Source organism: Carassius gibelio, chromosome B16, assembly GCF_023724105.1.
Source record: "Carassius gibelio isolate Cgi1373 ecotype wild population from Czech Republic chromosome B16, carGib1.2-hapl.c, whole genome shotgun sequence".
In the NCBI taxonomy this organism is placed as follows: Eukaryota; Metazoa; Chordata; class Actinopteri; order Cypriniformes; family Cyprinidae; genus Carassius; species Carassius gibelio.
The window spans coordinates 2,274,718-2,418,896 of record NC_068411.1 but is presented as its reverse complement, the minus strand read 5'-3'; the positions used below and the strand labels follow the sequence as shown (position 1 = coordinate 2,418,896).

The 144,179-nt window shown below is 37.8% G+C and overlaps 1 protein-coding gene across 1 annotated transcript; it reads left to right on the top strand.

Moving 5' to 3' along the window:
• The first annotated feature begins 75,008 nt into the window (after window positions 1-75,008).
• mal2 (mal, T cell differentiation protein 2) lies at window positions 75,009-133,349 on the top strand. The gene is made up of 4 exons (XM_052577917.1): window positions 75,009-75,209; window positions 75,656-75,826; window positions 129,722-129,892; window positions 133,122-133,349. The coding sequence occupies exons 1-4, from the start codon at window positions 75,096-75,098 to the stop codon at window positions 133,191-133,193; spliced, it is 528 nt and encodes a 175-aa protein (XP_052433877.1). The 5' UTR covers window positions 75,009-75,095; the 3' UTR covers window positions 133,194-133,349.
• Window positions 133,350-144,179: the final 10,830 nt, after the last annotated feature.

The following is a 144,179-nucleotide window of genomic DNA, read 5'->3' as shown; positions in this document are numbered from 1 at the left end:
GATTGTCAGTTTACAGCTTTCTGAGTCCAGTAATGTTGAAATAGTGTTTCTGTTCAAATGAAGTGAAATCAAGCCCAAATCTGCTCAAAAGCTTTTCTCTCTATTAGAGAAAGCTGTTTCATTCAATATTCAGTGCAAATCTTGCCAAACTGAAACAAGCTTATGTCTTATGAAGTACAATGTTTTCTGCAATGCTGTAAGACAGTTTTTAATGTGTTAGAAGTTATATGCACAAAATCTTATGTTAGGACTTCAATGATCAAGATTGTCAGTTTACAGTTTTCTGAGTCCAGTAATGCTGAAATAGTGTTTCTGTTGAAATGAAGTGAAATCAAGCCCAAATCTGCTCAAAAGCTTTTCTCTCTATTAGATAAAGCTGTTTCATTCAGTATTCAGTGCAAATCTTGCCAAACTGAAACAAGCTTATGTCTTATGAAGTACAATGTTTTCTGCAATGCTGTAAGACAGTTTTTAATGTGTTAGAAGTTATATGCACAAAAACTAATGTTAGGACTTCAATGATCAAGATTGTCAGTTTACAGCTTTCTGAGTCCAGTAATGCTGAAATAGTGTTTCTGTTGAAATGAAGTGAAATCAAGCCCAAGTCTGCTCAAAAGCTTTTCTCTCTATTAGATAAAGCTGTTTCATTCAGTATTCAGTGCAAATCTTGCCAAACTGAAACAAGCTTATGCCTTATGAAGTACAATGTTTTCTGCAATGCTGTAAGACAGTTTTTAATGTGTTAGAAGTTATATGCACAAAAACTTATGTTAGGACTTCAATGATCAAGATTGTCAGTTTACAGCTTTCTGAGTCCAGTAATGCTGAAATAGTGTTTCTGTTCAAATGAAGTGAAATCAAGCCCAAATCTGCTCAAAAGCTTTTCTCTCTATTAGAGAAAGCTGTTTCATTCAATATTCAGTGCAAATCTTGCCAAACTGAAACAAGCTTATGCCTTATGAAGTACAATGTTTTCTGCAATGCTGTAAGACAGTTTTTAATGTGTTAGATGTTATATGCACAAAAACTAATGTTAGGACTTCAATGATCAAGATTGTCAGTTTACAGCTTTCTGAGTCCAGTAATGCTGAAATAGTGTTTCTTTTCAAATGAAGTGAAATCAAGCCCAAATCTGCTCAAAAGCTTTTCTCTCTATTAGAGAAAGCTGTTTCATTCAATATTCAGTGCAAATCTTGCCAAACTGAAACAAGCTTATGTCTTATGAAGTACAATGTTTTCTGCAATGCTGTAAGACAGTTTTTAATGTGTTAGAAGTTATATGCACAAAATCTTATGTTAGGACTTCAATGATCAAGATTGTCAGTTTACAGTTTTCTGAGTCCAGTAATGCTGAAATAGTGTTTCTGTTGAAATGAAGTGAAATCAAGCCCAAATCTGCTCAAAAGCTTTTCTCTCTATTAGATAAAGCTGTTTCATTCAGTATTCAGTGCAAATCTTGCCAAACTGAAACAAGCTTATGTCTTATGAAGTACAATGTTTTCTGCAATGCTGTAAGACAGTTTTTAATGTGTTAGAAGTTATATGCACAAAAACTAATGTTAGGACTTCAATGATCAAGATTGTCAGTTTACAGCTTTCTGAGTCCAGTAATGCTGAAATAGTGTTTCTGTTGAAATGAAGTGAAATCAAGCCCAAGTCTGCTCAAAAGCTTTTCTCTCTATTAGATAAAGCTGTTTCATTCAGTATTCAGTGCAAATCTTGCCAAACTGAAACAAGCTTATGCCTTATGAAGTACAATGTTTTCTGCAATGCTGTAAGACAGTTTTTAATGTGTTAGAAGATATATGCACAAAAACTTATGTTAGGACTTCAATGATCAAGATTGTCAGTTTACAGCTTTCTGAGTCCAGTAATGCTGAAATAGTGTTTCTGTTCAAATGAAGTGAAATCAAGCCCAAATCTGCTCAAAAGCTTTTCTCTCTATTAGAGAAAGCTGTTTCATTCAGTATTCAGTGCAAATCTTGCCAAACTGAAACATGCTTATGTCTTATGAAATAAAATGTTTTCTGCAATGCTGTAAGACAGTTTTTAATGTGTTAGAAGTTATATACACAAAAACTAATGTTAGTACTGCAATGATCAAGATTGTCAGTTTACAGCTTTCTGAGTCCAGTAATGTTGAAATAGTGTTTCTGTTCAAATGAAGTGAAATCAAGCCCAAATCTGCTCAAAAGCTTTTCTCTCTATTAGAGAATGCTGTTTCATTCAATATTCAGTGCAAATCTTGCCAAACTGAAACAAGCGTATGCCTTATGAAGTACAATGTTTTCTGCAATGCTGTAAGACAGTTTTTAATGTGTTAGAAGTTATATGCACAAAAACTAATGTTAGGACTGCAATGATCAAGATTGTCAGTTTACAGCTTTCTGAGTCCAGTAATGCTGAAATAGTGTTTCTGTTCAAATGAAGTGAAATCAAGCCCAAATCTGCTCAAAAGCTTTTCTCTCTATTAGATAAAGCTGTTTCATTCAGTATTCAGTGCAAATCTTGCCAAACTGAAACAAGCTTATGTCTTATGAAGTACAATGTTTTCTGCAATGCTGTAAGACAGTTTTTAATGTGTTAGAAGTTATATGCACAAAAACTTATGTTAGGACTTCAATGATCAAGATTGTCAGTTTACAGCTTTCTGAGTCCAGTAATGCTGAAATAGTGTTTCTGTTCAAATGAAGTGAAATCAAGACCAAATCTGCTCAAAAGCTTTTCTCTCTATTAGATAAAGCTGTTTCATTCAGTATTCAGTGCAAATCTTGCCAAACTGAAACAAGCTTATGTCTTATGAAGTACAATGTTTTCTGCAATGCTGTAAGACAGTTTTTAATGTGTTAGAAGTTATATGCACAAAAACTAATGTTAGGACTTCAATGATCAAGATTGTCAGTTTACAGCTTTCTGAGTCCAGTAATGCTGAAATAGTGTTTCTGTTGAAATGAAGTGAAATCAAGACCAAATCTGCTCAAAAGCTTTTCTCTCTATTAGATAAAGCTGTTTCATTCAGTATTCAGTGCAAATCTTGCCAAACTGAAACAAGCTTATGTCTTATGAAGTACAATGTTTTCTGCAATGCTGTAAGACAGTTTTTAATGTGTTAGAAGTTATATGCACAAAAACTAATGTTAGGACTTCAATGATCAAGATTGTCAGTTTACAGCTTTCTGAGTCCAGTAATGCTGAAATAGTGTTTCTGTTGAAATGAAGTGAAATCAAGCCCAAATCTGCTCAAAAGCTTTTCTCTCTATTAGATAAAGCTGTTTCATTCAGTATTCAGTGCAAATCTTGCCAAACTGAAACAAGCTTATGTCTTATGAAGTACAATGTTTTCTGCAATGCTGTAAGACAGTTTTTAATGTGTTAGAAGTTATATGCACAAAAACTTATGTTAGGACTTCAATGATCAAGATTGTCAGTTTACAGCTTTCTGAGTCCAGTAATGCTGAAATAGTGTTTCTGTTGAAATGAAGTGAAATCAAGCCCAAATCTGCTCAAAAGCTTTTCTCTCTATTAGATAAAGCTGTTTCATTCAGTATTCAGTGCAAATCTTGCCAAACTGAAACAAGCTTATGTCTTATGAAGTACAATGTTTTCTGCAATGCTGTAAGACAGTTTTTAATGTGTTAGAAGTTATATGCACAAAAACTAATGTTAGGACTTCAATGATCAAGATTGTCAGTTTACAGCTTTCTGAGTCCAGTAATGCTGAAATAGTGTTTCTGTTGAAATGAAGTGAAATCAAGCCCAAATCTGCTCAAAAGCTTTTCTCTCTATTAGATAAAGCTGTTTCATTCAGTATTCAGTGCAAATCTTGCCAAACTGAAACAAGCTTATGTCTTATGAAGTACAATGTTTTCTGCAATGCTGTAAGACAGTTTTTAATGTGTTAGAAGTTATATGCACAAAAACTTATGTTAGGACTTCAATGATCAAGATTGTCAGTTTACAGCTTTCTGAGTCCAGTAATGCTGAAATAGTGTTTCTGTTGAAATGAAGTGAAATCAAGACCAAATCTGCTCAAAAGCTTTTCTCTCTATTAGAGAAAGCTGTTTCATTCAATATTCAGTGCAAATCTTGCCAAACTGAAACAAGCGTATGCCTTATGAAGTACAATGTTTTCTGCAATGCTGTAAGACAGTTTTTAATGTGTTAGAAGTTATATGCACAAAAACTAATGTTAAGACTGCAATGATCAAGATTGTCAGTTTACAGCTTTCTGAGTCCAGTAATGTTGAAATAGTGTTTCTGTTCAAATGAAGTGAAATCAAGCCCAAATCTGCTCAAAAGCTTTTCTCTCTATTAGAGAAAGCTGTTTCATTCAATATTCAGTGCAAATCTTGCCAAACTGAAACAAGCTTATGTCTTATGAAGTACAATGTTTTCTGCAATGCTGTAAGACAGTTTTTAATGTGTTAGAAGTTATATGCACAAAATCTTATGTTAGGACTTCAATGATCAAGATTGTCAGTTTACAGTTTTCTGAGTCCAGTAATGCTGAAATAGTGTTTCTGTTGAAATGAAGTGAAATCAAGCCCAAATCTGCTCAAAAGCTTTTCTCTCTATTAGATAAAGCTGTTTCATTCAGTATTCAGTGCAAATCTTGCCAAACTGAAACAAGCTTATGTCTTATGAAGTACAATGTTTTCTGCAATGCTGTAAGACAGTTTTTAATGTGTTAGAAGTTATATGCACAAAAACTAATGTTAGGACTTCAATGATCAAGATTGTCAGTTTACAGCTTTCTGAGTCCAGTAATGCTGAAATAGTGTTTCTGTTGAAATGAAGTGAAATCAAGCCCAAGTCTGCTCAAAAGCTTTTCTCTCTATTAGATAAAGCTGTTTCATTCAGTATTCAGTGCAAATCTTGCCAAACTGAAACAAGCTTATGCCTTATGAAGTACAATGTTTTCTGCAATGCTGTAAGACAGTTTTTAATGTGTTAGAAGTTATATGCACAAAAACTTATGTTAGGACTTCAATGATCAAGATTGTCAGTTTACAGCTTTCTGAGTCCAGTAATGCTGAAATAGTGTTTCTGTTCAAATGAAGTGAAATCAAGCCCAAATCTGCTCAAAAGCTTTTCTCTCTATTAGAGAAAGCTGTTTCATTCAATATTCAGTGCAAATCTTGCCAAACTGAAACAAGCTTATGCCTTATGAAGTACAATGTTTTCTGCAATGCTGTAAGACAGTTTTTAATGTGTTAGATGTTATATGCACAAAAACTAATGTTAGGACTTCAATGATCAAGATTGTCAGTTTACAGCTTTCTGAGTCCAGTAATGCTGAAATAGTGTTTCTTTTCAAATGAAGTGAAATCAAGCCCAAATCTGCTCAAAAGCTTTTCTCTCTATTAGAGAAAGCTGTTTCATTCAATATTCAGTGCAAATCTTGCCAAACTGAAACAAGCTTATGTCTTATGAAGTACAATGTTTTCTGCAATGCTGTAAGACAGTTTTTAATGTGTTAGAAGTTATATGCACAAAATCTTATGTTAGGACTTCAATGATCAAGATTGTCAGTTTACAGTTTTCTGAGTCCAGTAATGCTGAAATAGTGTTTCTGTTGAAATGAAGTGAAATCAAGCCCAAATCTGCTCAAAAGCTTTTCTCTCTATTAGATAAAGCTGTTTCATTCAGTATTCAGTGCAAATCTTGCCAAACTGAAACAAGCTTATGTCTTATGAAGTACAATGTTTTCTGCAATGCTGTAAGACAGTTTTTAATGTGTTAGAAGTTATATGCACAAAAACTAATGTTAGGACTTCAATGATCAAGATTGTCAGTTTACAGCTTTCTGAGTCCAGTAATGCTGAAATAGTGTTTCTGTTGAAATGAAGTGAAATCAAGCCCAAGTCTGCTCAAAAGCTTTTCTCTCTATTAGATAAAGCTGTTTCATTCAGTATTCAGTGCAAATCTTGCCAAACTGAAACAAGCTTATGCCTTATGAAGTACAATGTTTTCTGCAATGCTGTAAGACAGTTTTTAATGTGTTAGAAGATATATGCACAAAAACTTATGTTAGGACTTCAATGATCAAGATTGTCAGTTTACAGCTTTCTGAGTCCAGTAATGCTGAAATAGTGTTTCTGTTCAAATGAAGTGAAATCAAGCCCAAATCTGCTCAAAAGCTTTTCTCTCTATTAGAGAAAGCTGTTTCATTCAGTATTCAGTGCAAATCTTGCCAAACTGAAACATGCTTATGTCTTATGAAATAAAATGTTTTCTGCAATGCTGTAAGACAGTTTTTAATGTGTTAGAAGTTATATACACAAAAACTAATGTTAGTACTGCAATGATCAAGATTGTCAGTTTACAGCTTTCTGAGTCCAGTAATGTTGAAATAGTGTTTCTGTTCAAATGAAGTGAAATCAAGCCCAAATCTGCTCAAAAGCTTTTCTCTCTATTAGAGAATGCTGTTTCATTCAATATTCAGTGCAAATCTTGCCAAACTGAAACAAGCGTATGCCTTATGAAGTACAATGTTTTCTGCAATGCTGTAAGACAGTTTTTAATGTGTTAGAAGTTATATGCACAAAAACTAATGTTAGGACTGCAATGATCAAGATTGTCAGTTTACAGCTTTCTGAGTCCAGTAATGTTGAAATAGTGTTACTGTTCAAATGAAGTGAAATCAAGCCCAAATCTGCTCAAAAGCTTTTCTCTCTATTAGATAAAGCTGTTTCATTCAGTATTCAGTGCAAATCTTGCCAAACTGAAACAAGCTTATGTCTTATGAAGTACAATGTTTTCTGCAATGCTGTAAGACAGTTTTTAATGTGTTAGAAGTTATATGCACAAAAACTTATGTTAGGACTTCAATGATCAAGATTGTCAGTTTACAGCTTTCTGAGTCCAGTAATGCTGAAATAGTGTTTCTGTTGAAATGAAGTGAAATCAAGACCAAATCTGCTCAAAAGCTTTTCTCTCTATTAGATAAAGCTGTTTCATTCAGTATTCAGTGCAAATCTTGCCAAACTGAAACAAGCTTATGTCTTATGAAGTACAATGTTTTCTGCAATGCTGTAAGACAGTTTTTAATGTGTTAGAAGTTATATGCACAAAAACTAATGTTAGGACTTCAATGATCAAGATTGTCAGTTTACAGCTTTCTGAGTCCAGTAATGCTGAAATAGTGTTTCTGTTGAAATGAAGTGAAATCAAGCCCAAATCTGCTCAAAAGCTTTTCTCTCTATTAGATAAAGCTGTTTCATTCAGTATTCAGTGCAAATCTTGCCAAACTGAAACAAGCTTATGTCTTATGAAGTACAATGTTTTCTGCAATGCTGTAAGACAGTTTTTAATGTGTTAGAAGTTATATGCACAAAAACTTATGTTAGGACTTCAATGATCAAGATTGTCAGTTTACAGCTTTCTGAGTCCAGTAATGCTGAAATAGTGTTTCTGTTGAAATGAAGTGAAATCAAGCCCAAATCTGCTCAAAAGCTTTTCTCTCTATTAGATAAAGCTGTTTCATTCAGTATTCAGTGCAAATCTTGCCAAACTGAAACAAGCTTATGTCTTATGAAGTACAATGTTTTCTGCAATGCTGTAAGACAGTTTTTAATGTGTTAGAAGTTATATGCACAAAAACTAATGTTAGGACTTCAATGATCAAGATTGTCAGTTTACAGCTTTCTGAGTCCAGTAATGCTGAAATAGTGTTTCTGTTGAAATGAAGTGAAATCAAGCCCAAATCTGCTCAAAAGCTTTTCTCTCTATTAGATAAAGCTGTTTCATTCAGTATTCAGTGCAAATCTTGCCAAACTGAAACAAGCTTATGTCTTATGAAGTACAATGTTTTCTGCAATGCTGTAAGACAGTTTTTAATGTGTTAGAAGTTATATGCACAAAAACTTATGTTAGGACTTCAATGATCAAGATTGTCAGTTTACAGCTTTCTGAGTCCAGTAATGCTGAAATAGTGTTTCTGTTCAAATGAAGTGAAATCAAGACCAAATCTGCTCAAAAGCTTTTCTCTCTATTAGATAAAGCTGTTTCATTCAGTATTCAGTGCAAATCTTGCCAAACTGAAACAAGCTTATGTCTTATGAAGTACAATGTTTTCTGCAATGCTGTAAGACAGTTTTTAATGTGTTAGAAGTTATATGCACAAAAACTAATGTTAGGACTTCAATGATCAAGATTGTCAGTTTACAGCTTTCTGAGTCCAGTAATGCTGAAATAGTGTTTCTGTTGAAATGAAGTGAAATCAAGCCCAAATCTGCTCAAAAGCTTTTCTCTCTATTAGATAAAGCTGTTTCATTCAGTATTCAGTGCAAATCTTGCCAAACTGAAACAAGCTTATGTCTTATGAAGTACAATGTTTTCTGCAATGCTGTAAGACAGTTTTTAATGTGTTAGAAGTTATATGCACAAAAACTTATGTTAGGACTTCAATGATCAAGATTGTCAGTTTACAGCTTTCTGAGTCCAGTAATGCTGAAATAGTGTTTCTGTTGAAATGAAGTGAAATCAAGCCCAAATCTGCTCAAAAGCTTTTCTCTCTATTAGATAAAGCTGTTTCATTCAGTATTCAGTGCAAATCTTGCCAAACTGAAACAAGCTTATGTCTTATGAAGTACAATGTTTTCTGCAATGCTGTAAGACAGTTTTTAATGTGTTAGAAGTTATATGCACAAAAACTAATGTTAGGACTTCAATGATCAAGATTGTCAGTTTACAGCTTTCTGAGTCCAGTAATGCTGAAATAGTGTTTCTGTTGAAATGAAGTGAAATCAAGCCCAAATCTGCTCAAAAGCTTTTCTCTCTATTAGATAAAGCTGTTTCATTCAGTATTCAGTGCAAATCTTGCCAAACTGAAACAAGCTTATGTCTTATGAAGTACAATGTTTTCTGCAATGCTGTAAGACAGTTTTTAATGTGTTAGAAGTTATATGCACAAAAACTTATGTTAGGACTTCAATGATCAAGATTGTCAGTTTACAGCTTTCTGAGTCCAGTAATGCTGAAATAGTGTTTCTGTTGAAATGAAGTGAAATCAAGACCAAATCTGCTCAAAAGCTTTTCTCTCTATTAGAGAAAGCTGTTTCATTCAATATTCAGTGCAAATCTTGCCAAACTGAAACAAGCGTATGCCTTATGAAGTACAATGTTTTCTGCAATGCTGTAAGACAGTTTTTAATGTGTTAGAAGTTATATGCACAAAAACTAATGTTAAGACTGCAATGATCAAGATTGTCAGTTTACAGCTTTCTGAGTCCAGTAATGTTGAAATAGTGTTTCTGTTCAAATGAAGTGAAATCAAGCCCAAATCTGCTCAAAAGCTTTTCTCTCTATTAGAGAAAGCTGTTTCATTCAATATTCAGTGCAAATCTTGCCAAACTGAAACAAGCTTATGTCTTATGAAGTACAATGTTTTCTGCAATGCTGTAAGACAGTTTTTAATGTGTTAGAAGTTATATGCACAAAATCTTATGTTAGGACTTCAATGATCAAGATTGTCAGTTTACAGTTTTCTGAGTCCAGTAATGCTGAAATAGTGTTTCTGTTGAAATGAAGTGAAATCAAGCCCAAATCTGCTCAAAAGCTTTTCTCTCTATTAGATAAAGCTGTTTCATTCAGTATTGAGTGCAAATCTTGCCAAACTGAAACAAGCTTATGTCTTATGAAGTACAATGTTTTCTGCAATGCTGTAAGACAGTTTTTAATGTGTTAGAAGTTATATGCACAAAAACTAATGTTAGGACTTCAATGATCAAGATTGTCAGTTTACAGCTTTCTGAGTCCAGTAATGCTGAAATAGTGTTTCTGTTGAAATGAAGTGAAATCAAGCCCAAGTCTGCTCAAAAGCTTTTCTCTCTATTAGATAAAGCTGTTTCATTCAGTATTCAGTGCAAATCTTGCCAAACTGAAACAAGCTTATGCCTTATGAAGTACAATGTTTTCTGCAATGCTGTAAGACAGTTTTTAATGTGTTAGAAGTTATATGCACAAAAACTTATGTTAGGACTTCAATGATCAAGATTGTCAGTTTACAGCTTTCTGAGTCCAGTAATGCTGAAATAGTGTTTCTGTTCAAATGAAGTGAAATCAAGCCCAAATCTGCTCAAAAGCTTTTCTCTCTATTAGAGAAAGCTGTTTCATTCAATATTCAGTGCAAATCTTGCCAAACTGAAACAAGCTTATGCCTTATGAAGTACAATGTTTTCTGCAATGCTGTAAGACAGTTTTTAATGTGTTAGATGTTATATGCACAAAAACTAATGTTAGGACTTCAATGATCAAGATTGTCAGTTTACAGCTTTCTGAGTCCAGTAATGCTGAAATAGTGTTTCTTTTCAAATGAAGTGAAATCAAGCCCAAATCTGCTCAAAAGCTTTTCTCTCTATTAGAGAAAGCTGTTTCATTCAATATTCAGTGCAAATCTTGCCAAACTGAAACAAGCTTATGTCTTATGAAGTACAATGTTTTCTGCAATGCTGTAAGACAGTTTTTAATGTGTTAGAAGTTATATGCACAAAATCTTATGTTAGGACTTCAATGATCAAGATTGTCAGTTTACAGTTTTCTGAGTCCAGTAATGCTGAAATAGTGTTTCTGTTGAAATGAAGTGAAATCAAGCCCAAATCTGCTCAAAAGCTTTTCTCTCTATTAGATAAAGCTGTTTCATTCAGTATTCAGTGCAAATCTTGCCAAACTGAAACAAGCTTATGTCTTATGAAGTACAATGTTTTCTGCAATGCTGTAAGACAGTTTTTAATGTGTTAGAAGTTATATGCACAAAAACTAATGTTAGGACTTCAATGATCAAGATTGTCAGTTTACAGCTTTCTGAGTCCAGTAATGCTGAAATAGTGTTTCTGTTGAAATGAAGTGAAATCAAGCCCAAGTCTGCTCAAAAGCTTTTCTCTCTATTAGATAAAGCTGTTTCATTCAGTATTCAGTGCAAATCTTGCCAAACTGAAACAAGCTTATGCCTTATGAAGTACAATGTTTTCTGCAATGCTGTAAGACAGTTTTTAATGTGTTAGAAGATATATGCACAAAAACTTATGTTAGGACTTCAATGATCAAGATTGTCAGTTTACAGCTTTCTGAGTCCAGTAATGCTGAAATAGTGTTTCTGTTCAAATGAAGTGAAATCAAGCCCAAATCTGCTCAAAAGCTTTTCTCTCTATTAGAGAAAGCTGTTTCATTCAGTATTCAGTGCAAATCTTGCCAAACTGAAACATGCTTATGTCTTATGAAATAAAATGTTTTCTGCAATGCTGTAAGACAGTTTTTAATGTGTTAGAAGTTATATACACAAAAACTAATGTTAGGACTGCAATGATCAAGATTGTCAGTTTACAGCTTTCTGAGTCCAGTAATGTTGAAATAGTGTTTCTGTTCAAATGAAGTGAAATCAAGCCCAAATCTGCTCAAAAGCTTTTCTCTCTATTAGAGAATGCTGTTTCATTCAATATTCAGTGCAAATCTTGCCAAACTGAAACAAGCGTATGCCTTATGAAGTACAATGTTTTCTGCAATGCTGTAAGACAGTTTTTAATGTGTTAGAAGTTATATGCACAAAAACTAATGTTAGGACTGCAATGATCAAGATTGTCAGTTTACAGCTTTCTGAGTCCAGTAATGTTGAAATAGTGTTACTGTTCAAATGAAGTGAAATCAAGCCCAAATCTGCTCAAAAGCTTTTCTCTCTATTAGATAAAGCTGTTTCATTCAGTATTCAGTGCAAATCTTGCCAAACTGAAACAAGCTTATGTCTTATGAAGTACAATGTTTTCTGCAATGCTGTAAGACAGTTTTTAATGTGTTAGAAGTTATATGCACAAAAACTTATGTTAGGACTTCAATGATCAAGATTGTCAGTTTACAGCTTTCTGAGTCCAGTAATGCTGAAATAGTGTTTCTGTTGAAATGAAGTGAAATCAAGACCAAATCTGCTCAAAAGCTTTTCTCTCTATTAGATAAAGCTGTTTCATTCAGTATTCAGTGCAAATCTTGCCAAACTGAAACAAGCTTATGTCTTATGAAGTACAATGTTTTCTGCAATGCTGTAAGACAGTTTTTAATGTGTTAGAAGTTATATGCACAAAAACTAATGTTAGGACTTCAATGATCAAGATTGTCAGTTTACAGCTTTCTGAGTCCAGTAATGCTGAAATAGTGTTTCTGTTGAAATGAAGTGAAATCAAGCCCAAATCTGCTCAAAAGCTTTTCTCTCTATTAGATAAAGCTGTTTCATTCAGTATTCAGTGCAAATCTTGCCAAACTGAAACAAGCTTATGTCTTATGAAGTACAATGTTTTCTGCAATGCTGTAAGACAGTTTTTAATGTGTTAGAAGTTATATGCACAAAAACTTATGTTAGGACTTCAATGATCAAGATTGTCAGTTTACAGCTTTCTGAGTCCAGTAATGCTGAAATAGTGTTTCTGTTGAAATGAAGTGAAATCAAGCCCAAATCTGCTCAAAAGCTTTTCTCTCTATTAGATAAAGCTGTTTCATTCAGTATTCAGTGCAAATCTTGCCAAACTGAAACAAGCTTATGTCTTATGAAGTACAATGTTTTCTGCAATGCTGTAAGACAGTTTTTAATGTGTTAGAAGTTATATGCACAAAAACTAATGTTAGGACTTCAATGATCAAGATTGTCAGTTTACAGCTTTCTGAGTCCAGTAATGCTGAAATAGTGTTTCTGTTGAAATGAAGTGAAATCAAGCCCAAATCTGCTCAAAAGCTTTTCTCTCTATTAGATAAAGCTGTTTCATTCAGTATTCAGTGCAAATCTTGCCAAACTGAAACAAGCTTATGTCTTATGAAGTACAATGTTTTCTGCAATGCTGTAAGACAGTTTTTAATGTGTTAGAAGTTATATGCACAAAAACTTATGTTAGGACTTCAATGATCAAGATTGTCAGTTTACAGCTTTCTGAGTCCAGTAATGCTGAAATAGTGTTTCTGTTCAAATGAAGTGAAATCAAGACCAAATCTGCTCAAAAGCTTTTCTCTCTATTAGATAAAGCTGTTTCATTCAGTATTCAGTGCAAATCTTGCCAAACTGAAACAAGCTTATGTCTTATGAAGTACAATGTTTTCTGCAATGCTGTAAGACAGTTTTTAATGTGTTAGAAGTTATATGCACAAAAACTAATGTTAGGACTTCAATGATCAAGATTGTCAGTTTACAGCTTTCTGAGTCCAGTAATGCTGAAATAGTGTTTCTGTTGAAATGAAGTGAAATCAAGACCAAATCTGCTCAAAAGCTTTTCTCTCTATTAGATAAAGCTGTTTCATTCAGTATTCAGTGCAAATCTTGCCAAACTGAAACAAGCTTATGTCTTATGAAGTACAATGTTTTCTGCAATGCTGTAAGACAGTTTTTAATGTGTTAGAAGTTATATGCACAAAAACTAATGTTAGGACTTCAATGATCAAGATTGTCAGTTTACAGCTTTCTGAGTCCAGTAATGCTGAAATAGTGTTTCTGTTGAAATGAAGTGAAATCAAGCCCAAATCTGCTCAAAAGCTTTTCTCTCTATTAGATAAAGCTGTTTCATTCAGTATTCAGTGCAAATCTTGCCAAACTGAAACAAGCTTATGTCTTATGAAGTACAATGTTTTCTGCAATGCTGTAAGACAGTTTTTAATGTGTTAGAAGTTATATGCACAAAAACTTATGTTAGGACTTCAATGATCAAGATTGTCAGTTTACAGCTTTCTGAGTCCAGTAATGCTGAAATAGTGTTTCTGTTGAAATGAAGTGAAATCAAGCCCAAATCTGCTCAAAAGCTTTTCTCTCTATTAGATAAAGCTGTTTCATTCAGTATTCAGTGCAAATCTTGCCAAACTGAAACAAGCTTATGTCTTATGAAGTACAATGTTTTCTGCAATGCTGTAAGACAGTTTTTAATGTGTTAGAAGTTATATGCACAAAAACTAATGTTAGGACTTCAATGATCAAGATTGTCAGTTTACAGCTTTCTGAGTCCAGTAATGCTGAAATAGTGTTTCTGTTGAAATGAAGTGAAATCAAGCCCAAATCTGCTCAAAAGCTTTTCTCTCTATTAGATAAAGCTGTTTCATTCAGTATTCAGTGCAAATCTTGCCAAACTGAAACAAGCTTATGTCTTATGAAGTACAATGTTTTCTGCAATGCTGTAAGACAGTTTTTAATGTGTTAGAAGTTATATGCACAAAAACTTATGTTAGGACTTCAATGATCAAGATTGTCAGTTTACAGCTTTCTGAGTCCAGTAATGCTGAAATAGTGTTTCTGTTGAAATGAAGTGAAATCAAGACCAAATCTGCTCAAAAGCTTTTCTCTCTATTAGAGAAAGCTGTTTCATTCAATATTCAGTGCAAATCTTGCCAAACTGAAACAAGCGTATGCCTTATGAAGTACAATGTTTTCTGCAATGCTGTAAGACAGTTTTTAATGTGTTAGAAGTTATATGCACAAAAACTAATGTTAAGACTGCAATGATCAAGATTGTCAGTTTACAGCTTTCTGAGTCCAGTAATGTTGAAATAGTGTTTCTGTTCAAATGAAGTGAAATCAAGCCCAAATCTGCTCAAAAGCTTTTCTCTCTATTAGAGAAAGCTGTTTCATTCAATATTCAGTGCAAATCTTGCCAAACTGAAACAAGCTTTTGTCTTATGAAGTACAATGTTTTCTGCAATGCTGTAAGACAGTTTTTAATGTGTTAGAAGTTATATGCACAAAATCTTATGTTAGGACTTCAATGATCAAGATTGTCAGTTTACAGTTTTCTGAGTCCAGTAATGCTGAAATAGTGTTTCTGTTGAAATGAAGTGAAATCAAGCCCAAATCTGCTCAAAAGCTTTTCTCTCTATTAGATAAAGCTGTTTCATTCAGTATTCAGTGCAAATCTTGCCAAACTGAAACAAGCTTATGTCTTATGAAGTACAATGTTTTCTGCAATGCTGTAAGACAGTTTTTAATGTGTTAGAAGTTATATGCACAAAAACTAATGTTAGGACTTCAATGATCAAGATTGTCAGTTTACAGCTTTCTGAGTCCAGTAATGCTGAAATAGTGTTTCTGTTGAAATGAAGTGAAATCAAGCCCAAGTCTGCTCAAAAGCTTTTCTCTCTATTAGATAAAGCTGTTTCATTCAGTATTCAGTGCAAATCTTGCCAAACTGAAACAAGCTTATGCCTTATGAAGTACAATGTTTTCTGCAATGCTTTAAGACAGTTTTTAATGTGTTAGAAGTTATATGCACAAAAACTTATGTTAGGACTTCAATGATCAAGATTGTCAGTTTACAGCTTTCTGAGTCCAGTAATGCTGAAATAGTGTTTCTGTTGAAATGAAGTGAAATCAAGCCCAAATCTGCTCAAAAGCTTTTCTCTCTATTAGAGAAAGCTGTTTCATTCAATATTCAGTGCAAATCTTGCCAAACTGAAACAAGCTTATGCCTTATGAAGTACAATGTTTTCTGCAATGCTGTAAGACAGTTTTTAATGTGTTAGAAGTTATATGCACAAAAACTAATGTTAAGACTGCAATGATCAAGATTGTCAGTTTACAGCTTTCTGAGTCCAGTAATGTTGAAATAGTGTTTCTGTTCAAATGAAGTGAAATCAAGCCCAAATCTGCTCAAAAGCTTTTCTCTCTATTAGAGAAAGCTGTTTCATTCAATATTCAGTGCAAATCTTGCCAAACTGAAACAAGCTTATGTCTTATGAAGTACAATGTTTTCTGCAATGCTGTAAGACAGTTTTTAATGTGTTAGAAGTTATATGCACAAAATCTTATGTTAGGACTTCAATGATCAAGATTGTCAGTTTACAGTTTTCTGAGTCCAGTAATGCTGAAATAGTGTTTCTGTTGAAATGAAGTGAAATCAAGCCCAAATCTGCTCAAAAGCTTTTCTCTCTATTAGATAAAGCTGTTTCATTCAGTATTCAGTGCAAATCTTGCCAAACTGAAACAAGCTTATGTCTTATGAAGTACAATGTTTTCTGCAATGCTGTAAGACAGTTTTTAATGTGTTAGAAGTTATATGCACAAAAACTAATGTTAGGACTTCAATGATCAAGATTGTCAGTTTACAGCTTTCTGAGTCCAGTAATGCTGAAATAGTGTTTCTGTTGAAATTAAGTGAAATCAAGCCCAAGTCTGCTCAAAAGCTTTTCTCTCTATTAGATAAAGCTGTTTCATTCAGTATTCAGTGCAAATCTTGCCAAACTGAAACAAGCTTATGCCTTATGAAGTACAATGTTTTCTGCAATGCTGTAAGACAGTTTTTAATGTGTTAGAAGTTATATGCACAAAAACTTATGTTAGGACTTCAATGATCAAGATTGTCAGTTTACAGCTTTCTGAGTCCAGTAATGCTGAAATAGTGTTTCTGTTCAAATGAAGTGAAATCAAGCCCAAATCTGCTCAAAAGCTTTTCTCTCTATTAGAGAAAGCTGTTTCATTCAATATTCAGTGCAAATCTTGCCAAACTGAAACAAGCTTATGCCTTATGAAGTACAATGTTTTCTGCAATGCTGTAAGACAGTTTTTAATGTGTTAGATGTTATATGCACAAAAACTAATGTTAGGACTTCAATGATCAAGATTGTCAGTTTACAGCTTTCTGAGTCCAGTAATGCTGAAATAGTGTTTCTTTTCAAATGAAGTGAAATCAAGCCCAAATCTGCTCAAAAGCTTTTCTCTCTATTAGAGAAAGCTGTTTCATTCAATATTCAGTGCAAATCTTGCCAAACTGAAACAAGCTTATGTCTTATGAAGTACAATGTTTTCTGCAATGCTGTAAGACAGTTTTTAATGTGTTAGAAGTTATATGCACAAAATCTTATGTTAGGACTTCAATGATCAAGATTGTCAGTTTACAGTTTTCTGAGTCCAGTAATGCTGAAATAGTGTTTCTGTTGAAATGAAGTGAAATCAAGCCCAAATCTGCTCAAAAGCTTTTCTCTCTATTAGATAAAGCTGTTTCATTCAGTATTCAGTGCAAATCTTGCCAAACTGAAACAAGCTTATGTCTTATGAAGTACAATGTTTTCTGCAATGCTGTAAGACAGTTTTTAATGTGTTAGAAGTTATATGCACAAAATCTTATGTTAGGACTTCAATGATCAAGATTGTCAGTTTACAGTTTTCTGAGTCCAGTAATGCTGAAATAGTGTTTCTGTTGAAATGAAGTGAAATCAAGCCCAAATCTGCTCAAAAGCTTTTCTCTCTATTAGATAAAGCTGTTTCATTCAGTATTCAGTGCAAATCTTGCCAAACTGAAACAAGCTTATGTCTTATGAAGTACAATGTTTTCTGCAATGCTGTAAGACAGTTTTTAATGTGTTAGAAGTTATATGCACAAAAACTAATGTTAGGACTTCAATGATCAAGATTGTCAGTTTACAGCTTTCTGAGTCCAGTAATGCTGAAATAGTGTTTCTGTTGAAATGAAGTGAAATCAAGCCCAAGTCTGCTCAAAAGCTTTTCTCTCTATTAGATAAAGCTGTTTCATTCAGTATTCAGTGCAAATCTTGCCAAACTGAAACAAGCTTATGCCTTATGAAGTACAATGTTTTCTGCAATGCTGTAAGACAGTTTTTAATGTGTTAGAAGTTATATGCACAAAAACTTATGTTAGGACTTCAATGATCAAGATTGTCAGTTTACAGCTTTCTGAGTCCAGTAATGCTGAAATAGTGTTTCTGTTCAAATGAAGTGAAATCAAGACCAAATCTGCTCAAAAGCTTTTCTCTCTATTAGATAAAGCTGTTTCATTCAGTATTCAGTGCAAATCTTGCCAAACTGAAACAAGCTTATGTCTTATGAAGTACAATGTTTTCTGCAATGCTGTAAGACAGTTTTTAATGTGTTAGAAGTTATATGCACAAAAACTAATGTTAGGACTTCAATGATCAAGATTGTCAGTTTACAGCTTTCTGAGTCCAGTAATGCTGAAATAGTGTTTCTGTTGAAATGAAGTGAAATCAAGACCAAATCTGCTCAAAAGCTTTTCTCTCTATTAGATAAAGCTGTTTCATTCAGTATTCAGTGCAAATCTTGCCAAACTGAAACAAGCTTATGTCTTATGAAGTACAATGTTTTCTGCAATGCTGTAAGACAGTTTTTAATGTGTTAGAAGTTATATGCACAAAAACTAATGTTAGGACTTCAATGATCAAGATTGTCAGTTTACAGCTTTCTGAGTCCAGTAATGCTGAAATAGTGTTTCTGTTGAAATGAAGTGAAATCAAGCCCAAATCTGCTCAAAAGCTTTTCTCTCTATTAGATAAAGCTGTTTCATTCAGTATTCAGTGCAAATCTTGCCAAACTGAAACAAGCTTATGTCTTATGAAGTACAATGTTTTCTGCAATGCTGTAAGACAGTTTTTAATGTGTTAGAAGTTATATGCACAAAAACTTATGTTAGGACTTCAATGATCAAGATTGTCAGTTTACAGCTTTCTGAGTCCAGTAATGCTGAAATAGTGTTTCTGTTGAAATGAAGTGAAATCAAGCCCAAATCTGCTCAAAAGCTTTTCTCTCTATTAGATAAAGCTGTTTCATTCAGTATTCAGTGCAAATCTTGCCAAACTGAAACAAGCTTATGTCTTATGAAGTACAATGTTTTCTGCAATGCTGTAAGACAGTTTTTAATGTGTTAGAAGTTATATGCACAAAAACTAATGTTAGGACTTCAATGATCAAGATTGTCAGTTTACAGCTTTCTGAGTCCAGTAATGCTGAAATAGTGTTTCTGTTGAAATGAAGTGAAATCAAGCCCAAATCTGCTCAAAAGCTTTTCTCTCTATTAGATAAAGCTGTTTCATTCAGTATTCAGTGCAAATCTTGCCAAACTGAAACAAGCTTATGTCTTATGAAGTACAATGTTTTCTGCAATGCTGTAAGACAGTTTTTAATGTGTTAGAAGTTATATGCACAAAAACTTATGTTAGGACTTCAATGATCAAGATTGTCAGTTTACAGCTTTCTGAGTCCAGTAATGCTGAAATAGTGTTTCTGTTGAAATGAAGTGAAATCAAGACCAAATCTGCTCAAAAGCTTTTCTCTCTATTAGAGAAAGCTGTTTCATTCAATATTCAGTGCAAATCTTGCCAAACTGAAACAAGCGTATGCCTTATGAAGTACAATGTTTTCTGCAATGCTGTAAGACAGTTTTTAATGTGTTAGAAGTTATATGCACAAAAACTAATGTTAAGACTGCAATGATCAAGATTGTCAGTTTACAGCTTTCTGAGTCCAGTAATGTTGAAATAGTGTTTCTGTTCAAATGAAGTGAAATCAAGCCCAAATCTGCTCAAAAGCTTTTCTCTCTATTAGAGAAAGCTGTTTCATTCAATATTCAGTGCAAATCTTGCCAAACTGAAACAAGCTTATGTCTTATGAAGTACAATGTTTTCTGCAATGCTGTAAGACAGTTTTTAATGTGTTAGAAGTTATATGCACAAAATCTTATGTTAGGACTTCAATGATCAAGATTGTCAGTTTACAGTTTTCTGAGTCCAGTAATGCTGAAATAGTGTTTCTGTTGAAATGAAGTGAAATCAAGCCCAAATCTGCTCAAAAGCTTTTCTCTCTATTAGATAAAGCTGTTTCATTCAGTATTCAGTGCAAATCTTGCCAAACTGAAACAAGCTTATGTCTTATGAAGTACAATGTTTTCTGCAATGCTGTAAGACAGTTTTTAATGTGTTAGAAGTTATATGCACAAAAACTAATGTTAGGACTTCAATGATCAAGATTGTCAGTTTACAGCTTTCTGAGTCCAGTAATGCTGAAATAGTGTTTCTGTTGAAATGAAGTGAAATCAAGCCCAAGTCTGCTCAAAAGCTTTTCTCTCTATTAGATAAAGCTGTTTCATTCAGTATTCAGTGCAAATCTTGCCAAACTGAAACAAGCTTATGCCTTATGAAGTACAATGTTTTCTGCAATGCTGTAAGACAGTTTTTAATGTGTTAGAAGTTATATGCACAAAAACTTATGTTAGGACTTCAATGATCAAGATTGTCAGTTTACAGCTTTCTGAGTCCAGTAATGCTGAAATAGTGTTTCTGTTGAAATGAAGTGAAATCAAGCCCAAATCTGCTCAAAAGCTTTTCTCTCTATTAGAGAAAGCTGTTTCATTCAATATTCAGTGCAAATCTTGCCAAACTGAAACAAGCTTATGCCTTATGAAGTACAATGTTTTCTGCAATGCTGTAAGACAGTTTTTAATGTGTTAGAAGTTATATGCACAAAAACTAATGTTAAGACTGCAATGATCAAGATTGTCAGTTTACAGCTTTCTGAGTCCAGTAATGTTGAAATAGTGTTTCTGTTCAAATGAAGTGAAATCAAGCCCAAATCTGCTCAAAAGCTTTTCTCTCTATTAGAGAAAGCTGTTTCATTCAATATTCAGTGCAAATCTTGCCAAACTGAAACAAGCTTATGTCTTATGAAGTACAATGTTTTCTGCAATGCTGTAAGACAGTTTTTAATGTGTTAGAAGTTATATGCACAAAATCTTATGTTAGGACTTCAATGATCAAGATTGTCAGTTTACAGTTTTCTGAGTCCAGTAATGCTGAAATAGTGTTTCTGTTGAAATGAAGTGAAATCAAGCCCAAATCTGCTCAAAAGCTTTTCTCTCTATTAGATAAAGCTGTTTCATTCAGTATTCAGTGCAAATCTTGCCAAACTGAAACAAGCTTATGTCTTATGAAGTACAATGTTTTCTGCAATGCTGTAAGACAGTTTTTAATGTGTTAGAAGTTATATGCACAAAAACTAATGTTAGGACTTCAATGATCAAGATTGTCAGTTTACAGCTTTCTGAGTCCAGTAATGCTGAAATAGTGTTTCTGTTGAAATTAAGTGAAATCAAGCCCAAGTCTGCTCAAAAGCTTTTCTCTCTATTAGATAAAGCTGTTTCATTCAGTATTCAGTGCAAATCTTGCCAAACTGAAACAAGCTTATGCCTTATGAAGTACAATGTTTTCTGCAATGCTGTAAGACAGTTTTTAATGTGTTAGAAGTTATATGCACAAAAACTTATGTTAGGACTTCAATGATCAAGATTGTCAGTTTACAGCTTTCTGAGTCCAGTAATGCTGAAATAGTGTTTCTGTTGAAATGAAGTGAAATCAAGACCAAATCTGCTCAAAAGCTTTTCTCTCTATTAGAGAAAGCTGTTTCATTCAATATTCAGTGCAAATCTTGCCAAACTGAAACAAGCGTATGCCTTATGAAGTACAATGTTTTCTGCAATGCTGTAAGACAGTTTTTAATGTGTTAGAAGTTATATGCACAAAAACTAATGTTAAGACTGCAATGATCAAGATTGTCAGTTTACAGCTTTCTGAGTCCAGTAATGTTGAAATAGTGTTTCTGTTCAAATGAAGTGAAATCAAGCCCAAATCTGCTCAAAAGCTTTTCTCTCTATTAGAGAAAGCTGTTTCATTCAATATTCAGTGCAAATCTTGCCAAACTGAAACAAGCTTATGTCTTATGAAGTACAATGTTTTCTGCAATGCTGTAAGACAGTTTTTAATGTGTTAGAAGTTATATGCACAAAATCTTATGTTAGGACTTCAATGATCAAGATTGTCAGTTTACAGTTTTCTGAGTCCAGTAATGCTGAAATAGTGTTTCTGTTGAAATGAAGTGAAATCAAGCCCAAATCTGCTCAAAAGCTTTTCTCTCTATTAGATAAAGCTGTTTCATTCAGTATTCAGTGCAAATCTTGCCAAACTGAAACAAGCTTATGTCTTATGAAGTACAATGTTTTCTGCAATGCTGTAAGACAGTTTTTAATGTGTTAGAAGTTATATGCACAAAAACTAATGTTAGGACTTCAATGATCAAGATTGTCAGTTTACAGCTTTCTGAGTCCAGTAATGCTGAAATAGTGTTTCTGTTGAAATGAAGTGAAATCAAGCCCAAGTCTGCTCAAAAGCTTTTCTCTCTATTAGATAAAGCTGTTTCATTCAGTATTCAGTGCAAATCTTGCCAAACTGAAACAAGCTTATGCCTTATGAAGTACAATGTTTTCTGCAATGCTGTAAGACAGTTTTTAATGTGTTAGAAGTTATATGCACAAAAACTTATGTTAGGACTTCAATGATCAAGATTGTCAGTTTACAGCTTTCTGAGTCCAGTAATGCTGAAATAGTGTTTCTGTTGAAATGAAGTGAAATCAAGCCCAAATCTGCTCAAAAGCTTTTCTCTCTATTAGAGAAAGCTGTTTCATTCAATATTCAGTGCAAATCTTGCCAAACTGAAACAAGCTTATGCCTTATGAAGTACAATGTTTTCTGCAATGCTGTAAGACAGTTTTTAATGTGTTAGAAGTTATATGCACAAAAACTAATGTTAAGACTGCAATGATCAAGATTGTCAGTTTACAGCTTTCTGAGTCCAGTAATGTTGAAATAGTGTTTCTGTTCAAATGAAGTGAAATCAAGCCCAAATCTGCTCAAAAGCTTTTCTCTCTATTAGAGAAAGCTGTTTCATTCAATATTCAGTGCAAATCTTGCCAAACTGAAACAAGCTTATGTCTTATGAAGTACAATGTTTTCTGCAATGCTGTAAGACAGTTTTTAATGTGTTAGAAGTTATATGCACAAAATCTTATGTTAGGACTTCAATGATCAAGATTGTCAGTTTACAGTTTTCTGAGTCCAGTAATGCTGAAATAGTGTTTCTGTTGAAATGAAGTGAAATCAAGCCCAAATCTGCTCAAAAGCTTTTCTCTCTATTAGATAAAGCTGTTTCATTCAGTATTCAGTGCAAATCTTGCCAAACTGAAACAAGCTTATGTCTTATGAAGTACAATGTTTTCTGCAATGCTGTAAGACAGTTTTTAATGTGTTAGAAGTTATATGCACAAAAACTAATGTTAGGACTTCAATGATCAAGATTGTCAGTTTACAGCTTTCTGAGTCCAGTAATGCTGAAATAGTGTTTCTGTTGAAATTAAGTGAAATCAAGCCCAAGTCTGCTCAAAAGCTTTTCTCTCTATTAGATAAAGCTGTTTCATTCAGTATTCAGTGCAAATCTTGCCAAACTGAAACAAGCTTATGCCTTATGAAGTACAATGTTTTCTGCAATGCTGTAAGACAGTTTTTAATGTGTTAGAAGTTATATGCACAAAAACTTATGTTAGGACTTCAATGATCAAGATTGTCAGTTTACAGCTTTCTGAGTCCAGTAATGCTGAAATAGTGTTTCTGTTCAAATGAAGTGAAATCAAGCCCAAATCTGCTCAAAAGCTTTTCTCTCTATTAGAGAAAGCTGTTTCATTCAATATTCAGTGCAAATCTTGCCAAACTGAAACAAGCTTATGCCTTATGAAGTACAATGTTTTCTGCAATGCTGTAAGACAGTTTTTAATGTGTTAGATGTTATATGCACAAAAACTAATGTTAGGACTTCAATGATCAAGATTGTCAGTTTACAGCTTTCTGAGTCCAGTAATGCTGAAATAGTGTTTCTTTTCAAATGAAGTGAAATCAAGCCCAAATCTGCTCAAAAGCTTTTCTCTCTATTAGAGAAAGCTGTTTCATTCAATATTCAGTGCAAATCTTGCCAAACTGAAACAAGCTTATGTCTTATGAAGTACAATGTTTTCTGCAATGCTGTAAGACAGTTTTTAATGTGTTAGAAGTTATATGCACAAAATCTTATGTTAGGACTTCAATGATCAAGATTGTCAGTTTACAGTTTTCTGAGTCCAGTAATGCTGAAATAGTGTTTCTGTTGAAATGAAGTGAAATCAAGCCCAAATCTGCTCAAAAGCTTTTCTCTCTATTAGATAAAGCTGTTTCATTCAGTATTCAGTGCAAATCTTGCCAAACTGAAACAAGCTTATGTCTTATGAAGTACAATGTTTTCTGCAATGCTGTAAGACAGTTTTTAATGTGTTAGAAGTTATATGCACAAAAACTAATGTTAGGACTTCAATGATCAAGATTGTCAGTTTACAGCTTTCTGAGTCCAGTAATGCTGAAATAGTGTTTCTGTTGAAATGAAGTGAAATCAAGCCCAAGTCTGCTCAAAAGCTTTTCTCTCTATTAGATAAAGCTGTTTCATTCAGTATTCAGTGCAAATCTTGCCAAACTGAAACAAGCTTATGTCTTATGAAGTACAATGTTTTCTGCAATGCTGTAAGACAGTTTTTAATGTGTTAGAAGTTATATGCACAAATTCTTATGTTAGGACTTCAATGATCAAGATTGTCAGTTTACAGTTTTCTGAGTCCAGTAATGCTGAAATAGTGTTTCTGTTGAAATGAAGTGAAATCAAGCCCAAATCTGCTCAAAAGCTTTTCTCTCTATTAGATAAAGCTGTTTCATTCAGTATTCAGTGCAAATCTTGCCAAACTGAAACAAGCTTATGTCTTATGAAGTACAATGTTTTCTGCAATGCTGTAAGACAGTTTTTAATGTGTTAGAAGTTATATGCACAAAAACTAATGTTAGGACTTCAATGATCAAGATTGTCAGTTTACAGCTTTCTGAGTCCAGTAATGCTGAAATAGTGTTTCTGTTGAAATGAAGTGAAATCAAGCCCAAGTCTGCTCAAAAGCTTTTCTCTCTATTAGATAAAGCTGTTTCATTCAGTATTCAGTGCAAATCTTGCCAAACTGAAACAAGCTTATGCCTTATGAAGTACAATGTTTTCTGCAATGCTGTAAGACAGTTTTTAATGTGTTAGAAGATATATGCACAAAAACTTATGTTAGGACTTCAATGATCAAGATTGTCAGTTTACAGCTTTCTGAGTCCAGTAATGCTGAAATAGTGTTTCTGTTCAAATGAAGTGAAATCAAGCCCAAATCTGCTCAAAAGCTTTTCTCTCTATTAGAGAAAGCTGTTTCATTCAGTATTCAGTGCAAATCTTGCCAAACTGAAACATGCTTATGTCTTATGAAATAAAATGTTTTCTGCAATGCTGTAAGACAGTTTTTAATGTGTTAGAAGTTATATACACAAAAACTAATGTTAGGACTGCAATGATCAAGATTGTCAGTTTACAGCTTTCTGAGTCCAGTAATGTTGAAATAGTGTTTCTGTTCAAATGAAGTGAAATCAAGCCCAAATCTGCTCAAAAGCTTTTCTCTCTATTAGAGAATGCTGTTTCATTCAATATTCAGTGCAAATCTTGCCAAACTGAAACAAGCGTATGCCTTATGAAGTACAATGTTTTCTGCAATGCTGTAAGACAGTTTTTAATGTGTTAGAAGTTATATGCACAAAAACTAATGTTAGGACTGCAATGATCAAGATTGTCAGTTTACAGCTTTCTGAGTCCAGTAATGTTGAAATAGTGTTACTGTTCAAATGAAGTGAAATCAAGCCCAAATCTGCTCAAAAGCTTTTCTCTCTATTAGATAAAGCTGTTTCATTCAGTATTCAGTGCAAATCTTGCCAAACTGAAACAAGCTTATGTCTTATGAAGTACAATGTTTTCTGCAATGCTGTAAGACAGTTTTTAATGTAATAGAAGTTATATGCACAAAAACTTATGTTAGGACTTCAATGATCAAGATTGTCAGTTTACAGCTTTCTGAGTCCAGTAATGCTGAAATAGTGTTTCTGTTGAAATGAAGTGAAATCAAGACCAAATCTGCTCAAAAGTTTTTCTCTCTATTAGATAAAGCTGTTTCATTCAGTATTCAGTGCAAATCTTGCCAAACTGAAACAAGCTTATGTCTTATGAAGTACAATGTTTTCTGCAATGCTGTAAGACAGTTTTTAATGTGTTAGAAGTTATATGCACAAAAACTAATGTTAGGACTTCAATGATCAAGATTGTCAGTTTACAGCTTTCTGAGTCCAGTAATGCTGAAATAGTGTTTCTGTTGAAATGAAGTGAAATCAAGCCCAAATCTGCTCAAAAGCTTTTCTCTCTATTAGATAAAGCTGTTTCATTCAGTATTCAGTGCAAATCTTGCCAAACTGAAACAAGCTTATGTCTTATGAAGTACAATGTTTTCTGCAATGCTGTAAGACAGTTTTTAATGTGTTAGAAGTTATATGCACAAAAACTTATGTTAGGACTTCAATGATCAAGATTGTCAGTTTACAGCTTTCTGAGTCCAGTAATGCTGAAATAGTGTTTCTGTTGAAATGAAGTGAAATCAAGCCCAAATCTGCTCAAAAGCTTTTCTCTCTATTAGATAAAGCTGTTTCATTCAGTATTCAGTGCAAATCTTGCCAAACTGAAACAAGCTTATGTCTTATTAAGTACAATGTTTTCTGCAATGCTGTAAGACAGTTTTTAATGTGTTAGAAGTTATATGCACAAAAACTAATGTTAGGACTTCAATGATCAAGATTGTCAGTTTACAGCTTTCTGAGTCCAGTAATGCTGAAATAGTGTTTCTGTTGAAATGAAGTGAAATCAAGCCCAAATCTGCTCAAAAGCTTTTCTCTCTATTAGATAAAGCTGTTTCATTCAGTATTCAGTGCAAATCTTGCCAAACTGAAACAAGCTTATGTCTTATGAAGTACAATGTTTTCTGCAATGCTGTAAGACAGTTTTTAATGTGTTAGAAGTTATATGCACAAAAACTTATGTTAGGACTTCAATGATCAAGATTGTCAGTTTACAGCTTTCTGAGTCCAGTAATGCTGAAATAGTGTTTCTGTTCAAATGAAGTGAAATCAAGACCAAATCTGCTCAAAAGCTTTTCTCTCTATTAGATAAAGCTGTTTCATTCAGTATTCAGTGCAAATCTTGCCAAACTGAAACAAGCTTATGTCTTATGAAGTACAATGTTTTCTGCAATGCTGTAAGACAGTTTTTAATGTGTTAGAAGTTATATGCACAAAAACTAATGTTAGGACTTCAATGATCAAGATTGTCAGTTTACAGCTTTCTGAGTCCAGTAATGCTGAAATAGTGTTTCTGTTGAAATGAAGTGAAATCAAGACCAAATCTGCTCAAAAGCTTTTCTCTCTATTAGATAAAGCTGTTTCATTCAGTATTCAGTGCAAATCTTGCCAAACTGAAACAAGCTTATGTCTTATGAAGTACAATGTTTTCTGCAATGCTGTAAGACAGTTTTTAATGTGTTAGAAGTTATATGCACAAAAACTAATGTTAGGACTTCAATGATCAAGATTGTCAGTTTACAGCTTTCTGAGTCCAGTAATGCTGAAATAGTGTTTCTGTTGAAATGAAGTGAAATCAAGCCCAAATCTGCTCAAAAGCTTTTCTCTCTATTAGATAAAGCTGTTTCATTCAGTATTCAGTGCAAATCTTGCCAAACTGAAACAAGCTTATGTCTTATGAAGTACAATGTTTTCTGCAATGCTGTAAGACAGTTTTTAATGTGTTAGAAGTTATATGCACAAAAACTTATGTTAGGACTTCAATGATCAAGATTGTCAGTTTACAGCTTTCTGAGTCCAGTAATGCTGAAATAGTGTTTCTGTTGAAATGAAGTGAAATCAAGCCCAAATCTGCTCAAAAGCTTTTCTCTCTATTAGATAAAGCTGTTTCATTCAGTATTCAGTGCAAATCTTGCCAAACTGAAACAAGCTTATGTCTTATGAAGTACAATGTTTTCTGCAATGCTGTAAGACAGTTTTTAATGAGTTAGAAGTTATATGCACAAAAACTAATGTTAGGACTTCAATGATCAAGATTGTCAGTTTACAGCTTTCTGAGTCCAGTAATGCTGAAATAGTGTTTCTGTTGAAATGAAGTGAAATCAAGCCCAAATCTGCTCAAAAGCTTTTCTCTCTATTAGATAAAGCTGTTTCATTCAGTATTCAGTGCAAATCTTGCCAAACTGAAACAAGCTTATGTCTTATGAAGTACAATGTTTTCTGCAATGCTGTAAGACAGTTTTTAATGTGTTAGAAGTTATATGCACAAAAACTTATGTTAGGACTTCAATGATCAAGATTGTCAGTTTACAGCTTTCTGAGTCCAGTAATGCTGAAATAGTGTTTCTGTTGAAATGAAGTGAAATCAAGACCAAATCTGCTCAAAAGCTTTTCTCTCTATTAGAGAAAGCTGTTTCATTCAATATTCAGTGCAAATCTTGCCAAACTGAAACAAGCGTATGCCTTATGAAGTACAATGTTTTCTGCAATGCTGTAAGACAGTTCTTAATGTGTTAGAAGTTATATGCACAAAAACTAATGTTAAGACTGCAATGATCAAGATTGTCAGTTTACAGCTTTCTGAGTCTAGTAATGTTGAAATAGTGTTTCTGTTCAAATGAAGTGAAATCAAGCCCAAATCTGCTCAAAAGCTTTTCTCTCTATTAGAGAAAGCTGTTTCATTCAATATTCAGTGCAAATCTTGCCAAACTGAAACAAGCTTATGTCTTATGAAGTACAATGTTTTCTGCAATGCTGTAAGACAGTTTTTAATGTGTTAGAAGTTATATGCACAAAATCTTATGTTAGGACTTCAATGATCAAGATTGTCAGTTTACAGTTTTCTGAGTCCAGTAATGCTGAAATAGTGTTTCTGTTGAAATGAAGTGAAACCAAGCCCAAATCTGCTCAAAAGCTTTTCTCTCTATTAGATAAAGCTGTTTCATTCAGTATTCAGTGCAAATCTTGCCAAACTGAAACAAGCTTATGTCTTATGAAGTACAATGTTTTCTGCAATGCTGTAAGACAGTTTTTAATGTGTTAGAAGTTATATGCACAAAAACTAATGTTAGGACTTCAATGATCAAGATTGTCAGTTTACAGCTTTCTGAGTCCAGTAATGCTGAAATAGTGTTTCTGTTGAAATGAAGTGAAATCAAGCCCAAGTCTGCTCAAAAGCTTTTCTCTCTATTAGATAAAGCTGTTTCATTCAGTATTCAGTGCAAATCTTGCCAAACTGAAACAAGCTTATGCCTTATGAAGTACAATGTTTTCTGCAATGCTGTAAGACAGTTTTTAATGTGTTAGAAGTTATATGCACAAAAACTTATGTTAGGACTTCAATGATCAAGATTGTCAGTTTACAGCTTTCTGAGTCCAGTAATGCTGAAATAGTGTTTCTGTTCAAATGAAGTGAAATCAAGCCCAAATCTGCTCAAAAGCTTTTCTCTCTATTAGAGAAAGCTGTTTCATTCAATATTCAGTGCAAATCTTGCCAAACTGAAACAAGCTTATGTCTTATGAAGTACAATGTTTTCTGCAATGCTGTAAGACAGTTTTTAATGTGTTAGAAGTTATATGCACAAAATCTTATGTTAGGACTTCAATGATCAAGATTGTCAGTTTACAGTTTTCTGAGTCCAGTAATGCTGAAATAGTGTTTCTGTTGAAATGAAGTGAAATCAAGCCCAAATCTGCTCAAAAGCTTTTCTCTCTATTAGATAAAGCTGTTTCATTCAGTATTCAGTGCAAATCTTGCCAAACTGAAACAAGCTTATGTCTTATGAAGTACAATGTTTTCTGCAATGCTGTAAGACAGTTTTTAATGTGTTAGAAGTTATATGCACAAAAACTAATGTTAGGACTTCAATGATCAAGATTGTCAGTTTACAGCTTTCTGAGTCCAGTAATGCTGAAATAGTGTTTCTGTTGAAATGAAGTGAAATCAAGCCCAAGTCTGCTCAAAAGCTTTTCTCTCTATTAGATAAAGCTGTTTCATTCAGTATTCAGTGCAAATCTTGCCAAACTGAAACAAGCTTATGCCTTATGAAGTACAATGTTTTCTGCAATGCTGTAAGACAGTTTTTAATGTGTTAGAAGATATATGCACAAAAACTTATGTTAGGACTTCAATGATCAAGATTGTCAGTTTACAGCTTTCTGAGTCCAGTAATGCTGAAATAGTGTTTCTGTTCAAATGAAGTGAAATCAAGCCCAAATCTGCTCAAAAGCTTTTCTCTCTATTAGAGAAAGCTGTTTCATTCAGTATTCAGTGCAAATCTTGCCAAACTGAAACATGCTTATGTCTTATGAAATAAAATGTTTTCTGCAATGCTGTAAGACAGTTTTTAATGTGTTAGAAGTTATATACACAAAAACTAATGTTAGGACTGCAATGATCAAGATTGTCAGTTTACAGCTTTCTGAGTCCAGTAATGTTGAAATAGTGTTTCTGTTCAAATGAAGTGAAATCAAGCCCAAATCTGCTCAAAAGCTTTTCTCTCTATTAGAGAATGCTGTTTCATTCAATATTCAGTGCAAATCTTGCCAAACTGAAACAAGCGTATGCCTTATGAAGTACAATGTTTTCTGCAATGCTGTAAGACAGTTTTTAATGTGTTAGAAGTTATATGCACAAAAACTAATGTTAGGACTGCAATGATCAAGATTGTCAGTTTACAGCTTTCTGAGTCCAGTAATGTTGAAATAGTGTTACTGTTCAAATGAAGTGAAATCAAGCCCAAATCTGCTCAAAAGCTTTTCTCTCTATTAGATAAAGCTGTTTCATTCAGTATTCAGTGCAAATCTTGCCAAACTGAAACAAGCTTATGTCTTATGAAGTACAATGTTTTCTGCAATGCTGTAAGACAGTTTTTAATGTGTTAGAAGTTATATGCACAAAAACTTATGTTAGGACTTCAATGATCAAGATTGTCAGTTTACAGCTTTCTGAGTCCAGTAATGCTGAAATAGTGTTTCTGTTGAAATGAAGTGAAATCAAGACCAAATCTGCTCAAAAGCTTTTCTCTCTATTAGATAAAGCTGTTTCATTCAGTATTCAGTGCAAATCTTGCCAAACTGAAACAAGCTTATGTCTTACGAAGTACAATGTTTTCTGCAATGCTGTAAGACAGTTTTTAATGTGTTAGAAGTTATATGCACAAAAACTAATGTTAGGACTTCAATGATCAAGATTGTCAGTTTACAGCTTTCTGAGTCCAGTAATGCTGAAATAGTGTTTCTGTTGAAATGAAGTGAAATCAAGCCCAAATCTGCTCAAAAGCTTTTCTCTCTATTAGATAAAGCTGTTTCATTCAGTATTCAGTGCAAATCTTGCCAAACTGAAACAAGCTTATGTCTTATGAAGTACAATGTTTTCTGCAATGCTGTAAGACAGTTTTTAATGTGTTAGAAGTTATATGCACAAAAACTTATGTTAGGACTTCAATGATCAAGATTGTCAGTTTACAGCTTTCTGAGTCCAGTAATGCTGAAATAGTGTTTCTGTTGAAATGAAGTGAAATCAAGCCCAAATCTGCTCAAAAGCTTTTCTCTCTATTAGATAAAGCTGTTTCATTCAGTATTCAGTGCAAATCTTGCCAAACTGAAACAAGCTTATGTCTTATGAAGTACAATGTTTTCTGCAATGCTGTAAGACAGTTTTTAATGTGTTAGAAGTTATATGCACAAAAACTAATGTTAGGACTTCAATGATCAAGATTGTCAGTTTACAGCTTTCTGAGTCCAGTAATGCTGAAATAGTGTTTCTGTTGAAATGAAGTGAAATCAAGCCCAAATCTGCTCAAAAGCTTTTCTCTCTATTAGATAAAGCTGTTTCATTCAGTATTCAGTGCAAATCTTGCCAAACTGAAACAAGCTTATGTCTTATGAAGTACAATGTTTTCTGCAATGCTGTAAGACAGTTTTTAATGTGTTAGAAGTTATATGCACAAAAACTTATGTTAGGACTTCAATGATCAAGATTGTCAGTTTACAGCTTTCTGAGTCCAGTAATGTTGAAATTGTGCCTCTGTTCAAATGAAGTGAAATCTAGCCCAAATCTGCTCAAAAGCTTGTCTCTCTAATAGAGAAAGCTGTTTCATTCAGTATTCAGTGCAAATCTTGCCAAACTGAAAGATGCTTATGCCATATGAAATACTATGTTTTCTGCAATGCTGTAAGACAGTTTTTAATGTGTTAGAAGTTATATGCACAAAAACTTATGTTAGGACTTCAATGATCAAGATTTTCAGTTTACAGCTTTCTGAGTCCAGTAATGTTGAAATAGTGCTACTGTTCAAATGAAGTGAAATCTAGCCCAAATCTGCTCAAAAGCTTGTCTCTCTAATAGAGAAAGCTGTTTCATTCAGTATTCAGTGCAAATCTTGCCAAACTGAAAGATGCTGATGCCTTATGAAATACAATGTTTTCTGCAATGCTGTGAGAAAGTTTTTAATGTGTTAGAAGTTATATGCACAAAAACTTATGTTAGGACTTCAATGATCAAGATTGTCAGTTTACAGCTTTCTGAATCCAGTAATGTTGAAATAGTGCTACTGTTCAAATGAAGTGAAATCAAGCCGAAATCTGCTCAAAAGCTTTTCTCTCTAATAGAGAAAGCTGTTTCATTCAATATTCAGTGCAAATCTTGCCAAACTGAAAGATGCATATGCCTTATGAAATACAATGTTTTCTGCAATGCTGTAAGACAGTTTTTAATGTGTTAGAAGTTATATGCACAAAAACTTATGTTAGGACTTCAATGATCAAGATTTTCAGTTTACAGCTTTCTGAGTCCAGTAATGTTGAAATAGTGCATCTGTTCAAATGAAGTGAAATCTAGCCCAAATCTGCTCAAAAGCTTGTCTCTCTAATAGAGAAAGCTGTTTCATTCAGTATTCAGTGCAAATTTTGCCAAACTGAAAGATGCGTATGCCATATGAAATATAATGTTTTCTGCAATGCTGTGAGACAGTTTTTAATGTGTTAGAAGCTATATGCACAAAAACTTATGTTAGGACTTCAATGATCAAGATTGTGAGTTTACAGCTTTCTGAGTCCAGTAATGTTGAAATAGTGCTACTGTTCAAATGAAGTGAAATCTAGCCCAAATCTGCTCAAAAGCTTGTCTCTCTAATAGAGAAAGCTGTTTCATTCAGTATTCAGTGCAAATCTTGCCAAACTGAAAGATGCTAATGCCATATGAAATACTATGTTTTCTGCAATGCTGTAAGACAGTTTTTAATGTGTTAGAAGTTATATGCACAAAAACTTATGTTAGGACTTCAATGATCAAGATTGTCAGTTTACAGCTTTCTGAGTCCAGTAATGTTAAAATAGTGCTACTGTTCAAATGAAGTGAAATCTAGCCCAAATCTGCTCAAAAGCTTGTCTCTCTAATAGAGAAAGCTGTTTCATTCAATATTCAGTGCAAATCTTGCCAAACTGAAAGATGCTTATGCCTTATGAAATACAATGTTTGCTGCAATGCTGTAAGACAGTTTTTAATGTGTTAGAAGTTATATGCACAAAAACTTATGTTAGGACTTCAATGATCAAGATTGTCAGTTTACAGCTTTCTGAGTCCAGTAATGTTGAAATAGTGCCTCTGTTCAAATGAAGTGAAATAAAGCCCAAATCTGCTCAAAAGCTTTTCTCTCTATTAGAGAAAGCTGTTTCATTCAGTATTCAGTGCAAATCTTGCCAAACTGAAAGATGCTTATGCCTTATGAAATACAATGTTTTCTGCAATGCTGTAAGACAGTTTTTAATGTGTTAGAAGTTATATGCACAAAAACTTATGTTAGGACTTCAATGATCAAGATTGTGAGTTTACAGCTTTCTGAGTCCAGTAAAGTTGAAATAGTGCTACTGTTCAAATGAAGTGAAATCTAGCCCAAATCTGCTCAAAAGCTTGTCTCTCTAATAGAGAAAGCTGTTTCATTCAATATTCAGTGCAAATCTTGCCAAACTGAAATATGCTTATGCCTTATGAAATACAATGTTTTCTGCAATGCTGTAAGACAGTTTTTAATGTGTTAGAAGTTATATGCACAAAAACTTATGTTAGGACTTCAATGATCAAGATTGTCAGTTTACAGCTTTCTGAGTCCAGTAATGTTGAAATAGTGCTACTGTTCAAATGAAGTGAAATCAAGCCCAAATCTGCTCAAAAGCTTTTCTCTCTAATAGAGAAAGCTGTTTCATTCAGTATTCAGTGCAAATCTTGCCAAACTGAAAGATGCTTATGCCATATGAAATACAATGTTTTCTGCAATGCTGTGAGACAGTTTTTAATGTGTTAGAAGTTATATGCACAAAAACTTATGTTAGGACTTCAATGATCAAGATTTTCAGTTTACAGCTTTCTGAGTCCAGTAATGTTGAAATAGTGCTACTGTTCAAATGAAGTGAAATCTAGCCCAAATCTGCTCAAAAGCTTGTCTCTCTAATAGAGAAAGCTGTTTCATTCAATATTCAGTGCAAATCTTGCCAAACTGAAATATGCTTATGCCTTATGAAATACAATGTTTTCTGCAATGCTGTAAGACAGTTTTTAATGTGTTAGAAGTTATATGCACAAAAACTTATGTTAGGACTTCAATGATCAAGATTGTCAGTTTACAGCTTTCTGAGTCCAGTAATGTTGAAATAGTGCTACTGTTTAAATGAAGTGAAATCAAGCCCAAATCTGCTCAAAAGCTTTTCTCTCTAATAGAGAAAGCTGTTTCATTCAATATTCAGTGCAAATCTTGCCAAACTGAAAGATGCTTATGCCATATGAAATACAATGTTTTCTGCAATGCTGTGACACAGTTTTTAATGTGTTAGAAGTTATATGCACAAAAACTTATGTTAGGACTTCAATGATCAAGATTTTCAGTTTACAGTTTTCTGAGTCCAGTAATGTTGAAATAGTGCTACTGTTCAAATGAAGTGAAATCTAGCCCAAATTTGCTCAAAAGCTTGTCTCTATAATAGAGAAAGCTGTTTCATTCAATATTCAGTGCAAATCTTGCCAAACTGAAAGATGCTAATGCCTTATGAAATTCAATGTTTTCTGCAATGCTGTAAGACAGTTTTTAATGTGTTAGAAGTTATATGCACAAAAACTTATGTTAGGACTTCAATGATCAAGATTGTCAGTTTACAGCTTTCTGAGTCCAGTAATGTTGAAATAGTGCTACTGTTCAAATGAAGTGAAATCAAGCCCAAATCTGCTCAAAAGCTTTTCTCTCTAATAGAGAAAGCTGTTTCATTCAATATTCAGTGCAAATCTTGCCAAACTGAAAATTGCATATGCCTTATGAAATACAATGTTTTCTGCAATGCTGTAAGACAGTTTTTAATGTGTTAGAAGTTATATGCACAAAAACTTATGTTAGGACTTCAATGATCAAGATTGTCAGTTTACAGCTTTCTGAGTCCAGTAATGTTGAAATAGTGCTACTGTTCAAATGAAGTGAAATCAAGCCCAAATCTGCTCAAAAGCTTTTCTCTCTAATAGAGAAAGCTGTTTCATTCAATATTCAGTGCAAATCTTGCCAAACTGAAAGATGCATATGCCTTATGAAATACAATGTTTTCTGCAATTCTGTAAGACAGTTTTTAATGTGTTAGAAGTTATATGCACAAAAACTTATGTTAGGACTTCAATGATCAAGATTTTCAGTTTACAGCTTTCTGAGTCCAGTAATGTTGAAATAGTGCATCTGTTCAAATGAAGTGAAATCTAGCCCAAATCTGCTCAAAAGCTTGTCTCTCTAATAGAGAAAGCTGTTTCATTCAGTATTCAGCGCAAATCTTGCCAAACTGAAAGATGCATATGCCTTATGAAATACAATGTTTTCTGCAATGCTGTAAGACAGTTTTTAATGTGTTAGAAGTTATATGCACAAAAACTTATGTTAGGACTTCAATGATCAAGATTGTCAGTTTACAGCTTTCTGAGTCCAGTAATGTTGAAATAGTGCATCTGTTCAAATGAAGTGAAATCAAGCCCAAATCTGCTCAAAAGCTTTTCTCTCTAGTAGAGAAAGCTGTTTCATTCAGTATTCAATGCAAATCTTGCCAAACTGAAAGATGCTTATGCCTTTTGAAATACAATGTTTTCTGCAATGCTGTAAGACAGTTTTTAATGAGTTAGAAGTTATATGCACAAAAACTTATGTTAGGACTTCAATGATCAAGATTGTCAGTTTACAGGTTTCTGAGTCCAGTAATGTTGAAATAGTGCCACTGTTCAAATGAAGTGAAATCAAGCCCAAATCTGCTTAAAAGCTTTTCTCTCTAATAGAGAAAGCTGTTTCATTCAATATTCAGTGCAAATCTTGCCAAACTGAAAGATGCTTATGCCTTATGAAATACAATGTTTTCTGCAATGCTGTAAGACAGTTTTTAATGTGTTAGAAGTTATATGCACAAAAACTTATGTTAGGACTTCAATGATCAAGATTGTCAGTTTACAGCTTTCTGAGTCCAGTAATGTTGAAATAGTGCCTCTGTTCAAATGAAGTGAAATCTAGCCCAAATCTGCTCAAAAGCTTGTCTCTCTGATAGAGAAAGCTGTTTCATTCAGTATTCAGTGCAAATCTTGCCAAACTGAAAGATGCTTATGCCTCATGAAATACAATGTTTTCTGTAATGCTGTAAGACAGTTTTTAATGTGTTAGAAGTTATATGCTCAAAAACTTATGTTAGGACTTCAATGATCAAGATTGTCAGTTTACAGCTTTCTGAGTCCAGTTATGTTGAAAAAAGTGCATCTCTTCAAATGAAGTGAAATCAAGCCCAAATCTGCTCAAAAGCTTTTCTCTCTAGTAGAGAAAGCTGTTTCATTCAGTATTCAGTGCAAATCTTGCCAAACTGAAAGATGCTTATGCCTTATGAAATACAATGTTTTCTGCAATGCTGTAAGACAGTTTTTAATGTGTTAGAAGTTATATGCACAAAAACTTATGTTAGGACTTCAATGATCAAGATTGTCAGTTTACAGCTTTCTGAGTCCAGTAATGTTGAAATAGTGCTACTGTTCAAATGAAGTGAAATCTAGCCCAAATCTGCTCAAAAGCTTGTCTCTCTAATAGAGAAAGCTGTTTCATTCAGTATTCAGTGCAAATCTTGCCAAACTGAAAGATGCTTATGCCTTATGAAATACAATGTTTTCTGCAATGCTGTGAGAAAGTTTTTAATGTGTTAGAAGTTATATGCACAAAAACTTATGTTAGGACTTCAATGATCAAGATTGTCAGTTTACAGCTTTCTGAGTCCAGTAATGTTGAAATAGTGCATCTGTTCAAATGAAGTGAAATCTAGCCCAAATCTGCTCAAAAGCTTGTCTCTCTAATAGAGAAAGCTGTTTCATTCAGTATTCAGTGCAAATTTTGCCAAACTGAAAGATGCTTATGCCATATGAAATACAATGTTTTCTGCAATGCTGTAAGACAGTTTTTAATGTGTTAGAAGTTATATGCACAAAAACTTATGTTAGGACTTCAATGATCAAGATTGTCAGTTTACAGCTTTCTGAGTCCAGTAATGTTGAAATAGTGCATCTGTTCAAATGAAGTGAAATCAAGCCCAAATCTGCTCAAAAGCTTTTCTCTCTAGTAGAGAAAGCTGTTTCATTCAGTATTCAATGCAAATCTTGCCAAACTGAAAGATGCTTATGCCTTATGAAATACAATGTTTTCTGCAATGCTGTAAGACAGTTTTTAATGAGTTAGAAGTTATATGCACAAAAACTTATGTTAGGACTTCAATGATCAAGATTGTCAGTTTACAGGTTTCTGAGTCCAGTAATGTTGAAATAGTGCCACTGTTCAAATGAAGTGAAATCAAGCCCAAATCTGCTTAAAAGCTTTTCTCTCTAATAGAGAAAGCTGTTTCATTCAATATTCAGTGCAAATCTTGCCAAACTGAAAGATGCTTATGCCTTATGAAATACAATGTTTTCTGCAATGCTGTAAGACAGTTTTTAATGTGTTAGAAGTTATATGCACAAAAACTTATGTTAGGACTTCAATGATCAAGATTGTCAGTTTACAGCTTTCTGAGTCCAGTAATGTTGAAATAGTGCCTCTGTTCAAATGAAGTGAAATCTAGCCCAAATCTGCTCAAAAGCTTGTCTCTCTGATAGAGAAAGCTGTTTCATTCAGTATTCAGTGCAAATCTTGCCAAACTGAAAGATGCTTATGCCTTATGAAATACAATGTTTTCTGCAATGCTGTGAGAAAGTTTTTAATGTGTTAGAAGTTATATGCACAAAAACTTATGTTAGGACTTCAATGATCAAGATTGTCAGTTTACAGCTTTCTGAGTCCAGTAATGTTGAAATAGTGCATCTGTTCAAATGAAGTGAAATCTAGCCCAAATCTGCTCAAAAGCTTGTCTCTCTAATAGAGAAAGCTGTTTCATTCAGTATTCAGTGCAAATTTTGCCAAACTGAAAGATGCTTATGCCATATGAAATACAATGTTTTCTGCAATGCTGTGAGACAGTTTTTAATGTGTTAGAAGCTATATGCACAAAAACTTATGTTAGGACTTCAATGATCAAGATTGTCAGTTTACAGCTTTCTGAGTCCAGTAATGTTGAAATAGTGCCTCTGTTCAAATGAAGTGAAATCAAGCCCAAATCTGCTCAAAAGCTTTTCTCTCTAATAGAGAAAGCTGTTTCATTCAATATTCAGTGCAAATCTTGCCAAACTGAAAGATGCATATGCCTTATGAAATACAATGTTTTCTGCAATGCTGTAAGACAGTTTTTAATGTGTTAGAAGTTATATGCACAAAAACTTATGTTAGGACTTCAATGATCAAGATTTTCAGTTTACAGCTTTCTGAGTCCAGTTATGTTGAAATAGTGCTACTGTTCAAATGAAGTGAAATCTAGCCCAAATCTCCTCAAAAGCTTGTCTCTCTAATAGAGAAAGCTGTTTCATTCAGTATTCAGTGCAAATCTTGTCAAACTGAAAGATGCTTATGCCATATGAAATACAATGTTTTCTGCAATGCTGTGAGACAGTTTTTAATGTGTTAGAAGTTATATGCACAAAAACTTATGTTATGACTTCAATGATCAAGATTTTCAGTTTACAGTTTTCTGAGTCCAGTAATGTTGAAATAGTGCTACTGTTCAAATGAAGTGAAATCTAGCCCAAATTTGCTCAAAAGCTTGTCTCTCTAATAGAGAAAGCTGTTTCATTCAATATTCAGTGCAAATCTTGCCAAACTGAAAGATGCTTATGCCTTATGAAATACAATGTTTTCTGCAATGCTGTAAGACAGTTTTTAATGTGTTAGAAGTTATATGCACAAAAACTTATGTTAGGACTTCAATGATCAAGATTGTCAGTTTACAGCTTTCTGAGTCCAGTAATGTTGAAATAGTGCTACTGTTCAAATGAAGTGAAATCAAGCCCAAATCTGCTCAAAAGCTTTTCTCTCTAATAGAGAAAGCTGTTTCATTCAATATTCAGTGCAAATCTTGCCAAACTGAAAGATGCATATGCCTTATGAAATACAATGTTTTCTGCAATTCTGTAAGACAGTTTTTAATGTGTTAGAAGTTATATGCACAAAAACTTAGGTTAGGACTTCAATGATCAAGATTTTCAGTTTACAGCTTTCTGAGTCCAGTAATGTTGAAATAGTGCATCTGTTCAAATGAAGTGAAAACAAGCCCAAATCTGCTCAAAAGCTTTTCTCTCTATTAGAGAAAGCTGTTTCATTCAGTATTCAGTGCAAATCTTGCCAAACTGAACGATGTTTATGCTTTATGAAATACAATGTTTTCTACAATGCTGTAAGACAGTTTTAAATGTCTTAGAAGTTATATGCACAAAAACTTATGTTAGGACTTCAATGATCAAGATTGTCAGTTTACAGCTTTCTGAGTCCAGTAATGCTGAAATAGTGCTTCTGTTCAAATGAAGTGAAATCTAGCCCAAATCTGCTCAAAAGCTTGTCTCTCTATTAGAGAAAGCTGTTTCATTCAATATTCAGTGCAAATCTTGCCAAACTGAAACATGCTTATGTCTTATGAAATACAATGTTTTCTGCAATGCTGTCAGACAGTTTTTAATGTGTTAGAAGTTATATGCACAAAAACTAATGTTAGGACTTCAATGATCAAGATTGTCAGTTTACAGCTTTCTGAGTCCAGTAATGTTGAAATAGTGCTTCTGTTCAAATGAAGTGAAATCAAGCCCAAATCTGCTCAAAAGCTTTTCTCTCTATTAGAGAAAGCTGTTTCATTCAGTATTCAGTGCAAATCTTGCCAAACTGAAAGATGTTTATGCCTTATGAAATACAATGTTTTCTGCAATGCTGTAAGACAGTTTTTAATGTGTTAGAAGTTATATGCACAAAAACTTATGTTAGGACTTCAATGATCAAGATTGTCAGTTTACAGCTTTCTGAGTCCAGTAATGCTGAAATAGTGTTTCTGTTCAAATGAAGTGAAATCTAGCCCAAATCTGCTCAAAAGCTTGTCTCTCTATTAGAGAAATCTGTTTCATTCAGTATTCAGTGCAAATCTTGCCAAACTGATAGATGCTTATGCCTTATGAAATACAATGTTTTCTGCAATGCTGTGAGACCGTTTTTAATGTATTAGAAGTTAGATGCACAAAAACTTATGTTAGGACTTCAATGATCAAGAATGTCAGTTTACAGCTTTCTGAGTCCAGTAATGTTGAAATAGTGCTTCTGTTCAAATGAAGTGAAATCTAGCCCAAATCTGCTCAAAAGCTTGTCTCTCTATTAGAGAAAGCTGTTTCATTCAATATTCAGTGCAAATCTTGCCAAACTGAAACATGCTTATGTCTTATGAAATAAAATGTTTTCTGCAATGCTGTAAGACAGTTTTTAATGTGTTAGAAGTTATATACACAAAAACTAATGTTAGGACTTCAATGATCAAGATTGTCAGTTTACAGCTTTCTGAGTCCAGTAATGTTGAAATAGTGCTTCTGTTCAAATGAAGTGAAAACAAGCCCAAATCTGCTCAAAAGCTTGTCTCTCTATTAGAGAAAGCTGTTTCATTCAATATTCAGTGCAAATCTTGCCAAACTGAAACATGCTTATGTCTTATGAAATAAAATGTTTTCTGCAATGCTGTAAGACAGTTTTTAATGTGTTAGAAGTTATATACACAAAAACTAATGTTAGGACTTCAATGATCAAGATTGTCAGTTTACAGCTTTCTGAGTCCAGTAATGTTGAAATAGTGCTTCTGTCCAAATGAAGTGAAAACAAGCCCAAATCTGCCCAAAAGCTTGTCTCTCTATTAGAGAAAGCTGTTTCATTCAATATTCAGTGCAAATCTTGCCAAACTGAAACATGCTTATGTCTTATGAAATAAAATGTTTTCTGCAATGCTGTAAGACTGTTTTTAATGTGTTAGAAGTTATATGCACAAAAACTAATGTTAGGACTTCAATGATCAAGATTGTCAGTTTACAGCTTTCTGAGTCCAGTAATGCTGAAATAGTGCTTCTGTTCAAATGAAGTGAAGTCTAGCCCAAATCTGCTCAAAAGCTTGTCTCTCTATTAGAGAAAGCTGTTTCATTCAATATTCAGTGCAAATCTTGCCAAACTGAAACATGCTTATGTCTTATGAAATAAAATGTTTTCTGCAATGCTGTAAGACAGTTTTTAATGTGTTAGAAGTTATATGCACTAAAACTAATGTTAGAGCCTTAATGCTCAGGTTTGTCAGTTCACAGCATTCTGAGATCGCTAATTCTGAAATAGTGTTTCTGTTTAAATGAAGTGGAAACAAGCCCAAAAATGCTAAAAACCATCTTTCTCAGTTAGAGAATGTTGCTTCATTCCATGTTAAATACAAATCTTGCCAAAATGAAAGATTCCTCTGTCTTGTGATTAGAAATGCTTTTTGCAAGACAGAAAGACAGTTTTAAATGTGTTAGAATGCCTATGCACATAAACCTATGTTACAGCCTCAATGCTCAGGTTTGTCAGTTCACAGCATTCTGAGATCACTAATGCTGAAATAGTGTTTCTGTTGAAATGAAGTGGAAACAAGCCCAAATATGCTAAAAACCATCTCTCTCAGTTGGAGAATGTTGCTTCATTCAATGTTAAATACAAATCTTGCCAAAATGAAAGATGCCTCTGTCTTATGAATTGAAATGTTTCTTGCAAGACAGAAAGACAGTTTTTAATGTGTTAGAATTCCGAGGCACATAAACTTATGTTAGAGCTTCAATGCTCAGGTTTGTCAGTTCACAGCATTCTGAGAACACTAATGCTGAAATAGTGTTTCTGTTGAAATGAAGTGGAAACAAGCCCAAATATGCTGAAAACCATCTCTCTCAGTTTGAGAATGTTGCTTCATTCAATGTTAAATACAAATCTTGCCAAAATGAAAGATGCCTCTGTCTTATGAATTGAAATGTTTTTTGCAATGCAGAGAGACAGTTTTTAATGTGTTAGAATTCCTATGCACATAAACTTATGTTAGAGCTTCAATGCTCAGGTTTGTCAGTTCACAGCATTCTGAGATCACTAATGCTGAAATAGTGTTTCTGTTGAAATGAAGTAGAAACAAGCCCAAATATGCTAAAAACCATCTTTCTCAGTTAGAGAATGTTGCTTTATTCCATGTTAAATACAAATCTTGCCAAAATGAAAGATGCCTCTGTCTTGTGAATAGAAATGCTTTTTGCAAGACAGAAAGACAGTTTTTAATGTGTTAGAATTCCTTTGCACATACTGTAACCTTATGTTAGAGCCTCAATGCTCAGGTTTTTCAGTTCACAGCATTCTGAGATCACTTATGCTGAAATAGTATTTCTGTTGAAATGAAGTGGAAACAAGCCCAAATATGCTAAAAACCATCTCTCTCAGTTAGAGAATGTTGCTTCATTCAATGTTAAATACAAATCTTGCAAAAATGAAAGATGCCTCTGTCTTGTGAATAGAAATGCTTTTTGCAAGACAGAAAGACAGTTTTTAATGTGTTAGACGTTCTATGCACATACACTTATGTTACAGCTTCAGTGCTCAGGACTGTCAGTTTAGAGCTTCTGAGAGCACTAATGCTTAGTTAGTGGTTCTGTTGAAAAGAAGCTAAAACAAGCCCACATATGCAATATAGCTTGTCTCTCAGTGAGAGAATGTTGCTTTTTATAATGTTAATTGCAAAATTTGGCAACATGAAAGATGTTTCTGACTTATGAAGTAAAGTGTTTTTTGCAATTTCAGAAACACAGTTTTTAATGTGTTAAACGTTCTATGCACATAAACTTATGTTAGAGCTTCAATGCTCAGGATTGTCACTTGAGAGCTTCTGAGAGCACTAATTCTGCAGTGTCTGAAGCCTGGACCTAAACTTGGCGCATCATTGCTAGGTGTGCTCATCAGATTTAGGGAGCATCCAGTTGCAGTTAGTTGTGACATGAAGGCGATGTTCCATCAGGTTTTCACAAAAGTGTGTCTGCCTGAAAATCGTCCCCTACTGCGTTTCTTCTGGCATGACCTGAAAGTGGATGTGCGCCCTCAAGACTTTGTATTGCAGGTATTGCTCTGCAGCAACATGATCAACAGGGTTTCTACAGATATGAACAAGTTAAAGTTAAGATCTTTTTAATACCACCTTAAATGAAGAGGTGTTTTTTTCTATGCTTGATTCTGTTTATGGGGTGCAGTCTAACATGTGTTAATGCTTTGTTTAAAAAATTAATTAAAAAATTCACACACCGCTCTGTCCCTTCTCTGAGAAACGTGCTGATAATTTCCTGCCTTTATGAAGCCCCTCCCTCAGAAGTAGGCGATGTGCTCTGATTGTTTAACTATTCAAGTGTGTTGTGGTTGGCTAAACCACATTAGATTAGATTATTCTTTTTTTTTTTTTTTTTGATTAGATTCAACTTTATTGTCAATTCAATTCAAGTTTATTTGTATAGTGCTTTTTACAATACAAATCTTTACAAAGCAACTTTACAGAAAATTAAGTTTCTACAATATTTAGTAGTAGCTAAAATGGGAATAGTAAAATGGGAATTTTTACTGCTCTAGCTCTTTTCTTAAAGCCACTTCACCAATTTGTGAAGCTCAGTTTTCTTTTGCTGCACGTCAGAAATATATTGTTTGGTATTTCTCATTCTGTGAAAAAGGCAGCCAATTTTTACAATACAAATCATTACAAAGCAACTTTACAGAAAATTATTTTTTATACAATATTTAGTAGTAGCTTATAAGTGGTGACTGTCAGTTTGTGTGCATATGACAGGATTTTTCAGAAAACTTAATACAAGATGTAGTCAGCCAGACGATGAACATTATTAACAGTAATTATTATATGAAGCAGTCACACTCTAGCAATATTTTTTTTTTAGATCTGTTTGTTGATTCAGGTTAAATATCATCTGTGGTCCTCTGAGGGATCTCTTCTCAGGTGTTCTGGATCCAGACTGGAACTAGTTACCAAAATAGCAAAACAGAGAAACAAGTAGAGACATCTGTAACAACGAGTTTTACAGAATAATTAACTCAAATGATATATAGGGAATTTGAATAATAAGTCAGGAATATGATTAATATATATCTCAGATGACAGTTACATTAAATTTAATTGATTATGAAAAATAGCTCAATTGCCTATACCAATAGCTAATCACAGGGCACTGCAATTTACTCATTAATATGTCAATATTCCATTCTTCATATCAATTGTTGTGATATCTCTTACTGTAAATTACTGCAAATCAAACAGTGGTTTGTCCAGCAAACCAGATTGACCTATCAATTTTCAATAAAGTTATCACTTCTTATAATTCAAGGAAAAATATTCTCTGGCCATGAAAACATTATCCTATCATTATGATAAATTTAGTTTCTAAATTTAAAGCTTGTAGCTAAAGATCAGACCTCTCAGTGACTCGTAATGTGAGTGGGGTGGAGTCCAAGCCAATCATGGATAGATGGTTTTTTAATAATTCAACTAATTATACATCAAACTACAAATCACACAGAGTAAATATGCGTACGACAATACAGACAGTAAACTTTTTACAAGACATAACGGAATCCAAATAAAAGAGAGAGAGAGAGAGAGAGAGAGAGAAAGAGAGAGAGAGAGAGAAATGAATGAGGTCACAGAATGAGCTCAGATATGGAAATCAGTCAGTAACCCTTCTCAGCCAACAACGGATCAAATCATAGCAACACTTTAAAGCAGCATTTAAATCTCCATAGAAAAGTGATACTTGCATGGCCCATCGTGCGTGAGCGTGGTCTTTTTGTGACGCTTTGTGCGCTGGTCCTTTTGAAAACAGCGTGCGTGAGCCGGAGGCCGTGTGACGCGCGTGCAAGCTGCGCTGGATCTTGGCGTGAGTGTGGAGCAGTGGGAGCGGGCCTTTGTTCTGTCTTCGCACGGTATTTGAAAGGTTCAACAAACAATGTTCCATAATTCGTCTTCCTTGTGTGGAGAGGCGATTTGTTGAATAAATTTAGTAAAGAAAAGAAAACAAACAACAAAAACTCAGTCCCTGTGCTGAGGGGGACGGCGAAATGAGCGTGGCCCAAGGCCTCGTGGGAGCGACGTTGGTCGCAGCATGTGTGAGTTTGAAGCGAGTCAGCGTAAGAAGAGACCAGGCGATGTGAGCACAGCCCAAGGCCACGCCGAGGGACTCGCGGGAGCGACGAGGGTCGCACAGGATAGCAGCGTGTCCGAGAACCAAGAACGAGAAGAAGAGAAGAGAGGGCGGATCTTGTCCAGTCGGTTCTTACGGCTTGGGATGATTCACGCCTCTTTTTGCGTAAGCACCCAATGAACGGGGAAAAGTTTCTTTGTCTCTGTGGAGACAACCCCCTAGTGATTTAGGGGTTGTCCGATTTCATCAGGGATATTCTAGCAAGTTCGTAATTCCAGATTAAATACATTTTTCATTACTTTGCTCTAGATGGGTCTGTCAAAGCATGACGATTACACAGATACCAAAAACAATATATATAAATGATCAAAACATGAAGTTACATTGAAATGCAGAATTACACACATTTAAAGATTTGATTAACACATGATAACACTGCAGATAGTCCCAATTTATATGGGAAACCTCTAACGTACCGCAAAAACAATACTATATCCATTAAGACTACATTTGAGTACATTTTACCATTCTTTTGTAAGTATTAGATTTCCTGTCCTGTGGTCCTGTGTGGTCGTAAAATTTTACGAGCTGCCAAGGAGTGTGGGGGTTGCAGAACATGTCTCTCTTTGAGAAAGTTAAAGTGGGGAGAAACCATTCCAATTTATACGCTAGAAAAATTTTAATCCTCGCATAACAAGGATTAACCATGGTACACACAAAACATATTCAAAATACATATTATTAATAAAATTATGAAAGTAATGAACTTCTACGAAAGGTTTCCTTTGTCTCCAGTGTTGAGGAATTTGGGGGGGGGGGGGGGGGTTTCAGGTCTCCTTTGAGACTCGCATGGGTTTTGTAAAATAATTTAAGTTCAGCCAGGCTGGCGCCAGGCCAGGCATTTAGTGCAAACAGGTTTCCATTTTTATGCCTGAATTTAACCCATGAATCGATGACCTGCATATCTGTTACACCTCCCCCTTTCGTCAGATGAAGTCCCTGTTCGGACATCATCAGACGGCAATCATCAGGATGGGCAGATGACAGGTGAATCGTGATGGTCATGTAGCAGGTGGGTCATGATGGCAGGTGGTTCCTGAAGCTGAGGACTCAGCTTGATGAGGTTCAGTGTTGTCTTTGACTTGGCACCCCCTTTCCGGGGATTCCATCGGAGACCTCTAGCCACAGTTGTCGTGAGTTTGGCTGTAGAGGTTTGCATCTCGTTGAGTATCCTGTATAGGATGAAGGTCACGCCAAGAGTCAGGGCGGGACCAATGACGGTGGAGATGCACCGTGCAGTGTCGGGAGCAGTCCAGGCTCAGACTGCAGATGACGGGTTCAGAACGGGCTGTCGAGGCTGTGCTTGGAGGGCTGTGTCGACGGGAGTAATGTCAATGTGTTGGGTGGTACCTTTCAGTACTTGGTCAAAGCAGGTTGGCACGGGTGGCGGTGTCATGCTGGTCGTAGGTCAGCGTAGCTGAGCGCACAGGAGTATTGATGAGCCATCTGTTACCCACAATCTCTGCTTGCGTTTCTGTGACTTGTGTACGAGGCTTGGCTTCGGCAGGGCAGCGCGTATCGCTGACCCAGGGTTGCAGCTCGCAGATTCCTTCAGAGTTGTGTCTGAGGAAGGGTTTGCTAAGGCAGAGATAATGAATGTCTTTGGACAAAGTACACATGTGCATGTTTGGGGCCAGGTACAGCTGTGTGTTGCTGTCGTGGTAGGCCACCACATTTGGAATGTGTGTTTTGGGGTGGGTGTTTCTTTTCCACATCCTGACACTGACAATGTCTTTAGGTCTGTAGACTTGGCTTGACTCGCTGATGGGTTGGTTCAGGAGCACATTCACTTCTCTCTCTTTGGGGTTGATGTGCCGTAGGAAGGAAGCTATCCAGAGAGTTGGCCAGGTGTATTTGTAGCAGGACGGCTGGCATGGTGATGGCGTAAGACAGCACAGTTGACACAAGGCTTAAGGGTATCATGTATGGTGGGGTTTTACTCGTGGTTAGGCTGTCATTGGAGGAGCTAACCTTCCACAGCATGTCTGTTGTTAATGCTGTAAACAGCTGAGTCTGGGAAAAGTTTTTCTGGAAGACAGTAAACAGAGGTTTCAAGGAGTTTACGGTCTGGTTCGCTGCATTGACACTGGACATAACAATGTTAAACATTCTGGCGGCAGCAGTGGCTCTAAGCAAAGCTCCCGGGAACTGTGTGGAGCGGTGGTGGTGTCCACTTAACTCCATTTGTGTAACAGTCACTTTCTCATGTTGGCTGAACATGTGTTTGACATCGGCCTCGGTGTGAGTGAGGGAGTCCTCTCTCCATCGGAACCTTGTACAGCTGTATTCGGTTACAGTGCTGGGGTAGTGTGCCCTGTCATCGGTGGTCAGGAGTCTCAGCGGTATTCTCTGTGGCAGCTGTCCTCTCTTTGGCTGACAGCACAGCACGGCAAACCACAGCAGCATCCTGGTACAGATAATAGGGAGAGAGAGAGAGAAAGGGGAGAAAGAAACAAACGAGGGCTGTCTTTGGTTGGACAGGGCAGCCTCTTTGCTTAGTGGGCGGCGACTGGGTTTAGCTCGCCCTCGCCCATGTTTTGCCACATCTTGCTGCTGGCATGACGCTTGCTTCAGTGTTTTGTCAGTGGCTCTGGTGCTGCGTGGTGCAGCACATGCTGCGTCATGGAAACATATTGACATTATCCCCCTTTTGCTCCGTTGCATTACATGCCCTGCCATTGTGATGTCAGACGGTGCACAACCCACAATATTGTTCTGTGCACGCAGCATGATTTGTGTATCATGCAGTGGTCTGGGGCTTTGGTTGTCAGTGACTGTAGACTGGTTGCCAGGGTGGATGGAGGGGTCTGAGAGGTGTAAAGCAAAGTCATTATCGAGGTTTCAGAAGCACGCATGTCCGCTATGTTGGTCTGTGTAGACAACGGAGCCAGCGTGAGCGATTCTGTGGTAGGCAGTTTAGCTAGCAAAGTTCTTATGCAGTGTGTAATCACTTCAACCTTGAATGTGGGTGGGAGGGTTGGGAGTGACCACAGAATGTTGTTTAGTGTGCCAGTTTTGGCAAGGGTGTCAGTGTGATCTTTAAAGTCCTTGTCTAGACTTGGTAGCTTCGAGTGTCCTTTTACCTTCTTCCAGTACACGATCACATTGTGTGTTTTTGTGATGTTATCACATTGCTGGAACAGGTGTTGGTGTTTGACATGCTTGTTGTTTGCAAATGTGAGTCCGAGTTCCACACATTCAGGTGAGGATTGGAAGAAACCCAGCGTGTGGTGTAAGGTTTGACCACATTGCAGGTTGAGCCGAACAGCGACCCCTTTGGTGTAAGCTGGTACCACCGTACCCTGTTTGTTGACTAAGGTACAGAGGCATGAACTTGAGCCTGTCGTTAGGGCGTTGTACTTATGGCTGGCTGCTGGGGTTCCCGTGACCTCTGTGACCTGACCGTCTGGCTCTGTGGGAGTTCTCGTGACCTCTGCGACCTGACAGTCTGGCTCTAGCAACCTGTGTGGCTGGAGAGAAAGAGGTTCTCGCACTTGAGCAAAGTCTTTTAGCTGTTTGAAGTTCAGAAAAGGGTCAAAGTGTTCTAGCAGGTCTTTGTCGATGAGCAATGTATGAGTGTTCATTGGTGGGACATACATGGGATGTATTAGACTCATCGTAACGATTGTCAGGTGAATGAAAACAACCTGTTCAAACTGGATATAATTCTGTCTGTACGCCTGTACATTCAGTTCATAAGCTTGAGGTGTAAGAGTTCGATCTCGTCTCTTAGCTTCAAATTGGAGTCTTTTGAAAAGGTGACATGAGCTCACCGTCAGGTTTAATCCTGTGTCGATCAGGTCTTCCCTGCTGACTCCTTTTTGGCCCACCCCCTTTTTGACAAGGCTGCCCAGGAATGTTTGCATCAGGGCAGGTGTGATGATCGGTGGGTGGTGAGGACCGGTCTTGTGTAGCTCGCTGCGAAGGCAGGTAGTCAAAACAGCATTTTCTGGTACCTTGTGTTTGTGGTACCTGGTGTGAGGACCTGTGCCGTCTCGGTCAGGGTGTGCAGCTTTTGGCTGTGGAGCTTGGGTGTTGTTGTCACTTTGTGCTGTGACAGTTAGCTCTGTGGTCTGTAGATGACGGGCAGTGTTCTGGGTGCTCGGCTCATCTTCCTTGCGAGTTTTCATGTGAAGAAGATCTTTCAGCACCCTCAGGATCTCTGCTGTCTCAGACGTGGCTGCATTGTGTCTTTCTGACGTGGGCTCAGGATTGAGCTTACCAGTGTCGTGTCGAGAGTGGTTCCACTGCCGGCTGTTGGGGCTTTGTGTCCTGGATGGTGGGAATCGCTCGCTCTGGTGCGTTGGATGAGCACCACCACGATTGTGTTGCCCTCTGCTGGCTTGGAACGGTATTGACTCTCTGTAAAAATGTCTGTGACTGTGGCGTTGCAGGGCGCCATCTAGGGTTAACTCCAAGCAGTGCTCAGAGACAGAGACTTTGGGGTTTTTCACAGTCTTTTCACAAATAGTCTTTTGCTCGGTGCAAGCTTTGTGGGCTAAGTTCCGTAACTCTTGTGTAGTCCTGTTACGTGGACAGGCTGGGACTCTGAGATGAAAACTCCAACTGGCATGTAGGTTTAGGAGGAACAGAGTTTTTAAGTTGACATCCTGTTCCATACCTGGTTCGTTGAATGCTCCGAAGTAGGCTTTTCGTAGCTGACTACAGAAAGTCTGTGGGTTTTCAAATCGGCCCTGTTTGAGGTCCATAGCAATAAGGAGCCCATGGTCTGAGTTTGGATCAGAGAATTCAAGAATCAAAGTCTGTAGCAGTTGCTGGTAGTACGCTTTGACAGTCTCTGGTTGACGATCCAGAAAGCAATGCACATCACGGCTGGACGTGATTTTTAACAGGTACAATGTGTTCACATCTGTCACGTTAGCGACAGTTTGCAAATGAAAGTCACTGGCTTGTAAAGAAGCATGAACGTCATGTCCTCCTGCAGGATCTGGATTGAATGTAGAGATGCTTCTGGCTAGCTTGTGAAGTTCTCTGTGAGCAGTGCAGGGTTTAGTGACATGCGTTCTCTGGAAGGGTTCTCTCCCCTCCGTTGTTGACAGGTGTTCTTGTAAGCTGGCTGGTGATTTCTTGAGTAGTGAGCTTACACCCCCTTTTTCAGCTCTGGGTTCTTGGCTGAAAGGGTTGGAGTGGCGGGCCGGGAGAAACTTTGTGGTGTGCGTTGTTCCGATGCAGCCACTCTGTAATCTGTGAGATTGTCTCAGTTCTGTGTGAACAGTGTCAAGTTCATCTTGGAGCTTGTCTCTCTGCAGAATAAGCTTTTTGAATTTAGCTCGGCCCCCTTGCAAGTGTGTTTCGCAGGCCCAGGTTTTATAGTCTCTTTATTTCAGTTCAGTCTCTGCTCTTTTTAGGAGAGCGCCACCTTGCTGGAGTTTTTTGTTGAGTTCTTTTCTGGCTTCTCTCTCCAGCTGTTCTTTTTGGTCTGTGTCGAGGCGAAGATCTTGCAGGGCATTGTGAAGTTTTCAACTCCTTTCTGTAGCTCTGGATCTGAGTCGTCCTCTTTCTCGTGCTGGTTCTGGGTCTCGAGGAGGAGCTGATCAAGATGACTCTGGGTTGGGGCCTGGTCCTTCCAGGCCTCCTCCGCGATGTTGCTCCATTCACTGAGCCGTGCCTGGGCGACGAGAATGTGAACTAGGCTTCCGAAGATCCTGGCGAGTTCTCTATAGTAGTCGCTTTTGGTTGTATCGTGTGCCATCAGTTCATCTAGCTCGGTGTCTAGTTGCTCTGGGTGCTGCAGGTTACTGGCGTCCTTGGGCAGGAAGGGGGTCGTCACTGCTTTCAAACATGTCGAGAGGTGGCCCCCGTGGACTGCTGGACTGGATGCCTGGAACATCCTGACTCTCTGTCGGTGAGAGAAGCACAGCACACACACACACAAAAAGACCAATGCAAGTTTGTTCTACGTTTAACGAGCTATATTCATACGGGCTGTGCCGTTTATGAGAATTTTGGGGCTAACTGATGCAAACAGTCAGACAGTTAAGTAGCCAATTAACTTGGGTCAACGAAGGACCTGAAATGGAGATTTGACAGGCAGTAGCCTAGCGGGTCGTGTGATGACACCGGCTGCTGGTTGGCTCTACGATTTAACTTTGTGTTGGTGGCTCACAGGTTACTGTCTCTATGTGAAATGGAAGAGACAAATCACAACAGAACAGAGGGTAGAAAAAGATCAAAGTGAAACAACACTTGAAATGAGATAAAAACAATAGAAACACAATGTGTTAGTTAGAATAAGGAGGCCTAAGCCTACTGCTAGGTTTTAAGATAGGGCCAACAGGTGAGTGGGCTATCTGGGTAGGAAACCTAGAAATATGGTGTGGCTTAAAGAAGCAAAAGGGTCAAACACTTAAAATATATCCGGGGGAATATCTAATATTCTGTGGCTTATAATAAGTGGATGGGTTTTATCACATTTGGTTCACCTGGGTGAATTGAAGTCATTCAGGTGGAAACCAGTGGCTGGGTCAACCTCTACGGCGCTCCCCAAACACTCTACCGCAGTGTCCCCGGTCCTCCGTTACTCTGGCAACGAACAGCTTGTGACTTTTAGCACAACCTCTGGAGTGCCAAATTGCTGATGTCTCCACTGCGTGCCACTAACGGACAGAGACAAGAGGAACCGAGTTTCACTCGCAGTCAGTGGTCAGGCACCGGTCGGGAAGCCCTGCTCACTGGAAACCTGAGATGGCTGTCCAATCACCAAAGGAGTTCTAATAATGATAAAACAAAACAAGGGAATTATGATAATAATGGTAGTACTGCTTCTCTGTCTTTAACCTGCTGAGCAGAAAACTTAATTCAAATTAAAAATTCAAAACTGGTTTAAATCAAAATTTAAAATAAGCACGTAAGAATTAAAATGAAGTCTGAATAATATCCTATAATAACCCATGATAGCTTGTAAGTTATCATTAATAATTATGAAATTAATCAAACAGGGTGAGATTAATCAAAAAGGGTAAAAGTGGACATGCAATTCAAAACAGAATGGAAAAGACAGAGGTCTGTTAGTCGATTTAACAGGAGACTGCCACTAGATGGCTTACCTTCTAAGTGGGTCAATCAGTAGTTGACCTGAAACATCTAGATTTCCACTATTAAACAATTACATTTTAATTCAAATCATGTTTGAACCAAACTCAAAGTAAATGTAAACAGTCAAAGGCAGGGAAAATTCTTTTGTTTCCCTGTAATAATATTCGCATGAGCAAAGCTGTAAATGCAAATAATTATCGAGAATTTAAACAGCTAATTCGTTACCTCAAGGGGAACTAGATTAGCAATTAGAGCGGATTATCTGAAACGGCCATGGGATGGCGGACTTGCACTCATGCAAGCTGGAATCAGAAAGCAGGGCGTAACCTGAAATTTCTAAACCACGCGTTCCCTCTGGTGTTTAGATAGCGGAATTACAATTTCAATATGACTTAGAAATTATCTGATCGTTTGTCAGGCTGATTTTCTGCATCAAAAATCACAAGTAACAAACAGAAAGTTTTGATTCTGTGGTGCTATATTAAACATAGGGTGAAGGAAGGATCCGTTCACTTCCAAAACACCAATGTAACAAAACAGGAATTTTCCATCTGTTGACTCCAATAGACATTTATCAAAATAGCACTTATGATTTAAATGTTTTAGGTTTAAAAATCGGGTAGCTAAGCCAATTTTAGACCAGGAGTTTTTATCGTTTATTTTTTTTTTGAATATCATGTGGTTCACCACGAATTCAATAACGATATTTAATAAGCAAGGCCTTTTTAACTGAATCAGAGGAACATCGCTTATGTTCAGATTTACATGTTGCAACTAATAAAAGATTTCTTCCATCTTTAAATTATTCATATTAAAATGTTCTCACTGTAAAAATTTTGGTCTTTCTTAACAGGATACTTTTAACATTATACTGCAGTTTACTTTCATTAAAAATAACAATGACTATACTGTTAAGTTTCTATAAATACCTAACGTGCTGACTGACCAGATTTTTTTTTTTTCAGTCAGTTAGGAGTGAGTTCGCGTCTTGCGACTTATCTCACAAGTAACGTTACATAATTTCATAGTGCACGTGCAGAAATTATTAAAAACCATATACACAGATTGATTGCTCACAAAACGACATTTGAAATGTCCCCGGCATCTCCACCAAAATGTAACAACAATGAGTTTTACAGAATAATTAACTCAAATGATATATAGGGAATTTGAATAATAAATCAGGAATATGATTAATATATATCTCAGATGACAGTTACATTAAATTTTATTGATTATGAAAAATATCTCAATTGCCTATACCAATAGCTAATCACAGGGCACTGCAATTTACTCAATAATATGTCAATATTCCATTCTTCATATCAATTGTTGTGATATCTATTGCTGTAAATTACTGCAAATCAAACAGTGGTTTGTCCAGCAAACCAGATTGACCTATCAATTTTCAATAAAGTTATCACTTCTTATAATTCAAGGAAAAATATTCTCTGGCCATGAAAACATTATCCTATCATTATGATAAATTTTGTTTCTAAATTTAAAGCTTGAGGCTAAAGATCAGACCTCTCAGTGACTCGTAATGTGAGTGGGGTGGAGTCCAAGCCAATCATGGATATATGTTTTTTTAATAATTCAACTAATTATACATCAAACTACAAATCACACAGAGTAAATATGCATACGACAATACAGACAGTAAACTTTTTACAAGACATAACGGAATCCAAATAAGAGAGAGAGAGAGAGAGAGAAAGAGAGAGAGAGAGAGAGAGAGAGAGAAATGAATGAGGTCACAGAATGAGCTCAGATATGGAAATCAGTCAGTAACCCTTCTCAGCCAACAACGGATCAAATCAAAGCAACACTTTAAAGCAGCATTTAAATCTCCATAGAAAAGTGATACTTGCATGGCCCATCGTGCGTGAGCGTGGTCTTTTTGTGACGCATTGTGCGCTGGTTCTTTTGAAAACAGCGTGCGTGTGCCGGAGGCCGTGTGACCCACGTGCAAGCTGCGCTGGATCTTGACGTGAGCGTGGAGCAGCGGGAGCGGGCCTTTGTTCTGTCTTCGCGCGGTATTTGAAAGGTTCAACAAACAATGTTCCAGAATTCGTCTTCCTTGTGTGGAGAGGCGAATAGTTGAATAAACTTAGTAAAAAAAAGAAAACAAACAACAAAAACGAAAGCTTCCAAAGGAGCCATGAAAATGGCTTTCCTTTCCTCAGTCCCTGTGCTGAGGGGGACGGCGAAATGAGCGCGGCCCAAGGCCTCGTGGGAGCGACGTTGGTTGCAGCATGTGTGAGTTTGAAGCAAGTCAGCGTAAGAAGAGACCAGGCGATGTACAGCCGAGGGACTTGCGGGAGCGACGAGGGTCGCTAGTGATTTAGGGGTTGTCCGATTTCATCAGGGATATTCTAGCAAGTTCGTAATTCCAGATTAAATACATTTTTCATTACTTTGCTCTAGATAAATGGGTCTGTCAAAGCATGACGATTACACAGATACCAAAAACAATATATATAAATGATCAAAACATGAAGTTACATTCAAATGCAGAATTACACACATTTAAAGATTTGATTAACACATGCAGATAGTCCGGATTTATATGGGAAACCTCTAATGTACCGCAGAAACAATACTATATCCATTAAGACTACATTTGAGTACATTTTACCATTCTTTTGTAAGGATTAGATTTCCTGTCCTGTGGTCCTGTGTGGTCGTAAAATTTTACGAGCTGCCAAGGAGTGTGGGAGTTGCAGAACATGTAACTCTTTGAGAAAGTTAAAGTGGGGAGAAAACAATCCAATTTATACGCTAGAAAAATTATAATCCTCGCATAACAAGGATTAACCATGGTACACACAAAACATATTCAAAATACATATTATTAATAAAATGATGAAAGTAAGGAACTTCTACAAAAGGTTTCCTTTGTCTCCAGTGTTGAGGAATTTGGGGGGGGGGGGGGGTTTCAGGTCTCCTTCGAGGCTCGCATGGGTATTGTAAAATAATTTAAGTCCAGCCAGGCTGGCGCCAGGCCAGGCCAGGCATTTAGTGCAAACAGGTTTCCATTTTTATGCCTGAATTTAACCCATGAATCGATGACCTGCATATCTGTTACACATCATCAGCATAGCTGCTGTTCCATCAAAGTTAAATTAATTAGTTTAACACAAGCTAAAGAATAAGAATGCAAATTTGATCAGATGCAACTGCAGTCACAATTTAAGAGATGCATTTTTCGAATGCTTGGCGAAAGAGATGCGTTTTTAATATAGATTTAAACAGAGAGTGTGTTGTCATTGTCAGTATGCAGAGTACAAGTACAGAGATAATGAAATACAGGTAGCATCTAACCAGAAGTGCAAGAATATAGTGTTTTATATACATGTAAGTGCAGAGTAATTGAAGCTATGATTTACATAATGTACAGTTAAGTTGGTATATACAATATTAATCAGAGTATGTACAGGATATAAATAGGAATGCAATGTAGGATTATATGTACATTATGAACAGCAGCAATGCAAGAACAGTGGTAATAAATAAAATAAATATTTTTAATGTATCCTATGCAAAGTATCAGTAGTGCAATAATATTTTTATAGAAATAGTTTACTGTGCTTTATTTAGTGCAAATAAAGTACAGTGACCTGTGCAATAAGAGAGCAGGTGCAGATTTGATTGGTGGTGTGAAGTTCAGAAAGGGTCACGGCCTGGGGAAAGAAGCTCTTCCTGAGCCTACTTGTGAGAGCCTAGGCTCATGTAATGCCTTCCAGATAGAAGGAGGGTAAAATGTCCATGGTTAGGGTGAGAGGCATCCTCAGGCCCAGGCAGCATTTGTGATAAAAGTTCTCAATGGTAGTTAGCTTTGGGTGCATCTTGTGCACTAGAGGTCTTCACAGTGCACCCGAGACCCGTCGACCCCGGACCCGACCTGGGACCCGTACGGGTTCGGGTCTATATTTTAAATCATCAGCCGGGTCCGGGTCGGGTCCGAATCTATTACCTCGGGTCCCGGGTCTGTTTAACATTGTGTGTAATACCCGTGCTATCGCCGATCGGAGTCATCGGACTCGGAGAACATCCGGCCGTGATCAAAGGCTGCTTGTGTTTTTTGTAGCTTGCAACTTGTAAAATTAGGAAAAGAAAAGAGTGAGCCAAAAAAGTGATCTCTTTCTCTCTCTCTCTCGCTCGCTCGCAGACTCAAGAGTTAATACAAGTGCACGCACGGTATTAATGCTTGCAGACTTGACACACTCATGTTTAATATATTTCAAATCAGCAACACAATCTGAGGTGAACTGTCACATGAATGTTTTCTATTACGCTCAAATTGCGTTAAGGCATTTTAGGTTGATAAAGCTAGCACGCATGTGCAGTCATGTTTCTATGGCAAGCAGTGAGGGACACTTCGACCGCCAAACCACGTTTTACATTTTCTCCCATTTTTATAATATTATAAATGAACCGTTTAATCTTAAAGTTTTAGTGGTTCAGATTCAGACTCGATGCAGAGCAGAGAGCACAGACAGAGACCAGATGATAGTAAATAAATAATGTCAGTGGCCATGGCATTGCACGAGCGATCGTTATTATAGTTCAAAAGGCAAACAGTGTAAGTTATTATGCGAATTAACTCGAGTCAGAATGTACATGCGCACAGTAGCATTTGTCATCCGTCACCGTGACATCAAGTGGACTTTTGAAGCTGAAATAATAAGTGGATTCAGCTTGGACTTGGAATAACGAGAGGAATAACATGAATAACTTTCTTGACGGAGGATTGTAATGCATCACAGGCAGTCAGGTACAAGGAAGAGAGACCACGGCTCTTTAAATTAGGTAAGACAAAAAGCTGTATTCTTCGCAACAGGTTTATTGACTTGTAATAGCAATTTAAGGTGGAATATGTCAACGTCGGGTCCAGTCGGGTCGGTGTCTTCCCGACGGGTTCGGGTCCAGATTTCAAGTAATATACGGGTCCGGGTCGGGTCCGGGTGGACATTTCTCGGATCTACACGGGTCCGGGTCCGGGTCCAGCTTTTAAAATATTAGACGGGTCCGGGTCGGTTCGGTGTAGTACTTTACGGGTCTCTGTCGGGTTCGGGCAAGAATTTTTGGACCCGTGAAGACCTCTATTGTGCACGTCTAAAGTCCCGCCCATAAACAACGGCATTGTTGATATCGTTTATCAGTCTGAGGCCGATTGAGAAGCAGAGGGTATTATTGAAGAGGATCATGCAGATCCTGTGCAAGCACAACTTTAAATGGTAGGCCTATGTTTTTTGTTGTCTCATACTTTTAGGTAATCTGTTATTTGTAAATGCTACTGCTTATGTTATCTCTTAATATACGTTTTTTATCATGATTAAAGTTTTAATATGGTATGGCAACTGCATGCACATCAATGTCTAACGCTTCTCATGGATATGTGAAAATAAGTGCATAATTGTAACAGTTAATTTTTGGAGCTGTGCTGAATGAGAGAGAGAGAGAGAGAAAGATACTTTTTTGACTTTTGATGTCTTCTTTAATAATTCAATAAAACATAAAAGACCTATATTTTTAAATTCAAAATAATTCAAACATACATATATTTACAATTTTCACATACAAAAAAAATAAATAAATAATAATAAGCATATTCTATAATTAGTCTTTTCTTTATAAACCCGCTCATCACCAGAACAGAATCTTCATTTTCCCTGCCTTCTACTTTATTTTTCCTTGTACACCAGATTGCCAACTTTGCTGCACCATACAGTATATGAAATTTATTAAAACTTTAGATTTTTTTGTTTTAAATATTTAGGACCAGAAATAAACAATTCTTGATTACAATTTCCTGTAAACTATACACTCCAGCTTTCCATTATGCCCAAAATTTGATCCAAACGTGGACATTCAATAAAAATATGGAAAACAGTTTCAGACACCCCCCAAAAAAAGGACAACCCACATCATCTGAAACATTGAGGAGTGCTTTGTGTCTGTTTGTAGCTAACTCTCCACAATGTACAACTCTCCACTGAAGATCACCCACCCTCTTTTCAATGGGTCTTTTGTACAGGGACCACCAGCTACCTTTTGGGGAAGAGCCTGATTCAAACACTATTGTCCATTTAATATCTCTTACATTTTTGAGATGTTGATAGTTAATGGTTTTCACACATGCTCTGTAAAGTGTTAGTCTGTTCAAAATACTAAAAAGATTCAGTTCTGGTGTGTCCAAATACAGTAATTTTCTGTCATCTTCTTGCCAGTCTTCTTTTTTTATGGATACATGCAATTTAGGAAACCAAGCTTTACCTCCATCATTACAACTCTCCACATGAGAAACTTTCATAAAATCCCTTATTGGAGCAGGGAAGGTCTCCTCAAGATCATGTAACAACTTCTCAATGATGCGTTCAGACCTGAATCCCAGCATACGTGTCAAAACCTCTGCAGGTATCCAGTTCATTCCTCTTAGAAGATGGCATATTTTGGAGACTCCTGCTTTCAACATTGCCGACCTAACAGTGGCAGAACACAGCAACTCAACAGAGATAAGTGGATTAAAAAACAGAGGCTCTTCATATACACAGTGATTGGATTCATCCCATTCTCTTGAAAAGGATAATGTCTGCCAAGCTTGCAACACACCCTGATAGAATATAGTCAGTCCTTCTGAAACTACTCCTTCAAGGGGCATGACAAATAATTGCTTATCCAGACCCATTCGTCTGTTTTTCCGCAGCAGAGCACATGCAACATCCATCCACTGCTGAAGCTGATAATACAAAAGATGTTGGGCTACTTGCAAACGGAAAGCTGCAATCCTAGAAAAAATGTAAATTAGTCCTTGTCCTCCCTCATGAACTGGAAGATAGAGGATGGCAGCTTTTAACCAGTGTTGTCCTGACCAGAAAAACTTAACAAGATTAACAAGAAGAAAAACATCAACTTATGCCAAAGGGTGGAAGCAATAAGATTATTAGCTATCAGGACTCCCCCCCCCCTATAGGATAACTGGGGTAGCAGCCATTTCCATTTAGACAACTTAGCAAGCACTCCCTCTACTTATCCTTCCCAATTTTTCATCCTATATTCCTCTTTTCCAAGATATACTCCTAAGAATTTAATACCTGTCTTCCCCCACTTTACATTTTCTGGGAGTTCAGGTAAAGAGCTTCTTTCAGAGCCACACCATAATGCCTCCTTTAATAAAGCTTCCTTTAATACTAGAATATCATATTTATTTCTGACCATAACAGTTATATCATCTGCATAGCCTGAGAGCTTAAAAGCTTCAGCTTCTGCCTTCTCACTTACTAAAATACCTGTTAATTTAGTACTTAATAAACAAAGTAGAGTCTCTATTGCCAACGCATATAACTGACCAGACATAGGGCACCCTTGTCTTATCCCTCTTTTCATTAGAATTGGTACACTTAAACTTCCTCCAATTTTAACCTTACAGCATCAGTATATAATATTCTTATCCATGATAAAAAAAGTGTTCTCCAAACCCATAACACTCAAGAACCTTGAAAAGGTAATTATGGTCCACACGATCAAAAGCTTTCTCCTGATCCAGAGAAAGCACACCAAAATCAACATTGTACATTCTTATATAATCCATAATATCTCTCATTAAAAACAAATTGTCATAAATAGAGAGAGTCAAAAGAGAGAAAGAGAGAGAGAGAGAGAAAGAGAAAGATAGCTCACCTAAACTGAAATTTAATTGAAATAGAGAGAGATAGAGAGAGAGAGAAAATTTGAATTGAATTTGAAAAATCAATTTAATTACAATTTTTTTTTTACTTCCAATACATTGAATACATATTTTCACATTACATATTCACAAAAATGTTAACATGTACATAAATATACATCTGCATCTTCCTAATATATAAAACCCCTTACTGCAAAACAAATGCAAAAATTAACATGCCTTCACATACAGAACACAGCGCTTCTTTACAACACCACTTCATTTCAAAAGATAACAAATCATTCATTGTCTTAAAATAATTAAAATCTGTGACCACCCTTGACTTAATTAAATTGGTAAGAACCATCAGAAAGTCCTGTCCAGATTTATTTTCAACCTTATTTTGCCTGCTTACGTAAATTGCCATTTTTGACTGACCCAACACAAAATTCAACAATTGACATTCAAAAGAACTTCTTCTTACATATTTAAAACCACAAATAAACATTTGCATAGAAAAAACCTCATTCAACGATGTTAAAAGATTCTCCAAAACATGGAATAAAGGTCTCAATCTGCAACAATACATAAAAGCGTGAAACACAGTTTCTCTTTGACCACAAAAAAGAACAATCAGGACTTATTTCCGGATTTAACACCGAAATGAACGCATTTACAGCTATAACTCCATGTAAAATACTCCACTGAATATCACCCCCCCTCTTGGGTAACGGTGGCTTATATAGAGCTCTCCATTCTGGTTTACACTCTTTGCTTAGTCCAAGGGCATTACGCCATGGAGTAACTACGGAGCCCTTCTGGAACCACTTTGTCAAAAAAAAAAAAAAAAACTAACTCGTGGCCTCAAGATAAGTTAACTCGTGGCCTCAAGATACTAACTCGTGGAAGTGTCTGACACATGGACCCTTTGTTATTAAACAGGACCCTGTACTGTAGTGCAATGTAATACTTCACATTATGTGCAATATTATCTGTTTTAATATTCAGTGTAATAGAATTTGCTGCAGTTCAGTTTCTATTTATTTACTAGTACTGTTCATCACAATCAATTCAATTTTGTTAATACAGTAATATAAATCTTGTAGGCTGCATTTCAATAGTCCTTTATAATTCTTCTTTATATTTTATAGCATATGTTCATACTTTTTACATGTATATAGGCTACTAGTTTATTTACCAACTTCTATTATTATTTATATTCCTTTAAATGTCTTGATGTGCACATCAACTGTGACACAAGAACTGTCCCCCGGGTTATCAATATCAACAAAGATCAAAGTATTTCTTTTTTTGTTAACAACTGTTTATTGAATTTTCTTTTGTTTACAACAGCAGAAAACAAAAAGCAACTGAGCAAATGTAGAACCCATCACAACCCATCCCACCCCCTGGTAGACTTAAGAGTAGAGAAGAAAAATAATAAATTAATACATAAAGTAAAATCAACAATAATATTAATAAATTAAGTAATATTAATACATAAAATATAATAAAATAATTCTTACAAAGATTTTAGAAAAGATGATACGACATTAAAAGATGAATGCCATAAATTAACAGTTTTCACATTAGATCCATGTATACGAGAAGTTGAGAGTTCCATTGAGATAATATCTAACAAATAAACCGCCCAGGTTCTTCTGTCCATTGTGTGAGGAGGATTCCAACGATTGACTAGCAACTTTTTTTGCTGCAGTGAGAGCAGCTAACAGTAAACATCTTTGTTGGACAGACAAGGTGAGGTCCCAAAAATCATTCATGAAAAAATGACGTGGAGACAAACATATCTCAGTACCCAACAAATAAGAAAGGTCCTGTGAGAGCTGAATCCAAAAAGGAGAGAGAGAGGGGCACTCCCAAAAAAAATGCAAAAATGTGCCTAAAAGTCCTTGCGGACAGAGAACACACTTAGGAGAAGACGACAGATTCATATGATAACATTTCAGTGGGGTCAAGTAAACCCTATGCAGCAATTTCCAATGAATAATTTGGTGGTTTGGGTTTTTAGAAGACAGTTTAAACATTCCCCATATCTGATCTGAGAATAAAACCTGCACATCCTCATTAAGATCCTTAGCCCAAACAGTTGTAATAGATAGAGGTTTGTAAGAATGCTCAAGAACAAAAAGATAGATGACAGAAGCAGAGGAAGGAGATTCCTCAGAGGGAAGGATTAGTTTGCGCAAAGGGTGAATAGGCAATTGAGAGTTCCAGGGCACCCCATATGCCCGCAGGGCTGACCTAATGCGCAAATACATAAAAAAGGAAGTGCCTGGCAGATTATATTGAGTTTTGAGATTCTGGAAGGATTGTAAACCACTATCATCATAAATATCTCCCAGAGTATTTACTTTGTGATGAGTCCATTGCGGACATTGGAATGGAGTGTTGCCTGACAAAAGATTATTATTGTGAAAAATTGGAGTATGCTTATGCCAAATTTCAACTAATTGTAAACGTCTTTCAACATCCCTCCATGTACAAAGGAGATGGGTTACAATGGGACCAAACCTAGATTTACACTGCCTAAGCGGAACCCCAGAAAAAACAAGATCCTTCAATTTATATGGATAGACAATAGATTCCTCAATTGCTCTCCAAGATACAGAAGCATCAGGGTCAAACCAAACTGATAAAGGGCGGAGGGAAAAGGCTTGGGCATACAATCTAAAATTAGGGAAAGAAAGACCTCCATGTAATCTACTTCGTTGTAAAGTAGTCAGTTTAATACGAGGACGTTTCCCATCCCATATATACCGTGAAACACATGCATCAAGTTTGTCCCAGTAACCAACTGGTGGAGCAAGAGGAATCATAGAAGAGAAGAAATTAATACGTGGGAGAACATTCATTTTAATCACCGATATACGAGCCTGAAAAGAAGTAAGAAGACGAGACCAATTTTCTAAATCTGAGGATATTTTGCCTAGAATACTACTATAGTTTTTTTAAATAATTTCTTGCAGGGAAGGAAAAATATCTATCCCCAGGTACTTAAAGTTTTGAACCACTGGAATAGATAAAGAAAGGGAAATGGGATCAGATTTAGAATTGAGGGGAAGTAGACATGACTTACTCCAATTAATTTTAAACCCAAAGAGAGATCCAAAATGGTCAAATAAATTCAATACATGGGGAATAGAATGTGACGGCTTCTCCAGAAACAATAAGATATCATCTGCGAATAAAGAAATATGATGATGAGTATTCCTTATACTTATGGGAGAAATAGTTTCAGATAGTCGGACCGCTTGTGCTAAGGGTTCCAAAGATAAGGCGAATAAAAGAGGAGAAAGCGGGCAACCCTGACGAATACCTCGATGTATAAAGAATGGGTTAGAGCAGACAGAACCTGTGAGAACAGAGGCTGCTGGATTGGCGTACAGAACTTTAATCATGTTTATGAAACTTGATCCTAGACCCAGATGCTGTAGAACCGCCCATAAATAGTTCCATTCTAGCTGGTCAAAAGCTTTCATTGCATCTAGAGATAATACTGCACAAGGGGAGGACGAACTATTAGTTGAATTAATAATATGATATAACCTGCGTAAATTATCTGATGCTGAGCGAGATTTAATGAACCCTGTTTGATCATGGTGAACTAGTCTGTTCATATATTTCTCTAAACGACGAGATAGTACCTTAGCATATAATTTAACATCAGTCCCTATCAAAGAGAGAGGTCGGTAACTAGAACAGGAAGTCGGATCCTTATCTTTTTTTAACAAGAGAGAAATCACAGCTATATTAATAGACGGGTGAAATGAACCTTGAGTAACTGAAAAATTTATCATATCTAACATGAGGGGGCCTAAATCCGACCAAAAAGTCATATACAATTCGACAGGAATACCATCTAAACCTGGGGATTTCCCCTTGTTCATAGATCGAATTGCTGACTCCAGCTCTTGAAGGGTAATCAGTTCAGCCAGGTAATCAGAGTCTGAATCTGACAGCCTAGGTAAATCAAGGTTGGACAGAAAAGATGCAAAAGTGTCAGGGTCACCAACAGCAGAAGAAGTATAGAGGTTAGAGTAAAAAGAATGAAAAGAAATATTAATGTCTTTTGGATCTGTCACAATGAGCCCGGATTGGGATTTCACTGCTGAAATATTAGCAAATTTTTCACTGTTACGTATTCTTAAAGCTAAAAGGTGGCTAGGTCTACTTCCTTGAAAATAATAATTCTGCCTGCATCTTTGAATCAGGAATTCTGCCCTGGATCGCAGTAATGAATTAAGCTCGGATCTAACCGCCATGATTTTGCTGAGTGTATTGTCTGAGAAACAACGCTGATTGTCTCTAGTCAGATTCTGGAGCTGTGATTCCAATTCAACTATCTTTTTATGTCTGTTTTTCTGAAGGAAAGAGGCATATGAAAATTGAGTTATTCCTTATAAATCCTTTAACTGCATTCCAAAGTGTTCGTGGATCATTCACTGAGCCTTGATTAATTTCAATAAACTCAGCCAAATTATTTCTGAATTGACTACAGAAGTTTTCATCTTGTAACAATTTAGGGTTAAATCACCATCTAGTCGCACGAGACGGTCGAGGGATCAAAGATAATCTGCACAAATTTCCATCATGATCAGACAAAGATAAGGAACAGATATCGGCATCACAAACAGCTGAAGATAAAGAAGTAGAAATGAAAATATAGTCAATTCGTGAATAGGATTTATGAGTAGCAGAAAAGAAAGTGAAAGACTTAGCAGAAGGATTTAGTAAGCGCCAAGTATCCACCAATGAAGACGAGATTACACATTGCCTAAGTTTGTCAGAACACAAGGCTTGAGAGTGTGATTCCTTTGGTCCAGATCTATCTAGGATATGCAAAATTACAGAATTGGTGTCTGCACCTAATACAATTTCAAAATCTGAAAATTTTAAAAGATAGGAAGACAAAACAGAGAAAAAAGTAGGTTCAGGAGTACAAGGGGCATAAACTGAAATAAATACAATATTCCTATTCTCCACTATTGTTTTTTATGTGTGTTATTCTACCATCTGGATCACAACCTTTATCTAAAATAGTAATATTTAACGTCCTCCGCACCAATATTAGAACACCCTTGGTTTTAGCATCCGAAGATGAATGAGATACTACTTCATAAAACTTATTATTACACCTGTGTACATCCTCCTCTTTCAAATGGGATTCTTGAACTAACACTATATCAATCTTTCTCCTTCGCAAAAAATCCAGAAAACCTGTACGTTTGTGTGGGCCATTTAGGCCATTAATATTACAACTTAGAATATTAAGGTCAGTCATAGGTATCAAACAGCATTACTACAAAATAAGACAACATACAAATTTGAAAACAAAACCAGTTGAGTCTACCATCAAACCACCCCCCATCCCCACCCTTCCCATCAGTTTTCAAAAATATATTAACATATTTCCATGAACTATGGCAGACCAAACCAAGAACGAACCTTGATCTGCCACCACCCCTTAATATGATCCGTGGCGTCAACAAAAACCTGCACATTACAGAAGCACCAACATTGGCCCCAAAGTCACATTTTGACTAGATAGTATCTTTAGTGAAAAAAAAAAAAAATAATAATAATAAAAATATAAATAAATAAGTAAATAAAAATAAATAAATAATAATAATAAATAAAAATAAATAATAAAAAATAAATAAATTAATTAATTGAAACAAGCAAGAAGAAATACAACGAACATAAATATGATACCACCGTGATCAGTAAGCGATACTGTATGTTCAATGAAACTATATAGTAACTTTAAGTTCAGAAGTAAATATTAGAGTAAACAGTGAAAGACACGGTCGCCTAAGAGCATCTCTTCTCCGATTAGTTAGCAAGCGCCCAGCTGGAGTTCAGTGAGAATTGGAGGATGAATGAGATCTGAAAAACACTCTTGCTTCTTCTGGGGAATATAACAATTTAGGTTCACCCTGATTGAGAATGACCTTCAGCGTTGCAGGATAGAGAAGAAAATTCTGGATGCCTGCCTCTCTCATTTCCTTTCTTACTGGCGCGAATGCACTTCTTCTTTTTGCGGTGGCCGGCGAAAAATCTGGAAAGAAAGACAGCGTTGCTCCGTCGGATGTTTTCACCGGGGCATGAAGTCTGGCGGCCCGCAAAATGAGCTCCCTATCCGTATACCGCAACAATTTAAAGATAAAAACCCGTGGTTTAGCGCGATCTGAGGAGAGCCTTGTGTACACGCGATGCTCTCGTTCCACTTCAATCTCTTTGCCTGTCAGAGACGGGAGCCACGTCGGCAGCGATCTCTTCAAAAAGCCCAAAGGGTCGTCCTTTTCGGACCCTTCAGGTAATCCAACCAGACGCAGATTGCAGCGCCTGTTGCGATCCTGTAAATCAACAACCTGTTGCTCGAGCGCTGCTACTCGCCTATCGTGATCCGCGACAACTTTCTTTTGTTCTCTCATCTCCCCTGTAAGAAGATCCATTTTGGAGCATAGCGATTGAACAACTGACATGTGAGAAGCGAACTCGTTCCGCATCGCTGACAACTCAGATCTTAGAATCTCCTCAAAGTGCGCAACAGTATTCGCCATCTTATCCACCATATCATCTGTGGTCGGTGCCGGTGGTTTACATTTCTTCTTAATCGGAGAAGCCGACGGAGACATCTCTTGCTGCTTCCGATTGCCAGACATTTAAGAAAAGTGTTGTTAATGAAATAAGCTTAAAATAAAACGAAAAAATCAGCAAAAAGGGGCCAAACGTATGGGACTCTACTCAAGTGCGACTAGGTTCATGAGCACGTCACGTGACTCCCTAGATCAAAGTATTTCTGATTCTTATTTTAACATAGCCTGTAGTAGTGTGCAGACTGGTTCATTAATTATTGAAGTGTTTCACATTTTGGAAAAGCATGTCTGTGTAGCCTATGATAAAACGTCAGGAGAGGGCGTTCTAGGCTTAGGTCACGGTACCTCCGTCTGGCTATATGTATTTATGTGTATTTCCCAGTTGACGGCAAGGAGTTGCGGGATGAGAATGCGTTAGATGATCATATGAATAATTAGCATAACAAGTTAAGCAGGCTAATTCAACATTAATGGCTATCAAGTCCGATAAAATTTGTAACATTAGAACAGAGACTAAGATAGCAGTGACTTGATAGCCATTAACGTTGAATTAGCCTGCTTAACTTCTTATTCTAATCGTTAATGCTTCCAGCTGAACACCTATAACACATGTGACCAACTGGGCGGCAACGTCATCCGAATGCAAAAAATTATGGGTATGTTTCAGTGTTGCCAACTTAGCGACTTTGTCGCTAGATTTAGCGACTTTTCAGACCCCCATAGCGACTTTTTTCCAAAAAAGCGACTAGCGACAAATCTAGCTACTTTTTTTGACAGACCTTATTTAGTCTCTGAGACTCTCCGGTACTGCCGCACGAGCTTAACGCTTAACGCTTAATGCTTAACGCTAAAACAAAATGCCTAACTAGAAAACCACTGAAAATATATATTTTTGAAAAGCCAGTTTTTAAAAAACATCGAAAATAATACTCCTCCCCCTCTCCGCTACCGCTTGCTTCATCCTGCCGAAAAGAATTATGGGATAGGTAGGATGCGAAAGGATCCACCACACCCATCCTTCCAATTCGGGGAAAAGGAGGACGCATTTGTGGGCCGCATTTGAAGGATCCTACGAATTTGGACAGCCTTCGTCGCGGCGCTGTGACGTAACATCCTTCAAATGAGTACTCCGAAGGATGTAGACCCTGAATTTGGACACAGCTATAGACTGCAAGACGGGGGCGTAACTTCTTCTTCTTCTTTAGTTTTTTTATGGCGGTTGGCAAACCAACTTAACGGTGCATTACCGCCACCGACTGGGCTGGAGTGTGAATCAGGAGATATTGGATCTTAAAAAAAAAAAAAAAAATTTAATCCTACTGGCTAAGTCGGTGTCTCTAAGAAACTTAAAAACAAATTGATGAAAGTTACTGGATGCTTTCCCTAATAAACTTTGCATTGTAAAATTATTCTGATTGACACTTCTGAGAGACTGAAAAAGCTGGTTTCTTTCTTGGCTATACTTTGCGCACTGAAATAAAATATGTTCTACAGTTTCTAAATGACTGCAATATTGGCAGTTCCCTGTTGGATGTTTCCCTATTATCTTCAATGAAGAATTGAGCCCAGTGTGTCCTATTCTTAACCGTGTAATTATACTTTCTTCTCTTCTACTCTACTCTACACTCTGTCCTTCCTATATCCACTTCTGATTGTATATTATATAAATGCCTTCCTTTATCTTCATCCACCCAATACTCCTGCCATTTTGATCTTGCATATGCTTTAATGAATTTTTTTGCTTCAGATTTACTATATGGAACTTGTAATATTCTATTGTGTTTCAGTGTTTGTTTTGCAAGTTTATCAACCTCCTCATTCCCTTTCACTCCAACATGTGCAGGTACCCAGAGAAACCTGATTTTTAAATCCTTTGCATTTAACTTATGCAAAACCATAAAATTTTTATGAATTATATCATCTCTTATAGATTTCCCATTTTTTATGCTTTCTAAAGCTGAATAACTATCAGATATAATCACTGGGTTATTTAACTCATTTCCCTCTACCCATTCCAAGGCCAACAAAATTGCAACCAGCTCTGTTGTGTATACTGATAAATTATCTGTTATTCTTTCCTGACATATTACCCCATTCTTTGGAATATATACTGCTGACCCAGCGTGTCCTGTCTTTGGATCCTTAGAACCATCTGTAAATATGAATGTGTCTTCAGGGAAATGCATATCCAGATAATATTTAACAATATCCCTCACTGCTACTTCCTTTGACTTACTTTTTATTTTCTTATGAATGCCTAAATCTACATCTGGTAGGAGTTCCGGTGGAATGGCGAGGGAAGTGGTCGCGTTCTACTGAAGCTGCTCACCGTCCCGGATTTGTTATCATGTAAAATTGATATATCCATTTTCTAATACCGAAACTGTAGTATACTCACCCGCGAACAAGATGAAAAATGCCAAAAACACTCCTGCGGTCAAATCCCTCGTTTCTAAACGTTCGGAAAGAGTGGCGGAGCATGACTATGCTATGCAAACGGAGCTTGCTAACTCCTCTGCTAAGCGGGGAATAGAAGACTTGACTCCAACAAATACACCAGAAAAAAAACAACAGGAAAAAAAGCCTAAAGATACACCTGAAGAAAGTGCATGTGACGATTTGAAGAAAGACATTTTGGCGGCTATTAATCAACTTGGACAACGGCTAAATGACCGCATGGACGATATTAGTTCTCAAATACGACAACATAGCGCCATAATAGCCTCTGTTGCAAAAGCAACACAGCTTAACTCGGAAGACATAGAGGTGTGCAAAACAAAAATCTAATCTTTGGAGCAACAGGTTGGCTCTCTCCTCAAAGAGAAGGGGGGCCTGAAAGAACGGCTGGTGGAACAAGAAAGGTACAAAAGAAGATGGTGTCTTCGGATTAAAGGGAAAAAAGAAGATGTAAATGAAGACATCAGAGCCGATATCGTCAACCTGCTGTGCAAAGTGGCCCCAGACCTGGCTGATAAGATGGAGGACGCAGTGGACATCGTCCACAGGGTAGGAAGAAAGATGGAGAACAGGCACCGACAGGTAATCGTTCTCTTCTCAAAAAGAAATATACGAGATGACATCTGGAAAAGAACGAAAGTATCAGCGGTGTGCAGGGAGGCGGGGGTCCGGTTTGCAGAGGATCTCACTAAGGACAACCTTCTGGCAAGGCAAGAGATGTGGCCCAAGATTGAACAAGCGAGAAAAGAAGGGAAAACCGCAGGTTTCCGAGGTCCATATGGATACATCAATGGCAAGCGCATCGAGGTGACACCTAAAGGAGCGGGCTGAGTATGAAAAAAAAAGGGACATAATGGGGAAAGACTTTTCTAAAAATGGGACGTTCACAGTTATTGCTTTTACCTCCTTAACTGATTTTTTTCTGTTCTTTTTAAGTGTTCAATGTTGCCACACCAAAGTGTCATTTCTTGTTCATCGTTTAATGCAAGGGGTTTAAAAGACTCTGTTAAAAGAAAAGCGATCTTTCTTTTTTGTAAGGGACTAAGGTCAAATATTTTCCTTTTTCAAGAAACTCATTCTAATAAGTCGGATGTCAAATTTTGGTCCCAGCAATGGGGAGACAAGATGATATTTAGTCATGGTTCTAATCGTTCAGCAGGAGTTGCTATTTGTTTTTATAAGTTTTATGTTGAAGTTGTTGCACAAAGGACAGATAGTGAAGGTCACTGGGCAGCTTGTGTTTTGAAAATAGAAAAAGTCATTTTCATTTTGATTAATATTTATGGTTACAATAACAAATTTAGAAACAAAACCTTGCTTTACAAAATTACAAATGTTATAGAGGAGCTAAAAACAACCTATGTTACTGATTTTGTAGTAGCAGGTGGGGATTTTAATATGGTTGTAGATGAATGGATAGATCGGTGGCCCTCAAAATATACTCAGTGTCATCCAAACCCCATTATTGGTCATTTTATGAACGAAAATTATCTTGTGGATATGTGGAGAACAAATAATCATAACATAAGACAATTTACATGGTTAAAACCTAATGGTAACAACAAATCAAGAATTGATTACTGGTTAGTTTCTGCTCCCATAATGCATTTCAAAGTATCTACTAATATTTCTGTAAACCCACTTAGCGATTATTGTGTAATAAGCTTGACCATCTCTAATCAGACTATTTCAAGGAGTAGGAAGGATTATTGGAAGTTTAATTCATTCCTCCTAAAGAATGAGGTTTACTGTCAGGAAATTAAAGAATTAATTTTAGACATTAACAAAGATACCATTTTATCCCGGTCACAAAAATGGGAATTTTAAAAATTTTCCATAAGAAAACGCTCTATTGCTTTTAGTAAAAGATTAGAATTAGAAAAAAGAGAGAAGGAAAACCATTTGGTGAAAAAATTGCTCGATTACTACTCTAAATTGGATTGGTCAGAAGAGGATAAAATAGAAATTTCAAATATACAGACTCAATTAGACCAGTTTTACCTTAACAAAGCCCAAGTGGCGTTTGTTAGATCACGGGCGAAGTGGATAGAAGTTGGGGAAAAAAATCAGCCTATTTTAATAGGCTTGAAAAACGAAGACAAGAAAAAAACACAATTTCTTGTCTATTAATTAATGGGGAAGACTGCACAGAATCCAAATCAATAGCGAGAGAAATTTATAACTTTTATAGTAACATTTACTCTCCTTGTTACAATGAACAGGAGTCAAAAAATTTTTTTCTAACAATAGAGGATAAGATCCCAAAAATTGATAATGACTTTAAAACGTTATGTGAAGAAGGTTTAAAATTAGGGGAATTAGATGAAGTTATTAAAAAAATAGCATCTGATCGTTCGCCTGGTCCAGATGGATTAACCGCTAATTTCTATAAATATTTTTGGGAAGACATTAAAGGATTACTATTTGATGCAATTATAGAGAGTATTGATAAAAAATAATTGATGACAACGATGAAACAGGGATTAATTAAACTAATACCCAAACCAGAGAAAGACAAACGAATATGACAGCTTGCTGTGAGAGACAACGGTGAGAATATATTTTTTTCCGAAATAATTATTTCAATTGAAGTGTATAAGTCATTTTCATACAGTAGTATTGTTTTTGGAGTTAATAATTTATTAAAACTAAGGCGTAAAGTAAGCATCATATAAGCAAAAGGTTTAAAGACGCCATCCCCAGGTATCACAGGCTCAATCTGTCTGTGACCTACATAATATAGCATATTTGTGATTTAGCTGTAAACATGTTTTATAATGCATAACTAACAGTGAAGCTCCATTAAGTACACGACTCAATAGTAGATTTACATAAACTATATATACTTCTTGAAGACTATTACTAAAATGTCTATTTATCATCTGACTGGATAATGTTTGATAAGTATTGTAGATGAGCACATCTAACAGACATGAAACAGGTGTCTGAGTGATATCTGTGTGTGATATTGTGTAGAATACACTTTTGTCAACACTGCTATAGATGAATGTGAGTCATGTAAACAAACAAATCTACATAAAGTAACTAAACATAAGTTATCTATTTTATTTGTCCATTTGCAATATGGATAATTTAAGGAACATTTTTGTTGGATAAAAAGTGAGTTACATCAGTTATTAGTTCAACATGTAAATGCAGTATATCACAGATATATGACAGAGGAGACGGGCTCTTGTCTGGATGTTACAGGGACAGATGAGACACATATGTGTTTATCTGCTGTAGAGTAACTGATGAAGGAATGCTAACATCAAAGGATTTGTGTAAGTACACTACAAAAATAAATGAAACATCTTAAGTCTTAAGTTGTATTTTATTTTAATAAATGTAATTTTAAACAACTATTACACCTCCTTTCTTATTCTTGATTTCTGTGCATTTGCTGCAGATCTTTTGTGGTGGAGCAGGACCTGCAAGGAAAGATGAAAAAGAGGGAAAACCTGAAAAAAAAAGAATAATGTAATGACTTTTTGTATTGTGTATGTGTATTTTTGTAGGACATGAAAATGTCTGTAGACTTGTGTGTGCACTGAGAATGGAGAAGACCACAGCATCATCCTGGAAATGATCGAGAGTCACAGATGAGACGCTCCATCACTCCAGCTCTTACTGTCTCATCAGGACCAGATGCTGCTCTGGTGTCTTCATCCTTAGTGACCCCAGAGCCAGTGAGAGCTTCTAGAGAAAGACCACAAGACACTGAGGATGTGATTTTGGTAATGTTTGTTCAGCTGGTTAATGTTTAAACAGTGAAGGCCGACTTTCAGAAGCTTCAAAACGGGTCTCTTGCTATAAAATCACATCAAAATGTTTTTGTTTAACAAACTCAAAGATCTCCACTCTTTTTTTGCTGTCCCTTGCTCCATTGACATTCAGGGATGCGATATTAATATTACTCATATAAAAAAAACAAGAAAAAAAAAAACAAGCCCCATACAAGCACAGCAGCTGGGACCGTGGAAACCAGGAAATTAGACTTCTTCATTATTACTATTTTCGATACTAAGCTTTCTGACAATTTTCTTCAATCGGTACACTTCCCGATCAGTGAAACATCCCTCACTCATTAAACTCCTTGATCTCTCCACAAACAACATAGAATTTTGGAAAAACTTCTCAACATTTACATTCCGTTTATTTTTCGTGATTTTCAAAAACAGTTTAATGCTTTGAATGTCATAACCCTGAACTTGATACTCAGATTGAGAAAAAACACTGCTGGAATCAGATGAATATTCATCACTTTCATCTCCTTCATCTGCAATCTCACTCACATCTAGCCCCTTCATTTTTTGTCATCTTCCTTTTCAGGGGTACCTTAAAAGACTGTGATGTTTCTGTTTCTGTGAGATTCACATCAGAAACAAAAACAGAGGCTTTCTTTCCCTCTTGAACATTTCTGGTTTGTATTTCACTTTCCATTTGAACAACCAGACTGTCCACTGGTTCCACAGAAATAGAGGATTCAGACCTGTTTACAGCCTCTGGTACACTCTTATCACTGTCACAACTAAATCTTTGTCTGCATCTTTTGTAACATTTACAAGACGCTTATCAACACCTGTTTCTACCATTAATTCTGATGAGGTTTGTGGTCTAACTGTTTCATCATTCACAGCCTTTTCTACTTTGTCTGGTCATGAACGCACAAGATGACCTGCCCTGCCACAGCCAAAACATCTCATCTTATCAGTAGTTGCTTAGATTGAATAGTCAAAATCATCCATACGAAAACTAAAAGACACATCAAGCTCACCATTGTCATTCAGTATCATGAATGCATGTCTCCTAAAAGAAACTACATGTTTCAACAAGGGAGAAACATTTCCGAGTGGTATCTTTTTAATTGGTGAAACCAATTTACCATATCGAGATAGCATATTCACTAAGAAATCATCTTTTACAAAAGGTGGCACATTAGACAAAGTCACTTTCTTAGATGGCATTGAAAGGGGAAGCACGGGAGCGAACGCATCGTTTAGCACTAAACCACGCTCCACTAAATGCTTTTTCCACTGTACTCAAAAACATCACGATGGCATTGTTCATCCTGGATGTCGACAGAATAGAGTCATAACCCACCACTTTACCTGCCACTAAACAACATTCTTCTATACTTGTAGCTGACACTACTTTCACACCATGACGCCTAGTAAGTGACTCTAAAACCACCGAGCTGGCACCTGCCATGCTTTCGCAAACTCGAAAGCGCTATGGCGCCCCACTCACAAACAGTCCTTACACTCAAAAACAAATTAATTTGTGTATTTTTTTTTAAGTGAAAGACAGAAAAAAGAAGGAAAAATTTGCAAACGCACCTGCACACGCTCTCACAGCCACGCCCCACACTCGCACACGCGCACAGAGAGAGAGAGAGAGAGAGAGAGAGAGAGAGAGAGAGATGCAGAAGTGTGTGCAGAGCAGGGTGACGCTAAGAACAGTATTAAGAACCATTGATTTTGAAACTTGATTGATATAGATTTTTATGTGCCCCTCTAGTTTTCTCTTCCTCTTCTCTAAAGCAGCGCAAGCATGGCCTCACCTTACTACATGATACATGGGCTTCATTCATTATCTAGAATCAATTCAGATCAAATCAAACAAAGACTTTTGAGATTTTATCTATTAGTAATTCAGGGTGTACAATAATGTTTACTTAGGTATGTTGAAAGTAAGCATGTGGTAATTATTAACCAAAGCTATGAAACTGTTCAGTTATTATTTGTGCATGGCCAAACAGAAGAAAAAAAAAATCATACTGTGGACAAAGGATAACTTAAAACTAAACTAAAAACTGTGGCACATTTGAAATAATAAAGCCTGTAAAATTCAGAGTAATTGAGTCTGCATGCCCTCAGACACTGTTGTTTGGATCAACTGTGGGAGCGGTAAATGACCTAACAAGATGGGAGTGGCCACAAACCTGTCAGACCTGTTCCTGATACATGACTCAAACAGGATTCTCCCATGCATTAGTCCTTTGTTTAACCTGTATTTGTCAAGTTGAATAAGGATGGCGGAAACACCGAACCCGGCCACTACCTCCTTTCCAGCACCGACTATTTCTCTACCCCTTGGAATGGAAATATTGAGGACATATTCAGGGGCCCTGATTTGTTTGGAAATTGTAAGTGTTATTGTTTATAACTTTTTCAAGGCTTTCTGGGTTAAACCTCTATAATTCACAAAGATGTGTCATTTGTTGGATTATGGCAGTACAGTAGCTTAAACCTTGATTTCATGTGTAAGTCAATAATAATAAGGCTATAAGTATATTATTTATACTTGATACTCTGAAAGCATATAGTAGTTTTCATTTTATTATGCTCGTACACACTAATCATAACACATTTTGAAGTCTTTGAATTAAGAAAACTGTCTTAACTGTCAGCAAACTGTGGTGTTTTTAATGGGTTGTAGGTTACATTAGGCCAAGTAAACAATGATTTTATCCCATGATAATATTGAACATATCTAGTAATTTTTCATCTTTGGGTCTTACTTATTTTAATATGCTATATAAAATGCAGTGGCTTCATATATATATATATATATATACTATTTTTCAATCAGGTGTTTGGAGGGTTGGTGTGGATATTAGTAGCATCGACGAATGTGTCCGTGCCATTGTTGCAGGGATGGGTGATGTTTGTCTCAGTCACCATGTTCATCTGTTCATCTCTATACCTTGCCCTGTTTCTCCTGGGCCTGGCTGACAAGATTAACACTGATTGGAATTTCATGGTGAGTGTATATGGCTTTACAAATAATAATTTTAACACACTCATAGAGTGGACACTTTAGCGTAGATTATTGGACGCTAACTGCCAGTCTTCCAAGAACAGTTTAGGGTTAAGCACCTGGCTCAAGGTCACAGGGTTGGTAATAAAGGAAATACCAGTGCATGCAATACAATACTGAAAGTTAAATTTTTAGATAGGTTGGAGTATTTGCATTTGTTCGAGATCATTATATATCCCAATATATTCATTATTATTAAAATTAACAGATCTTTATTTTTGTAATGTGAAGGTCACTTTAAACCATATTTAAAACTATACCTTTTATTATGCCTGTAATGTTTATTTTTTTCTTTTCTTTTCTTTTTAAATTGCATTTATGTACATAATGTATTTTTATAGATCCTGATTCTGTCCAAGATCAAGAAAATATGAAAATCCATTTTGAATCCATTACATGAATTGCAATGTCTAACATATTAGCCAAACATATTAGAACACCAGTATTTTCACCATCTAAAAATGGTTTTAAGTTATTTATCTTTGGCTGTGGTTTGTCAGTAGAAAATATCAGTTTACATTTCCAAACATTCATTTTGCTATTAATTGTAATGATCCAGTAAGATTTTTGTTTGCACAAGGAGTCTGACAACAGCCACACAGAAATCTGATTTCATCATCATCCAGTCTGTCTGGAATGACATGAAGAAACAAATACACGAAAGAAAGAATACACGTCACACCTCTGTTTATCAATTTGCACTGGCTTCCAATAGCTGCTCACATAAAATTCAAGGCATTGATGTTTGCCTACAAAACTACCACTGGCTCTGCACCCATTTACCTAAATTTGTTACTTCAGACTTATGTGCCCTCTAGAAACTTGCGTTTTGCAAATGAACGTCGCTTGATTGTGCCATCCCAAAGAAGCACAAAGTCACTTTACTGACTTTTAAATTAAATGTTCCCTCCTGGTGGAATTACCTCCCCAACTCAATCAGAGCAGCTGAGTCCTTAGCCATCTTCAAGAATCAGCTTAAAACCCATCTCTTCCATCTTTATTTGACACTCTAACTTTAACACTCACTATTCTAATTATATTCTTAAAAAAAATCTAACTACCTTTCTAATCTTTTTGTATTGTATTTTCTTTTCATTTATTATGCAATTGTGAATGAGTGTGTGTGTGTGTGTGTGTGTGTGTGTTTGTGTGTAAAGACCTCTAACACTAGCTTGCTCTATTCTTTTTTTATTCTATCTGTGTTCTTTGCATCTATTATATTATTTAAAAGCCCATGCTACATGTACTGTGTTAACCTGAGACTTGTTATAGCACTTATATATCATTGCTCTTTTTGTTGTTTTTGATTGCTTTGATTTGGATAAAAGCGTCTGCTAAATGAATAAATGTAAATGTAAATGTAAGAAACAGAACAAACTGATACAGGCTAAATCCAGAAGAAATGTGGCAATGTATCCAAGAAGTTTCAAGAAACCACCTGCAAAGCTTCCTGAAAACTATGCACAAGCTGCTTGCTGTCACAAAAGATGGTCAAGTCAAACGTTGGATTTAACATCCTCATTTTACAGCACTTTTACACAAATTCCTAAAACTTTTGACAGTACTGTAGCTTGCAGGTTGGTCTCTTTAAGCATCTTGGGTGACGTTGCCACAGTTCTTCTGGATTTAGTCAAGTCAAGTCACCTTTATTTATATAGCTCTTTAAACAAAATACATTGCGTCAAAGCAACTGAACAACATTTATTAGGAAAACAGTGTGTCAATAATGCAAAATGACAGATAAAGGCAGTTCATCATTGAATTCAGTGATGTCATCTCTGTTCAGTTTAAATAGTGTCTGTGCATTTATTTGCAATCAAGTAAACGATATCGCTGTAGATGAAGTGACCCCAACTAAGTAAACCAGGGACGACAGCGGCAAGGAACCAAAACTCCATCGGTGACAGAATGTCGCTGGGCTGGTGACCACTTTGTGCTGTGGCGCTGTGCTGGCGTCCATCTTGCCTCGTGACGCTGGGCTGACGGCCATCTTGTGCAGTGTCTCTGGACCTGCGGCCATCATGGGCAGTGGTGCTGGGCCGGCAGCCATTCTGTGCAGTGGCTCCGGGCTGGCGGCCATCTTGTGCTCTGGCGCTGGGCTGGCATCCATCTTGCCTCATGGCGCTGAGCTGGCGGCCATCTTGTGCTGTGGTGTTGGGCTGGCTTCCATCTTGCCTCGTGGTGCTGGGTTGGCGGTCATCCTGTGCAATGGCGCTGGGTCGGCGGCCATTCTGCGCAGCGGCGCTGGGTTAGCGGCAATCTTGTGCAGCGGCACTGGACTGGCGGCCATCTTGTGCAGCGGTGCTGGCTCGGCAGACTTGCACCTCCTTTCCCCTCTCCGTCCACAATGGTGAGACGGCGGCTCCCATCCGTTCCTCCCGAACCCAGGGTCGACTGGGGGCCATAGTGGAGAGTGATGCCGGACCTCCTCTCGACCACTCATTCCTGAGCGACCTACGAAACTAGGCGGGTACCTTCGAAACCATTCTTCTCCCACTCGGTGACGGGGGAGGAAATATGAAAAGACATACCGCTGGATCTCAGAGATGGAATCCTTCTGTGGCGATTGTGTATCCAGAGAGACACAGGGAGAGCGAGAGATCCAAATGCAGATGTCTTTATTATAGGGTAATCCAAATCGTAGACAGAAAGAAGCAAAGGTCAACACCAAAAAGACAGTCCAAAATAAACAAACAAAAGGAGAGGACTCGGAGGACGGGCAGACTGGGAAGAATCTCGAGGAACAAGAATGCTGGATACATGAAGGGTAAGGACTCCATACAAACAACAGGAAAAGAATGGTATTTATAGGGAGGGTAATGACAATAAAGTGACTGTCCCTGGTGTAATTAACAGGAGTGCAATTACTGTGATGACAGGACAAGACTAGAGGAATTCTAGTGCCTACTAGTGGACACCCAGGGAAACAGAGACTAGACAGCGTGACACAAGATCTTTACATGGGATCTGTATCTGGGGCTCTAGTTGTCCTGGTCTCCGCTGTCTTTCAGGGATGTAGAGGTCCTTTCTGGTTGCTGATCCACCATCTGGTCTGGATACGTACTGGATCCGGGAGACTGCAATGACCCTCTGATCTGGATACAGACTGGATCTGGTGGCTACGGTGTCCTTGGAATAAAAGAGAAACAGAGTAATATTAGCGTAGATGCCATTCTTCTAATGATGAAGCAAGTACCTCGGGTGGTATGGGAAGTGTTCCCGGTTCCGGTTTACCTAATTAATGCAGCCTAAAAATCCTTTAACGGATTTTGGATATTAAAAGCATATTAGTATGTTATGTGTAAGCCAGGTTAAAGAGATGGGTCTTTAATCTAGATTTAAACTGCAAGAGTGTGTCTGCCTCCCGAAACAATGTTAGGTAGGTTATTCCAGAGTTTAGGCGCCAAATTTAGTCTTAGTTTAGTCTTAGTCTGTTTCTTCATGTAATTCCAGACAGACTGGATCATGATGAGATCATATCTCTGTGTGGAGCACTGGCTGTATCACAATTAATTGCAAAATGAATATTTTGAAATGTACACGGATATTTCCTACTGACACACTACAGTAGAAAAACATAGAAATAACGTACTTAAAACCATGTTCAGATGGTGAAAATACTGGTGCTCTAACAATGTTTGCCACTACACTTACAAACACACAAATATATATATATATATGGATGATTAGCGCTTACAGCTCATGAAAGTAAAAAAATCCAATGTATCAAAATATTTGAAAATGTAAATTCCAGGTATCTCTTGATCTTTGAAACCACAATAATAGGGAAGAATGCTGACTTGGCAATGGTCTAGAAGACAATCACTGACACCCTCCACAAAGAGGATAAGTCACAGAAGGTCATTACTGAAAGGAGTTGCTGAACATAGTGCTGCATCAAACCATATTAAACGCAAAGTTGGCTGGAAGGAAAAAATTGGGTAGGAAAAGGTGCACAAGCAACAGGGATGACCACCAGCTTGAGAATATAGTCAAGCAAAGCCAGTCCAAACACTTTGGAGAGCTTCACGAGGAGTGGACTCAAGCTGGACCCAGTGCATCAAGAATCACCAAGATCAGATGTCTTCAGGAAAAGGGCGACCAAGCCACTGAAACAGAAACAATATCAGAAGGATCTTACCTGGACTAAGGAGAAAAATAATTGGAATGTTGCTCAGTGGTCCAAAGTTCTTTTTTCAGATACAATCTAATTTTGCATTTCATTTGGAAATCAAGGTCTGAAGGAAGAATGGGGAGGCACAGAATCCAAGCTGCTTGAAGTCCAGTGTGAAGTTTCCGTAGTCAGGGATGATTTGGGGTGCCATGACGTCTGCTGGTGTTGGTCCATTGTGTTTTATCAAGTCCAAAGTCAATGCCGCCATCTACCAGGAGATTTTGGAACACTTTATGCTTCCATCTACTGACAAGCTTTATGGAGATTATGATTTCCTTTTCCAACAGGACTGTAATACCTGCCCACAGTCCCAAAACCACTTGGTTTGCTGACCATGATATAACTGTGCTCGATTGGCCAGCCAACATGGCTGAACTGGACACCATATTGAATCTATGGGATATTCTCAAGATAAATATGAGAAACAGTCAACCCAGCAATATAGACGAGGTGAGGGCTCAATAGTGCCTCAGCAGTGCCATAGGCCTATCGCTTCCATGCCACACCTCATTGATGCTGTAATTTATGTTAAAGGAGCCCTGGCCAAGTATTGAGTGCAGAAATAACATACTTCAAAGAACTTAAACTTTTATGTTTTGCAAATCCTTTGTTTTATAATTAATACTGATCTTAATTATATTCAAATATTTTGAGATACTGGATTTTTGACTTTCATGAGCTTCATGTAAGCAATCATCAAAAAAAAAAAATGTTTGAAATGTTTTACTTTACATGTAATTAATCTAGTTAATAATTTTTTCATGATATTAAATTTATATGTTTATAAATAAATATTTTTCTTAACCAAAAAAAAACAACAACAACAACAACAACAACAAAAAACTGTGGATTCTGTACCACCTTACATTTAGGAAAGAATTTATTAATTTCACAATTCACAAAGTACTGGCATATCTGTTTATCAATTACATTGGTGTGAAAAAGTTTTTGCCCCTTCCCTTCCCCTTTTTTTTTTTTTTTGGTCATACTTTAATGATTTAGATCATCCAACAAATGTTAATATTACACAAATATAACCAGAGAAAATACAAAATAAAGTTTTTAAATAATTATTTCATTTATTAAGTGAAAAAAGCTGTCTAAACCTGCCTGGCACTTTGAAAAAGTAATCGCACCCTAAATCTAATAACTGGTTGTGCCACCCTTTACTGCAACAACCAAGAACGTCTCGGTTACGTACGTAACCCTCGCTCCCTGATGGAGGGAACGGAGAAGTTATGTCGACCGACAAATGGGGTCTCACTTGGGAGGCCAATCATCTCTGATTTTAAGAGAAAACGACAATGAAATTGGCAAGTGGATTAACACACCAGAGCCACTCCCCGTGCCAACGGGTATAAATAGGGCGACAGGTGCATCCACTCATTAGGTTTTACGCTGAGGAGCCGAGAACGTGTCCCGGCAACAGCGAATGGTTCAAGGTTGTGGCATGGGGACATAACGTCTCCATCAGGGAACGAGGGTTACATACGTAACCGAGACGTTCCCTATCTGTCGGTCACTACGAGTTATGTCGACCGACAAATGGGGTCCTATGGAAAACGCCATAGCCTGAACCTCGTCACAACCCTGAGGCGCTGCAATTGTTGACAAGCCTTGGCGTGCCACAAAAGCTACGCTTAAGGTCGTAACCTTCCCAAAGCCCCAGCGCAAATTCACTGACCTTGGTACCGAAGGGGCCAAAGGGTGAGTACATCGCTGCTGGAGAAGGCCATGCTGCTGTTCCGCCCACATAAAGTAAATGGAAGGGATTCCAACCTTCAGTGAAAGATTGCTTCAAATCTTCCCTATTTGTTCTTTCAGCTGGCAAGACAATGGGGAAGCGAGCCTTTAGGAAAAGGTCGCTACGGAGACCACATCCTACCAGTAGGGAGGTGACATGTGGATATACCGATATCGACTGACCCAGGGGGCAGTACTACATATGGAAGGGGTTTCTGAGGCAGGTCCTACCTTGGAGTAGGGATGGAACGGCTGCCAGAAGAGACTGACAGAACGATCTGTCAAGGGAAGACACGGGTTTGCCAAGAGGGAAACCTTACCGTGGTAGAATACACATATGGGATTACCCGTAGGGAACCCAGCCATATGGACACCTAGCCCAGTACAGGGGCTGACCGGGCTCCGGGCATGCTAACGCCAGTACTGGGCCTGGCGACAGACTGCTCCGCCAAGTCTGACGTCGAGGGTGCTGGAGGATGCTCGACCAGGGTACGCCAACCGGGGAACTCTACTGGGAGAAGAAGGCGCTCACATCCCCGTGTTAGGGGGAATGGCGCAGCAAGCGAGACACCCAGCCAGCCCTTCCCGCCAATTACCTATTACCTAACACACGGGAACAAACTGGCTCTACACGGAGGTTGTAAAACCTCGCAAAGGTGTTAGGTGTCGCCCAGCCCGCAGCTCGACAGATGTCTGCCAGAGAGGCGCCGTGCGCCAACGCATAGGAGGAGGCCACACTCCGTGTGGAGTGGGCCCTCACCCCCAGGGGGCACGGCTCGCCTTGGGAATGGTAAGCCAAGGCGATGGCGTCCACTATCCAGTGGGCCAACCTCTGCTTAGAGACAGCCTTCCCCTTCTGCTGACCTCCAAAGCAGACCAGGAGCTGCTCAGAGCTTCTGAAGCTCTGGGTGCGGTCCACGTATATGCGAAGCGCTCTTACGGGACACAGCAACGACAAGGCTGGATCTGCCTCCTCCAGGGGCAGCGCTTGCAGGTTTCGTTTTCGATAGAGAGCTTTTCTCTCTATTAGATAAAGCTGTTTCATTCAGTATTCAGTGCAAATCTTGCCAAACTGAAACAAGCTTATGCCTTATGAAGTACAATGTTTTCTGCAATGATCGAGATTGTCAGTTTACAGCTTTCTGAGTCCAGTAATGCTGAAATAGTGTTTCTGTTGAAATGAAGTGAAATCAAGCCCAAATCTGCTCAAAAGCTTTTCTCTCTATTAGATAAAGCTGTTTCATTCAGTATTCAGTGCAAATCTTGCCAAACTGAAACAAGCTTATGTCTTATGAAGTACAATGTTTTCTGCAATGCTGTAAGACAGTTTTTAATGTGTTAGAAGTTATATGCACAAAAACTAATGTTAGGACTTCAATGATCAAGATTGTCAGTTTACAGCTTTCTGAGTCCAGTAATGCTGAAATAGTGTTTCTGTTGAAATGAAGTGAAATCAAGCCCAAGTCTGCTCAAAAGCTTTTCTCTCTATTAGATAAAGCTGTTTCATTCAGTATTCAGTGCAAATCTTGCCAAACTGAAACAAGCTTATGTCTTATGAAGTACAATGTTTTCTGCAATGCTGTAAGACAGTTTTTAATGTGTTAGAAGTTATATGCACAAAAACTTATGTTAGGACTTCAATGATCAAGATTGTCAGTTTACAGCTTTCTGAGTCCAGTAATGCTGAAATAGTGTTTCTGTTGAAATGAAGTGAAATCAAGCCCAAATCTGCTCAAAAGCTTTTCTCTCTATTAGATAAAGCTGTTTCATTCAGTATTCAGTGCAAATCTTGCCAAACTGAAACAAGCTTATGTCTTATGAAGTACAATGTTTTCTGCAATGCTGTAAGACAGTTTTTAATGTGTTAGAAGTTATATGCACAAAAACTAATGTTAGGACTTCAATGATCAAGATTGTCAGTTTACAGCTTTCTGAGTCCAGTAATGCTGAAATAGTGTTTCTGTTGAAATGAAGTGAAATCAAGCCCAAATCTGCTCAAAAGCTTTTCTCTCTATTAGATAAAGCTGTTTCATTCAGTATTCAGTGCAAATCTTGCCAAACTGAAACAAGCCTATGTCTTATGAAGTACAATGTTTTCTGCAATGCTGTAAGACAGCTTTTAATGTGTTAGAAGTTATATGCACAAAAACTTATGTTAGGACTTCAATGATCAAGATTGTCAGTTTACAGCTTTCTGAGTCCAGTAATGCTGAAATAGTGTTTCTGTTGAAATGAAGTGAAATCAAGCCCAAATCTGCTCAAAAGCTTTTCTCTCTATTAGATAAAGCTGTTTCATTCAGTATTCAGTGCAAATCTTGCCAAACTGAAACAAGCTTATGCCTTATGAAGTACAATGTTTTCTGCAATGCTGTAAGACAGTTTTTAATGCGTTAGAAGTTATATGCACAAAAACTAATGTTAGGACTTCAATGATCGAGATTGTCAGTTTACAGCTTTCTGAGTCCAGTAATGCTGAAATAGTGTTTCTGTTCAAATGAAGTGAAATCAAGCCCAAATCTGCTCAATAGCTTTTCTCTCTATTAGATAAAGCTGTTTCATTCAGTATTCAGTGCAAATCTTGCCAAACTGAAACATGCTTATGTCTTATGAAATAAAATGTTTTCTGCAATGCTGTAAGACAGTTTTTAATGTGTTAGAAGTTATATACACAAAAACTAATGTTAGGACTGCAATGATCAAGATTGTCAGTTTACAGCTTTCTGAGTCCAGTAATGCTGAAATAGTGTTTCTGTTGAAATGAAGTGAAATCAAGCCCAAGTCTGCTCAAAAGCTTTTCTCTCTATTAGATAAAGCTGTTTCATTCAGTATTCAGTGCAAATCTTTCCAAACTGAAACAAGCTTATGTCTTATGAAGTACAATGTTTTCTGCAATGCTGTAAGACAGTTTTTAATGTGTTAGAAGTTATATGCACAAAAACTTATGTTAGGACTTCAATGATCAAGATTGTCAGTTTACAGCTTTCTGAGTCCAGTAATGCTGAAATAGTGTTTCTGTTGAAATGAAGTGAAATCAAGCCCAAATCTGCTCAAAAGCTTTTCTCTCTATTAGATAAAGCTGTTTCATTCAGTATTCAGTGCAAATCTTGCCAAACTGAAACAAGCTTATGTCTTATGAAGTACAATGTTTTCTGCAATGCTGTAAGACAGTTTTTAATGTGTTAGAAGTTATATGCACAAAAACTAATGTTAGGACTTCAATGATCAAGATTGTCAGTTTACAGCTTTCTGAGTCCAGTAATGCTGAAATAGTGTTTCTGTTGAAATGAAGTGAAATCAAGCCCAAATCTGCTCAAAAGCTTTTCTCTCTATTAGATAAAGCTGTTTCATTCAATATTCAGTGCAAATCTTGCCAAACTGAAACAAGCTTATGCCTTATGAAGTACAATGTTTTCTGCAATGCTGTAAGACAGTTTTTAATGTGTTAGAAGTTATATGCACAAAAAATTATGTTAGGACTTCAATGATCAAGATTGTCAGTTTACAGCTTTCTGAGTCCAGTAATGTTGAAATAGTGCCTCTGTTCAAATGAAGTGAAATCTAGCCCAAATCTGCTCAAAAGCTTTTCTCTCTATTAGATAAAGCTGTTTCATTCAGTATTCAGTGCAAATCTTTCCAAACTGAAACAAGCTTATGTCTTATGAAGTACAATGTTTTCTGCAATGCTGTAAGACAGTTTTTAATGTGTTAGAAGTTATATGCACAAAAACTTATGTTAGGACTTCAATGATCAAGATTGTCAGTTTACAGCTTTCTGAGTCCAGTAATGCTGAAATAGTGTTTCTGTTGAAATGAAGTGAAATCAAGCCCAAATCTGCTCAAAAGCTTTTCTCTCTATTAGATAAAGCTGTTTCATTCAGTATTCAGTGCAAATCTTGCCAAACTGAAACAAGCTTATGTCTTATGAAGTACAATGTTTTCTGCAATGCTGTAAGACAGTTTTTAATGTGTTAGAAGTTATATGCACAAAAACTAATGTTAGGACTTCAATGATCAAGATTGTCAGTTTACAGCTTTCTGAGTCCAGTAATGCTGAAATAGTGTTTCTGTTGAAATGAAGTGAAATCAAGCCCAAATCTGCTCAAAAGCTTTTCTCTCTATTAGATAAAGCTGTTTCATTCAATATTCAGTGCAAATCTTGCCAAACTGAAACAAGCTTATGCCTTATGAAGTACAATGTTTTCTGCAATGCTGTAAGACAGTTTTTAATGTGTTAGAAGTTATATGCACAAAAAATTATGTTAGGACTTCAATGATCAAGATTGTCAGTTTACAGCTTTCTGAGTCCAGTAATGTTGAAATAGTGCCTCTGTTCAAATGAAGTGAAATCTAGCCCAAATCTGCTCAAAAGCTTGTCTCTCTAATAGAGAAAGCTGTTTCATTCAGTATTCAGTGCAAATCTTGCCAAACTGAAAGATGCTTATGCCATATGAAATACAATGTTTGCTGCAATGCTGTAAGACAGTTTTTAATGTGTTAGAAGTTATATGCACAAAAACTAATGTTAGGACTTCAATGATCAAGATTGTCAGTTTACAGCTTTCTGAGTCCAGTAATGCTGAAATAGTGTTTCTGTTGAAATGAAGTGAAATCAAGCCCAAGTCTGCTCAAAAGCTTTTCTCTCTATTAGATAAAGCTGTTTCATTCAGTATTCAGTGCAAATCTTGCCAAACTGAAACAAGCTTATGTCTTATGAAGTACAATGTTTTCTGCAATGCTGTAAGACAGTTTTTAATGTGTTAGAAGTTATATGCACAAAAACTTATGTTAGGACTTCAATGATCAAGATTGTCAGTTTACAGCTTTCTGAGTCCAGTAATGCTGAAATAGTGTTTCTGTTGAAATGAAGTGAAATCAAGCCCAAATCTGCTCAAAAGCTTTTCTCTCTATTAGATAAAGCTGTTTCATTCAGTATTCAGTGCAAATCTTGCCAAACTGAAACAAGCTTATGTCTTATGAAGTACAATGTTTTCTGCAATGCTGTAAGACAGTTTTTAATGTGTTAGAAGTTATATGCACAAAAACTAATGTTAGGACTTCAATGATCAAGATTGTCAGTTTACAGCTTTCTGAGTCCAGTAATGCTGAAATAGTGTTTCTGTTGAAATGAAGTGAAATCAAGCCCAAATCTGCTCAAAAGCTTTTCTCTCTATTAGATAAAGCTGTTTCATTCAGTATTCAGTGCAAATCTTGCCAAACTGAAACAAGCCTATGTCTTATGAAGTACAATGTTTTCTGCAATGCTGTAAGACAGCTTTTAATGTGTTAGAAGTTATATGCACAAAAACTTATGTTAGGACTTCAATGATCAAGATTGTCAGTTTACAGCTTTCTGAGTCCAGTAATGCTGAAATAGTGTTTCTGTTGAAATGAAGTGAAATCAAGCCCAAATCTGCTCAAAAGCTTTTCTCTCTATTAGATAAAGCTGTTTCATTCAGTATTCAGTGCAAATCTTGCCAAACTGAAACAAGCTTATGCCTTATGAAGTACAATGTTTTCTGCAATGCTGTAAGACAGTTTTTAATGCGTTAGAAGTTATATGCACAAAAACTAATGTTAGGACTTCAATGATCGAGATTGTCAGTTTACAGCTTTCTGAGTCCAGTAATGCTGAAATAGTGTTTCTGTTCAAATGAAGTGAAATCAAGCCCAAATCTGCTCAATAGCTTTTCTCTCTATTAGATAAAGCTGTTTCATTCAGTATTCAGTGCAAATCTTGCCAAACTGAAACATGCTTATGTCTTATGAAATAAAATGTTTTCTGCAATGCTGTAAGACAGTTTTTAATGTGTTAGAAGTTATATACACAAAAACTAATGTTAGGACTGCAATGATCAAGATTGTCAGTTTACAGCTTTCTGAGTCCAGTAATGCTGAAATAGTGTTTCTGTTGAAATGAAGTGAAATCAAGCCCAAGTCTGCTCAAAAGCTTTTCTCTCTATTAGATAAAGCTGTTTCATTCAGTATTCAGTGCAAATCTTTCCAAACTGAAACAAGCTTATGTCTTATGAAGTACAATGTTTTCTGCAATGCTGTAAGACAGTTTTTAATGTGTTAGAAGTTATATGCACAAAAACTTATGTTAGGACTTCAATGATCAAGATTGTCAGTTTACAGCTTTCTGAGTCCAGTAATGCTGAAATAGTGTTTCTGTTGAAATGAAGTGAAATCAAGCCCAAATCTGCTCAAAAGCTTTTCTCTCTATTAGATAAAGCTGTTTCATTCAGTATTCAGTGCAAATCTTGCCAAACTGAAACAAGCTTATGTCTTATGAAGTACAATGTTTTCTGCAATGCTGTAAGACAGTTTTTAATGTGTTAGAAGTTATATGCACAAAAACTAATGTTAGGACTTCAATGATCAAGATTGTCAGTTTACAGCTTTCTGAGTCCAGTAATGCTGAAATAGTGTTTCTGTTGAAATGAAGTGAAATCAAGCCCAAATCTGCTCAAAAGCTTTTCTCTCTATTAGATAAAGCTGTTTCATTCAATATTCAGTGCAAATCTTGCCAAACTGAAACAAGCTTATGCCTTATGAAGTACAATGTTTTCTGCAATGCTGTAAGACAGTTTTTAATGTGTTAGAAGTTATATGCACAAAAAATTATGTTAGGACTTCAATGATCAAGATTGTCAGTTTACAGCTTTCTGAGTCCAGTAATGTTGAAATAGTGCCTCTGTTCAAATGAAGTGAAATCTAGCCCAAATCTGCTCAAAAGCTTTTCTCTCTATTAGATAAAGCTGTTTCATTCAGTATTCAGTGCAAATCTTTCCAAACTGAAACAAGCTTATGTCTTATGAAGTACAATGTTTTCTGCAATGCTGTAAGACAGTTTTTAATGTGTTAGAAGTTATATGCACAAAAACTTATGTTAGGACTTCAATGATCAAGATTGTCAGTTTACAGCTTTCTGAGTCCAGTAATGCTGAAATAGTGTTTCTGTTGAAATGAAGTGAAATCAAGCCCAAATCTGCTCAAAAGCTTTTCTCTCTATTAGATAAAGCTGTTTCATTCAGTATTCAGTGCAAATCTTGCCAAACTGAAACAAGCTTATGTCTTATGAAGTACAATGTTTTCTGCAATGCTGTAAGACAGTTTTTAATGTGTTAGAAGTTATATGCACAAAAACTAATGTTAGGACTTCAATGATCAAGATTGTCAGTTTACAGCTTTCTGAGTCCAGTAATGCTGAAATAGTGTTTCTGTTGAAATGAAGTGAAATCAAGCCCAAATCTGCTCAAAAGCTTTTCTCTCTATTAGATAAAGCTGTTTCATTCAATATTCAGTGCAAATCTTGCCAAACTGAAACAAGCTTATGCCTTATGAAGTACAATGTTTTCTGCAATGCTGTAAGACAGTTTTTAATGTGTTAGAAGTTATATGCACAAAAAATTATGTTAGGACTTCAATGATCAAGATTGTCAGTTTACAGCTTTCTGAGTCCAGTAATGTTGAAATAGTGCCTCTGTTCAAATGAAGTGAAATCTAGCCCAAATCTGCTCAAAAGCTTGTCTCTCTAATAGAGAAAGCTGTTTCATTCAGTATTCAGTGCAAATCTTGCCAAACTGAAAGATGCTTATGCCATATGAAATACAATGTTTGCTGCAATGCTGTAAGATAGTTTTTAATGTGTTAGAAGTTATATGCACAAAAACTTATGTTAGGACCTCAAAGATCAAGATTGTCAGTTTACAGCTTTCTGAGTCCAGTAATGTTGAAATAGTGCCTCTGTTCAAATGAAGTGAAATCAAGCCCAAATCTGCTCAAAAGCTTTTCTCTCTATTAGAGAAAGCTGTTTCATTCAGTATTCAGTGCAAATCTTGCCAAACTGAAAGATGATTATGCCTTATGAAATACAATGTTTTCTGCAATGCTGTAAGACAGTTTTTAATGTGTTAGAAGTTATATGCACAAAAACTTATGTTAGGACTTCAATGATCAAGATTGTCAGTTTACAGCTTTCTGAGTCCAGTAATGTTGAAATAGTGCCTCTGTTCAAATGAAGTGAAATCAAGCCCAAATCTGCTCAAAAGCTTTTCTCTCTATTAGAGAAAGCTGTTTCATTCAGTATTCAGTGCAAATCTTGCCAAACTGAAAGATGCTTATGCCTTATGAAATACAATGTTTTCTGCAATGCTGTAAGACAGTTTTTAATGTGTTAGAAGTTAAATGCACAAAAACTTATGTTAGGACTTCAATGATCAAGATTGTCAGTTTACAGCTTTCTGAGTCCAGTAATGTTGAAATAGTGCCTCTGTTCAAATGAAGTGAAATCTAGCCCAAATCTGCTCAAAAGCTTGTCTCTCTAATAGAGAAAGCTGTTTCATTCAGTATTCAGTGCAAATCTTGCCAAACTGAAAGATGCTTATGCCATATGAAATACAATGTTTGCTGCAATGCTGTAAGACAGTTTTTAATGTGTTAGAAGTTATATGCACAAAAACTTATGTTAGGACTTCAATGATCAAGATTGTCAGTTTACAGCTTTCTGAGTCCAGTAATGTTGAAATAGTGCCTCTGCTCAAATGAAGTGAAATCAAGCCCAAATCTGCTCAAAAGCTTTTCTCTCTAGTAGAGAAAGCTGTTTCATTCAGTATTCAGTGCAAATCTTGCCAAACTGAATGATGCTCATGCCTTATGAAATACAATGTTTTCTGCAATGCTGTAAGACAGTTTTTAATGTGTTAGAAGTTATATGCACAAAAACATATGTTAGGACTTCAATGATCAAGATTGTCAGTTTACAGCTTTCTGAGTCCAGTAATGTTGAAATAGTGCATCTGTTCAAATGAAGTGAAATCAAGCCCAAATCTGCTCAAAAGCTTTTCTCTCTAGTAGAGAAAGCTGTTTCATTCAGTATTCAGTGCAAGTCTTGCCAAACTGAAAGATGCTTATGCCTTATGAAATACAATGTTTTCTGCAATGCTGTAAGACAGTTTTTAATGTGTTAGAAGTTATATGCACAACAACTTATGTTAGGACTTCAATGATCAAGATTGTCAGTTTACAGCTTTCTGAGTCCAGTAATGCTGAAATAGTGCCTCTGTTCAAATGAAGTGAAATCTAGCCCAAATCTGCTCAAAAGCTTTTCTCTCTATTAGAGAAAGCTGTTTCATTCAGTATTCAGTGCAAATATTGCCAAACTGAAAGATGCTTATGCCTTATGAAATACAATGTTTTCTGCAATGCTGTAAGACAGTTTTTAATGTGTTAGAAGTTATATGCATAAAAACTTATGTTAGGACTTCAATGATCAAGATTGTCAGTTTACAGCTTTCTGAGTCCAGTAATGTTGAAATAGTGCCTCTGTTCAAATGAAGTGAAATCAAGCCCAAATCTGCTCAAAAGCTTTTCTCTCTATTAGAGAAAGCTGTTTCATTCATTAATCAGTGCAAATCTTGCCAAACTGAAATATGGTTATGCCATATGAAATACAATGTTTTCTGCAATGCTGTAAGTCAGTTTTTAATGTGTTAGAAGTTATATGCACAAAAACTTATGTTAGGACTTCAATGATCAAGAGGTGGATGTGGAGACAGTTGGCAGGGATTCGCCACCCCTTTCGCCCCAGTATGAGGAGCTGCTGGAGGTGGTTACTCGCGCAGTCGAGAAGTTAAAAATAGACTGGCCCCCACAAAAATCACATGAACCGCAGAGAAGTAAATTAGATGAGCGGTATCTCAGGCCCAGACAACCACCTCCAGCCCGGAGCCTTCCCTTTTTTCCCGACCTCCATGATGAGATAGCGAGGTCGTGGAAACACCCATATTCCACCCGTCTTTTCGGCCCTGATTCGCAGTATTATGGGAATGTGACAGGGCTCGATGAGCGTGGTTACAGAGCGATGCCACGGGTTGAACAGACGCTTGCGGGCTATCTGTCACCCGGTTCGGCGTCGTCTCTGAAGGCTCCGGCCTTGCCTACTAAAGCATTAAGAACGACATCAGGGTTAGTGGGCAAGGGCTATGTGGCAGCAGGTCAGGCAGGGGCGTGCCTTCACACCATGGCCGTCCTTCAAGCATATCAGGCCGACCTGTTGAGAGATGTAGACGAGGGAGAGGGGATCAAGTCCGACGATATTGCAGAGCTTAGACGGACCGCTGATCTCTCCCTCCGCGCCACCAAAGAGACCGCTCGCGCAATTGGGCGGTCTATGGCAGCCTTGGTGGCCGCGGAGAGGCATTTATGGCTGAACCTGTCCCAGATTAAAGACCGTGACAGGTTCTGCCTCCTGGACGCCCCGCTCCAAGCCTCGGGCCTGTTCGGCGACACAGTCAATACTGTCGTCGACAGGTTCCAGGAGGCCCGTAAACAGGCGGCGGCATTCCAGAGTTTCCTCCCTCGTCGCTCTTGTGGGTTATCTGGACGGGAGATACCCACGCCACTAGCAGGCTCCTCATACCGTGAGGCTCAAAAGCAGAGCGTCGCCACTCGTGCTCCCCCACGCCGGGACCGAGGGTCTAAGGCTCTGAGTCGGGGGCTCCTAGATTAAAATCTGACCTTCGTACTATTATCGAAGCTAGGAAGTCCTCGACAAAGAGGTCCTGACGCCATGCTACCAGTGACCTCGAGGGTAGCCCCTACGGGGTCAGAGCGGTTCCCACCTCAGTATACGGTGCCCGCCTCTCCCCGGTACCCTCCGGAGGCCGGTCTGCCAACCCTGCCAGTGTTTCAGGGTGCAGCGGTCTCCCGCGAGCGTCCCTCCCAGTTATTTCCGCCCGTGAGCGTAGCGGAGCTTGGAAGCTCGCCTCCCCTTCGGGGGCCTCTTACACCAGAGATCAGTCTCGAGAGACTGATTCCCTTAGTACATTTTCGAGCAGCGTGGAAACTTCTGCCAAATGTTTCTCAATGGGTCCTGCACACAGTAGAAAGAGGCTACGCTATTCAATTCGGCCGTCCATCGCCGAAATTCAATGGGGTTACACCGACAGTCGTCGGCCCCCAGCAGGCTCTGGTTATGGAACAAGAAGTGAATACCCTATTAAGGAAGGAGGCCATCGAGGTGGTCCCTCCTCTAGACAGGGAATCCGGGTTCTACAGCCGGTATTTCATAGTTCCAAAGAAGGATGGGGGGTTGCGTCCGATCTTAGACCTACGTCTAAGATCAGTTATGTCACTGAAGTTCAAAATGCTTACTGTCAAACAGGTTGTAGCTCAAATCAGATCCGAGGACTGGTTTGTCACGATAGATCTCAAAGACGCATACTTCCACATATCCATCCTTCCACAACACAGGAAGTTTCTGAGGTTCGCTTTCGGGGGCAAAGCTTATCAATATCGAGTACTTCCATTCGGCCTTGCACTCTCACCCCGCACATTCACGAAGTGTGTAGATGCGGCTCTGGTACCCCTCCGTATGCAGGGCATCCGCATTCTAAATTATATCGACGATTGGTTGATCTTAGCTCATTCAGAGCAGATGGCGGTTCGACATCGAGATGTCGTTCTCGCACACATGGGGGAGCTGGGTTTGAGACTGAATGCCAAGAAGAGTGTACTTTCTCCAGTTCAGAGAACCACCTATCTAGGCGTAGTATGGGATTCGACCACGATGCAGGCACGTATGTCTCCTGCTCGGATCGAGTCGATCCTCACATCAGTCAAGAGAGTCAGAGAAGGCCAGTCACTCACTGTGAAGCAGTTTCAGAGACTGTTAGGGCTCATGGCAGCTGCGTCCAACGTGATACCTTTTGGTCTCCTGCACATGAGGCCCCTTCAGTGGTGGCTCAAGACCAAGGGGTTTTCCCCGAGGGGAAATCCTTTCCGAACTATTCAGGTCACGCGGCGATGCTTTCGTCCCTTAGACATATGGAAGAAACCTTGGTTCTTGAATCAGGGCCCGGTGCTGGGAGCTCTTGGTCGCCGTGTAACGCTAGCGACAGATGCGTCCCTCACCGGTTGGGGTGCGGTCATGAGTGGCCACCCTGCCCGCGGTCTGTGGAGCGGTCGCCATCTGACATGGCACATCAATTGTCTAGAAATGCTAGCAGTGTATCGAGCTTTAAAATATTTCCTCCCAGACCTGAGAGGCTGTCATGTGTTAGTGCGCACCGACAACACAGCGGTAGTCTCTTATATCAATCACCAGGGGGGTCTGCGTTCACGCCCCTTGTACAAGCTGGTGTACCAGATCCTCCTGTGGTCCCAGGGCAAACTCCTCTCGTTAAGAGCAGTGTATATTCCTGGGCGATTGAATGTGGGAGCAGACATGCTGTCGAGACAGGGGCCAAGGCCCGGGGAATGGATGCTCCATCCCGAGGTGGTGAAGCAGATATGGCAGATATTTGGCAAAGCTCAGGTGGACCTCTTCGCGACTCGAGAGACATCGCAATGTCCCCTCTGGTTCTCTCTAGTTCACCCAGCTCCACTGGGACTAGATGCCATGGCACAGACTTGGCCGAGGCTTCGTCTGTATGCCTTTCCCCCCATCGCTCTGCTCCCGGGAGTTCTGGCGAGAGTACGCCGGGACGGGGTCCGTCTGTTGTTAGTAGCCCCGTTCTGGCCGGGCCGAGTATGGTTCGCAGATCTGATCTCTCTCCTCGACGGCTCTCCATGGCAGATTCCGATCAGGACAGATCTACTCTCTCAGGCGCAGGGCAAGATAATTCACCCTCGCCCGGAGTTGTGGAAGCTGTGGGTGTGGCCCCTGAGGGGGCACATCTGTTAGCAGCTGGTCTCTCAACCGAGGTTGTTGAGACCCTACTCCAATCCAGAGCTCCCTCCACGAGGAAACTGTACGCCCTGAAGTGGAAACTCTTCACTTCATGGTGCAGAGATCGCCACCTTGACCCCGTTAACTGCCCAGTTGGTACTAACATAAGTTTTTGTGCATATAACTTCTAACACATTAAAAACTGTCTTACAGCATTGCAGAAAACATTGTATTTCATATGGCATAACCATATTTCAGTTTGGCAAGATTTGCACTGATTACTGAATGAAACAGCTTTCTCTAATAGAGAGAAAAGCTTTTGAGCAGATTTGGGCTTGATTTCACTTCATTTGAACAGAGGCACTATTTCAACGTTTCCTCCGAGGTGCACTGAGGCTGAGACCTCCAGTACGGTCCCGTATTCCCCCATGGGATCTGGTTGTGGTGTTAGAGGCTCTCTGCAAAGCTCCATTCGAGCCAATTCAAGAAATATCAGACAGACATCTGACACTTAAGACTGCCCTATTATTGGCTATTACTTCTCTAAAGAGAGTTGGAGATCTCCAGGCCCTCTCGGTGGCCCCTAATTATCTAGACTTTGCCCCAGGTATGGCCAAAGCATTTCTTTACCCTCGAGCGGGTTATATTCCTAAAGTTCCCTCTGTCACACCACAACCTGTCGTACTGCAGGCCTTCTGTCCTCCTCCCTTTCGGGAGCCAGACCAGGTGAAGCTAAATTGTATGTGTCCAGTGCGAGCACTGGACGCATACGTCCACAGAGCTGCCCTGTGGAGAAAATCCGACCAATTGCTTGTATGCTACGGTCCTACTAACAGGGGTTCTCCTGCCTCTAAGCAGACCCTTAGCCGTTGGATAGTCGAGGCTATCAACGAGTCATATGAGTCCTCTGGTCTTCCCCTTCCTTTGGGAGCCAAGGCTCACTCTACGCGGAGTATGGCTGCCTCTAAGGCCTTCCTGGCAGGTGTGTCCCTCTTGGACATCTGCAACGCTGCGGGGTGGTCCACGCCCTCTACATTTGCCAGATTTTACAATCTCGATATGCGAGCCGCTCCTGGCTCTTCTGTCCTCTCGTCCTAAGCTGTGCTCTACGGATACACACTAGGCAGGGGTTTGGTAGTCTGGCAGCGTTGGCACATCGTTCCCCAAATGCGATCGACGCAGCTCGAGTTCCCGAAGAGGAACGTCCCTAGTTTACGTATATAACCCTAGTTCCTCGAGGGAACGAGACGCTGCGTCGCCGAGCCATACTCCCGGCACTCCTGCCTGCGCTTGCTTCCCTACTCGAAGCTGAAGCCAGCTGCGTGGCACGTGCCTTTATAGCTTCCTGGTTGCTACGTCACCCCGTCCGTGACGTCACGCTCTTCCATTGAACTGATTGCACACGATATTCAGAGTTGTTCTTGCCAAAGGCGTTCCCCAAATGCGATCGACGCAGCGTCTCGTTCCCTCGAGGACGAAGAGAGGTGGAGTGTCGACCCCTCGCCCTGGGCGGAAGAAACCGACGAGCGTGCTTCCGATCCCAGGGTTTGGGCGCCAGATCTAGCAGATGAGGAAGGAGATAAGGACGTGCCTGTCTCCATTCCCTCTGCCAGATCTACCTGCGAACCCCACGAGTGCAGCAGCCGCTCTGCCTCAGCAGAAGCGGGGCCAGAGCCGCGGGGAACGCTGGCGAAGGCTCCCTCCTCGAAGAGAGCCCTCCGGGATCGAAGCGCCTGCATTGGCAATCGTTCACAATGCGGGCAGTCGGCCGAGAGCCGACTCAGCATGCTCCGATCCCAGGCAAACCACGCATAAATCATGTGTGTCCCCAGCCGTGATGTAGCGCTGGCATGGAGGAACACACAGTTTATAGCGCGATTTGGTTTCACCCTTCAAATGTCTCGTCTTAGCTTTAGACTTAGGCATCGTAGTCTACTGATACTGGACAGACAACAGTAAATAAGACTTACAAGACATAGGAGGATGTAACCTTCTGGCACCCCTCAGGAACCTAACAATCAGGTCATGCCTCCCCAGGGACCGGCCGTCCACTGCATCGTGATGGGCTGCAATGGCAGCCACATACACCTTCAGGGTGGAGGTTGACAGCCAACGCTCCAGCCTACCTTGCAGGAAAGAAAGCACGACTCTGACCGGGCATCTCCGGGGGTCTTCTCAGTAAGAAGAACACCAATTCGTGAACAGACTCCACTTCAGAGCATAGGCCTGCCTCGTAGAAGGGGCTCTAGCCTGAGTGATAGTGTCTACCACCGCTGGGGGCAGATCACTTAGGTCTGCCGCATCCCGTCTAGAAGCCACACGTGGAAGTTCCAGAGATCTGGACGCGGGTGCCAAAACATTGAAGTCCTAACATAAGTTTTTGTGCATATAACTTCTAACACATTAAAAACTGTCTTACAGCATTGCAGAAAACATTGTACTTCATAAGACATAAGCTTGTTTCAGTTTGGCAAGATTTCCACTGAATACTGAATGAAACAGCTTTCTCTAATAGAGAGAAAAGCTTTTGAGCAGACTTGGGCTTGATTTCACTTCATTTCAACAGAAACACTATTTCAGCATTACTGGACTCAGAAAGCTGTAAACTGACAATCTTGATCATTGAAGTCCTAACATTAGTTTTTGTGCATATAACTTCTAACACATTAAAAACTGTCTTACAGCATTGCAGAAAACATTGTACTTCATAAGACATAAGCTTGTTTCAGTTTGGCAAGATTTGCACTGAATACTGAATGAAACAGCTTTATCTAATAGAGAGAAAAGCTTTTGAGCAGATTTGGGCTTGATTTCACTTCATTTCAACAGAAACACTATTTCAGCATTACTGGACTCAGAAAGCTGTAAACTGACAATCTTGATCATTGAAGTCCTAACATAAGTTTTTGTGCATATAACTTCTAACACATTAAAAACTGTCTTACAGCATTGCAGAAAACATTGTACTTCATAAGACATAAGCTTGTTTCAGTTTGGCAAGATTTGCACTGAATACTGAATGAAACAGCTTTATCTAATAGAGAGAAAAGCTTTTGAGCAGATTTGGGCTTGATTTCACTTCGTTTCAACAGAAACACTATTTCAGCATTACTGGACTCAGAAAGCTGTAAACTGACAATCTTGATCATTGAAGTCCTAACATAAGTTTTTGTGCATATAACTTCTAACACATTAAAAACTGTCTTACAGCATTGCAGAAAACATTGTACTTCATAAGGCATAAGCTTGTTTCAGTTTGGCAAGATTTGCACTGAATATTGAATGAAACAGCTTTCTCTAATAGAGAGAAAAGCTTTTGAGCAGATTTGGGCTTGATTTCACTTCATTTGAACAGAAACACTATTTCAACATTACTGGACTCAGAAAGCTGTAAACTGACAATCTTGATCATTGCAGTCCTAACATTAGTTTTTGTGCATATAACTTCTATCACATTAAAAACTGTCTTATAGCATTGCAGAAAACATTGTACTTCATAAGGCATAAGCTTGTTTCAGTTTGGCAAGATTTGCACTGAATACTGAATGAAACAGCTTTATCTAATAGAGAGAAAAGCTTTTGAGCAGATTTGGGCTTGATTTCACTTCATTTCAACAGAAACACTATTTCAGCATTACTGGACTCAGAAAGCTGTAAACTGACAATCTGGATCATTGGAGTCCTAACATTAGTTTTTGTGCATATAACTTCTAACACATTAAAAACTGTCTTACAGCATTGCAGAAAACATTGTACTTCATAAGGTATAAGCTTGTTTCAGTTTGGCAAGATTTGCACTGAATACTGAATGAAACAGCTTTATCTAATAGAGAGAAAAGCTTTTGAGCAGATTTGGGCTTGATTTCACTTCATTTCAACAGATGTTTTCTGCAATGCTGTAAGACAGCTTTTAATGTGTTAGAAGTTATATGCACAAAAACTTATGTTAGGACTTCAATGATCAAGATTGTCAGTTTACAGCTTTCTGAGTCCAGTAATGCTGAAATAGTGTTTCTGTTGAAATGAAGTGCAAGCCCAAATCTGCTCAAAAGCTTTTCTCTCTATTAGATAAAGCTGTTTCATTCAGTATTCAGTGCAAATCTTGCCAAACTGAAACAAGCTTATGCCTTATAAAGTACAATGTTTTCTGCAATGCTGTAAGACAGTTTTTAATGCGTTAGAAGTTATATGCACAAAAACTAATGTTAGGACTTCAATGATCGAGATTGTCAATTTACAGCTTTCTGAGTCCAGTAATGCTGAAATAGTGTTTCTGTTCAAATGAAGTGAAATCAAGCCCAAATCTGCTCAAAAGCTTTTCTCTCTATTAGAGAAAGCTGTTTCATTCAGTATTCAGTGCAAATCTTGCCAAACTGAAAGATGCTTATGCCATATGAAATACAATGTTTGCTGCAATGCTGTAAGATAGTTTTTAATGTGTTAGAAGTTATATGCACAAAAACTTATGTTAGGACCTCAATGATCAAGATTGTCAGTTTACAGCTTTCTGAGTCCAGTAATGTTGAAATAGTGCCTCTGTTCAAATGAAGTGAAATCAAGCCCAAATCTGCTCAAAAGCTTTTCTCTCTATTAGAGAAAGCTGTTTCATTCAGTATTCAGTGCAAATCTTGCCAAACTGAAAGATGCTTATGCCTTATGAAATACAATGTTTTCTGCAATGCTGTAAGACAGTTTTTAATGTGTTAGAAGTTATATGCACAAAAACTTATGTTAGGACTTCAATGATCAAGATTGTCAGTTTACAGCTTTCTGAGTCCAGTAATGTTGAAATAGTGCCTCTGTTCAAATGAAGTGAAATCTAGCCCAAATCTGCTCAAAAGCTTGTCTCTCTAATAGAGAAAGCTGTTTCATTCAGTATTCAGTGCAAATCTTGCCAAACTGAAAGATGCTTATGCCATATGAAATACAATGTTTGCTGCAATGCTGTAAGACAGTTTTTAATGTGTTAGAAGTTATATGCACAAAAACTTATGTTAGGACTTCAATGATCAAGATTGTCAGTTTACAGCTTTCTGAGTCCAGTAATGTTGAAATAGTGCCTCTGTTCAAATGAAGTGAAATCAAGCCCAAATCTGCTCAAAAGCTTTTCTCCCTATTAGAGAAAGCTGTTTCATTCAGTATTCAGTGCAAATCTTGCCAAACTGAAAGATGCTTATGCCTTATGAAATACAATGTTTTCTGCAATGCTGTAAGACAGTTTTTAATGTGTTAGAAGTTAAATGCACAAAAACTTATGTTAGGACTTCAATGATCAAGATTGTCAGTTTACAGCTTTCTGAGTCCAGTAATGTTGAAATAGTGCCTCTGTTCAAATGAAGTGAAATCTAGCCCAAATCTGCTCAAAAGCTTGTCTCTCTAATAGAGAAAGCTGTTTTATTCAGTATTCAGTGCAAATCTTGCCAAACTGAAAGATGCTTATGCCATATGAAATACAATGTTTGCTGCAATGCTGTAAGACAGTTTTTAATGTGTTAGAAGTTATATGCACAAAAACTTATGTTAGGACTTCAATGATCAAGATTGTCAGTTTACAGCTTTCTGAGTCCAGTAATGTTGAAATAGTGCCTCTGTTCAAATGAAGTGAAATCAAGCCCAAATCTGCTCAAAAGCTTTTCTCTCTAGTAGAGAAAGCTGTTTCATTCAGTATTCAGTGCAAATCTTGCCAAACTGAATGATGCTTATGCCTTATGAAATACAATGTTTTCTGCAATGCTGTAAGACAGTTTTTAATGTGTTAGAAGTTATATGCACAAAAACATATGTTAGGACTTCAATGATCAAGATTGTCAGTTTACAGCTTTCTGAGTCCAGTAATGTTGAAATAGTGCATCTGTTCAAATGAAGTGAAATCAAGCCCAAATCTGCTCAAAAGCTTTTCTCTCTAGTAGATAAAGCTGTTTCATTCAGTATTCAGTGCAAATCTTGCCAAACTGAAACAAGCTTATGTCTTATGAAGTACAATGTTTTCTGCAATGCTGTAAGACAGTTTTTAATGTGTTAGAAGTTATATGCACAAAAACTAATGTTAGGACTTCAATGATCAAGATTGTCAGTTTACAGCTTTCTGAGTCCAGTAATGCTGAAAATCAAGCCCAAGCTCTCATTAGTTCCCTTTTCGGATCACCAGTAGTTCTTTCAGACAGTTCGATTCAATAAACCGGTTGAAGAAAATCTGTCTCGGCTCTGTGTTCATATTCAGTTCTCTCTTCACAGCAGTTAAGTCAGTGTACTGTTTGAGTAAATTAATCATTCTGGGATATTGGTTTGTTTTAACTCAGAGGGATTGTCAGCCACATTAAAAAAAGTTAACAGCTTAAGTCAGCTTGACTCGATTCGAGCAGGAGACATATGCGCCTGCATCGTGGTTGATTCCCACACTACGCCTAGATAAGTGGTCCTCTGTGATGGAGAAAGTACACTTTTCTTGGCATTCAGTCTCAAACCCAGGTCCCCCATGTGGGCAAGAACAACAACTTGATGTCAAACCACCATCTGCTCTGATTGAGCTAAAATCACCAATCATCGATATCATTTAGAGGAACCAGAACTGCATATACACATTTCGTAATCATACGGGTGAGAGTGAAACGCCAAACAGAAGTACTCAATAAGTCAAAGTCAAAGTCACTTTTATTTATATAGCGCTTTAAACAAAATACATTGCGTCAAAGCAACTGAACAACATTCATTAGGAAAACAGTGTGTCAATAATGCAAAATGATAGTTAAAGGCAGTTCATCATTGAATTCAGTGATGTCATCTCTGTTCAGTTAAATAGTGCCTGTGCATTTATTTGCAATCAAGTCAACGATATCGCTGTAGATGAAGTGACCCCAACTAAGCAAGCCAAAGGCGACAGCGGCAAGGAACCGAAACTCCATCGGTGACAGAATGGAGAAAAAAACCTTGGGGGAAACCAGGCTCAGTTGGGGGGCCAGTTCTCCTCTGACCAGACGAAACCAGTAGTTCAATTCCAGGCTGCAGCAAAGTCAGATAGTGCAGAAGAATCATCTGTTTCCTGTGGTCTTGTCCTGGTGCTCCTCTGAGACAAGGTCTTTACATGGGATCTGTATCTGGGGCTCTAGTTGTCCTGGTCTCTGCTGTCTTTCAGGGCTGTAGAGGTCCTTTCTGGGTGCTGATCCACCATCTGGTCTGGATACGTATTGGATCCGGGTGACTGCAGTGACCCTCTGATCTGGATACAAACTGGATCTGGGGGCTACAGAGAAAAAATGGTGGCAGAGAAAAATATTAGCGTAGATGCCATTCTTCTAATGATGTAGCAAGTACATAGGGTATTATGGGAAGTGTTTCCGGTTCCGGTTTACCTAATTAATGCAGCCTTAAAATCCTTTAACGGATTTGGATATTAAAAGCATATTAGTATGTTATGTGTAAAGCCAGGTTAAAGAGATGGGTCTTTAATCTAGATTTAAACAATATTGATAAGCTACACCCCTGAAAGTGAACCTCAGAAACTTCCTGTGTTGTGAAAGGATGGAGACATGGAAGTATGCATCTTTGTCATCTATCATGACAAACAAGTCCTCAGAGCTGATTTGTGATACAGCATGCTTGATAATGAGCATTTTGAACTTCAGCCTCATAACTGAGTGATTTAACTGACATAGATCTATGATCGACCCCCCCCCCCCCCCAATCCTTCTTTGGAACTTGTGAAATACACAATCCCTCCTTAATAGGGTATTTACTTCTTGTTCTATAACCAGAGCCTGCTCGGGTCTTACAACGTCAGGATAACCCCATTGAATTTAATGGTAAGAGCTGAACTGAATACGATAACCTTTCTACCATATGCAGGACCCATTGAGATACATTTGGCAGTTGTGTCCAACGCTGCTAAGTAATCTACTAAGGGAATCAGTCTCTCGAGACTGACCTCTGGTGTAACTGAGGTTGTAGAGACCCCGAAGGGGTAGCAAGCCTCTCAGCTCTGCTACGCTCACGGGCAGAAGAAACTGAGAGCAGCGTTGATTGGAAGCCACTGCGCCCTGGAGCTCTGGCAGGGTTGGTAGATCGACTTCCTGAGGGCACTGAGGAGAGACGGGCACCGTGTAATGCATGTAAACCAGTGTTAATTTTGACACAAAATTTTAATTTAGTTTTAGTCTTAGTCTTTTGACTATAATTCTTTTTAGTTTTAGTCAAGTTTTAGTCATCTGATTTGTTTTAATTTTAGTCTTATTTTAGTCGACTAAAATTGCTTGGTATTTTAGTCGACTAAAATAAGAATAAAATCAATAACAGATTTACTAGACAATTTTTTACAGCTGGTATAGGAAACAAACTTAACCAAAATATATAAAACACAAATTCAACTTTATTTCAGCACAACTGTGTCTTTATTTCGATTCAAAAGCTTTTATGCAGCAACAAACACTGTCATGATAATGTAAACAATAACTAGCTGCCAATTGACCATCAATAAAAGAAAAATAAAGTTAGGTCCAGGACCTTAAAGCTTACAGCTGAGCTGAACAATAAGTTAATACATTTAAAGTAAATATTTAATAAGTTGGGTGGATAAAAAAGTTACAAGATTTTATAAGGTATTCATTTGTCTAGCAATATTGTATGTTTTAAATACTAAAATATTGCTAGATTAGTATGTATAATGATAGGATGTGAACATTCACGTTTCACATGACTAATATAGAAATATTTGTGATGTCAAAAAGTAGAACATTATAAAATATACTAAACATTAGTATTAATCAAATATATGTATCATAATATTACGTATTAGTATTGTGCTCTCATCTAACTTGAAGAAGGGGCTATTTTACAGTACTTTTCAGTTCGTAATATTTAATGCTACAACATCTACGCACTGCAGTCTTCCAATTTTGCTTAGCTCAATAAACAAAAGAACATCGTTGTGAAATTACATTTGAGAAAATGTCCAGGTGGCTCGTCTGTAAATGTCTTTTCAAATTGGTTGTGTTCTTGCCACGAATGAGCGTTCCGCGTGCTTAACACTTTGTTTTGTTTTGTTCGTCGTCAAACGTGAAGTGAGCTGTGGACATTTTGTCGCTCTTTTAGACATCACCTCTTCGAATGCCGTCTTCCCGGGAGCTCATTTAAAAAATTAAAACCTTTGCTTCACGTCTCAATAAGTCAGGCTCGGATTCTCTTCTCTCATGCAGTCTCGCCTGTTCCGTTTTGCCGGTTCTTTTGTTCATTCCTCGCATCTCTCCCGTCTGCTGATTTGATTTTCGTCACAGTCTATTTTCGTCTCGTCCTTTATTCGTTGACGATAATGTCAATCAATTTAGTCATAGTTTTAGTCTCCATCAGTGCCTTCTTTTTTAGTTTTCGTTTCGTTTTCGTCTGCAAAAATATATTCGTGACGAAAATAATGACGAAAATATTTAGTCAACGAAATTAACACTGATATAAACACCACTCTGCAGTCATGACTGACACACGTCAGGACTTCTTTACAGAGGACCTCCACACCTGAAGTACGGCCCTCAGATCAGGCTTAGGCTGGGAAGCCCGTAGCCAAGAGCATTGTTTCAGCCTCCGGTCCCGATGTGGGGGAGTGCAGCTGGTACCTGCCCAGCAGCCCCTCCAGTATATCTAACTTCTCTTCGTATATCTAAGTGAGATAAATCTTATTTATTAGATTTTACAATCACTGTGGTGTCATCTGCAAACTTAATAATGGAGTTTGATCCATGCACAGGCTTGCAGTCGTGGGTGTAGAGGGAGTAGAGGTATGGGCTCAACACACAGCCCTGTGGTATGCCGGTGTTGAGTGTGATGGTGGTGAAGCAGGTGTGGCCTGACCTAATAAGCTGAGGTCTGTTGGTCAGAAAGTCCATAATCCAGTTGCAGAGTGAGGTGTTAATGTCCAGATCTCCAAGTTTTGTGGTCAGCTTGGAGGGAATGACAGTGTTAAATGCTGAGCTGAAGTCAAGAAACAACATCCTTACATATGTGTTGTTATTGTCCAAGTGTGTGAGTGCAGAGTGCAGCACTGTGCATACTCCATCCTCTGTGCTCCTATTTTTACGGTAGGAAAATTGGTGTGTGTCCAGTGTGGGTGGGAGGCAGTCCTCGAGGTGTGCTAGAACCACTTGCTCGTCGCACTTCATAATGATGGGTGTTAGTGCTGCGGGGCGGTAGTCATTTAAGCGGTGAGGAGTGTTTCGGTTTTGGCACAATGTATGTGGACTTAAAACATGTTGGCACAGTTGCTTGGGTGAGGGACAGATTGTCTGTGAAGACCCATGCAAGCTGCTCTGCACATGCCCTAAGCACATGACCAGGAATGCCATCCGGGCTCAATGTAGTGTGGACATCTGTTGAGGTGAGTTTGAGGGGTTCGTGGTTTGCTGAGTTTGTGATTTTGGTGGCCATCTCCTTGCTGTTGCTGTTGAAGCGAGCATAAGAGTCATTTAGCTCATTAACGAAGGAGACTTCTGTGACCATAGAAAAAGAGTTGCTTGACTTGTAGTCGCTGACGACCTGGATGCCCTGCCACATGCGTCGGGGGTCAGAGTTGGAAAAGTGTTCTTCTACGTTCAGCTTGTTTGATGCCAGCTTTCAGGTTAACCCTCTCTTTAATTTGCAGTGATTAAAATCAGCCGCAACAATAAAAGCAGCCTCCAGGTTGTTTACTAATTCTCATCTGAAGTCCATTCATAGCAAGCTTGGCATTAGCATTTGGTGGAATATAGAATGCAGTTAAAATGGTGGAAGTGAATTCCCCCATTAAGAGGTCTACATTTAAAAAGGTCTACATTTAACCATGAGAAACTCTAGGTTAGCTGAGCAGAGTCTCCCAACAATGACAGTGTTCATACACCAAGCTTTGTTTTTTTTTTTGGTGATCAACATTGTTATTGCTTTCCAAAGGAGGGGGGGGGGGGTTACAGACATATCCAAAATCATATGCAACTATATGGAAAATAAATAAATAAATAAAAACATCACAATGGTAAAACAGTGCATAAAATCACAGAGACATGTTCGGCAGGTGTATCACAACTATGATTGCCTAGCTGTTGACTCTGGTCCAAGAGATTATCTTAGATTGAAAGGAGTTCCAAGCTTGTACAGTTACTGGTCGCGCCTTATTAAGTCGTGCAGTTGTATGTTCAAGGTTGACAGTGTTGACAAGACTATGGATCCAGAACGATTTCATACACATATCCGGAAAGAACCAGTTTTTCAAAATTGTTTTCTTTGCAGAGGTAAACCCGGCATATACCATTATGAGCTGAATTTGCTTTAGATTTAAATCTGAATTATCATTAAGGAGACAGAATCCAGGATTGGGAACATAAAAAATGTCAAGTACATCTGCTAAAACTGAATTAACATGCAACCAGACATTGGAGATAACTGGACACTCACAAAACATGTGCAAAAATGTTCCAGGTGAAGCAGTGTTACATATATGACAGTTGTGAGTAGGTTGTAATTTCATCTGGAATCTCTTATAAGGTGTAATGTAGGCTCTATGTATGATTTTAAAGTGAATTAGTTGGTGAGCTAGGTTCTTAGAAGTCATGCTTAGATTACACCATATTCTCTCCCAATTTAGGTTTATATTTAAACTCTCCAACTCCCTGTTCCATACTGATTCGATTGGTAAAATCTTAGCGCTATGCTGAATCAACATACTATATATTAGAGAGACAGAAGGTCTACCCAGTAATGGTGCAATCCATTGTAACATGGGATGTGCAGGGAGAGGAGAATCCCATGGAACTCCATACGTTTTTAAGGCTGATCTTAGTTGAAAATAAACAAAATAGCAGGACACAGGAAGGGAAAAGCATGTTCTTAAATCTTGAATGGAGCAAAGACCTTGAGTATCATATATATCACCTAATGTATTCACCCCAAGGGATGACCAAGATGGTTGGTTAAATGGTTTGTTGCCACATAATAAATTCCGGTTGTGCCATAGTGGCGTGTTCTGACAGACTTTAGGTGGACCACCCATCCACCATTCTGCTTTCTTCCACACTTGAATAGAGTTAGCAATGATGGGCCCAAATTTGTTTTTTATTGTTTTGTTTGCTACACTGGAGAATAGTATTTCTTGCAGCTTGTGCGGAAAAATCTCAGATTCAATCAATTGCCATGCAGTGGTAGACTGTGGGTCCATCCATGTGCTGAGTGCTCTGATCTGAAATGACCAGTAATAAAGCTCAATATTTGGTACTGCTAGACCACCCAGCAGTTTGGGTCGTTGCAGTGTATTCAGACGAACCCTGGGCCGTCTACCATCCCAAATAAAACTGGAAATCATAGAACGAATATCTTTAAAGTAATTTGAAGGGGGGCAGAGTGGTAACATAAAGAAAAGGAAATTGAAACGGGGCAATATGTTCATTTTGACTGTATTAATTCTACCTTGAAGAGATGTTTTTAGATTTCTCCATCTATGAATGTCTGATTTTATTTTACTTAGCGTAGTGTTGAAGTTGTCTCTAGTAATTTTATGTATGTTTTTATATATCGTAATGCCCAAATAAGTAAAAGAGCTTTTGAACTGAATATAGACAGGAACAGGAATGTTAGTGTGTACATTATTTAAAGGCATAAGTGCAGATTTCATCCAATTAATTTTGTAGCCTGACAGGCTGCTAAAATTATTGAATTCCTTAATAATTGGGTGAATGGAGGTGTCAAAGTTGTCTAAGAACAAAATTATATCATCTGCATACAGAGACCAATTTCCATAGGGGAAGCCATAGATTGCCAAATGGCTTGCGCTATAGGTTCCAGAGACAGACAAAACAAAAGTGGTGAGAGTGGACACCTTTGTCTTGTACCACGCTGCAATGTAAAAGGAGAGGAGATTATGTCACCTGTTAGAATACATGCTAAAGGTGAGTGGTATAGCGCCTTAATCATTGCTATAAAATTATGCTTGAAACCAAAACACTGCAAGACTGCCCATATATACTTCCACTCTATCCTATCGAAGGCTTTCTCTGTGTCGAGTGAAAAGACGGCACAAGGATTTGGGTGTGTCTCCGCAGCCTCTGTAATGTGTAGCAGCCTCTCATGTTATCAGATGCATAGCGCCCCTTGATAAATCCTGTTTGATCCTCATTGACTAGAGACTGAATAACTTTTTCCAGGCGTAGAGCGAGTACTTTGGCATATATCTTAAGATCGCTTGTAAGTAAAGATATTGGTCTAAAACTAGAGCACTCGAGGGGATATTTTCCCTTTTTCAAGAGTAAAGTGATGAGTGCTGTTTTTTGATCTCTATGGAATGTCCCACTTTTAATTGCAAAATTAAATGAATCCAGCATGAGTGTGCCCACCATGTCCCATAATTCTAAATAAAGTTCTGGAGGGAGGCCATCCAAGCCAGGCGATTTGCCTTTATTAAGACATTTTGCAGCTCTATGTAATTCATTCAGCTCTAATGCAGCTTCCAGATCATCTTGCTCAGTTTGCTTGAGGCAGGGAAGCTCTAGTCTGTCAAGAAAATGTTTACTGGTAGCATGATCATCAGAGATTTCGGATTTGTATAAATTTTCATAAAATGTTAAGAATGTATTATTAATGGCCTGGGGGTTAGTGGTAATTTTGCCCTCGGGAGTATTAATTGCTGGAATGTGAGCTTTTGTTTCACATTCCTTAAGCATAAGAGCCAGTAGGTGACTAGGCCTCTCTGCTTCAAAATAGTACCTTTGTCTGGTTCTAGCCAAATAAATTCCGCCTTTGATATGGCCAGTGTATTGTATTCATCTTTGAGAGAGGCCAGTAGTTTAGACTGGTCATCTGAAAAGCTATATTTTTGTAGATTCTCTAATGATTCTATTTTGTTTTCAAGATTTGTGATCTGGGACGCTTTTGTTTTAGCTAAAGTTGAGGAGAATGAAATACAGAAACCATAAATAAAACACTTTGTGGCCTCCCATAGAACTTGTGGATTAGAGCATTCCTTTGTGTTAGTATCTAAAAAATCCTTTAGTTGTACTTTTAATGAACTAAGGAATCCAGAATTAGTTAGTAAAGATGTATTTAAGCGCCACCTGGGGGCCTTTGTCTTAATGTTGGGCAGATCGATGTTGCATAAAAGTGCAGAGTGATCAGATAGTAGAATTGGTAGGATATTAATGGATGTATGTCCTTCAATAAGGGTTGGGCTAAGAAAGATATAATCTATCCGGGAAAATGTTTTATGCCTATTGGGGAAAAATGTGTAATCTCTAGCAGTAGAATTCTGTATACGCCAGATATCCACAAGATTAAAATCTTTGAGAAGCGATTTCAATAAGATAGATGAAGGATTGCCTATTGCATCTGAATCAGATTTATCAAGAGATGGATTAAGGACTGCATTGAAGTCACCTCCCACCACTAAGGAAAAGTCATTTTGTTCTAACAATACGTTTCCAATGTAAGAAAAAAAGCCTTTGTCAGGCTCATTTGGGCAGTATATGAATGTTAAAGCTAATTTATGATTAAATATGCAAACACAGGCAAAAGCAAGTATTCCATTCTCATCATTTCCAGTAATATTTATATTGCATGATATTTTTCGGTTAAGAAGTATGCATACTCCTTTGGTCTTATTTAGGGCGCAAGATGATGCATTAATCTGTAATGTTTATTTTGAAATCGTGCCACAACGCATTGTTTTAGGTGTGTTTCTTGTATCAGGGCGATGTCTACCTTTCTACGATATATATACTCAAGTACACGGGTGCGTTTGATAGCGGGGTTCAGGCCATTCACATTGAGTGATAATATATTCAGTGACTGCATCGACATATACCACTAAGATTTGTCTTAAAATATGAACGTGCTAGTATACGATATAACAGAAGCGTTTCCTGCCAATTACCGTACAGATGTCCCAAAGCTGTTGTTCTATCAAAGAGTAGGAATATGTCTGTAAAGGGGAGGGGGTGGGAAAAACTATATACAAAAACAAACACAGACCGCACAGGAAAAAATCCGTAGGTCTGTAAGAACAAAAACATTGCCTGATACGTGACCAATCCACCCCAACGCATGGCAATAGAATCAGATAAACCTACAAAATCCTAACATATAAAATGAATACATTCGTCAACTCTCGAACTGGGTAAAGAAGGCTAATTTTGCGTAACATTACTTGTTCTTAGTTCGTACCTTGTAGCGAAGACCCGGAGTTTGATCATTGCTACATAGTTTGTTATCTAAGATTATTCCGCCATGTCCACTAAATTGCCTTCTCGGGCGTGAGGAGAATCCCCATTGTTGATTTCTTTGGTCGGGTTTGAGGCTGCGTCAGTAGAACCACCGTCTCGCTGTACGTGTGTAAGGGAGGACCTCCGCGGAAGAGAGTTGATATAATCTTCGGCGGCCTGAGGGGAGTCGAACATCTTCCTTTCGCCTTTATACTGCAATTTTATCCGTGCAGGATAAATGAGCAATGGCTCCAGGCCCATGCCCTTAGCCTTCTTCATGGTAGAACTGAAGCTCTTTCTCTTCGTTGTTGTCGCTGGACTGTAATCGGGGAAGAACAGGATAGTGCCGGTGTTCTGACCACCGGCTGTCGGCGCCGAAGAATGAGCGAGGGGTATGAGCAGGTGAGTGGATGATGCGCGCGCGCCATTAGCAGCGTACTTTACTGGATAAACTTGACGTGCCCCATTAAGAATAGCCGATCTGTCTTGCCAACGCAGTAATCTGAAGATGAAGGTGCACGGCTTATTGGAGTTAGCCTCTCCTCCATCATACACACGATGTGCCCGTTCAATGTCAATGTCTCTGCCAACCAATGAGGGTATCCACTTGGAAAGATTATCTTTCAAGTAGCCGATTGCATCCGAACCCTCCACTGTTTCTGGTAAGCCAACCAGCCTAACATTATTTCTTCGTCCGCTGTCTTCCAGGTCTGTCAGCTTTGTATTGAGCTGGTCTAGCTGTGTCTTTAGTTCGATAACCGATCGCCTTTCCTCTTGTGCAGCCGTCTGAACAGATTCCACACGGTCTTGAGTCCGTTTGTTAGATTTGGCTACCTTCTCAAGTTCACTCCTGATCTCCTTCACGGTGTCATTAGTTTTTTGGATTTCCATTCGCAAGTCACGTAGTGCTGGGACCAGAATGGAGTCCACAGCTTCCCTGACAGCGGAGGTTACGGCCAAATCTAGACCACGTTGTTGTTCTTTGAGGGCTAGCTTTATGCCATTAGCAATAACTGCATCGAGTTCTTCCTTGGAGATGGCAGAATCCTTGAATTTTTTCTTTATAGGCGATTGTTCATTTTCCCTTTTCCGTGTTTCTTTGCTTGGGGAAGGATTCATGATGAGATGGATGTCGAAGTATTTCAAATGTTTTAAAGGATTATTGAAAAAAGTAAGACTATGCGAGGAGAGCCGAAACCTATGCTGGCATCGCTGTCGATGGGTCACGTGATCATACACCAAGCTTTGTTAACGTAAATGCACAATCCACAACCTTTTGTTTTGCCAGAGTCATCTGCTGGTCTATCTGCCCAGAGCATGTAGCGTCCGGCTAGCTCAATAGCATTATTGAGTACATTGCTGTGTAGCCATGTTTCTGTGAAAACCATTGCAGTCCAAATGTCTCTTACTGTGGGTGATGCGAAGTCATAACTCGTCCATTTTGTTCACCAGTGACCGCACATTAGTGAGGAAAATGCTGGGTAAAGAGAGCTGGAGCAGTGTTTGCTTTAGCTTAGCCCTTAGACCTCCGCTTTTCCCCTGCCTTTGTTAACAACGCCACAAAATTGCAAAAACTGGAGCGACGCAGAGCCTTGCGATGTGTACGCGCCACCATCTTGGTCTTAAACCAGTTAGATATATCTAACTTCTCATAGTCAGATAAATGCCTCATTTAATTCCTCATTATCAAATGGAGCCAAACAACTTGATAAGTTAACACGGTCTAGTGTGGTAAGATTCATATCAAAAACTGAAAATGAGAGTGTGTGAGCTGCTTAGTCACACAAACAATATTAATCTCCTCTGAGTTAAATAGCTGCAGCAGCAAGGGAAGAAACCACAGCGGGCTTCCGAGCCCCGCGAACAAGCTTTAGATCTAGGGAACACAGGTGAAGATAGGAAGAACCATCTCCAACCTATCCGCCAGATATGTTCTATCCCTGCAAACTTAGTCACTGCTGTGCCTCAGCAACAGCAGGACCAGAATCGCAAGATTACAAGCATGGACACACTCCTTGGAGCGTGCCCGGTGAGAGTGGAGAAGCACCATCAGCCCTCTTATTTTTTTCGAGAGCCAACTGCATGAGCTACGCTACTTATTAAATCTGCTAGTTATAATATTTGGCATAATACGCTTGTGTAACTGATGCATTTGCAACTGATTTTTATGCAATCTATGTTTATTCTCCTCGGGGGGAAAGGACTGCAGCGCGGGCTTCCGAACCCAGAGATCGGGGAGATCTGGTGGGTGAGGTAGGAGATAAGGACGCACATGTCTCTGTTCCCTCCAGCAGATCTATCTGCAAACCCAACAAATGCAGCCGCCACTCCACCTCAGCGGAAGTGGAACCAGCACCCCGAAGAACGCCGGCTAAGGCTCCCTCTTGAAGAGAGCCCTCCGGATCCCAGGCAGACCATGTACAGGCTATGTGTATCCCCGCTCGTAATAAAACGCGGACAGAGAGGAACACACAGTCTGAAGCACGATCTGGAATGGCCCTTCAAATGCTTAGTCTTGGTCTTGCTCTTAGACATATTAAGGAGCTTATAGTGACAGACAACACTAAATAAGACTTACAAGACAGACTGATAACATGCACACACAAAGCGATTGCACATGCTTTTATAGTTTCCTGGTCGTTTACGTCACCCCGCTCGTGACATCATGCCCTTCCATTGCACAAATTGCACATGATATTAAGACTCGCTCATGCAAAAGGCATTCCCCCTACCATTTTAACACAGCTCGAGTTACTGAAGAGGAACTGGTCATTCTGTATTTCAGTCATACTTAAATATAGAACGTGCTGTTCATATGTTTACATTTATATATATATATATAAATATATATAGAGAGATGGCACCATTCAGTCTACCACACAGTTTGGCACGCGGAGACCGCGGTTCAACTTAAATCTGACAAAGCATCTGTAATATTGTTTGATATAAATAACACGTAAAACAAACAGGGTTCAGCTAATATATGTTTCTGTTGATGCATGCGCATTCTAGATTCCCAGACAGAAAAAAATTTGGACAAAACATGCACTCTTGTTCAATATGAATGCTTTATGCTTGAATATGAGTAGTCATTTATTCCGTCATCACCCGGGTGCTGATAACACGCGTGCGCACAGATGAGACCTGAACAGCAAACGTTGATATCTGTGTTTAAACTAAAGTCATTTAAGCTTTGTCAGTTTAAACATTTAAGAGCCAGAGGACACGAGGTTGCATGTGCAGTGAGAAGATTTGTGCGTGCACTCATCCGAAGTGAGCAAACCAGCACCTCAGAACACTCGCAAATATAAGCTCACTCTGAAGTATGGTGTTTAAATTGACAAATTCACACAAAAAATATTTTGGTAAGTATCCTACAGCAGACCAGTTGTGGGAAGTAACCAATTGCAACTACTCACATTACTGTAATTAAGTAGTTTTTTTCGGGTAGTTTTTTGAGTATATTTTTAAAGCTTTACTTTTACTTGTACTTAAGTACAAATTAAGCAAAATAATCTACTTTGTTACTTTTAAATCATAGTTCGTTAATGAGTATGCCCACAATTTGATTGATATTCAGATGTTTGACAGCACTTCAGTAGCCAATTTAATTTCTGTAATTACATTTATAATTACACTGTTGACCCATACCTTACACCTTAACCCACCCTTAAACTTACCCATACCTCCAACCCTCTCCCTAACCTTTCCCCTATCCCACCTCAATAGCAGCAAAAGTGTTTTACAATACAATATGAACACAATAAGTACATTGTACTTATTTTTTTATGTAAGTACATAGTTAATGACACCTAATATAAAGTGGGAACTAAATTATTTATCTTTGCTCCTGGATTAAATTTTGTCAAAAGTTATCAAACATTGAGAGGTCAAGTGGCTCTGGTGAAGATGGTTGGTTGATTGATTTCCTCCGACTACCTGCACACAAAAAGTTATAGTACCCCTGTAAATTTTACTAACGCCGATCAAAACTAACAATTTGAGCATTTCCAAACATCTTGCTGCAAAACAGTATGACATTTTCACCAGAGCACGAAAAACAGGAAAAAGAAAAAACGAAATCTCAGGCGGATCCTGACCAGGCTGACATGGCAGACACATTGGATGTGTTATCTGAACTAAAAGTGCTGAGAACAGAGCTTGGAACTACATTAGATGGCATTGAAAAATGATTAAATGAAGTTTCATCACCTGTTAAGACATTGGAGAACAACTAAACTGAAATTAAAACTACTGTAATGTCCAACGAAAAAAGAATGGATGACGCGGAAGACCGCATCATGGCAACGGAAAGCCAACTCATGGATTTTATGAAGGACATGCTGCCTCGGTGGACGGACACAACACCTGACACACCGTTCTCTCATGAGCGGGTTCACAGGACACTAGCCCCAGCCAAAGCAAATCAACAAAGACCCGTTCTCATCTGCTTTCTTAAATTTCAGGAAAAAGAACTGGTGTTTTGGTCAACGAGATGTAGAGAAATCACCTATGATGGAGCGAGGCTATATTTCTTCCAGGACTTTTAGACAACGCGCGAGTTTAACAATGTCAAAAAACTGTTTTTTAAAAAAGGGATGTATCGCGAATTCCTCGTCAAACCCTGCGAATTCTGCATGACAAGAGGATCTACCTGTTGTCATCTCCCAAAGAATCTGAGGAGTTCTATCGCAGCATTGGCTAAGTGTCCATGATTTGAGTAACGTTAACTGTGGATCGGATTTAAATGATCAAGAAGCTAGTTGGGGTATAGATATTGACCTTGCTAAGACTGATAAAGACTGAAATTATGAATCTAACTTTCTGGTTTGAAAGCTATGTTATGTTGACTTTTGCGTAAATACATTTGTTACGTCAGTATTATATTCTAATATCTTAGCATTGCTAGTATTTGATATGACTAGACAAGGTCACTCCTTTATCTTTATTTTTATTTATTTATTTTATTTATTATGTTATATTTATATTACATGTATATTGTGTGCTGTGAGATTTGAGCACGATTTCATTGATTATTATATGTCCAGAGTTCATTCGATTACGGGCCTGCCTTGTCAAAGGGGGTGGGAGGGAGACGGGAGTTTGTTCTTCAGTTCAGTGTACTGTATTTAATCTTTTAGTTTTGAGTATACAAATGATCGGTCTGTTTAACCCAAGCACTGTTGGAAGATGGAAAATTTATGTAAAGTGATAACATGGACCCTATTAAGCGCAAATTAGTGCTCACTTTCCTTAAGAAAGACAAAATTAACATTGCCTTTTTGCAGGAAATCCACCTGTCTGATATAGAACATCAAAAATTTAAGAGAGATTGGGTGGGCCAAGTATTCTTTTCAAGCTATACAACTCAAAAAGGAGGAACAGGTATACTCATTCATAAAAATGTACCCTTTTTACTTAAAGAACAACTAAGTGATACAGAAGGAAGATTTATTTTAATCAAAGATTCCCTATACGGTCGAGAGATTACTCTAATGCAGTGGTTCCCAACCTTTTTCAACTCGCGGCCCACACAACCAAACACATATGTTTGCGCGGCCCACTTCAAAAAAATTAACTGACCCCGCTATTGTTGGGTTAATAACTTAGTACTCAGAAGCTAGATTTTAAACTATATTTATTGAATACACTAGGGCTGTGCGATATGGACAAAAAAAAAAAAACTATCGCGATTTTTTTGATCAATTTTGCAATTGTGCTTTTACAGTCATAAATGCATTCAGGATTAATTTGAAACATATTTCCAAAAGAAAACCAATCAGAGCTTTATCAAAAAGTTGTAACATCTCTAGAACAGACATAAGTCAAAATTATCACTATAGTGAAGATGTAAAAAAATTTATAGACTTGTGGCAAAGTAAATAAATTTAAAAAAAATCCTGTATACAGGGACTTTTTTTTCTTTTTTGCCATGCATTGTTCATAGAGCTCATTAATTGTAGCGGTGCCTCAGGTGTTTGCAGTGTGTATACAGTATGTGTATGCGGTCAGCAGTGAGAGCGCATAAATATAACGCGAAAGCACATTAAAATAATGCACGAGTGCGAATCTCTCTGTTCGCAGCAGATTTCCTTTGCTCTGTCACAAAACCGGTCGTGCTTGCTCAGATACACGCTGCTTTGCGAGGAGAGAGTGTGCACACTTAAAACGTGTCTCCTCTCACTTAAACTGCATCCTGTTCACTAACAAATTCACTCTATGCTCATGTGTTAGACATGAATTATTTTCGCACGTTTTTATTTCTAGCCTTTTACCGCAGTGAGAACGCTCTGATCCGTCAACATTGGCTCAGAAAAAAGACGCATCACAGACAGTGTGTGAACCTGGAGTTAGGCATATGCGCACGCTCAAATCGTGATTTTAGGACATTTTCTTTTAATCGCACAGCCCTAGAATGGACTGGAAATGAACAGAAAATAATTGGCGGCCCACCTGCAATACCACCGCTCTAATGAATATCTATGCTCCCAATACAGACACTCCAAAATTCATAAGTAACATTATTACTTTATTCAGCCAATATTATACCTCTCGTGGGCTGTTAGCAGGAGATTTTAATTGTTGTTTTGATGCAAATTTGGATAGGTCCACATTTTCATTGTGTAATCACAATTCATCTAAAGCCCTAAAATTGTCCTCCAGTGAAGTAGGCTTAGTTGCTATATGGGGAGAATTAAACCCTGGAACGTGATAACAAGACAAATCATATTCATGTATAGATATGTTTCTTTTGCCACAAGAGTACATTCCTTTTGTAAACTTAAGTAATATTGGATCAATCCTCATATCAGATCATGCACCAGTCTAATGCCGCGTTTCCACCGAAATTACCTGGAACATTTGTTGCTTTCTGCGTTTCCACCGGGGTGTAAAGTACCGGGAAGATTAGGCAAATAGTCTGGTGACGTAGTTCTGTGCGATTTACTAAATACAAATTACGCTGATTTTGGACGTGCGACCTCGGTAGTTCGGACTTTGTGCATTCGACGCGGGAGTGTGATGTCCGCACAACGACGCGAATCCGGTAATTCTGAAAAACAGCAGCGTACTTCATTAACTTCAGTCAGCTGACCATGGCTACTGTAATTTTCCTCTCTGTATATTTACAATAAAACTAAATATATCAAATACCACTGCATCCTTTCATTTTCATTTAAACATAATGAATGATCTGCAGAAATTTACTTAGTTCAGGGATATCCTATGTGTATATATATATATATATATATGTGTGTGTGTGTGTGTGTGTGTGTAGCCATTACAATGAAACGAAATATCAAATAAATTTGCCTTTTTCATTTTCATTTTAACATATAGATAAATTGAATACAGACCAAAGATAACCTGTTAGATTTACCCAAAACGAATTATATTTTATGTTTAACCACTAAAGAGATATCAAAGCCAGCGGAACAAATAAGAAGGTCTAGTCAAGGTGAGGCTGCTTTTTGTGGATACATAAGCACTGAGCTTCCGCTGATCGCATGGAGCTCACTGTCTCCGGGATCGGCGAAACACGTTTTAAAAATAGGCGCTGTCTTGATAAATAAACCACAGATTTGAGTTTTAAACAACTACATTTTTGCCTGAAATACTTTAAAAATTACATTTCATGACAAAATAAAAGTTATATTTTGAAAATGATCCGAATAAATGGTGGTTAACCCAAACAATGCTGTGTGAACTCGCTTTGGCTACTGCAATTTTCCTCTTTGTATATTTACAATAAAACGAAGCAGCACAAACAAAAAGTATCATAAGCTGGGTACACTCTCGAGACAATGCGCAATGGACTGATATCGAGAAACAAGCCATTTACCCATTGTCATTAACATCATTACCCTATATTAATAATATAAAAACAGATGAATGGCTGTGTAAAGACATTTGTGATTTATAATATAATGAAAGTCTGGCAGGAAATCAAAAGATTTTTGCATTCAAAAATCTCTTTTTTGGCACCTTTGTCATTTAACCCAGATTTACCATCTTCTATGGGGAACACATTGGAAAAGATGGAAAGTGGAAAGATATTGTCTCTTTTAAGCAAGTTCTTAAAAAGGGCACCCTTAAACCTTTTACTGAATTAAAAAGTGAATTTTTAAAGCTGCATCATTATTAACTTCATTAAAAAGCATATGGCAAAAAGATCTGGGTTCTCTAGTAACACAATAATTGAACAAATTTATACAAAGAATATATTTGACCCCAGTTCATCTCAGTAAGATATATTCTGGTACATCCCCATTTTGCAATAGATGCAAGACACACAGGGGCACCATTATGCATATATATATATATTTTTTTAGTTTTGGGATTCTGTACATGAGTTCTCTGTGATGACTGTGATGGTTGGACTTAAATTAAACATTAGACTCTGTATTTATAAAAAGGATGGATCTGATTTCTTATGTATCTAAGAAATGTATATTACTGAATTGGAAAAAAGAACAACCACCTACTTTTGAATTATTTAAACATATTATAAACGACACACTACACATGGAATATTTAACATACAGTTTAAAAATAAAATCCACATCTTTTCAGAGACCTGGAATATATTTTTTTTAATCCATCATGAACCCTTTGACTCACGATATAATTTTTAAGCACAAATTTTTCACTTGTTTCAGTTTTAATTTGCTTATACAAACTGGACCTGTTGATGTATGTACTACATTTGTATACTCTGATACTGTTTTATGTGCAATAATTGTATTGTTTTGTTTATGTTGTAAACTGAAAAAAAAAGAAGTTATCAAACATTCAGAATAGATCTACACCTGACTGATGAATATCCTTCTGGAAATGTTATTGGTTGTAAGTGAAATGAAAACCAGAAAGTCTTTTAACAACAAATGGAACTTTCATTTCTTTACCATGTAAATTTATACTAGAAATGTTTTGGAATGGGATATTTGTCTGATTTGTACATATAAATATCCTAGTCTGTCTACTGTCTGCATCACTACATTTTGCAGACATTACAGGTCAAAGCAATCTGATGTTCCATTTGTCTACATAAATAGTCCTAACATATTGTATATGGCTCTTAAATCTTTGCTTGTAAAAATTCAGTGTTGTCATATTTTGAATACCTCAAACTGAATTGAGGTCATTGTTTTATAATTTTATTATTGACTATGTACTTGTCTTTTTTTTTTTTTTTTTTTTTTTGTAAATTCAATTCAGTTTGAAATCAAATTTGAAAGCAAGCTTCCTTGTGCTGTAAGTTACCCTATTTTAATGACACAAATACACAGAACCAACAGTAGTAATAGTCTGCAGTCGCTTCCGGCTCTGGCATGGCATTCTTGCTCTGATGGAGTCAGTTTGATGGCTTGGGAGAATCCTCTTGTTAAGTCATAATGTTTGGACTGCTGTTTCTGTGTCCAAGCCTCTACTCATTTCACTTGAGAATACTATCTCAGCAGCCATTTATTAACACTATTTCATTAATATTATGTATTTAAGCTAAGCGTAATTTCCTGTGCATACTACTAGGCTAGTGACAAATGGTCAAAACGTGCTTTAGTTTTTGAGATACCCCTACCGGAGGTAGAACTAAACCCAACAATGTTTTTCCTCATCTCTAAGGTCTCCCATATATGAAATGGATTCTTGGCTAAAAATATTTTACTGCTAAGATTGTTAAATTAACAGATATTTTTATACACCCCAAAACCAATAAAGGACTAAAATATAACCTGTCCGTATGGGAGTTAAGGCATATAAACTAATGCAGATCAATCACACAAGCTCTGAGAGCTTTGAAACTTGATATATTTGTAGTCAGGAAGTAGACTCAACTACTAGAAAAGACTGGATGTAAATATCTTTATGCATGGAATAAATAGAGACATGTAAACACATACCTAAAATAAGCGGACATGCACATATTTAATATCAATGCAGAATGTTTTCATTTACTTTGTGCTTGCTTTGCCTGGGATTATTATAGAAACACATATGATGGCTTGTTGGAAAGGTGGGGTGGTATTGCTGAATCCAGCAATACCAAATATGTAAATATAGCATGACAAATAGGAGTGTTCTGTCACTCAATGTATGATGTGTCCAAAATGAATGAAAATGGAACACTGACATAATTTAGTCTAAAGCCCATTATCAGTGGTGAGAAGAATGTTGACAAATTCATTGTTTCTGCAAAGTAACTTACATTAGGTAAGTGCTGATATATATTTATGATACATTTAATAATGATACAATTCATAAGGCACACCATACTATACAATTCATATGAAACACAGATCCAACTGAAGGTTAACATTGGAATGGAACACCTTTATTAAAATATCGTCGTGTCGGGCGGAAACCTCGCATGTCCAAATTTTGTCAATTTCATATTTTTTCACAAAGTGAAAGTGAAAGTGAAGTGACATTCAGCCAAGTATGGTGACCCATACTCAGAATTTGTGCTCTGCATTTTACCCATCCGAAATGTACACACACAGAGCAGTGAACACACACACACTGTGAGCACACCCCCGGAGCAGTGGGCAGCCATTTATGCTGCGGCGCCCGGGGAGCAGGTTCGATGCCTTGCTCAAGGGCACCTAAGTCGTGGTATTGAAGGTGGAGAGAGAGCTGTTCATGCACTCCCCCCACCCACAATTCCGTCCGGCCCGAGACTAGAACTCACAACCCTTCGATTGGGAGTCCAACCCTCTAACCATTAGGCCACGACTTCCCCATCAATAGCAAATCGATGCTTGCAAGTTGCAAGTGGTCAGGTTGCATATGAGAAAGTTGCAAAAGGGCTCTCAAGCTTCCTCCAAGATGGTGCGAAGCACAATGCCATCTTTATGGAACAACGTCTGGCAAAATAAAAAAAGAACAAAGAGCTTCTGGGAGCCAGAGAAAATAAACCAGTGTGCAACCTTCAAGGACATGAAAACATCAGTTGGAGTCAGCATATCTAGAAAGGTACACATGGATTCAGACATGCTCTTTCGAAGATTACTGGCTGTTTCCAAACAAAGAGAGGTGTCCATGGAGACTGTGATGTCTCACGAACTCGCAGCTATCCCACCCTCTTTGTTTTTTGATGATGGAAGCATGAAGAAGACAACAAAAGCTGACCTGGCCAAGAAACTCGATGCTGTTGTTGAAGAGACACAGCAGCTGCCAAATGTTAAAGAACCATCAGCATATATCATTGATGCCATGGATCTTCTTCAAAGTCTCAATGATTCAGCTTTTCAAACATTCAATAACCTGGGTGAGTGTGTCTTGAAAAAGATCGCAACTTTAATGGGAAAGGAAGGTAACAGCTGTGTCGTTATAGTGTTTGATAGATAGGACCACCAACACTCAATCAAAGATCTTGAAAGACAAAGAAGAGGCACCAAGATGGGCATCCTTGCAACAACCTGGATGAGCTGAGGTACACACTAGCATCTACCACAGATTTGTCAGCAGCAAATCTACCCTCAACAGAAGATGGCTTTCCAGCAACATGTGCTGAGAGCCATGTACCAAACAGCAGTGTGGCGTCACAGCCACCTGGCCAAGCCTCTTCTCTGGAACCCAGTTGGTAGGGGATGGAGGCTCAGAGAAGATGGGTGCATTAAATCTGGGATGTTCCAGAAGGCACCAGCACCTAAAGGAGCTAGAGACCTCACCCACCTCTACTGTAAAGACGGAAACTGAACCGATGCCACCAAATGTCAGTGTCTTTCAGTGGGCTTGACCTGCACAGAGTTTTGCTCTTGCCCTTTCCCAGACTGTCCAGATATGACCCACTTTGTCAATGATGACAATGTGGATGAGTGACAGTGGTGTGTTGCAGTTGTAACATCAGGGTGGGGTTGACCCCAGAATGGTCCAAGAGGGTCTGGCTGCGGGCTTGCACTTGCACTCTCAGACTTACATTCTCAGACTTGCACTCCCAGACACTTGCACTTCCGCTAGTGACATCACTTGCAGTCTTTATTTTTTATTTTGTTGAATTTTTTTATTACTTTTTGTTTGAATTTCCAACATTTTATAACAAGACAAGAAAAAAGAAACTAAATTACTAATGAAGGAAACTAATGTCACTTGCAATTGCTACTTGCACTCTCTGCTACCTGTGACATCACTTGCAATCGACACAAATTGTGAATGTTGCCAATGGAGACAAGACGCTGTGGTGGTGATTAAATTATTAAAACTAATTTAGTACTATAATGTACAGGGTCTGCAAGAAAAAGACAAGACCGGCAAATCCGTGGCCAGAACAGCAGAATATGAACGTTGCCGCAAAGTATCTCGCTAAATGTAGAAAAAAACACTTAACATGGCTTAATATATTAAGATGCTATTAAATTATCAAATTAAATATACAGTTCATTAATATAATGAATATGTATATAGTATTTTCCTCACATACAGCAAAATGTGGCATAACGGACTAAGATGATAAAGGCCAAATTCAATATGCTTCTCTACATTATTAAAATACATAACTAATAGGTACAGGCAAGCACGTGAGCCCAGAATAAATGCAACATGCAAAGTTTCACGTTAAGCAGTTTTCCATATAGAATAAACTGTCTACAACTTGTTTATATCACTGTACTCGTCTACTTGCCTGTACGGAGTTGATCCTTTTAAAATCACTTAATGAATTTCATAATGCACGTACATATTTTCTGGTCTGTATACATTGAGTCAACAACAAAAGACATATAGGCTAGGCCTACTGAATTATTATTATTCAGCACTGTCTTCTCTTCCGTCTCTGTTGTGAGAGAGTTCAAATCAAAGCAGTTTGTGATATCTGGTTCATGAACGAATCATTCGATGTAACCAGATCTTTTTGAACCAGTTCACCAAATCGAACTTTATTCACCACAGCCTGGATCTTCTCAGAATCCAAGCGCACCCCTTTGGCAGAGACAATGTATCCCAAAAAAGGAACAAACTGTGCATGGAAAATGCATTTTTCTTCACCTTGACAAAAAGCCCATTCTCTAACAGCCTCTGAAGCACTCGCCTGATGTGTTGAACATGTTCCTGGAGAGAATGAGAAAAAATCAGTATGTCAGCCAGGTATAAATAAATGAACTGATCTACTATATCTCTCAACACATCGTTGATGAGTGCTTGGATTAACGAAGGGGCGTTACAAAGGCCAATTGGAAAGCAAATATAATTTGCATTTAGCCGGAGACATACCTGACAATAATTCTATTGCACAGTCATAGGGACGATACAGAGATAGAGAATCAGTCCGAGTCTTACTGAACACTCTCATCTGGTTGAGGTACTCACGTGGCACATTAGACAGATCAGTGTGATCATCCTGAAACACAGAACAAGACACAGGAGAACATGCAGACAACAGAAATGAAGCATGACAATATTCACTCCAGGACTAGACAGTATTCCTTCCCCAGTTTAAAGGGGGATTATGTAGCACTAGCCAGGGATGCCCCAAAACCACTGGGGCAGCAGGAGTGTCAGTAATGAGAAAGTCAATGTTCTCCGAGTGTTGTCCAGAGATGATCAGTTTTAATGAGATCGTGGAATGCTTGATGGAGGGTAACGGCTGACCATTAAGTGCCACCACAGAGATTGGCTGAGAGAGCTCCACCATAGGTATTTTAAGTCTTCTTGCAACATTAATGTCTAAAAAAAGAACCGCTGAAACTGAGTGGTAAACTCTGGACCCTGAGCGACCAGGGCTTGGACAGGTGGTGGTGAAATACTGTATTACCAACTTGAACCGCTGAAACTGAGTGGTAAACTCTGGACCCTGAGCAACCAGGGCTTGGACAGGTGGTGGTGAAATACTGTATTACCTCTTTTCAACCAATCGTTACTACCTGTGGCTTAACTTAGCCTTTCTTTCCGTGGTTTACCTAATTAATGCAGCCTAAAAATCCTTTAACGGATTTGGATATTAAAAGCATATTAGTATGTTATGTGTAAACCAGGTTAAAGAGATGTGTCTTTAATCTAGATTTAAAATGCCAGAATGTGTCTGCCTCCCAAACAATGTTAGGTAGGTTATTCCAGAGTTTAGTCGCCAAATAGGAAATGGATCTGCAGCCCGCAGTTGATTTTGATATTCTAGGTATTATCAAATTGCCTGAGTTTTGAGAACGTAGCGGACGTAGAGGATTATAATGTAAAAGGAGCTAATTCAAATACTGAGGTGCTAAACCATTCAGGGCTTTATAAGTAATAAGCAATATTTTAAAATCTATACAATGTTTGATAGGGAGCCAATGCAGTGTTGACAAGACCGGGCTAATATGTTCATACTTCCTGGTTCTAGTAAGAACTCTTGCTGCTGCATTTTGGACTAGCTGTAGTTTGTTTACTAAGCGTGCAGAACAACCACCCAACAAAGCATTAATCTAACTTTGAGGTCATAAATGGATGGATTAACATTCCTGCATTTGACATTGAGAGCATAGTCCGTAATTTAGATATATTTTTGATATGGAAAAATTCAGTTTTACAAATGCTAGAAACATGGCTTTCTAAGGAAAGATTGTGATCAAATAGCACACCTAGGTTCCTAACTGATGACTAAAAATTGACAGAGCAGCCATCAAGTCTTAGACAGTGTTCTAGGTTATGACATGCAGAGTCCTATAATTAACACCTCTGTTTTTTCAGAATTTAGAAGTAGGAAATTACTCGTCATCCAGATTTTTATATCGACTATGCATTCCATTAGTTTTTCAAATTGGTGTGTTTCACCGGGCCGCAAATAAATATAGAGCTGAGTAATCATCCGCATAACAGTGAAATCTAACACCATGTTTCCTGATGATATCTCCCAAAGGTAACATATAAAGTGTGAAGAGTAGCGCCCCTAGTACTGAGCTTTGAGGTACTCCATACTGCACTTGTGATCAATATGATATATCTTCATTCACTGCTACGAACTGGTGACTAATGTAATAACCCAGGAACGATATCTGCTTGACGTGAAACTCACATTTCTCTGCCTTGACGTACAGGTGATTCTGCAGGAGCCGAGTGAGGACGGTCTTGACATGGTTAACGTGTTCTGCTTCCGACTTGGAAGAGAATGTCATCAATGTAGGCAGTTACAAACTGGTTCAGTAAGTCACAGACAATTTCATTTATGAAGGACTGGAAAACAGTTGGTGCGTTGGCAAATCCATACGGCATGACCTGATACTCATAGTGCCCTCTAGTGGTGAGGAAGGCAGTCTCCCACTCATTGCCCTCTTTGATTCGAATGAGGTTGTATGCACTTTGTAGGTCTAGTTTGGTGTATATCCTTGTTTCATGGAGCTGTTCCAGAGCTGAAGGAACCAATTGCAAAGGGTAGCAGAATTTTATTGTGATAATCCTTGATAATCAATACAGGGTCTGAGTCCTCCATCCTTTTTTTTCCACAAAGAAGAACCCTACTGCACCTAGAGAAGTGGAAGATCGAATGAGTCCGGAACTCAGGCCTTCCTCAACATAATCTTCCATGGCTTGGGATTCGGTTCGAGACAATGGGTAAACACGACTCTTGGGAGGCATGGCATTGTGGAGTAAATCAATACTACAGTCCCAGGGAAGATGAGGTGGTAGTTGTGTCGCCTTAGTTTTGCTAAAGACCTCTGCTAGGTCATCATAACAGGGGGGAATGTTGACAGTCTTGGTACTCGTGGGACTTTCAATACTAGTGATATAGCAAGGCTGGGGAACTTACGAGAAACAGTGACTTTCACAAAAGTCTGACCACTTGGTTAAATTACCCTGATGCCAGGACAGGACAGAGTTGTGAACGGACAGCCATGGGAATCCTAGGATGACTTCATGCTTAGGGGAGTTAACCACGTAGAGGGATATGGAATCTTGGTCAAAGATTTAAAACAGCTCCGGAGTCGATAATTGCTGTTAATGAGATGGACAGTTCTTCAGTTTTCAAGGTAAGGGGAAGTTTGAAAGATTGATTAGTGAAGTCGACGAAAGGAATGTTCTCCTTTACATACCAGTTCTGCCTGAAGTTCATTGTTGAGGCTTCTCTGGAACACGGCTTTTAGAGAAACATCATTCCACCCACCCAGCTGTTCTGTTTCCTTGTGACATTTGCAGTAGTTGAGTTGATATATCCTTGCCCCCTGCGGGATATTCAAATACTTCTTGAAGTTGTTGCAGGAAATATTCAAAGGATCGTCTGAATCGCATGTCAGTATCCCAAACAGCTGCAGCCCAGTCAATCGCCTTTCCAGACAACAAGGACATCATGACGGCACATTTCTTTTCGTCAGAGTTAAATTTGTCTTCCTGGTTGTTGAAATAAATCTGCACTTGACAAACAAAGCCACTACATCGATTAGCAGAACCATCAAATTTATCGAGTAGTGCAAAACTCACCGGTCACTAGGCATGGTTGATGGAAGTGACTGGATGTAGCCCAATAAGTGCTCATTGACTGCTTGAAGTTTAACCAACTGATCTTGGTACCCCTTTAATACTTCACTTTGATAAGCGAACGCTGCTTACATGTTAGTAACTTCTGCTGGATTCAGTTGAGGCTAAGTATTCTGTAATGACGAGGCTCAGGCAGTATGATAATCCATTTACAAGAGTTTATTAAAGGAAGATCTTACAATCAGAGTCGTGAAACCAGGCAAAGTGTCAGTACCATAATGGCAGTCCGTTTTTTCAACATGCACAGGGGTAATCCAGTAGGCAGAGACGAGTAGGCAGGCAAACAGGTCAAACACAAACATCAGTCAAATCATGCAGTAAATCCAATGGGGCAATCCAAGAGACGTGAACGAGGAAACCGGAGGAATTATAAACAAACAAGCAGTCAGAATAATCTAGGAAAGCACTCGGTAAGGCAGGTAAACTGGCAATACTTCGCAGTGAAGTAACATGCTGACTAGGGCTGGGATAAACGATTATTTTTTAAACGATTAATCTAGCGATTTTTTTTTTTGATGTATCAATTAATCTAACGATTAATTTTTTCAGACCGTTTCGATTTCGATTATCTCCCCATTAATTGACTACTAGCAATTTATACGTGTTGATTTACATATCTGAATGAAAAAAAAATGAATTCCTTAACATTGCAATATGTTTATTGCTCTTAAAATTACAAAATAAAAGACTGACTAAGAATGCATTACTTTGCACTTGTATAGAGATAGCATTCAGTAAAACCTTGAAGCCTTGAAAACACATAGCTTATTGAAACAAGCTTACTGAACACATAGGGCCTAGCTTACTGAAAAAAAGTTCTTCTGTCAGATGAAAATAACAACAACTTGATGTCTAGCATTCAATAAAAAAGGTCACCCAAAATACTTGTTTAGAGCAATTGAAAGAATACAGTAACCAATGTAAACTTGAGGGCTTTAAGCTAATACAAAAAGAGCTTTTCCAAAAAAAAAAAAAAAAAAAAAAAAATTAACAGTGGGAGCCAGCAGCCTGTCATGGAGAAAAAAAAGTTGATTAATATGCACAAGGGAGAGAGAGAGCAAAAAGCGCTTGTGTTGTTTGAAGTTTGTTTGTGCGCGCGCGCAGCCAGGGCTCTCTCTCGTAAGCGCCCTGTCAGGCGCAGCAGTCATTCTATTCTACATCACTCACCGATCAAATAAGCCGCCAAAAAAAAAAAAAAGATCAATGCAGAAAAACCCCTGGATTGGTTATATAACGTTGGACAGAATTTGATCCGGTTATCGCGCATATTCAGCACACATAAGGTAAACGTTTTGCAAACGTTTTTTAGAGAAATAAAAACAGGTCGACGAATCGATGCACATATTTTGTGTCAACGTATTTTTTGCGTCGACTTCATCGATGACCTCGACGCATTGTCCCAGCCCTAATGCTGACTCGTGTTAAATAGTCCCAAACAGGAAATGACTGTAGAAGCAGAGGGAGCGGTGAACAGTCAATACTCAGATGAGAGCTCCCTCTGCTGGCGTGGCATTACATCTGGCTAACTCCCGCAAAACTTTATAGACTCCATTTAACCATATGAACCCAACAAGTGAACTTTTCAAAAGAAACCAAATCGCAATTATTAGTAGTGTATGGACTAGGACAAAGATAGAAAAATAAATCTTGATACATTACCATTGCAGAAGGATAAAAATGATTTACATTTAACAATGATGCCTTACAAGCCAATTAAACTTTGAAAAATCCAGGAAATCCTGAAATGATGTCACCTATGATAGGAAGTACATAAAAACAGACTATAGAAAGGCCTTGGCAGATTATATGAAAGTATGATGAAATGATTAGTCATGTGTATAATGTGTATTGGGAAAACTTTAGTGTTTGAGCATAGCAACAAAACGTGTCAGTTTATGTTAATGCTCTTATTCAGAGGATGCTTGTGTAGAAATAGACAGTGAAGACCTCTTAGCAGAATGGTCTATGTCAGAGGAGAGATGTAAGTCATAATACTTACCCCATTCCCGTACAAAGCATTCAGGAATTGATGTAGATAGACGCGAATGAAACGATGGCTGAATAAACAAAGATGAAAGCATATAATTAAGAAAACAAATACTTTTAGTGTGCTAAACATAGCATATTTTTACAGAAATGAATAATGCGAGCAACAATCTTTCAGTATAAAAGATTGTAGCCTTTATTAACAAGCCTTAAAATGCCTCGTTACAAACGAGTTGTTCCAAAAATCGTATGCATTAATTTGATCAACATCTTAATGATGTAGTGCGAGTTTGCTAGATAAGCACAAAACGCCCAGTGCTTTATCTTGAACGTGTGAGTATATAACCTCGCAGAGAATAAAATTAATGCCCAAGCACCACAAGTGAAAAGAAACAAAACTGATACTTATAATTCTGTAGACTGATGAAGAGATGGGGGCTAGATGCTAGCCTTGTTTCTGTCTGCATGTCTGGAGAGACTATATTCTTGCAGGTTCACGTGAGCGTACAGTTGAAATATCTTGTTGATTGAGACCTAAGCAGCGCGGAAGCGACAGCTCCACTGTTGCTACGGGTTGCTTTTCCTGTCTTCGGGTTGAGGTGACCCCACTAATGTCATATTTAGCCTTTGGAATGTGAATTATATCGGGGAACCCCCTTTTTGAAACGCGTTTCAAAAAGTTTTTAGCAGTAATTGGCAGTTTTGAGAAAACCTAGCAAACCTGGAGAGCACTCGGAACTCCCCAATGTTTCACATCCTCTGCTGAGAAAACTCTGAAGCCTGTATATCATTCAACACAATAGGATGTGAGTAGTGCACTTTTATATCCCTCGTATTGAGAGCTGATTGGCTAGACCTTAATTGGAATGTGACGTGGCATTAAGTCTTCCTAGTAGAACTTGCGTTTATGCTTTCATTTCTTTCATGATTTAACAGGATGGGACACTTAATTTTTCTCTTAGGATCAGATAGCTTGCAGCTTTTTTTCCCTTAATAAATTAAATCATCATTTAAAAACTGCATTTTGTATTTATTTGCATTATCTTTGTGTAATATAACAATTGATTTTGATGATCTTAATCTTTTAAAGGGTTTGTTCACCTAGAAATAAAAATTTGCCTGTGTTTTACCTCTGTGTTTATCAATCATTGTAGTGCACATCTGTGATAAAACATGCCTCACACGATTCCAGGGGGCCTCCTGTGGCGAATCCATATTTTTCTTACAACAACACATGTATTCGCTACAGGAGGCCTTTATTCATTCCCCGGAGCCATGTGAGGCACGTTTTTATTATTATTATGAGCTGATCTCACAATCATCAAGACTCTCAGGAATAGCATAAATAAATTGAAAAATAAATATTTGATGTGACCATTTTGCATTTAAAACAGGTTTTGTCCTAGGTTCACTTGTACATAGTTGTTCAGGTATAAAGTTTCAGTATAGGTTTCTTCAAGTGTCTTGGAGATGCTGGCACAATCCTTTTTAAGGAATGCATGAATGAATGAATGCATGATTTTTTTTATATATTTAGAAATATAATCTGACTGGGTTATCTGAAATCTAGCCTTTGATCAGTTGATATGTACACATCATAAACTAAAATTGTCTCCAATTGTTTACAGGACATGTTCTACCATTTCATCGCTTTGCTGTTTTATTTTGGTGCATTTTTGCTGGAAGCTACAGTTTCATCTGCGGGTGCATATGCAAACAGCACCTGCATACGCAGGCCCCATGGCAATATAATAACATTTCTGGACTACAGAGAATATACCATTAATGTTGCTGCTGCGGTGAGTTGTTAACACTACCTTTCTTTTCTCTTCATTTTCATTGATTTTCATTTTTTCATTGATTGATTTTGTGAATTTTCACATTCAACCACTGAAGATTTTGTTATATACAGAGAACACACTGAACAGACAATAAAAATAAATAAACTAATTAATAAAACAAACAAAAAAAAAAATTTAAATAAATTGTACAAATAAATTAAAATATGCAGTAGAACATCCAGAACACAATCATAGTCTATAGTTTCCACTCTAAGAGTATGCAATTATTTCAGAATATTGTATTATGAAGATGACTTTGTAAAGCTCCCAACATGTGAAAAGAAATAAAACCCCAAAACACCATCAATGTATCATTAAAGTGGTCCATATGACTTGTATAATATATTAGAAGTCCAGTGCAAAAGTAAAAAAAAAGTACCTGGCCAAAAACATACTTGAGTAAGAGTAAAAAAGTATGACTAAATTATACTCAAGAATTAAAAAAGTAGAGGTAACCCTAAAAAAAAACAACAACAACCTTAAAGTAGATTCTTGTTCCATAATTTTGAACCATATTCTCAATGCAAAGTAAATTTGCTTAAACATAGATTGCATGTTTTGTTTTTTTTTTAAATACAAAAGTTTGATTAAAGGGAGAAAACAAAGCAATGGCATAATAATAATGGCAAACACATCTATTTAATGCAACAACAAAAATTAAAATGCAGCACAGTGGAATATATATAAAAAAAATGTGTAAATAATAATTTACACCTTAATGTCATCCCATATTTATACTTTCTTTCTTCAGTTGAACACAATCTAACAGTTTTAGAAACATAAATAATCCACCTTTCTGGATGTAATGCAAGTGTAAGGTATCTCCAAAGATGATGCTTCAAAAGTATACAAAGAGAAGACAACAGTAATCCAAATAACCCCTGCTTATGTCTTCTTAAGTGGAACAATAGGCATATATGTATGAAACCTACAATTATTATTATTATTATTATTATTATTATTATTATTATTATTATTATTTTAAACTTTACCATTGTATTCACTTTTTTTTTTTTTATGGACTGATTGTTTGTGTTCATCTGAAGAAATCATACATCTGGGATGGCATGAGGGTGAGTAAATTATCAGTGAATTGTAATTTTGGAGTGGAGTATCCCTCTATAAATATAAATATATTCCAGACAGAATATAAGAGCCTGTGATAAACAATAGTGATAAACCATTCGTTTTAAGCTGAATTTAAGTGCCTGCCATTTTGATTTGGATATGTTGAAAAATTACTTTTTCTATCTCCTCCTAGACCGGTTGTCTGAATTTCACCAAATGCATCTTCAGAACATACTAACAAAAAGATATCAAAAGCTTTTTGATAGACCAAACCACATTGCAATAACGCATCAATTAAATTGTTGGATTCAAAACTGCATCAGAGACTGTATCTCTGCCCAGCTTTGACATACTGACACCAAATCTTGTATGTGCCATTGTCACCGCCCACTAACCATTCCAAACCAGTTTGGTAACAGCACCACATATTGGTCAAAAATTATAATCCGTTCATATTAAGACATTAACCATTAATAATACATTTCGATAAAATGTGAATAACTTTTTTTTTGAAAATGATCTTAAAATATGCATTGGGTCATGCAGAGAAAATAGATATCAATATTGAATTTAATGTCCGCCTTTCTGATTTATGTTTAAAAACTATTTTTGTAAATTCTCCTATACCATTTATCTGACTTGAATAAGATAATCTTCAGACCATGTTGACAAAAAGTTATGTATTTTTTGTCTATATACAAAACGTATTGTAAAGCACAGCAAACATACTTAAGGCATAATGCTAAAACGACATTTTACCTAATAAAGAACATGCCACATCGATTTGATAAAGTGATGACCCATAATTTTAAGCTTGCAGCTGTTATTATGATGATGATGATGATGATGATGATGATGATGATGATGATGATGATGATTATTATTATTATTATTATTATTATTATTATTATTATTATTATGAACTAAAAGTGTCTTCCCTGGCTAGTGTCTGGCCAACTAGAACCATAAGTTGTACACCAAATTTTGCAGGATGGTCCCAAATATCCCAAGGTGCACACACACACATACCCACACATTTTTTCTAAATTGCAGATGGACTAAAACGTACTAATGTTCACAGTATAAGAAATCTAATGAGATTTCTATTGAGAGATGAATGAATCATACTAATGTTGTCCAAAAGAGCGAGGCATATCACATAGTTTATAGTCTGTGTAAATGGTATAATAGATTAACTAAGCATAACATTTATTATAGTTTTATAAAGTTTAATAAAGGCTAAAACAAAGCTTCTAAAGAAATCTGTGATTTCTAAAATATCTTCATATTTGTTTATATATTGTGATTTCAGAGAACATTTGTAAAGTTGTCTTTTGTCAGACATAATTGCATATATTGCGTTCCAGTTAAAATGAAGAGACAATATCATTTTTCTATTGATATATGGTATGTAAAATAATGCTTCCATAGAAAGAAATCTAGACCTACTCATATTATGTTTGAAAAGTGACGTGGCCATTGTAAAATAACTGTAGCCTATCCTCTACATGAGGTGTTTCCCAGCGGGTACCTTGATATAAATTCGATGTCAAATATTTGTCAGTGATCACGATGCTGTAACATAATTTTAAATTCAGTTTGGACAGCATTTTTTTCCAGTGATAACTGGGTGAAAATAAGACTGAAATTGGTTTAATTTATATGTGGGCCAATATGTTTGATATTCAATTTACATCAAATCTACGTCATTATAAGTTTTTGACATCAGTTGGATTTGCATATTTAACCTTTTTTATATACATTTTGATGTCGATTTGATGTGTTTTCAACATCAATTGCCAAATAAATATTAGAAATTGAAATAATATTTTACAATAGTATTGTTCTGTATATTTTCTAATGATTGATTGAATGACTGATTTGGAAGGGTTCAGTCATGTCCTTACTATATCCTACCATTACCATCAATCTTCTAAAGCAGAAGTTTATATATATATATTATTATTATTATTTATTTTTATTTTTTTGCCATGCTTAAAGCAATTATAAATAAATAAATAAATAAATACAATTATGTTAGACTTGCAGTATGAAAATAATAGTGTTATTAATTAAAAAAAAAGTGTTATTATAATAGTATTCTTTTCTTTCTCCACAGATATTTTCATTTATAGTGACTTTGTGTTATGGCTGTAGCATGTTCATGGGCTTCAGGAGATGGAGAAAATAACACACAAAAATGAAGCATATGTAACCAATTCATAACACAATATCAAATGTAAACTGTGCTTTTATGGACATTAAATAAGGTGATTATGGTTTACCACAATGTCTCTGGGGACTTTAGTCACATCCAAATAAAGATTAATTTTATGATTTGTTGTCTTGTTTTTATTATATTAATGTATATAAACACTTCACTCTTTCCACATTTTGTTACAATACCGCATCCTGTTTCTACTTATCATCCTTAAGATGTTTCTACTGGAGTGCACCTGTGGTAAATTCAGTTGATTATTAATGATTTGGAAAGGCTAAAACTCCTGTCTATATAAGGTCCCACAGTTAACAGCATGTCAGAGCAAAAACCAAGCCATGAAGTCCAAGGAATTCTGTAGACCTTAGAGACAGGATTCTATCAAGGCACAGATCTGGGGAAGGGTAAAGAAAAAATTCTGCAGCATCGAAGGTTTACAAAAGCATGTAGTCTCTGTTACCCTAAATGGAAAAAGTTTGAAAGAACAAAGACTCTTCCTAAAGCTGGCCTCATGCCCAAACTAAGCAATTGGTGGAGAAGGGCCTTTTGTAAACTGCTACAAGATTCTTTGGTCTGGTTGAACCTCAATTTTAAGCATCATGTTTGAAGGACACTAGGCACTTTTCATGATCTGCAGAGAACCATCCCAAACGTAAAGTGTGATGTTAGCAGCATCATAGTGTAGCTGTTTTTCAGCAGCAGGGACAGAGGGACTTGTCAGAGTAGAAGAAAATATCAATGGACCAAAAATTCAAGATAGCTGTAATGTAAACCTAGTCCAGAGTAGACATGTGTCGTTATTCGGTAATGCAATATATCATGGTAATTAATATGTGGGCACTTCTAAATACCATGAATAATTATATATTATTATTATTATTTTTTTTTTTTTTGAATTTGGAATGCATTTTAAAAATACTATTCCCATCAACTTGTCAACATGCACAAACACAGCTGTATGCTGCTTGAAAGAGTGTGTGTGCTCTGATGTAAACAAGCACGCATGAGAAGCACATGGGGAACACATGAGAGATGTGCTAAATGAAAGCACATTCACTGTCTGACAGCAGATGGTGCTAATCTGCAGAAAAAAAGATGCATTTACTCTGGAAACCCCATAAATAAAGCATCCACACTACTTTCTAAAACAGCCATTCATATAAGTGTATTTGCTATGGTGTTCATCACAGTACTAAATACTTAAATATTTAGACTTAATATGCTATTTATTTTCAAACTTTTTTTTTTTTTTTTTTTTCAATCTGGAATACAACATTGATTCTTTATTGTTCGTTCACACTTTACATTAGGGCTTCATTAGTTAACATTAGTTAACATAAACTGCCAATTAAAAATTATTCTGATAATTCATTAATCTTAGGTATTCCAATATTTAATAACATGTTGTTAAAATCGAAAGTTGCAACTGTCATTTAATGAAGTAACATGAACTAAAAGTTTTTTTTTTTTTTTTTTTTTTTTTTTTACAAAGATTTATAACTTCTGTAGTAAATGTAGCTATTGCTCATTGTGAATGTTAATGCATTAACTAAGGTTAACTAATGAGGTCTTATTGTAAAGTGATACCTATGATATAGTTCTTTAATCTTTATAGTTCTTTAATCTGTGTAAAACTTTTAACCTTATATATTTTCTCTGTATTGCTTTATTGTATTTAAATGTTCAGTTTTGCTGTATTATGACCTGTAATGCTGTTATGCTGTATTATGACCACTAAATTACAATACCATGATAATACCGTATACCATGATAAAAGCATGAGCAATTAATTGCAACAGGAAAGTTTGATACCGGCATATCCCTAGTCCAGAGCATTCAGAACCTCAGACTGTACAAAGGTTCACCTTCCAACAGGACAATGACCCTAAACAAACAGCAAGAGTGGCCTATAGACATCTCTGTGAATGTCCTTGAGCGACCCAGCTACAGCCAGGGATTGAACACAATCATATATTTCTGGAGAAACCTGAAAATGCCCCCATCCAAATCGACAGATATCGAGAGGTGAAGAGGCGAGGAGAATGCCGAGCCGTAGACATGTTTAAAAATGATCGGGAGGTCAGGAAGTGCTCGTAAGGCCGGGCATACACTGTGCAATTTTCATCCGATTTTGAGCCGAATTCTGACTCGTGCAACTCTTTTTCGGGTCGGGCCAAATTTCAGCATTTTCGTGCCTCGTTTGTCGTGCAGTGTTCGTGCAGTGTACACGGGGATACGAAAGGCGATAAGCCTCTCCCGAAGTCAGAAATTTTGGTCACCTCTCGTGAGGTATCGCACTATTGAAGCACACAGAATTGCGCATATCACCAAAGCAGTGTGTTTATCCCGGGAAAGCTTGTTTATTCTGAAACAGCCACAAACATCCGGGTTCTGAGGGATCCTACATGTTGATTCGGTTGATTCCCCATGTATAGTGTGAGCAGTCAAATCGCAACTCGGCAAACGGACCGTACAGTGAGCGCACAAAAATTGTGAGCTTTGGCTTTACATCACATGCGATCTACCCGTACAGTGTGTACTTTAGCTGGACTCGAAATCATACGGTCTGAAGTGCAGTTGTGTCGTCATGTCATCATCAAATTCACTGATGACACAACGGTGATAGGCCTAATCACCAATAACGATGAGACGGCCTACAGAGAGGAGGCGAGCACCCTGACTAAATGGTGTCAGGAGAACCACCTCTCACTCAACATTGAAAAGACCAAGGAGCTGGTGGTTGATTTCAGGAGACAGAGCAGAGAACACACACCCATCACCATCGACAGGACACCTGTGGAGCGGGTAAGCAGATTTAAGTTCCTCTGCGTTAACATCAGCGAGGATCTCACCTGGTCTACACACACTGATGCAGTGCTGAAGAAGGCACACCAGCGCCTTTTCTTCCTGAGACAGCTGAGGAAGTTTTGAATGAGCCCCAACATCCTCAGAACATTCTACACCTGCACTGTGGATAGCATCCTGACGGGCTGCATCACTGCTTGATTTGGAAACAGCACTGCTGGCAACCGTAAAGCTCTGAAAAGAGTTGTGCGAACTGCCAGCCGTATTGTTGGAGGTGAGATGCCCTCCCTCCAGGACATCTACACCAGACGTTGCATAATAATAATAATAATAATAATTCCTTACATTTATATAGCGCTTTTCTAGACACTCAAAGTGCTTACATAGTCAGGGGGTATCTCCTCATCCACCACCAGTGTGCAGCATCCACCTGGATGATGTGACGGCAGCCATAGTGCGCCAGAACGCCCACCACACACCAACTTACTGGTGGAGAGGAGACAGAGTGATGAAGCCAATCAGCAGATATGGGGATTGTTAGGAGGCCATGATGGTCAGAGGCCAATGGGCGAATTGAGCCAGGATGCCGAGGTCACACCTCTATTCTTTTTGAAAGACGTCCTGGGATTTTTAATGACCACAGAGAGTCAGGACCTCGGTTTAACGTCTCACCCGAAGGACGGTGCTTGTTGACAGTATAGTGTCCCCATCACTACACTGGGGTGCTAGGACCCACACAGACCACAGGGTGAGCGCCCCCTGCTGGCCTCACAAGCACCCCTTCCAGCAGCAACCTAGTTTTCTCAGGAGGTCTCCCATCCAGGTACTGACCAGGCTCAGCCCTGCTTAGCTTCAGTGGGTAATCGGTCTTGGGCTGCAGGGTGATATGGCTGCCGGACGAATAAGGAAATCCTGGAGGATCATCAGTGACTTCAGCCACCCATCCCACGGACTGCTCTCTCTGCTGCCCTCAGGAAGACGTCTCCGTAGCATCTGATCACGCACTAGCCAACTGAGGGATATCTTTTTCCCTCAGGCTGTCAGACTAAAGAACTGCCAGAACTCATACACCCTTCAGCACCCTACAGCATACTCCCACAATATGGTATGTCACACACTGCACTTTAATGTTTACAGTTCAACACTGGACTATACGTTCACACTGCTTTTATTACAATAACCTACCTGTTGCCACCGATACCATCCGATGCACATCCATGACATTTCTGTATCCAGTTCACGTACACTCTGTTGCACCTTAGCATATTCTTATGCATGTATATGTTTACAGATTGCAGAACGTTTAGATTCTGTGTGAAGTGTACATTGTATAGTACATATTAGAGAAAAATGGTATCTGTGATGATTTCCAGTCAGGATTTAGACCATATCGTAGTACTGAGACTGTTCTCCTTAGAGTTACAAATGATCTGCTCTTATCATCTGATCGTGGTTGTATCTCTCTATTAGTTCTATTGGATTTTAGTGCTGCATTTGACACAATTGACCACAACATTCTTTTGCACAGACTTGAACACTTTGTTGGCATTAATGGAAGTGCATTAGCATGGTTTAAATAGTACTTGTATGACCGCCATCAATTTAGTAGCAGTGAATGAAGAGGTATCATATTGATCACAATTGCAGTATGGAGTACCTTAAGGCTCAGTACTAGGGGTGCTACTCTTCACGCTTTATATGTTACCCTTGGGAGATATCATCAGAAAACATGGTGTTAGCTTTCACTGTTATGCTGATGATACTCAGCTCTATATTTCTTCGCGGCCCGGTGAAACACACCAATTTGAAAAATGAATGGAATGCATAGTCGATATAAAAAACTGGATGACCAGTAATTTCTTACTGCTAAGTCCTCAAAAAAACGGAGGTGTTAATTATAGGACCTAAAAACTCTGCATGTAATAACCTAGAACACTGTCTAAGACTTGATGGCTTCTCTGTCATTGCTTCGTCATCAGTTAGGAACCTACGTGTGCTATTTGATAGCAATCTTTCCTTAGAAAGCCACATTTCTAGCATTTGTAAAACTGCATTTTTCCATCTCAAAAATGTATCTAAATTACGGCCTATGCTCTCAATGTCAAATGCATAAATGTTAATCCATGCATTTATGACCTCAAAGTTAGATTATTGTAATGCTTTATTGGGTGGTTGTTCTGCACGTTAAGTAAACAAATTACATCTAGTCCAAAATGCAGCAGCAAGAGTTCTTACTAGAATCAGGAAGTTTGACCATAGTATGAGCGAAGTATGAGCTCCTGTTACATTATAATCCTCCACGTCCGCTACATTCTCAAAATTCAGGCAATTTGATAATACCTAGAATATCAAAATCAACTGTGGGCGGCATATCCTTTTCCTACTTGGTGCCTAAACTCTGGAATAACCTATCTAACATTGTTCGAGAGGCAGACACACTCAAGCAGTTTAATGTCTTAAACTGCCGATCTTGTTACTGTGCTAATTAGTAGTGTTTTCACTATACTTTTGATGTTAATATCCAGTGCAGAGTTGATGTAAATGGCTCGTTTAGTGAACGCTTCCCATAACACCCGATGTGCTTTCTACATTATTAGAAGAATGGCATCTACACTAATATTAGTCTGTTTCTCTCTTATTCCGAAGTCACCGTAGCCACCAGATCCAGTCTGTATCCAGATCAGAGGGTCACTGCAGTCACCCAGATCGTTTTTTTTTTTTTTTTTTAAATAATAACATTACAAATGTTGGATGACAGCATGAATACCAATAATAATTAAAAAAAGACACAAAGGACACAAGGAAGGGTAACTTAAAGGAAACATACAATAAATATAAACCTCGACAGCCAATTAAAACACAGAATAATGCATCATCAATTTAAAACAATTCTTTTAGAACTTGTGCTGTAATACTCCAATAAGTGACCGTTTGTATTCTAGCCCCATTAATCCTTGCAATGCTGCGTTCTAAACAAGCAATATAATGAAAAGACAGCAGCCAGAATCTTCTAAGATCCATGTCAGGAGTGTACCATTGCTGTATAATTGTTTCTTTAGCAGCAGTGAAACCAGACATTAACAATCTTCTCTGAACTAAAGTAAAGTTGTATGAAGAATCATCATTCAACAACCTAAGACAAGGGTCGAGGTCAAACTGCAACTCTATGATATGTTTTAGTACTTGAACTACATGTTTCCAAAGGTTGGATATAACTGAACAGTCCCAAAACATAGGCAAAAAGGTACCTTTAGAGTTATTGTTACACAGACTGCAATTAGGATTTAAAGAGAGTTTCATCAAGTATCGCTTGTCAATCCACTGCCATTGAATATATAACTAAATGCGAACACACCTTTTAAGAACCAGGAAGGGTAAATGAAAGGTTGATTACCAGATAATAGGTGGGCATTATTCAAGAGAGGAGACTGACGTGATATTTTTTTAACGTGACCTGTAATCTTCCCTGCATTGAGCCAATCTTTTAAAGTAACTGAAATAATATTTCCGAACTTCTGATGTAAACTTATTGAGCCAACACCAGTAAAAGACAGATCTTGAAGTCTATGGGGAAGAACACGGTTAGACTCAATGCTTCTCCAGGGTACTTTAGAGTGAGTGTCCACCCAGTCACACATGGCCCTAATTTGGAAAGCAAAGTAGTAAAGCATTAAATTAGGAAGTGCAAGACCGCCATGCAGTTTTGCACGCTGTAATACCGGAAGGCTGACTCTAGGACGCTTGCCACCCCAGATGAATCTAGAGATTAATGAATTAATTTCTTTGAAAAAGTTTGGGGGAGGAAAACACGGGAGCATGAAAAATAAAAAGTTAACTCTAGGTAAAATGTTCATTTTAACCGTGCTGATTCTAGCTTGCATTGACATTTTAACGTTGTCCCACCTCTGTATTTCCTGCTTAATTTTCTGACTGATTTCGGAAAAATTTGTCTGAGCAATCTTAGACAAAGAATCAACAATTTTAATATCAAGATAGGTGCATGAATTAGCAAAGACAAGGCCACTAGGTAGAGATTCTGCTTTAGTAATGCTATTAAGTGCCATTAAGGATGACTTATCCCAGTTTATTTTATAACCAGACATAGTGCTAAAGGAGTTAAACAGACGCAAAACTTCTGGTAGAGAGGTATTTAAGTCTGAAAGATAGAGCATAATGTCATCGGCATATAATGAGATGTGGTGACGTGAGTTGTTAATAGTTATAGGTGTAACTGTTTGGCTTTGTCTAAATAAAATTGGTGACAAGGGACAACCTTGCCGACAACCTCTTTGAAGTAAGAAAGGTTGTGATTGACAGAGACCTGTTGATACGGAAGCAGAAGAACATTTATATAGCAATCGTATAATATTTAGGAGCTTAGAGCCAAATCCAAAACGCTCCAGAACAGCCCACAGATAATCCCATTCAAGCCTATCAAATGCTTTGAGAGCGTCCAGAGAGAAAATGGCAGAAGTAGCATTAGTGGTCTGAGCAGAATCAATAATGTGTAATAGTCGGCGCATGTTATCCGATGCTAAGCGGCCCTTCAAGAAGCCAGTCTGGTCATAGTGAATCAGATTGTCAATATATGGTTCCAATCTTAAAACCAATGCCTTGGCTAGGATCTTGACGTCGGCTGATATCAGAGATATTGGGTGATAACTAGAGCAACTTAGTGGATCTTTGTCTTTTTTAAGCAACAGGGTAATGATGGCAACATTTTGATCTATATGAAGTGTACCATGATCGATGGCATAATTCATGGACTTCAGAATCAGGGGGCCCACAATATCCCAGATAGCTTGGTAGAACTCTGGAGGAATTCCATCAGGGCCGGGAGATTTACCTTTCTGCAACAATTTAGCTGCAGTGTGGAGTTCCTCCAGTGTTAGAGGAGCATCCAGTAATTCTTGAGCAGATATTGGTAAAGTGGGAAGATTCAGCTGACTGAGAAAATGACTACATTCTCCTTTGTCAAGGCAGACCTCAGAAGAATACAACGTAGAGTAGAATGATCTAAACTCATCATTAACAGCCTTTGGGTCCGTAGTAATTTCACCAGAGTCAGTTTTAATAACATCAATGATGTTAGATTCGCACTCTTTGAGTTTCAGTGCAAGCAATCTGCTAGGCCTATCTGCATTAAAATAGGATTTTTGCCTTGTTCTATGAACGATAAACTCAGCTTTGCATATAGATAGAGAAGTATATTCTGCTTTCAATAAAAATAGCTCCTGATTAAGCTTATCGGAAAAAGCACTGGCCTGTTGATGATCTAGATTATTGATCTTTTTTTCTAGCTCCTCAAACCGTTTATTCCTAGAGGCCTTGACTTTGGCAGAGTATGAAATGCAATTACCCCTTAAAAAGCATTTTGTAACTTCCCACAGCGTCTGTGGATTATGGCAGTGGGAAATAATTTCCAAAAAAATAATTAATTCTTGTCTAAGTTGATCTAGGAAGGAGATGTCGTATAATAATGTAGTATTAAAGCACCATATATTGACTTTAGAGACTTTAGCACCTATAGTGATATTACAGATAACCGGTGAATGATCCGAAATCAAAATGGGCAAAATATCAATAGTACTGATGTATTGGACTAGAGAAGGATCAACCAGAATATAATAGATCCTAGAAAACGACTTGTGACGGGCAGAGTAGAATGTGTAAACTTTAGAATTACCATTTTTAATACGCCATGGATCTACAAGATTAAGCTCTGCAATTAAGCTATTGAGAGCTACTGACGAGGGCGTTGCTACAGGGTCAGAGGAGGAGCGGTCTAACTCAGGGTGAACACAAGCATTGAAATCCACACCTAAAATAATCTGATAATCATTGAAATTAATCAAAATTCCAGAAATATTGTCCATAAATTGGTGGTCACATACGTTCAGTGCATATATAGATGTTAAAAGGACTTGAGTATGATTAATTCTAATGGCTGCATATGAAACCACCCACAATCATCTTTCCCCACTGAATCCACAGATAAATTTAGTGATCACTTATACAGGATTAAGACACCTTTATATTTGTTAAGCGCACATGAACATGCCAACATCTTATACTATTTATTTTGAAAGCGATTAACAGCTCCGTCTTTTAAATGGGTTTCTTGGAGTAGCGCAATGGATACATCTTTTTGTCGCAAAAATTCCAAACAAAGAGTGTGCTTTATTGGTGAGTTTAAACCCCTCACATTCCAACTTAGAATATTAAAAGCAGACATATCTTGTGGAGGTAAAATTACAAGTGAAGTGTAGAAAAGCCCAGGCCTCTAAAACCATTTGGAAAATTTTGTACATTAAAATTAGTTGATGCCATGAACAAAACACAGATGAACATAAACGAAACTATGTACATACAATTTGCAAGCCACGAGGAGATAACGAATCCCCTGGCTGGAATAGGGCTACAATTACAAGAGCCGTGACTGCACAATTGCGGTGTGATCCCAACCACTACTAAGGAAATATTTATAGCTGGAATAGGAAAGGATTCAAGATTGTAATAGGCTACAAATTACGATGCAGTCATCTCCCTCAGCACCTTCTCTGAGGCCGACTAACAGTACATTGGATCTTCTGCAGCGGGCTTCTATGTCAGCGATTTTTATTGTGATGTCATCAAATTTTGATTTCAGATCACTGATCTGATCCCTGTCTTTACGAACAGCCACCTGTATAGTGTCGTTTCCGGATTGGAGCTTTTGCTTTACTGGTATTTTCAATTTCATGTTTCAGATCTAGAATCTGAGGCGTCAGCACATCATCTATAGCAGATTTGATAGCGACAGTGACAATTCTGTCTAAGTCAGACTTTTGTTCGCTCAAGGCTTGTTTCACTCCGGCCAAAATGGCGCTATCCAGATCAGCTCGGGAGATAGTGTGGCCTGAGTCGACATTTTCGATGATTTCACATAATTTAGCATTTGGTTTTCCTTCAAAGACCTGAAAAAATGCGAGTGGTGTGGAGAGCGTCTTTTCAAGGCTGCACCGCCATTAATGCGTCACGTGCCTCCTTGATGCAAGTATTTTGTTTAAAGCGCTATATAAATAAAGGTGACTTGACTTGACAAATAGTACATTGTACAGTGTAGTATATTGTACATTCCGTGTATAGCGTTTAATCTGTAGTGCTAACTGTATGTATGTACGTATGAGGTATAATGACAATTTACATTCAAAGAAGGTGGAATGTTGCAAACTGGAACATAAACTGGAACGTTTTTCCTGTACTCCATTCTTTAATTTTTCCTTAGTCACCTTTGAGTCTCTTTGTGCACAGTTATCTGGCATGAAAGGTTCCACTTGCATATTGGATTTACCCCTGCCTTCTACTTTATTTAAATCCTGTTTTGGTTATTTGTGCCCTGTTCATTATTAATGACTCCTTCGCTACTGGTGTTGTAACAACAGCACTTAAAACTGCTGCTGTCACTCCCATGCTAAAAAAGCCAAATAGTGATTCAAACAATCTTAGTAACTTTCGTCCAATTTCTCATTTTCCATTCATTGCTAAAATTTTAGAGGGGGTTGTTTCTTCTCAATTACACAACCATCTAACCATCAACAATATGTTTGTGCCCCTTCAATCTGGGTTTAGGAAAATTTACAGTACTGAAACAGCCCTGGTTAAAGTTGTTAATGATTTACTCTTGGCTTCTGATTCTGGCGCTCTCTCGATTCTCATTTTGCTCTATATTAGTTCAGCCTTTGACACTGTTGACCATATGCTGAATAGACTGGAAACTCTCTTCAGTGTTTCTGGAACTGCCCTTGAGTTGTTCAAGTCATATTTTACAGGTCGCACTCACACTCGCAATTTGTTTTTATGGATGGTTTCAGATCTGATGTGGACCCTGTCTGTACTGGTGTCTCACAGGGCTCAGTTCTTGGTCCCTTGCTTTTCAGTATTGTTTGCGGGGTGAAGGACACGACGAGTAAGTACAGGTGAGTTCCCCGAACTCACCTGTTCCCCGAACTCACCAGTACAGTTCCCCGAACTGTACTGGTGTCTCACAGGGCTCAGTTCTTGGTCCCTTGCTTTTCAGTATTGTTTGCGGGGTGAAGGACACGACGAGTAAGTACAGGTGAGTTCCCCGAAGGGTGGATTTTATTAATAAATATTGTGGCAGAAGGCGGTGAG

Coding starts and splice junctions, on each gene's coding strand:
- mal2 (XM_052577917.1), top strand. CDS start 75,096: ATGGCGGAAACACCGAACCCGGCCACTACCTCCTTTCCAGCACCGACT. Junction 75,210..75,655: donor CCCTGATTTGTTTGGAAATT/GTAAGTGTTATT, acceptor TTTTTCAATCAG/GTGTTTGGAGGGTTGGTGTG. Junction 75,827..129,721: donor ACACTGATTGGAATTTCATG/GTGAGTGTATAT, acceptor AATTGTTTACAG/GACATGTTCTACCATTTCAT.